The 144,179-nt window shown below is 41.1% G+C and overlaps 2 protein-coding genes and 1 pseudogene across 9 annotated transcripts; 2 read left to right on the top strand and 1 right to left on the bottom strand.

Annotated features, from left to right (window-relative positions):
- Positions 1–23,544: 23,544 nt before the first annotated feature.
- LOC306642243 (ATP synthase subunit ATP5MJ, mitochondrial-like) lies at positions 23,545–23,866 on the bottom strand (annotated as a pseudogene). The gene has a single exon. The product of its transcript is annotated as an ATP synthase subunit ATP5MJ, mitochondrial-like (transcript).
- A 37,882-nt stretch (positions 23,867–61,748) lies between these two features.
- Positions 61,749–95,782, top strand: NPL (N-acetylneuraminate pyruvate lyase). 4 transcript variants are annotated; one of them, XM_079108045.1, is made up of 12 exons: positions 61,749–61,905; positions 65,723–65,806; positions 75,143–75,216; positions 77,216–77,303; positions 81,059–81,116; positions 81,848–81,923; positions 82,637–82,729; positions 84,382–84,530; positions 84,663–84,709; positions 88,416–88,500; positions 92,483–92,522; positions 95,026–95,782. In XM_079108045.1, the coding sequence occupies exons 2-12, from the start codon at positions 65,739–65,741 to the stop codon at positions 95,208–95,210; spliced, it is 963 nt and encodes a 320-aa protein (XP_078964171.1). In that variant the 5' UTR covers positions 61,749–61,905; positions 65,723–65,738; the 3' UTR covers positions 95,211–95,782. The 4 variants fall into 4 exon arrangements, with proteins under 4 accessions (XP_078964171.1, XP_078964169.1, XP_078964170.1 ...); XM_079108043.1 differs by having other exon boundaries at positions 61,764–62,023; XM_079108042.1 differs by lacking the exon at positions 61,749–61,905 and adding an exon at positions 62,783–64,133.
- Positions 95,783–102,254: 6,472 nt separating this feature from the next.
- Positions 102,255–142,833, top strand: DHX9 (DExH-box helicase 9). Of its 4 annotated transcripts, none has more exons than XM_079106944.1 (28): positions 102,255–102,395; positions 105,392–105,524; positions 106,084–106,224; positions 111,159–111,288; positions 112,715–112,824; positions 113,374–113,522; positions 115,905–115,951; positions 117,816–117,952; positions 118,490–118,579; positions 118,701–118,862; positions 118,967–119,044; positions 119,580–119,771; positions 123,261–123,402; positions 123,766–123,848; positions 126,761–126,917; positions 128,993–129,093; positions 131,049–131,262; positions 131,432–131,526; positions 131,805–131,878; positions 133,387–133,539; positions 135,233–135,393; positions 136,349–136,460; positions 136,943–137,104; positions 137,213–137,340; positions 138,949–139,178; positions 139,304–139,419; positions 140,164–140,364; positions 141,988–142,833. In XM_079106944.1, the coding sequence occupies exons 2-28, from the start codon at positions 105,414–105,416 to the stop codon at positions 142,496–142,498; spliced, it is 3,987 nt and encodes a 1,328-aa protein (XP_078963070.1). In that variant the 5' UTR covers positions 102,255–102,395; positions 105,392–105,413; the 3' UTR covers positions 142,499–142,833. The 4 variants fall into 4 exon arrangements, with proteins under 4 accessions (XP_078963070.1, XP_078963071.1, XP_078963072.1 ...); XM_079106945.1 differs by having other exon boundaries at positions 102,255–102,401; positions 105,400–105,524; XM_079106946.1 differs by lacking the exon at positions 141,988–142,833 and adding an exon at positions 141,137–141,936.
- The last annotated feature ends 1,346 nt before the right edge of the window (positions 142,834–144,179 follow it).

The raw sequence follows: 144,179 nt of genomic DNA, 5'->3' as shown, positions 1-144,179 counted from the left end.
ATGTTTCACACATCCTAATGGTATCATGCCTCAGCATATCAAATTGCTCTCATCTCAATGAGAAGGTAGAAAAAAAAAGTTGCAAAATTGACAAAAAAGAAAAAGGAAAGAGGAAAGAAAATGTCCTTGAGAAACAACATTTTTTTCACATACTCAATAATTGAAAAGTCGATGAATACTGTAAAAGAGTGATCTGGTTACATAATTGTGTTTTTTTACCCATTGCTGCCTGGCAGATTACCCTGCATTAGGGCTACCATAACAAGTTCCTGCAGATGGTGGCTTAGAGCAACAGAAACTTCATTCTCTTGCAGTTCCGAATGCCAGAAGTCTGAAACCAGGTGTCACCTGGGACATGTTCTCTCTTGAGGGCTCCAAGAAGATTTTCTAGTTGCTTCTTCCTAGTTTCTGGTGGCTCTGGACAACCCTGGGTGTTCCTGGGCTGGCAGCAGCATGGCTCCAACGCTGCCTCTGTTTTCTCGTGACCACCCATGTCTGTCTTCTTTTCCCGTATTTTTTAGTTGGTGCATTCCAGTAGTACACAGTGGTGGGATTTGTTGTTGCATATTCACACATGCACACAATATAACGATAGAATTTGGCCAGTGTTCACCTGCATCTCTGTGTCTCTGTCTGTCCTCTCCTCTTCTTAGGAGGACACCAGTTGAGCATAAAGGACGCACCCTACTCTAGCAGCACCTCGTTCTAACCTATTATCTCTTCAAAGATTCTGTTTCTAAATAAAGTCACCTTCCAAGGTTCTGGGCATCCATAAATTTTGAGGAGACACCATTCAATCAATTATGCAACCCCCAAACTTAGCATCCTAAAACGATGAATGTGCTTGGGGCCATCTTGGAGGCTGCCTGCTGCAGTAATGATGCAGCCCAGTATTTCAAGGCAGCAATTTTTAACTGCACCTACATTGCTCCTTTGTATGCCTCAATTTCAGGTATTGCCTTTTACTCAGAATCATTGGTGGGTCTAAATTTTTAAAGTATTCCAGAAGCATGACATAGAATTAAATATTAAACAGAATGAAAAATACAGCATTTGCAAGAATGCTAACCTCCTGTGGACCAAGACTGGATGCGTCTTCATGCTTCTTTATGCACTTAGACCAAGAAGAGAATCTGAACTGTCCCCACAGTTTCAAAAGTAGCAAAGCCAGTTGGTCATTCAGCAATACCCAGAGAAAGAACATACAAAAGGGAGACATGGAGACAAGAATTAGGGCAAGTGATGGGACAGAAATCCAAGAGTTATTTCATATGAGGACAGGTGATTAACTGAGACTACCTGAACCCTAGGAGTGGGGCAAGGGACATTAAAACAGAAGTCGGTGCTCTATGCCAGCCCTGTATTGGTTTGTATTTGTACAGCTGGTATTCTTGATATTACAGAGATGGCTTATTTTCTACTCAACTCCACATCTAGAACTCGGATGGGCTCAGCCACACAATGATGCAATGTGACTCCATCAGCCAGGGTTTTCCCTCACAGGCAAAGGAGAGATACACTAATAGAACTTTAAAAATAAATGAAATAGGGCTGGGGTTGTGGCTCAGTGTTACGGCACTTGCCTGGCATGTGTGAGGCACTGGGTTCAATTCTCAGCATCACATATGAATAAATAAATAAATAAATAAAGGTCCATTGACAACTAAAATATATATATATGTAAAAATATATGTATGTATATATAAATGTATATTTATATAAATAAATAAATGAAGTGTAGCCCTATTGAAGTAACAAAACATTAACATTAACAATTCATGAGCAACTTGGTTGGCGCACATTTTAAAGGGTGCAGTGGTGGGAAGCTGGTTAACAAATTATGAACAGTCGGGCTCAAGGGAAGCAGCTGCCAGGCTTCCACAGCTGCCCAGCTCTGCTTCGCTTGCCTCTGCATCCTCAGCATCTGCACCACTGCTCAGTGGCCTCTGAGCACCTTGCAGTTCTACAGGTTGCTGTTCACAGTTCTTAGTGAAATGCAGCATGCTGCCCGGGACGTGATGTTCTGGGGAGATGCCGCTCCACTGTAATTTGCATGCCACCACTGTCCTCCCAAGCAAAGTTGACAATCATGCACCCGACATCAGTGAAACTGAATGTGGCAGCTGTCTTCATGGGCGTACTATGAAATGAGACGGAGAAGCCCTGATGGAATAGGGCCCAGCAGCCAGAGCTCTGCAGCAGGTCCTTGGCCTCAATGAGCCCTCAGCCATGACAGGCAGAAACTTTGATAAGGGTTATCTTGGAGCCTCTGGCCACAGCTGGCTTCTTGGCCTCCCGGGACCTTGTAGACCTTCCAGAGGGTGCTCCTCCCTCTCTCATTCCCACATTCCTCAACTAAAGTTAAGCGCTAACTTTTAATGGATGCCTAACACATGTCAAAAACCCCTTCTGAGCATTTTCTAGGTATATCTCACTTAAGATTACACCATGGTCAAAAGCATGGCATGACATGACTCATTCTGACTGGCATCAAATCCCATTCCACCTCTTCCTGGCTGTGTGACTTGGGATCAATAACTTAATCTCTCTATGCCTTAATCTTCAACTAATAATAGGATTTATGGGACTGTTGGGAGAAATTAAATGAGTTAATATAGAAAGAACACGTACAACAGTGCCAGGAACATAACAAGAACAATTTAAGCATTGGCTAATCGCCTATCTGGATTGAAGGTGTTTTATGGTGAATTTGTCTTTTTATGATTTGGAGTTTTTCTCTTCGTGACATTTCAAGGAAGTAAAACTGACATTCTGCTCTTTATTCATTCTCATAAAATGTGAAGAATTTCCAAATAGAACCTTTTCGTGGAAGACTCATGACCTAAATGGAATTAGATAACTAAAAACTAAATATAGTTCGTACAGGTTATTTTGTTGGTTATGAATTTTAGAACACCAAATAATCCTATACAGCTGAGAATTATGACATCATCTCTATTTCTCTACTTTGTATTATAATTAATGTTATCAATATTTTAGGTTCAAAAGTATTTACTTTTATATATGTAAATGCTTGTTTTTTCCTGAAGTAATCTAGATAATGTATTCTCTTGTGCATATTAATCTACATCCTTTCAACTTTATCTGAAAGTTCTTAGTAATTTTATATGTAATTGTTTCACAATTATTTTAACTATTGCTGAATTTTGCTCTTTCAATAATAAATATATGTTTATACTTCATTTGACTGAGAGATTTAACAAAACAAAGCCCATAAGCAGTTTTTTTATTCCAAAGTACACCTAGAATAAAACTTACCTATATCTGAATATTCCGATATTCTGGTACTGCATTAACAATGAATCCAGATAGCATAATGTGCTCATTTTATTGAAACTATTATTACACTGATTTCTCTATGGTGGTAAACTAAAGATTACCTAACCACTGCTTACACTCAAGTTGAGAATGTCAGAATTGATTTCCAAGTAGGCACTCATCTCTCTGGTCTTTCAAAGACTCCGGCTGAACCAAGACTGAATTGCATATTTGGGCAAAATGCAGAAGTCAAAGCCAAGTTTCAGTGCATCTCTGACATCATAGGACCGTAAGCAAACATGAAGAATGACAGTCTAGTAAACAAAGATACAGGGAAATGCCCATGATAGCATCAGAATCCCTAAGAAAACAAGATAATTACATGAACAGTGTGATCTAAACCATATGAACTCTTTGGAATCTGAAGACTGGAAGCCACTGTAGCTAACTCCGGGCAAAAGAAGTTTAGCTTAAGGATAAACATTGGACAATAAATGTCAATGAAATCCAGAGTAGAAACTTAATGGAGCTAAAAGGGAGGAAGAAAAGGTAAGAAGAAGAGCTCAGTGAGCCGAAGTTCCCATTGTCCAGATAGGAAGGAAAATGCAGGCCCTTAAGTCGATAGGATGCAAAAGACCAATTTAAAGATATTCCTTAAAGATTCGACAAAGTAAATCAGCAGAACTAATAATAATTGTATTAAAATTTAGGAGGGGAAGAGGAATAGCATAATACTTATATCTGATAAGGGGAATCAATAGATAACAACATCGTGCCCAGCACAGTGGCAAACGCCTGTAATCCCAGCAGCTGTGGAGGCCGAGGCAGGAGGATTGCGAGTTCAAGGCCAGCCTCAGCAACTTAGTGAGCCAGTAAGCAACTCAGTGAGATCCTCTCTCTAAATAAAATATTTTTTAAAAACAAATGACTGGGGATGTGATTCAGTGGTCAGCGATTAAATGCCCCTGCATTCAATCCTTAGTACCAAAAAAAAAAGATAACAACAACCTAAAACAACCCATCAAAAATAACTACCAAAATTTCAAAAATGAAACAGCTGATTGTGTTAAGAGACATTCTTTCCTTAGGGTGTTTATGTCTGCACAGAGAGTAAGGATGTTGGCTTGTGTGTAAACTAACTCTCTTAATATCATGCTAAGTGAAATAAGCTGAACCCAAAAAAAATCAGAGGCCAAAGGTTTTCTCTGATAAATGGATGCTGATCCATAGTGGGGAGCGGGTAGGGAAGAATGAAGGAATTTTGGATTATGCAGAGGGGAGTGAAGGGAGGGGTGGGGCCAGGGGGTAGGAAAGATGGTAGAATGAGACAGACATTATTACTCTATATAAAAAAATTTTTTTAAATATTTATCAGTCAACAAATAAAGTTATCAAGATCATTAAATAAATAAATAAATAAAAATAAATTAACTCCAGAATCCCTTGGGGTGAACGGAACTGGTCCGGGCTGGCGAAACCTGGCAGGTTTTGTCCATCCATGCCCCTGATGTTCAAGGGCAGTTCTTCTGCCCGCATCTACCCAGCACGCTCCCTTCCATAGTGGTGTTAACTCTGTACTGGCAAAAGTGGGAAACTTCTATTTTTATTTAAAAATTACATCCTTCCCCCAAAGACAGTACAGCAAAATTGCTTCTCATTTACATTTAGTAATTCCCTCAGTCACATAAGTCATTATTCTACAAAATGTGCATTATTCTGTAAATGTGAGTGGCTTTAAAAACAAAGCTCTATTTCAAAAATATACTATCCTTCCTTGCCACCTAAGTGAACCCCGATGAAGGTATATTAACATACTGACTAGTAATTTTTGCACATTAAAATTTTTCTATAGATTTAATACCATTTTCAGCTTTTGTTTAATGAATATTTAATTCAGAAAGCTATGAAATAATAGGTAATTATAGCTCTACAAGAACACATATTGACATGTAGTTTAAAAGACTGTGAAAGGTGCCTTGTGCTTGCAGTGAGTTTATAATTTAAACACAAAGAAAAATTTTAAGGTTGCCAATCAAATATTCATCAGAAGAAAGAACACCAGGAGGATCCCACTTCCTCAGGGCACATATGCAAAGGAGATACTAAAAATAACGCAGGCCAGGTTTGGCAGACCTTGCTTAGGCAAAATGCCAAACACATGCAAAAAGGGCTGGTGAAGAGGAAAAGTTGCCCTAATTGGAAAGAAAAGCAAGAGCAATCTATGGGGCAGGTTTGGAAAAGATGGTAGAGATGGTAGGCAAAAGGCATCAGAGGCAGGAGCAATCCGTCAAATCCAAGAAGTGTGAATTTGTGCCCTTACACTTTCTTTTAATGTCTTTTTATTATTTGAGTTGTCTTTCAATACCTTCAACACTGACTCACAAAGAACCCAGATCCCTTCCACTTTCCAGAAGGAATTCATCCAATTGTAGGGAATTAATGGGTTATCCCTCATCAAGGTGGGGATGAGGGTTTATATTTCAAAAGAAGAACGGTTGAGGAAAGCGAAGCTTGGCCCATGCAATGCACAATCGATTTTGAAATACGCACACCCTGTCGCACCCAGGGGTAAACACCTTTTCTGATCAGTGGTTTGGCCAGATTTTAGAAAGACAATATTAGCATCTTTCTAGCAACCTGCACCTTGCCTTGCAGAAGAACTCTCTAGGCCATTAGATCTCAAATTTTAACAAGGCCAAGAATTTTCTGCAATTCTATACCCAGCCAGTTCCATTCCCTGAAATTCTACAATGTTGATTCGGTTCCAGAAAGCTGCATTTTTAACCAGCATTATAAGCAATTTTGACATAACCCATCCCCTGACCCACATTCGAGAATCACTGCATTGCCCTGGGAGACAAAAGGGTTAGAGAGACCTTCATTTCTCCGTACTGCAGGGAAACCCACCAGCTTGATGAAGAAAAGAGTTCATCTGACTTGCATTCTGTCCTTCTGTTCTCAGCCATAAATTGCACCTCAAGGTCCTTTGTCTTTTCATTCCCAAGCATGCACAACTAGTCAACCCTCCCCTTGGCAACTCCTTCTAACATTCATTCCAAAAAGCACCTGCACTTTCTGGAGAACTTAGATGGAAATTAGCCCCAAACCCTGTTGCTCCAGCCCCTGCAAACTAAGCTGTGCAAAGCGCCTGGGCTCCAGGCTTCTATTTCTAATTTTCTAGTTTGTTCTTTGTTGGTTGACTGCAGTTGGCAACCGGATTCCATCTATTTCTTACTTACCTGATAGAGTAAAATAATTCCCCTTCACTCATCAATGCCCATCCCCCCACCAAGCAAATAGAGTGAACCCAATTATAGTAAAAACAATTCCTTGGAGCCAGAAAAGATGGGGAAGTCTTCTTCCAGTTCTGGATTCTTGAAATACTACTGAAAAAAAATCCTCAACCTGCTTTCTGTGTGTGTGTGTGTGTGTGTGTGTGTGTTTCTGGGGATGGAACCCGTGGCCTCACTCATAATAGGCAAGTACTCTACCACTGAGCTACATCCGTAGTCCCTCAGTCTGCTTTTTTCTCATCCCAACTAATGTAACATTACTTGACATCAACATGACAGTGAGCACAGCACACATCCTGAGCTTGTGTTGGAATCCTTGGCAAAAAAAAGGTCATTCAAGTAGCATAGAACACACAGGCATTGGTGAGTGAGTGAGTGCTTTCCCAGTGTTCTGCGAAATTGATGGTTTCCAATTTCAAAGAAATTTGGGGAATTTTGCTGTAATTTGAGCAGAGCAAATTCTCTGTGTGTATCTCTTTGTCTCTCTGTGTCTCTCTCACACAAACACACACACACAATAGAGGTAGCTAGGTTGTCTTTAATGCCCTGAGTCATGCCCTAAATCCTCTTTTAGTCTGTTGCATTTCCAGGACCTTGAACAGAATCTGTCCAGCAGTAAGCACTAAATAAATATTTGTTAAATGAATAAATGAGCAGTGAGCAAATAAGGAAACAACTAGATGATAAGATTTTAAAAGCCTAGGACAGACTCATACCCTTCACTCCAAATTCTTTCTCTTGGTGGCTAATGTTAAAACTTCAGTAGAATTTAAATCCTTTGGCCACTGACAAGGTGACAGAGAACTTGATGCTGGTCATTGTGAAGCATCTGGACTAGACATAATTTTATTATTAGAAACTGAATGCTATGTGTGATGTTGGTAATGACTGATAAATAAGGATGTACTATGGTAAGACAAAGTAAAGCCAACTGAGTAGAAGCTCCTAGAGGATTCTTTGAATCAAAAGCAAGATGGCAGCCACACTAGAAAGGATCAAGAGTCCGGGCAACTTTGAAGATGCTTTCCTATGGCACATGCCTCAGGTAGAGTCTTGGCTAGACAACCAGATTCCATTATGACTTCCAAAGATCTCAAGGTGAACTCATCATAGCACTACCAAGTTGAATGGTCACTCCAGGAACTTAATGTCCAAAGCATGAGATACACAGGAACACTGAACATGGGGCAAGTGCAACTCATGGTCTCATAGTCTGCGTGAAAAGGTATTTAAATGCCAAAGGCTGTGAGTGAGGTGAATAGACTTCACAACAGAGTGCTCAGGTATCCACATGATGTCTGACACCCGTGTTATATAGTCAGCCCTCCACATCTGTGGCTTGTGTATCTATGAAAGGAATCAACCGAGGTCCGGAAACATCTTTTTAATTACCTGTCCTGAGCATGTACAGACTTTTTTTCATATCATTATTCCCTAAACAATAAAGTATAACTGCTGTTTCTATTACATAATATTGCATTCAGTATAAGTGATCTAGTGATGGTTTAAAGTACATGGGAGAATGTGCATAGGTTATATGCAAATACTAAGGAAATAGTATCTGAGGATTTAGATATCTGTGGGAGATCTTGGAATAAATTCCACGCAGATATTGAGGAACAACTGTACAGTTTTTTCTGTTAATTAAATCTCAATTTTGAGGAAAAATTGTTGGTCTTGTGTTTCAACTATTCCCAGGAGTGTTGAATAAGAAATCATATGCCGTGCTCAATATTCCAGGAAATTATACAGGAGAGTTCATGAAGGATTGCAAAGATTGTGATTCTGCATTTTAATATCCATTTGCTATTTGTTCAAAGGTTTTGTCAACTGCTAAAACTTGTTAGCCATCAAGAGGCATCAGATATCAAATGACTAAGAAATTTGACAGGGTAGGACAAATACAGCCTGCAGGTAGGAATATGCTAGGACTGGAATTCTGGCCCAGGCACAAGGTTGGGTCAGGACAGGACTGAAACAATGCCTTAGAGTGTCTCTCACATGTCTCAAATCTGATGCTACCCTGGAGGACCAGCCAGGTTCAAGGTAAGGAGGACAGTAATGAAAAGAGACACAGGCAGATTCACCTTCAGTGTCTACACTGTTCAGTTGAATTAGGAAGATAGGCAGGCACCCTTGAAGCCTATGTAATGGCATGGCCAGAAGAACACAATCCTCAAAGCCAAATTATTTACTTTGACTTTAGATTTGGGCAAACAAAAAACAAATCAGTCATGATATGATCTGACTCTCTATGTCCTCAATTGGATTATTTATTAACTGAAGCTAAAAAACTCAACCACATGGCAATAGTTATGATTTTGAATGTGTCGCATATGGTGAAGCAGCAGAAAACATCATTATGAGAAAACATTCCACCTGAAGAGATGGTAATACTTACCCAGATAAAAATATTAAAACAGCCAGGTGCAACAGCGCATGCCTGTAATCCCAGTGACTTGGGAGGCTGAGGCAGGAAGATCCGTGAGTTCAAAACCAGCCTCAGCAACTTAGCAAAGCCCTAAGCAATTTAGCAAGACCCTGTCTCAAAACATCAAAAGGGCTAGGGATGTGGTTTAGTGGTTAAGTATCCCTGGGTTTCATCCCTGGTACCAAAAATAAAAAAATAAAAACAAACAATTAAATTAAAAGATTCTCATCAACAAGCTCTAGAAAAAGTAATTGGAACTGTCTTGGCATTGCTGCAAACACATTTTAAAGACTGATTCTTCCATGTCCTTTCTGACTTTGCAGCTGATCCCAAAATTTTTCTGTGTGTTTTTATATTGTCTCATTGTAAGATATGATTGTGTAAGAATAAGACTTGACCATGACAACCTTCCTGTAATAGAATCTACTAATATTAACCCAGGAGTTGAGGGAATTGACCTAAATACCCTAGTTAGGAACCAAGGCATTGTAACTTCATGTTGTCAGCACTGGGAAGCTATTGGGAGGTTCAGAGCCTGTGATCTCTTAGTGTCCAGTCAATAAAAGTTCATCATTTACTACAAGCTGAACTTGAGTATTTTCGAAGGCAATACTGTCCTTAGAAATGTATGCGAGCCACATATGTAATTCTAACTTTTCTAGTGGCCACATCGAAACAGGTAAAAAGGAACAAGAGAAATTAATTTTATGGTATATTTTAACACAATGTAACCAAAACAGTATCATTTCAACATATAATCAACATTTGAAATCATTAATAATACATTTGCATTTTTTAATTGAGATTCAATATCTCAATATAAAATTGTATGTATGTTCCCTTTCAACACATCTCATTTCAGACTAGCCCCATTTCCTGAGCTCGGCCGCCCCATGCAACTAGTGGCTACCACACTGAGAAGCTCAGTCCTAAAATCTCAAATGGGCAGTGAACCTCAAATACATAAAAGCCTTTACTGAATATATTTTGTGACAAATCAAATTTTCAAAAACATCAAACTGTTTTAACATATGTCTCATTGAATTATTTAGAGAGTTTTACCATCATAAATAACTACGGAAAAGTCACTGCTACATTTCTTTTAAGGAAATTTGATTTTAGACTAAAAAAAAAACAAAATGTGGGGGAGGGTAGTTAAAGATATCCATTAGCTAATTTTTGTGTTAGAAGGATTCAGCCCCACAGAATCTGAAGACTAATGCTTTGGGATAACATGGGTCATTTATAGCTCTGAAAAATGAAAGCCCTGAGAGCAAGATTTGATGGAGTCAGGGTGGGAGGAAAGGACATAGGAAGGGAGAGTTTCGGGGAGTAACAGGAAGCTACACTGGTGACACAGAGGACCCTGGTGGGGGAAGGAGAAACATGGCTTTGTCGCCATTGCATTTTTGCCCAAACCAGTTCTGGTATTAAGTTTGTGCCTCTAGAGAGCCTGGTCACACCCCTTTGTCATTGTTTATTGCTCTGGCCCTTTCTGTTGCTGTTGTTTTCATATTTCCAAGAGACGGAGTGGAAGACGTGACTCACGTGCTCATCTGACCGCTGTCATGACTGACACGGACCCGAGGGTCCTGCCCACCCACAGGCACAGGTGATTACCTCCCTAACCTATGGCAGGCCTTTCTCCCCCAAACTGCCTCCTTTAGGGTTCCCAGTGATAACTTCCTTTGGGTTAAGACAGCAATTTTCAAACTTCGACCATCTGATTTTCTCTGCCATCATTGCTTTGGCCATATCTGTATACCACCTGTACTACAGATCAGATATTTTCTTAATTGAACTCCCCGTCTTTTAAAAAAACACATATAAAAGAAACTTGACATCACTAGTAAAGAGTAAAACCATGCAATTTATCACAAGTAGAAAGTTACCCTAAAGATAAAATTGTTAGAATTTTAAATTCATGGGACACCTGAATTCATTTTCCACTTCCAGTGATTCAGCAATAAATAGTTATTAATGCTTAACAATTAACCAATGTTCAGTTTAATAATTTAACTAATACTTTTAATCCAGTAATAATGCTGGATTAAGATACTATCTCCCAGGGCTGGGGTTGTGGCTCAGTGGTACAGCGCTTGCCTGGCATGTGTGGGGCCCTGGGTTTGATTTTCAGCACCACATATAAATAAATTAATAAAAATAAAGGTCCATCAACATCTAAAAAAATTTTTTTTAATTAAGAAAAAAATTTTAAAGATACTAACTCCCTTCAAAAGAGTAACAGCTAAAATGTGAATGTCAGAGAGCAGTTATGAAGCATTCACAAATACTTAGCTATAAAAATTGCTCCAACAAGGAATAGAGTTTGGGTCAGAGTTCTTATCTTTATTGCTTGTAAGAATCACCTGGGAAGCTTATTTAAAATATAGATTTCTGGGTTCCACTCCAGAATGGGGTTGGGGCTGGATATCTGCAGGTTCATCGAGCTCTTCTGGCGACTAGGATTAGTGGGTCAGCAAAGCACACGTCAAGAAGCCCTGGGACACTGAATGACATCCAGTAGAAGACATGGGAAGTTATGACCTGGCTTATAGCCCTGGGAGAGCAACGGGACTGGAAGGAGAGGGAAGAGAAGAGGGCACGGGTCTGAAGAGCAACCCTATCAACTCCCCTGTTCTGTGGACTGTACCTCTGCAGATGCAGTAATCTATTCACTTCACATAAAGTCACTTCTCTGTGGATAATCATAAATGAACCACACATGTCAGCCCTAGACATAATATTTCCATAGGGATCTTTTTGTATTTTCTCCTCTTTCAGAGAAGATAAAGATCATATCTTTTTTGCTTAGGATACGGAAAATCTACATAAAACTTCCACTTAATCATGAAAGTCCATGTAAAATATGTGAAATTTCATATTGGTATAAAAAAGAGAAGGAGAAGTATGAAAATGAACTCCTTTCCACAAAATGGAGTGAATCAGAATGGATCCTACAGGAAATAAGCCCATTCCTAACCAAGTCCTTCAGGTAAATACTCCTCTACCAATGGAAAAAGCCTAAGGCAGAAAACCCTCGTTAGAGGTCTTTCTACAATTTAAGATGCTTTCTGGTTTCCCTTACTTCATATCAAATATTGAATATTGTAGATTGCTGTGTAGATAGCTTCTAAGACAGTCTTCAATTTTTTTTTTTTTTTTTTTTTTTTTTTTTTTTCAGTGCTGGGTATCGAACCCAGGGCCTTGTGCTTGGGAGGCAAGCAGTCTACTGACTGAGCTATCTCTCCAGCCCTGGCAGCTTTCTGTTACTGTAACAAAATCATGAGATGATCAAGTTGCAAAGAGAAAAAATTTATTTTGGCTCATAGTTTTGGAAGTTCCAGTCCATGACTGACTGGCCTGTTGCTTTGGATCTGTGATGGCACATCATGGCAAGAACACATGATGGAGAAAAACAGCTCATCTCATGTTAGGGAAGCAAAACAGAAAATAATGAAAAGGCCCACAGTGTCCTTGGGTGCACATCTTCAATGACCTGAGGAACTCCCATTAGGCTCCACCTCCTAAAGACTCCACCTCTTCCCAGGAACGTCCCACGGGGGTTAACATATGAGCCTTTGGAGGACGCTTAACATCCAACTCTAGCAATGTCCTTGTGCATGGGCGGAGCCTAGGGACTTGCTTCTAACTTACAGAACACAGCAGAAGGGATGGGACATTACTTCTGAGGTCAAGTTCTGAAGCTGACTTCTATCTTGCTCACACTCTCTCTGATTCTTCCCACTTGCTCACGCCATGAACCCAGCTGCCATGTTGTGACATGCCCTATGAAGAAGCCCCTGTGGCGAGGGACTAGGGTGGCATGTTATTTTCCCAATCTACTGTAACAAAATACTGCAAACGTGATAGAACAACTGGATACATTTCAAACCACGGAAATGTATTCTTTCAGTTCTGGAGGCCCAAGTCAGAAATTCATCTTCCTGGGCCAAAATCAAGGTGCTGGCAAGACTGTGTTTCCATCGGATATCTTGCTTCTTCCAGTTTCCAGCGCCGTTGGCATCCCTGGACTCGGCTGCATCACTCCAGAATCTGCCTCTGCGTCAAGTTGCTGCCTCCTCTTCTCTGTCTAATCCCCCTCTGCCTCTCTTTCATAAAGACACTTCGGATGGTGTTAGGGGGCCCTCCCAGATAGTCCAGCATAATCTCCTCACCTCAAAAACCTTACCCTAATCTCCTTGTGAAAATGTAAGTCTTAACATGGTAAAATTTGTTTTTCCCATGATTTTTAAACAATCTCTCCTTTAACTTTACCACTTAAGATAACACCCACATATTCCAGAGATTCAGACCTGATATCTTTGAGAGCCATCATTCAGTCACCTGTGGCCCCTGCTAGTGAGGAACAGCCCTGGAGGAACTGAGCCCCGCCAACAACCACGTGAGTGAGCTTGGAAGCAGATCCTTCCCCAGCCCAGCCTTAAGATGACCACAGCCCAGCTGAAGGCCTGATTGCAGCCTTTTGAGAGACCCAGCTAAGCAAGATTCAGATTCTTAACCCCAAGAAACTGTGAAAAAATAAATGCTATTTTAAGCAACTAAGTTCTGGGAAAATTTGTTACACAGCCACTGATAACTATCAGTTGCTTTGCTCAAGGCTCATAAAATGATAATTTATTATACTGTAGTCATGGTTAGTTAAGATGACAATCCAGTCAAAATCATTTTATTAATAGAGGCAATCTGATAAGGTGACAAGAGTATAAGCTATAGAGTTAAAAACAAAACTCACTTATTGAGTGACCTTGAGCAAGTTATTCAACTTCCTGAGATTATGGTTTTCTCTTGTGTTGGATGGAGACAATACTTGCCCAATTGTATCGTTTATAATATTTAATAAAATGACATATGTAAAGTGTCTACTTCAGAATCTGCCATATAGTGTGTGTTCAACAAAGAATAATGTTATTATGTAAGTTGAGAAAATACATATTTTAAAATAAAGTAGCATTAAATATAAACTTATCAGTTTAACATTTTCAGTGAAATTATAATATCTCTAAGGTCAATTATTTGGTGTTATTTCAAAAAATTAAAAGAATCTAACTTCTTCTCCTAGGGACATTGACTCAGTGGGCTCTGCCAGCTGCACAGTGGGTACCCTTTTTATGGTTAAAACTGTAATTAAGGTATGAAGTCAGAAAATAAAGAAACCAAATTATTTCAGCTAGAATCCATGAAACATTTATTGATGGAAAAGGATGATGTAATCACTTAATAAGAGAAAACCAAAAAAGGACCTTAAGATGGAGTGTGAGTCTGAGAAAGTTTAGAGATTAATGGCAAGTCCATTTATGTCTGGGCAGAGTGAAGAGGCCCAACCACCTGGCAGGCCGTGCAGACCACCTGAGAAACACTTTGTGGGCCTGAAGTTGAAGGGAATGCTGAGGATATTGAAAGATGTAAGAGCTAGAGAGGTAAAAGGACATTGTCTCTCTTATGGAATGTGAACTGAGTCTCCTCCCTGCGTTTGAAAGGCACCTGTGCTCTCCCCTCATCCCTGAAGTAAAGAATGTTGCCAGGTGAGGTGCTCCTGTAATCCCAGTTACTTGGGAGGCTGATGTAGGAGGATCACAAGTTAAAGGCCAGCCTGGACAACTTAGCAAGACCCTGCCTAAACTAAACAAAGAGGGCTGTGAATGTAGCTCAGATGTAGCTCAGTGGTAGAGCCCTTGCCTAGCGTGTGCGAGGCCCCAGGTTCAATCCCTAGTACCGGGAGGGGAATCTTATTGGATCATCTCCAAGTTCTCTTCTAACTGACATTCATCACTTCTGTCCATAGAAAAATGGATTATTCACTTGCAAGTGTGCTGGGAGATGCTCAGCTTCCAGGGGAACCGCAAAACATGCTGGCTACAGACAGCTGCTGTTGGGCTACACTTTCTGCTCTTTCATCAGCAAGCTACTCCTCACTGAAGAAGAGAGTCAGTGCTTCGTGTGTGAGAAAAAGAACATAAAAGATGGCTTTCTGGGGAATCTGCACAGTCTGCTAAGACAATTTAATTTCTCTCTAATGCTGACAGTAAATGTCCCTGGGGCATCTAACCTTGAGCACTAGCTGGAGGAACTGATGTTCTTTCGATAGGGGATTTAAAGGCACGCCAGCAGTCACATACACACCTGAGCATTTTCTGGGATGTATAAGGGGTTAAGGTTTCTTTTTAAAGGAATAAGAGAGAACAAATCAAATTCCTCATTCCTTTTCCAGGTATTATATACATTTGCTGGCTTTCCGCTTTAGGATTTTCTTACTATATTCATGTTTTCAGAACTTCCACAGCCTAGAGGAGATCTCAATGGCCCTAATTTGTGTGTATAGACATTGCTGTTTCCATGTCTTTTGACCTTGACCTCTGCTTCCCCACACCTCCCTCCCACTCACTGAGCCAGCGGAGGGCTGACCCAGAAGCCCTTGCACCAGCAGTTACCTGGCAACAGTGACGATCATTCTAACAGGGACAAGATAGCAATGGAGACCAGAGAGCTCCCTCTTCCAGAATCTAAGAGGGAAAGGGAAGGGGGGGCAGATGGCTCCTTATAAATGGCTTTTTGTTCCCACGCATGGCATGGTATTCTTCTGAATCACATCTTCCCGGCTCCAACCCAATCCCCAATCTCTACCATCATGTGGTAAAAATAGCCCCCAAATGCATCCCAGAGATGCGAATGGACTCATGCATTTGGAACCTCAGTAATCGCCCTTCCCTTAGCCCAGTGTAGAAGACCCAAGAGCTAATCAACCCTAGTTTCCTCCTGTGCATGTGTGGTGGTCCACTCCAGGGAAGGCGACCCAACTGTCCAGCTGTGACAGAGTCCTAAGTGCTGAAAAGCACTGACAAGCAGTCACCTTGCTTCTTGCCTCCCAAGCCACAATTCCTACAGTAAGTGCTACCAACAGGGGAGCATAATCACACCAGCTGGTGACTCCCCACGGAGGACTCTACTCACAGTATCTAATCATATTGACCTCGGCCTCTGGGCTCTACACAGAGTCCTGTAGAGACACAGCCAATTTTCAAAACTGCCCTATAAAGTCAATAAGATTCTTATCTCCATTGTTCAGATGAGGAAAATTCAGGCTCAAGGTGACTAATTGCCAAAGGTCACGTATCTGTTAAGATATAGGCCAAGATTTGAACTCATGCTCTTAGCCCCTTTTTTATGAAGTTAAAGATGAAAAATGTCAACATTAGCTAAGAGGGAACATGGAGGGTAAGGAAGAGATGAAAACTGCCAAAATGTAAGAATCAGAAGATCAAAATTAATTACATTTACATCATCAAATGGAATGTGCTAAAAAAAAAGAAAGAAAGAAAAAAACTTACTCCTCGGGTAAAGTGGGATCGTATAATAAACGCTGATTGATCTCCTTCAGTAGAATCCTGGAACACTATGAAAACACCACGGGTCCTGGATGATGTTGGTGCAAACTAAGGGAAAGGTGACCCCTGAGGACTGGCCATCCTAAGTCGAAGGGGGAAGTCCCCTGGCCGTGCGAGGTAGCACGAACAGCATGGGATGTGGAGTAAGACAACCAGAAACAAGCCAGACTTGGCCGTCTGCTCACTCTGCGACCCCAAAGAGGTTAATGGAATAAACACATATTGAGTCTGTCTTGCACAAAAATCTGACTTAGAATTTGGAGAGATAAGATGGGGCCTGAACTTTGGCCTGAAGCAGGTCATGGGCTCATGGAGCAGGGAAGCTTGTAGACAATTTCCTATATTTTCCTTTTCGGGAAGACTAGTGGCAACTTCTTAGGGTTGCTGTGAGCATCGATAAGACAGTGATTGTAAAATGACTCATGGACAGCATTAAAAATAATGTGAACTAGTAGGTATGACCCTGCCAAGCTCACCAGCTTTGTTTCCCACGGCTTCCCTGCCTTTCTTCTTGTCTGAACAAGGCCACATGTATTCCTGTCTCAGTCTTGGCACTGCCTCCAGTGAACTCACCCCAGTGTCTGCATGGCTAATTATTTTGTTTCCCTCAGACTTCAAAAAGTTGTAAAAAGTCGAAAATAAATGTTCAAGGTGATGAATAGGCCAGTTGTCCTGATGATCACACATTGTATACATGTGTTAAAATATCACAATGTACCCCATAGGTATGTACAATGATTGTGTTTTGATTACAATAGGAATACATTTAAAAATGAAAAAAGTTATACTCCCCATAGAGGATCCCTCTTCTCATACTATCTAAACACATGCATGCACACATATACACAATGTGCACACACAGGGGCACCATATCCATGTGTACATATAAACATGCTATATACACATATTCGTACGCACAAACACACACTCACATACAGGCACACGCATCATTCTCAATTTCTTATCCTGCTTTACTTTTTTCAGATTGCTACCTCTTCCTGAAACTGTGTTTTTATATGCCGGCTGACATGCTTGTTGCATGACTCCCCCACTAGCATGTAAGCTCTGTGAGGGTGTTTTAGTCAGCTTTTTTGCTCTGTGACTAGAAGATCTGACCAGAACAATTTTAAGGGAGAAGTTTAACTGGGGGCTCATGGTTTCAGAGGTCTCAGTTCATAGACAGCAGGCTCTATTCTGTGGTGAAGGGAAGCAGCTCACAGGATGATCAGAAAGCAAAGAGAGAAAGATCTCCCCAGATATAAAATTTATGCCCCAAGGCCATGCCTTCAGGATCCTCCTCTTCCAGCCGCACCCTACCTGCCTTCAGTTACCATCAGGGGATTAATTCCCTGATTGGATTAAGGATCTTGCAACCCAGGGCTGGGGATATAGCTCAGTTGGTAGAGTGCTTGCCTTGTAAGCACAAAACCCTGGGTTCAAACCCCTAGCACTGCAAAAAAAAAAAAAAAATGGATCTTACAACCCAGTCAATTCGCCTCTAAATCTTCTTGCACTATCTCACATATGAACTTTTGGGGGACACCTCACATCCAAACCATAACAGAGGATAAGGACTTTGTCCCATTCAACATTATATTCCCAATGTCCACAACCATTCCTGACTCTTAACACTCTTGATAATTGTTGAGGTACAATTCATTTGCCAAATAATTCAACTGTTTAAAGTGTACAATTCAATAACTTTTTTATATTCTGAGTTGGGCAACCATCATCATGATCATCTGTAGCATGTTATCATCATCCCAAGAAGAGAAACTTTCTTAGCAGTCCCCGATTGCTCCCCTGCAAGCCGCCCTCCCTCTCCCTGCCCGAGGTTCAGCAACCACTCATCTTCTTTCTGTCCATGTAGATTTTCCTATTTTTCTATTCTGGACATTTCATATAAATAGAATCAATTGTTCAATATGTGATCTCTTGAATATTAAATTTAACGAATGAACAAATTGTTAAATCCAGTCCCCTGCCACGCCCTCTAAATACAAATGGCCCTTCGGAGTTTCCTACCATGGGTCTTGAGCAACCTAACATTTCATCTAGGAGACAGAAAATCAGTCTCACAAAAACAGCAAAAATCACATTTATTCATGGTGCATTTTGTTTGTTTTTTAATTGTGACATTTTTGACAGGAGCTGAATAGAAGATTCCTTTTGCCCTATCATCAGAAAAAAGGCAGTGTTGACAGAACAAATAAATACTTAAAATGAAATTCTGAAGGGCCTATTTATTTACTTAAGAGAATCAACTGTTTTCAGACACGGAATTAGAAATTATTTCATTCTAATCTAAGCAGAGACCAGCCAGCCTGGTGCTCTGGGGTACTGATTACAAATCACTCTGTTCATTATAGCAGAACCTTGAGCAAGAAACTTTGGTAGACATGAGTCCCTGAACCCACGGTCTTGAAAAAAGTAAAACGGTCTCTTATTATTTTCAAACATTTCAGAGTCAACTCCACCAGCCAAACTGCTTTCTGCCTTCAGGTATTTTAAATTAACAAGGTGTTAAGTGCATAGATACGCCTTTTTCCAACAAACACTGTTAAGCTACTTGCCATATTTAATTCACATAAGAACAACTGATAAACCATGACCTAAGTTCTTAGAATTGGAATGGAACTAAAGGTCATTGGTTTAACTTCTCAGCCAGTACTGGAATCCCGGCCACAGCTTCCCTGGCTGGAACACACCCAGGGACAGGGACAGCATCACTGCAGAAACAGCTCCCTGCATCGTTCCAAACAGCATCCATGCCCAAATATTAGTCCTGATAATAAACTCCCTGAGGATTCCGCCTTTGGGTCCCCTTCTTCCACCCGGGAGAAGTCTGCTTTTACTTTTCTTTAATAAAGCTGCATTTCCACTCTACATTTGCCTCGGCATGCTTCTCCGGCGTTATACTTCAACACCTGAGGAAGCAGGACTCGTCACCGGTAAAGAGCGGTATCAGATTTGGAGGTCCCACCGAGACCTACGCCGAGTAAAAGTGCTGGGACAAGAGAACTGGATTCACCACTCTCGAGTTAAAGCCTGTCATACTGAGTCAACTCCCAAAGAAACTTCCTCCCAAGGAACTGAGGAACGATACTCCTGCACTCCAATAGAAGACCTAAAGTATCTCTTCTGCAGAGACAATGGTGATATGTAAACTTTTCTTCCTCTCTTTCTTTATTATTATAAGCAGATCCACTGAAACTAATTCTTTCCTAAATTGGGCCCAGCAATATGCCACTAAATTACAGAAAGATAATTGTTGGATATGTGGGCTATTACCCCTTTCCAGCACCTCTGGACTACCTTGGTGGGTATCTCCTTTACAGGGAGATGACTGGAAGAATTTACAGTCCTTAAGATTAGAACAAAAGAAGGAAAGACCCTCCTTACAAACTGCTACTCGTGCCAATGTTAGCTTATGGCCTATCAATGAAACTCTGTCACTACCAGGTCATAAAAAGGCTTTCACTTTAGAGCAGACCAATGTTCAAATTTCTACTGCCATTAAGTCACATGCAGGCCCATTTACTTCTAACTCTCCATCACTGCCACCGATATGTCACAGATACAAAGATGGTTATTATCAGGTTTGGGATGGAAATTTATGGCTTACACCCACCATTGGGCATCTAAACCAAAAGGCCCCAATCTGTTGGGAACAACATAACCATACTTATGATATATGGCCTAATAGTACTCGAGAATTAGGGTGGACACCAGAGTCACAATGCCAACAAATTGTAATTTTACAAGCCAATGATTGGTTTGGAACTAATTAGCTCTATAGACCTGAAATTAGCTGGCCAGCACCCAATGGGACACAATGGATATGTGGAACTAACTTATGGCCCTGGCTTCCCCCAGGCTGGATAGGAAGATGTACTATCGGGTACCCCTGGATGCAAGGGCGATGGACCCCAAGTATAGAACAGCCAGCAAATCTCCCCAATCTCAAACACAGATGGGGACGATCTGTTTTTCGTTGGTATGATCATTTAGCTTCAATGTTTATCCCACAAATTGGTTTAGAGGATGTAATGTGGCATGTGGAAACTCTAAACAATTATACCCAAACCGCCCTCCATGACATTGAAGAAAGCATTTCTCTCCTTAACACAGAAGTGACACTCATGAGGAAAGCTGTCTTACAAAACCGGATGGCTTTAGATATTCTCACTGCAGCCCAAGGCGGTACTTGTGCCATTGTTAGAACTGAATGCTGTGTTTACATCCCTGACAACTCCGGCAATGTGACTGACATCCTTAAAGATTTACATTCTCAGATAGAGGCCATGTCCTCCCCAGACCCATCATGGGAACAAATTCTTAGCTCCTGGTTCTCTGGTACCTCCTGGTGGAAAACATTATTAGTTTCTATCATCATCATCATACTCATTGGCGTGTTTCTATGCTGTGGTATTTACTGTTGCATTAATCTTATCCCGGTACTCATAACTTCTTGTTTCTCTTATAGACCGCCCATCTCTCAAATGACCCTCCAGCCCATTATTCCTCAACCAGACTTTTACCGTGGACCCCTCGATCGACCCGATTTCTAAAAAGGAACTCCAAGCTGCTTACCCCACGCCGTCCACTTCTATCTCGAAGAAGTCAGAGCGGTCATCAACCCCCTTCCCCAGCAGCATGGAGTTCCTAAGATTAGAGGGGGGAATGAAGCCAGAATTGGGGACAGGCAGTTAGTGTAGAAATAGGGAATCGGGTCAGATCGAGGAAATGGAGGCCATAAAACCATCTGCCTCTGGAAGTTGGAGACTGATGTGGGAGAATGGAATGTCAAGGACCTGCAGAACCCATTGATAACCAAATTTACCTGCCCTTGTCAGAGACTGCAGGCAGGAAGATGCTGATTAATGCCCCCTGGGCCCTTACCTGCCTGAATCACTTTGGCCCTCCCCCTGCCCCATCCGCTTCTCACCTGCAAAACCAGGCCTAATCCTGTAGGCAGGAAGGAAAGAGATAAGGGGAGAGAATGGGAGAATAAAACCCATAAAAAGGACAGGATTTGCTCATCCCACGGATTCCGCCTTTGGGTCCCCTTCTTCCACCTGGGAGAAGTCTGCTTTTACTTTTCTTTAATAAAGCTGCATTTTCCACTCTAAAAAAAAATAAATAAATAAACTCCCTGAGGGTCCTAAAGATTCTTCCCACATCCACACCACGGTCTCTCTGCACTGACCTTCTTGGAGTTCAAGTTCTGTCCTGTAGGATGAAAGAGAGGAAGACTATTTCTTCCTATTCAGGGCAAGTGAGCCCCTCAAATATCTGAAGACCGTTTCCCTATACCAAATTATTCCCTAGGTCAAACAACCCCGAGTCATCTTGTAGCCTCTTTCCTGTACTTCACACTATTGCCTTTCCCACTTCCACTTTGAGATAATCTACTGTTCTCGGTACAAACCTGCAACGTGGTCCTTCGCCCAATGTGTTTCAATAAAAACAGGACGATCCATGCTTTTTGTTAATTACATAAAATAAATGCAAGCACAATATGATGTTGTTGAGAGGATATAAATGAAAACTTCCTTGGTTAGCACTCTCTGTGGACTTTCCACATTCATTTGTGGTCAAAAGCTGCTTTGAGTTAAAATGAACAGATCCCATTCAAACAAAGGACAATATCCATTCAGGAGCTCTGACCTGCATCTCCTATCTTTAGATACATGTAATTTTAACTGAGGTTATCATGCATTGAGCCAGGAGAGCCAGAACAATTTCAACAGCTGTGAAAACAAAAGAAACAATACCAAGCTACTTTCATTCAATTTGGAGCTTTCTCAAAAAGAAAAAAGTAAATTTCAGTATGCTTCCCATTTAAAGATTCCACACAGAGAATGTGTTGTGTCTTCACAAGTCCTGGTGGTCAATGTAAGGGGTAGAATTGACAGTGTGTTTTTGTCAAAGCCTCTGTGGCTTTGCGGGCTTGAGTCTCACCAACTGTGGCAGCTACTTAATTTCTAACCTAAGACACATCTCTGATCCAAGAGTGAAACAAAAGCAGAAATCAGTTCCCTTCCAACAAGCAACAGCATGCAGAAAAGCAAGCAAGCATTGAAAGGTAGTCCACACAGAGTCTACATTTATAGTTCTACTATTTTTCGGTGTTAGTCAGCTTTCTGTCACTGTGACAAAATACCTGAGAAAATCAACTTATGGAGGAAAGATTTATTTGTATTACGGTTTCAGAGGTTTCAGTCCATGTTTAGCTGACTCCTCTGTTTCTGGGCCTGTGGAGAAGCAGTATATCATGGCAGAAGGGCATGGCACAGCAAAGCTGCTCACCTCATGGCAGCCAGGAAACACAGAGAGAGAGAGGGAGGAAGGGTCCAGGGACAAAATACACTCTTCAAACACATACCCCCAGCAACCCTCCTCTTCTAAATAGGCCTCCTAAAGTTTCCATCACCTCCAGATAGTGTCACCAGCTAAGGACCAAAACTCAACACACGAGCTTTCAACACATTCCAGATTCAAACTCCAGCAGTGACTTTGAGGGATTTATATAACCACCCTTGGCTGCTTTATCATCTAAATATGGGGTTTTTAATACCTACCTCAGAAGGTTGCTGTGAGGAGTTAGGTAGGAAAATACACATAAAATGCTCTAAACAGGGCCAGACACAGTAGGTGTTCATTAGCAGCAATTAACAAACAAATGATAGCTCAGAAAATTGGTGAATCCATAGGATTAGAGCAGAGTGTGGGATGTGTTCAAGGACTCGCTCTCACTCTCTCTCTCTCTCTCTCTCCCTCCCTCTCCCTTCCTCCCTCCCTCCCTCCGTCTGGTTAAAGCATTGTCTCTTTCTACTCTATCTACACAATAGGGACCAGTCAGTGAGAGTAGACTGTCCCCTTTCCTTGAGGACAGCAAAGATATGGTGACAGTTCCCATTTTCCTATTTCCAGGCTCCATGGGAACCAATATCCTTCCCTGTCTCTTGTCATTGTAACTCTATCCATCTTTACACCAAGGAAAGTTCAGATCCTTGACTTTATAGATGATTTCTGTTCCTGTCTGAGAAGACAAGCCTACTGGCAACTGTTCCCCCTGTCTTAGGCTGAATTGCTTCTGAAGGTTTTCTTTTCTTTTTTTTCTTTTTGGCAGTGTGCATCTCAGATCATTTATTCACGCCACCTAGTAAGTGGTGCTTATATGAGGGCATGGCGACATTCTGTGTTCCCATCTAACAAAGTCCGCTTACATTTACAGGCAGACAGACGATTCTGTACTCAAGCAAGCTGGCTAATGATGACCGTGAGCAGGTGCAGGACTTGAACCTTTCAAAGCTTTACTTCTTTTATCAGCACTCCTGATTTTATAAACAATGAACCTCATCAACCCCATTCCTATCCAAATCTCTTGGTAAACCTGGGTATAGTAGGGCTTCAAGGGGATCTGGTATTTTTTTAAAAATGGTTTGAAGCATCTCAGGAGAATCAAGGGCTCGGACCACACCAGACCACGAAGCCACCTGCAAAGGTCCTTCTGAAGGTTTTCTATGGTGTTTGTTTGTTTGTTTGTTTTTTACAAAATTCAGTCACAAAAGGTGACGCTTTTTCCTTGGAGTGTCTTGTCCTGTCACACTAAACTCATGCTTGATGGCTCCTTTGATTGTGGATCTACATCCCCCCCCCCCCCAAGTTCCTCCACTGGTAAACAATTAACTAATAAAGTGGTACTTTTCAGTATTATCATTCAAAATAAATGCATTGAATGTCTTAGGTTTGTGAAAGAGGCAAAGAACAATGACTAGTCCACGCTTTCAAGAAGTTTACCAGCTAGAGGAAAATGGCACATGCATAAAAATGGCAACAACTCAAGGCAGAATGTAATACCGTAACTGAGATAGGCAGAAAGAGCACAGGAAAAAAAAGAAATCATTTCTGATTTGGTTCCAGTCAAAAGAAAGATTTCCTGGAGAGAGAACATCTGCATCTTGAAAAATGAATGAAATTTGGAAGGAGAGAAAGAAGGGGTGAGCATTCCAGAGGGGACACCGAGAAACTCATAGAGCTGTTTGGAGAACAACCAGTAGTTGAGCCGAGCTAAGAATATTGGAGGGAGTGGGGGTAGAGAGCAGGGTCATTTGGGGAAATAACTAAACAGAAAGAAGAAATCAGAACATGGAGAGAAATGAAGTTCATGCCAATAAGCTTGAGATCTGAGTAGGCAATGTGGAGTCTGTGAAAGATTTTGAGCAAAGGGTTGGCATGATTACACTTATACTTTTAAAATAAATTGCACAACCACCAACTTACTGGACGATTTTTAAAAAGAAAAGACCGAACCCTGGAGGCCTACTACTATTTTTATTCATTCATTCATCATATATTTATTGAATTCCTATTATGAGTCAGGCACCAGGGTCAAATCCAGTGTTTAACAAGACAAACAGTGCAAATGGGGCGGAGGACAATCAGGATCATCAGGGGACTATGTGATAAAAAGCTTGTTTTCCCTGTCTTCCTAGAGCTGTGACCCAAAGGAACTCAAATGACTTCAGAGTAACATCCTACCACCCCATAGATAGTACAGGTAAAATATTTTTCTAACGTAACTTTGAATCAACCATTTTCCCCATGATTTAGCCTACAAAAGCCTATATTGGGGAGCTGGGGTTGTGGCTCAGTGGTAGAGCACTTGCCTAGTATGTGTGAGGCACTGGGTTTGATTCTCAGCACCACATATAAATAAATGAATAAAATAAAGGTTTATCAACATCTAAAAACAAAAACATATTTTAAAAAAAACCCTATATTGGTCTGCATTTCCCATGAATTTTGTTCCCAGCATTAGATACCTATACTTTCTCACATTCAAAAAGATATATCATTGAATTAGGAATTCAGATATAGAAGAATACATGCTTCCAGCAACAGGCTAGATTATTAAAACCAGGAGCAACTGTCACCAAACCAGGCCCATCTACCATGCCACACAGTATGCCAGCCACTGAAACAACAAGTTTTGCCAAAGAAAAAGAATTTCTTCTCAAGGTAGCAAAGCATGGAGGTGGGAGACCCAAGCCCACCTCTTCCATGATAAGGTGTGGGGAAACTTATGGGGTAAAGAAGAAGGGAAAGGGGTGAAGGAAGTGACATTATCAGGGGTCTGTGCATTATCTCAATCGTCGTGACTCCTCATGGGATGCATGTCCAAACAGTGGAGGTGTTAGAATGACCTGAGGGTGACATTTTCAGCCTTCTGATAACAAAAAATTACCCATTGGACATTTGTGCAGGCCCAAGAGTCCATGGTTTCAACAAAAGTACCCTTGGAGTAGCTGAAAAGTAACATTAGCAGCCATCATCATCATCATGACTCACATCAGAGGTGTTGTCAGCCTCCAAGTCTTTTACTAAAGACTAAGAATGTATTTCTCAACTGCAGGACCTCCAGTATTAGTGATTTTTAAGGTCAACTGGAAAGCAAGTAACCAAAAGTAAGTGAAGCTAGAGAATTTATTCAGGTTTTCCCTCAGTTTTACAACCCTTAAGAACAGATTAGAAAATGCCTCTTGGCATGCTGTTCACCCTACCTCGCCCCGCCCTTCCTATTGTCTTTCACCCAGACAATCCATTTAGTTAAATTACCTGACCAATTCTTGCCCATCTCCTCACTGAGTCTTTAACCTACAGAAAGCTCAGATCCACAGAGATTCTAACCCATCTAATGTCACAGCCAGTTAAGGACAGAGACAAGACTTCCAAGCCCAAACCCCTCCACTCCATCCCACCCACTGCCATGACAGCAGAAGCTGGACTGAGCCACCTGATGGGACATTCCCAAGGGATTACCTTGCAACTCTGATGTGGACTGGCCACAGGTGGTTCCTCCCAGGAACAGCTTTTCCTGGCGCAGGCAGCCTGTTCTCTCTGGGGATGTCTGGTCAGATGGGACAGTGGCAGCTTTGTCCCTTCAGTAGAATTTCCTCCTATTGTGCATCTACAGAAGGGAACTGGCTGTGCAGTAGAGTGACTAAAGAAAGATGCTAAAGTTGGAACTGGGGACAATCCAAGTTGGCGGCCGCTGAATCATGAGGAGATTCTGTGCTGCCTCTCATGTTCTTCCATCCAGCTGGGTGACTCAGTGGTTGAAATTCTGTGGCAAGACACCTGGAAGGCACTTGTCCTTTTTACTAAGGACTCATTCACTGGATAAAAATGCAGTAATATTCATTGGCCATCACTCCATTATCCTGAGCACCAGATTGCTGCTAATTCAGTGTGGTGTTGATTCAGTCATCACATCACTGAGGCGACATTCTTCTGTGAGAGCTATTTATGTCCCGCACCCTTTGAAAGGCCCTGGAGATCCTTTCTGCAATTCAAGTCCCAGAGAGCCAGCCCAATTTGATAGGAACTGCACAGGATGTGGATCTGAGGACAGCCACATCTGAAAGATGGCCAGCCAACTGGGAGGGTCATGACTTCCAGCTCAGCATCCATCTCTTTTATCCTCAAACTGGCCTCAGGACAAATTTCCTCAGATTCAGAGACTCACAGCCCACTTTGGCTCTGGAACCTTCCCTGCTCACTGCAGGTGGGAAGAAAGTAAAAGACGGATGTATCAGGAGCTGGATGTTTGTGAACACTTGCTCCTGGCTCACCAGTAGCCCCTGCATGATAACTTCCTCACATGCACAGCTTCTCTGGGCCTCAGTTTCCTCAACCAAAATGAGGGTATTTGCCCCAGATTGGAATAAGGCAAATGAATGATGGAAAGAGGATAATTACCTAGTGCTGGGTAGTTGGACACCCAGCATGAAGCTTGTAGAGAGACAATTCTGTAAGTCACTTTGACCGAAAGAAAGTCCTTGGTTTTGCTTCCACCCACCGTCTCCTTCAAAGGGGCAGAGGTCTCAGATAAAAGAGCAACCACCCAAAAGGAAATAATGCAAATATCATCCTTACTTCCCTCCCTCCCAGCTTCTAGAGAACTTTGAGCTCCTGGGACATCAACACTATGTGAATAGAAAGTGTCATTATACTGCAAAACACTGGAAAATGATTCCCCCTGAAGACGTCATGCACTAGTCAGAGAAGAGATGAAATAATTTCCTTCCCTTTCTTCTGATCTCTGGCTAAAAGCTTCTTAGTCACTTAAGGAGGATTTAATCCACTAGTGGACTGTCCCCATTTGAAGACTGCAGGGCTAAAGTTAGTACTGACCTGAACACAATAACCCAAGGTGGGGGTGGGCCGGAGTTCCTGTCTATGGCTGCAAACTAGTCGCCTGCCAGTTTGCACACTGTTCCTTCCCCAGAGGGGAAGGGGAGACACAGTCTTGCACCAGGATGTCTCTTTTGAAATGCTGTTAAGCCAGGTCAGGCTTGGGAAAAATCCCTCCATCCCTCCTTCCCAGCCCTGATTCCTGCTGCATCGCTTCAAGGGGCCTTCTCCTACCTATTTGCACAGTCTTGCTCTCAGACGTTAGTCATAACCCTCTTGTAAACAGAACCAATTTTAAGACTTCTGGGAAGAGTCTTGCCAGGTGCAGAAGAAGAAATTTTGAATCTGGCAGGCCCACTCTGTACCCATCAAATTATTCCATAAAAGTAGTTTCCAATACCAACCCCCACATTAGCCCATTTCTGAAGACAATGACTGCATCGTGCAGAGGAAGGACCAAGAGAGGCAGCAAACGCATTGGCGTGAGTAACTGAAAGAACAGGGCTGCTCCCTTAAGAAAAGGGGGCGCTTAGGGAGATGCACAGGTGCTTTGAAATACGTGGACGCATGTTCTTATCGTTTGGCTTTTATGGTAACAAACTGAAACCCACTTGAGCTCACTCGAGGAAAGTGAGGTCGTTGTAGGGCTGTTCATGGTACAATAAGGACTCCTGGGGAAATTCAAAAGATGGAGCCATAAGAGTCTTGGGAATCCTGGAGAAATGAGTGGGAGAGAGGATTTGATGAAGAGAACTCTAGACACTAAAGTAGCAGAAACTCAATCTTTTGTGTAGATAAGTCACTTGAGCATGACTCACCTGCAGGCCACCCCTCCACTTCATCCTGCTCCCTTAACAATGAGAAAATTCTTTCCAAGTTGCCTCATTTAAATACCATCCAGTGAGAGTCCAAGTGGCTAGGCTTACTATTTCTTTAGCAAACCACCTGAGTGATAAGTTGCAAAATAACTTACAGAATGCCATTCACGAGGGATCTGCCAGTTGTTCAATCTGCTGTGACAACAGTGTGGGGTTAAGAGATGTGAAAAAATCGCTCCCGCCCTGGCAATCGGAGCTAGGCGGGGCAGCAGCAACTTCTCAGAGGAAATGAGCACAGGAGGACATGGAGAAAGATATTGCAGAAGCCTCGGAAGGAGAAAGTTCCAAGGAGGCATTGAATGGTTTGGCTTTGGAGGCTTCAATAGAAATGGAGAAATGCAGAGATGGGAAAAGGTCCTGCAGCACTGGGGGAACACTGGTGACTTCAATGAGAATTATGACTCTGGGCAATGAAGGGAAAAACATATTACAATAGATTTCTTACCCTTAAATACCAATATTTGAGGGCTCATAAAATTAAGACATGTTGGGGGCTATGCCATGCGGACTCGCCAAGATGGCGCCTGGCAGCCAGCCAGAAGTTGCTTTGATCCCGTTGGCGGTGAGGAGGTTGATTAACATAAGCACACCCAGGTGATTTATCATTGGCTGTATTCAATTAAGTCCACGCACACAACGTGTGCACAAGTGTTCCCAAGTGCTCCTGATCCTGCCTGCTCGTTTTGACCTTTGCCATGATTGGGCAGCTAGCTCCTCGCCTAATCTTCGCATAATTGGCGTCAGCCCTACCTTTCACCTCCTGGAAGGGATAGAAGCCGGCTCTCCTCGAGCACCTGAGATTTTTCGGGGTTCAGAGTTTGGAGTACAAGTTCCATGTTCGAGAGCCAGGGTTCCCAGGTTTCCTGATTCAACAATAAACCGTTCTGAATTCAAGAGCCTCGCTACTCGTTTGTCCCCCGCGCCAAATCGACATTGCTGGACGGCAGCAGAGACACAGATCAAAGATAAAGAAATGGGTTGGGAATAGAGACTTTAAAACAGGGACTTTAATCTAAGGTCCTCAGATTCCTGCCCCAACACAAACCACCAAGGGAGCTATAGATAAAAGTCAGGGCATCTATGAACTTGAAGCAGGGGATTACATCTCAATTTCCACCCCCACCTCTAACTGCCTTTCCTTCAATATGACTAGGCTTCTGCTTCAACAGTAGTAACCTGTGACTGACACCTGTAACAATCACAGTTGCTTTAAAAATCACAATATATTGACACAATGTTGCAAAGTACTATTTACAATCATTCCTATTTTGAAATTAGAGGAGTTATTAGACCCACCTCAAGATCAAGTTATTTAATACATTAATTAAAAAATACAATTATTAAAAAAAAAAAAAAAACCTATGCCAGCATGGATGCCCAACTTCACTGATAGAAACTTCTGGAACTTCTGCCCTGAGCCCCCAGTCACAAAACACATGATGTCTCATTCCTAATGTACCCAAATGAGGATGGCGAATTTGATCCCTTGCCTCCTAGTCCTTGAAAGTACGAACCAGGAGCAGAGGAGCAAGAGAAGAGACACTGGAAGATGGAAGAAGGAGGAGGAGGTAGATGATAGAGGAGGAGGAGGAGGTGGAAGAGGAGAAGGAGGAGGAGATGGAGCAGGCAGAAGTATTGAACAAGGAACTGTGGAGTGCAGAAGAAGAGGAATCAAAGGTATCTAAAAAAATTGCAAAAGGGGACTCCTGCTCCATCCCTTTGCACCAGCACTTTCCCTGCTCACAGGTTTTTGTCATTTAAAACGAAGCCAGTGGACCATGGAGCATGGCACTGTAACCAGCCACAGATGTGGGTGGTTATGGGCAGATCTTTCACAAGACCCTGTGAACTGGGGAAAGTAATGACAAGCAACAGAGTATGCTGCAAACCTAGCACATTCAATGCCAAAGAATGTTTTTTTTCTGAGACTATGACTTTCCCCTTTTCTATTAAATGGTCATTTCTTGTATGAAACAGTATTGATGTTAGATAACATTGTTTTTATATTTCAATATCCTTACTTGGTCTCTATAAGCTTCATCTCTGGTTCCCAGTTTTTTCATTGCTCTGTGAAATCCAAAATGATGGAAGTTCTAACTCACCCACTCTGCTTTACTCACTCCTCTGTTTTTAGAGGTGAATTCCCAATGAGCACTGTAACTTTCACTCCAACATATTGGTTTAGCAGCTCAAGCTTCAGAGTCTGGTTTAAGACCTAGGTTTGACTCCTGGCTCTGCCACTTCCCACCTGTGTGACCTTGGGCCCAGCCTTGAACTCCCTCCTTATCCATAAAGTCTCATTTTAACTCTTGAGATAACAGAAGGATTTTATGGAAGAATGCATGTAAAAGCACTTTGCAAGTTGCTAAAGTGATTATTATTATTATCACCATCGTTCTAGCTCAATATGGAATAGCTAAGGGCAGAATCTTGTTGGCTTCCACAAGGGTCTGACTCCCCATCCAAGTGATCTTAAAACTACCACTGAGTGAACCAACCTGGGGTTATGTTTCCTATTTAGCTCAAGAAACATTAACTGCAGATTTAATATTCCTACCAAAATTACATAATCTGACTCTAATCATGAGGGAACAGTGGACAAAACCCAATTTGACTGACATTATAAAAAATAACTGGCCTAAATTCTTTAAAAATGTCAAGGTCATGAAAATCAAAGAAAGGCCACAAAACCATTCCAGGTATATGATTCTGGATTGGATACTGGATGCAAAAAAAACAAAAAGCATTGCTGGGAAAAAATTATGGGGACAGTTAGCAAAATGTGGGTAAGGTCTGTGGATTAGATAATAGTTTATTAATATTAAATATCCTGAGTGAATACTCGTCTTAGAAAACATACACTAAGTATTCGGAGAAAAAGGGCATGATTTATAAAGCTTGTTATCAAATGGTTCAGGAAAAAAAAAAAATACAGTCATCCCTGGGTATTCATGTGGAGTTGGTTCCAGGGCATCCCCCATGCCTCCCCATGAATTCCAAATTCTGAGGGTGCTCAGATCCCTTATACAAAATGGCATAGCATTCACATATAATGTACACAAATTCCCATATACCTCTCTAGATTACTTATGATACTTAATACAATAAAAATGGGCTATAAAGAGTTGTTATAAGTATTATTTAGAAAACGATAAGAAAAAAAGTCAGTACCTGCAATTTTTTTAAAAAATATTTCCAATCAGCAGTTGGTTGAAGGCAAGGACACAGAACCCCAGATACAGAGATACAGAGACTGATGCTGTGTGTGTGTGTGTGTGTGTGTGTGTGTGTGTGTGTGTGTGTAGAGAAAGAGAAATGATAAAGCAAATTTAGCAAAGGTTAAAAGCATCCATTACATGTAAGGCAGTGTATAATAATTTTACCTGAGATTATGTAGGACTTTACAATATCTTTTCATATACCGCTCATTTGCTTTGATTCTTAATGATTCTCTGTGAATTACGCTGAAGTTAGATCTAATGGAAGGGCAGGGAGGAAGGTTCTAGAATTTCAGCCAACAAGGCAAAAAGTCATAAATAGTTTTTTGTTTTTTTTTTTTTAATTTACCCTTCTAGACCATCCTTTGGCTTACTGTGTCATCTTGTAAACAGGAAGAGGTGTGGCCCTGTGTTGGGGGGTCATATATATCTCTTTAATCACTCTATTCACTCTATTCAGATTACAGACTAAGAGAAGCAGGACCCTCATATTATTATGAGGTGGACTCAGGGACTGAGACAGCTGAGGAGGAAGCCGGTTGGCATCTCTCCTCTCCTCGTACTCAAGTCCTGGTGACCAGCTCCTTCCGTGGGACACCAACAGAATTGCCCCATGTTTAAATACCTCTCTTTCTCTCTCCATCCCTCTCTCTCTCCACTCCACCCCCATCACTCAATGAATTGATTTAGTTTTGCCGAATACTCATAGTCGAATTAGAGACTGTCCACTGTTCAATGATGGGACTCAGGTAGGGCAGCGTGCAGGCCTTGATAGATTGTGGCTCAGTGTCCCCTCTCACCTATTCCCAGATGCCTTCCAATTCTACAAAACCTGGAAACAGCAAACCACATTTTCCAGACTCCGGTTAGGGCACTAAACATGAGTGACCTAGGTCCTGACAACTAGATGTACTCCTCGGAGATTGGGAAGGAGGAAAGGGGGCGGAAGCTGTCTTCCTGCTGCTTTCTCTATATTCTCCGGGCAGGGAAGACTTGGTGCTGTCAGTCTCCAGTCTGCCCTCATAGGTGCCAAGGGTCAAGTGGGCAATGGAGCTAGCCAGGCTACATATTCTGCTCTTCACACAGTTTGGAGAGGAGCAGCAGCTTCCTGAGCTGTCTTCCTGTTTTTCTTTTTGTTGTTGTTGGTGGTGTTTTTTTTTTTTTCTTCTTTTTTTTTTTTTTTTTTTTTTTTTTGCAGTGCTGGGGATTGAACCCAGGGCCTATGCTTGCAAGGCAAGCACTCTACCAACTGAGCTATCTCCCCAGCCCTAGATCACTGTCATGCCATGTGTCACTGCAGTCACTGGTGCCAGCAGAAGCCTCAACTGCCCTTCCCATTCGAGGCACCTGGAGTCATTTCTCTGGCAGATCTGTTCTCAATGGCTAGGGATCATTCCTAGAGGCCCAGCCTACAGCCCACTCATCCTTAATCCTTCCAAAACTTTTCTCAGCACCTAACCTCCTACATTCATCTGACTTAAATACCAGGAAGAGTTTCTGCTTCCTGGACTAGACAAACACTGACTTTACTGTTTTCTAGATATGGAAAGCAGTCAGGCTACAAGAAGTTCAAGTTTTGTGGCACTTAGATGAAGTTCTCACATGATAGCTGAGCCAGGCACAGTGGCACACAACTTTCGTCCCAGAACCCAAGGAGGCTGAAGCAGGAGGATGGCAAGTTCAAGTCCAGCCTCAGCAACTTAGCAAGACCCTGTCTCAAAACAAAAAATAAAAGGACTGGGATTGTAACTCAGTGGTAGAGCACCCGCCACACACACAGACACACACACACACACACACACACACACACTTCAAGTCCCAGTACCAAAACAAACAAAAAACCCACAATAGCTGAGATGCCGGCAGATGTACCTCACCAACAAACACAAAACTGACTTTGTGCATCTAGAATAATCTTCTCCTTTATAGTACACGGTCCTCAGACAGAGATGTCACCTCTGCACAACCTACAGTCCCCAACATTGACCAGGCCCGACAAATAACAAGTATTCAAATTATTTTTCCACAGCTTCTCCTCAGGAAATTAAAGCAAACTTCCCTTCATTATCAGTTCATTTTAACTTCTTAAGGCAAGACAGAGAGGGGAAAGCTTCAGACAGAATGAATGGATGTGATGTTAACTCTCCAGATTCAATAAGGATGAGTAGGAGTTCCCAAAACGGCAGGAAATTTAACTAAAAGCAGAGGCTTGAATCCCAAGTGCCCATAGACACATATCTTCTCTATTTTGCTTCTGGTAAGAGGAAAGGAAAAAAAATAAATGTAGATAATGAAAAGAATTAACATTTATCCAACATTTACTACACACAGGGCTCTTGCTTAATTTTCACAACAAACTTAAGAAGCAAGTACTATTATTACTGTTATCACATTTCCCTGACAGGGCACCAGAACCACTAAGGTCAACAGCTATTAATATCCCGCCCCAGGTAGAGGAGCTGGATCCCAGCACTGGATTCTTGAATGCCGAAGTCTGTTCTTTCAACCACTTGTAAAATAATACAGGCTCTCCACAAGGTGAATGATTGCCAATATTTTTTCCACTCCCCAAAATAGTGTTTTCTAAGCTGAAATAGACAACCATTGATTAAACCCAGCAGCCCTCATTAATCAGTTTCTTGAATGAAAAATAAAACAGCAGGTTCCAGCATTTTTATTCTCAGCTTACTTACTAGGAGAAAAAAGAAGGAAGGGGAAATTAGCTTCAAAACCCAAGATGACAGACTCAAATTCATCTTTCTGCCTCCCCAGCAGCTGCCCCCGGGGCCCCCACCCATACTGCTACTGCCCTTCACCAGCTCCATGACGCCAGAGCTTCTGCATCTCACTCCTGGGCCCAAGTAGGACTTCCCTGCCCTGTAACCATTCATTCCTCCCCTGGTGATTGAGGGCCACGGAATTTCCTTTCCATAATATTAACAATGTGTTTTCCCTCAACAGACACTGGTTACGATTCTCAGGTCAGAATGACAAATGGACCTGCAGCTCCGGTCCCCTTAAATTGCACTCAGCCCTCTGTCCAGATGCCCCTGGTACTCTTGGCAACAGCTCCAAGGTTCTGACACTTCCCCGTGAACCACACAAATGCCCAGTGATTCATTGATGACTGACACCAGGCCTTGACTACTCTCTGTTGCAAAGAGCATTTGGGAACCTCTGGGAGTTACAGCCTTTCCCCATTTTTCTTTTCTGCTAATAAATTCTGGAGAGTAGTAGGGATAACAGGAAGACATCCATCATCTTCCGGAGCTTACAAGCAGCTGGCGTGACAGTCCCAGCCAATATACCTGCAAGCTGACTTTAATCATGGTCTGTTGGTCTCTGCTTTTGAGAATATTGCCTTGATGCAGCATCCCATGCCTTCTCTAAGCCGGATTCTCTAAGGAAGTCTTTCAAAGCCTCACCATCTAAACCCAGGGGCAAGGGAAGGGGAAAGAATGAACTCTCATTTCATTGGCAAAAGCGACTGAAAACACTTGAATCTTAGAAGTCCATGGGCCTTGGAAGAAAACAATTTAAACTGAAATCTGAGGATGTTAAAGTAGTTGGAAATGTGAGCAAAATCTGTGCCAAACAAATGTTCTAGCTCGCTGAATTTCACTAATGTTTTCCAATAATGTTCATCGAATATTCCCACATTTTCCAAGACGACCCTTGGATGAAGCCTAGTTGCTTTTTATAATTAATGATAATCCAAATGTGTGAGTCTTCCTAAATATTTCACTATTTTCAGTTCTACCAAAATGAAACTCGGCCAGCTTAAACACCATTCCATGACATTGATGCTTTCAGTTACATGAAAAGAGAAATGAGCTGCTGTCCCCGGGGTCTGATAAGACAAGACAACCCTGACCATTCACTTCTGGCAAGTGCTCAGACTAGTAACCTCCAAAGAGTTTGCATGGTGTTCAGCCAACAGAAAAATGTTAAGCATGTTTCTCGTAAGCTAGGACAAAGACACCTCAACATATGAAGGGTCGAACTCACAAAAGTTTATTTATTCCTTGTAAAGTAGTGTGAGGTGAAATTTCCCAGTAATGACCCAGGAGTGAAGGCTCCTTCCATCTCAGGCCTCCAACATTCCAGGAACTGGCCATTGTCTGTGTTCAATCCAGCAGAAGAGGATGAGTGTGGAGGAGGCCTGCCTGCTTCTCCAAAGTCTTGGTCCAGACTGACAGAAGTCACTCCCACTCTCCAGATGAGAAAAACTGGTTATAATCACTACAAGAGATCTGCACAAAGCTGCCTCTGGCTGGGCGGCGATTACCAGCTAACCCGCATATTCTGAAATGAAAAGCAGCTTTTGACATACAGCTAACTAGCCATCTGCCCCAACGCTCAGTTCATTCGTTTCTTTATTCAATCATTATTTATTTATAAATGATGTATATAAGAATATGTATTAAAAAAACCACTATACTAGTATATATATATGGCCAGGCATGTACAGAAATGTAAGTTTAAAAGAATGAGAAAAAAAAATTTAAATAGAAGCTTTATTTTATTTTATTAGACTTGCCTTTCTTTTTGATTTATTTTTTATGGGTACATCATAATTAGACATAACAGTGAAATTCATTGTGACATATTTGTACATGCACATAACAATTTGGTCAATTTCATTCCCCAGTGCCTTCCTTCCCCTCTCCTCCTCCCTTCCTCTGGTCCCCTAGGAGGACTCTAGGAAGTCCTGGGAGTTAGGAAGTACTCTTTTCCAGAGGAGAAATTTAAGAAATCAAGAACATCACCCTCCCCTAACCTTTCCCATCTTTGTAGATGACACTGCCCACAAAATTACTCAAGCTTCAAATCCAGAAATCATCTTCAATTCTGCACCACCCATGACCTCCACATCCAGCATCCTGCCTGCCTGTCCACATGTTCTCCAACCAGATCCAGGATCCCTGTCCCTCTCTCCTTCTTCCTGATTACAGCTCTACCCCATGCTCTGTCATCTCTTAAATGGATGGGGTAGCAATCTCTTGTCCTTATAATCCATTCTTCATGGGATAGCCACTGTGACCTCTAAAATGTGTAGATCTCCAGTAGGTTGACATATCAAATAAAATCTAACCTCCTACTCCTATCAAACTTACAAGGCACAGTAAGCATTCAACAAATAGTTCTTGAATGTTGTCAATATGTGCATAAACGAAGGGTCTGGGGATGGTGATATAGCTTAGGGGTAAAGTGCTTGCCTAGCCAATGCAAAGTCCAGGGGTTGATCTCCCATGCAGAAAAAAAATGTCCAAAAATATATATATATACCAAATTACAGTTATCTAACTCACTCAACTGCATCTTTTATAATTAAAAGCAAGGTTACATATTTGTAAAGAAGGAAAAGAGGGAGAAAAGAAGAAACGAAGGATATTTATTTCTAGATAAATTCCATTCTAATGACCATTTATTACTATTTTTATTGCTATTTTTCTCTCCTAATCCAAGCGGATTTTTGCTTTCTCCCTTTGCAAGAGATTTGTAGCAAGAAAAAGAAAGATACTTTATATCATGATTTGATTTCTTTTTCCCAAAGAGCAAAACCCATTGAGGAGAACAGAACTTGATGAGAAGAAAGTACCTAAAAGGGGAAAAGAAGAGATTTCTGTGTGAGAAAAAGACCTGCCTATGGTAGAGGGATGAGAAACTAAGACACGTTAGAGGACAGGCCATGTACAGCCTCAGGGAGCTGGGTTCTGGGCCCAGGGCTCCAAAGGCCAAAGAAATTCTTGGGCACAATGACTCACACCTGTAACCCCAGCAACACAGGAGGCTGAGGCAGGAGATTACAAGTTCAAAGCCAGCTTCAACAACTTAGCAAGACCCTGACTCAAAATAAAATAAAAAGGACTGGGGATGTAGACTGGTAGAGCACCTGCCTAGCATATGTGAAGCCCTGGGTTCAATCCCCTGTACTATCAAAAAAAAAAAAAAAAAACAATAACTTAACTTTCAGTGGACCCAGTATTGAACACAACAGGTTGGCCTCTAGATCTTGGCACAGGTTTGTAGGGCATGAGGGGATTAGCCTAGAATGACGAAGGTTAAATTTCCTACCAACACAAAAGTCTGGGTCTAGAGTCAAAATTAGGTTGATTTATGTAAACAAAAATAATGTATCTCTTGGATACCTTCATTTGTGTCCTAAGATTTGTACCCACTATTCTCTTGTACAAAAAGATGCAAAAGATCTTCCTTTTCATAAATTAGCACTGATTCAATGTCATTCCTATAATAATGTTACTCTTAGTCACATGCAATCTGATATGCTTCCTAGGTCAGGAAGCAGAGTGAAAGGGGTAGAAAGATGGTAAGGCTGATGTTGTCCCAGAGGCTGCATCTCTGCAGGCAGATCAGCTGGTACAAGTGTCAGTGGCACCAGCCTGAGATCCGGTGTCCTACACCTGTTTCATTCTGACTTGATTAGTGTTTGTTGCTTCTGCAGTATCATGCCTACTGCAGAACCTGATCCATAAGGAGACAAGCTGTTGAGAGCACAGATCCTGGGCTGAGATGTCTGGGATGGAAATCAAGCTCTGCCTGTTCAACCAGCTCTGTGATATGGAACAAGTTTCCTAACCACTCCATTTTCTCTTCTGGGAATTATATTATTCTTACTTCATAGTGTTATCGTGAACATAGTGTTAAATACGAACATCCTAAGGTGCTTCATATGGTGCCTGTCACATAGTATGCTCTCTATTAAACGTGAACTGCTATTATCAGCTTTTATTATGGTGGGCACCTAGAAAATGCTGAAGGAGTAAATGAATGAATGACCCTCGGATACATTAGAAACAGAAAATTATGCAAGAAACATGGAATTGACCAGGTTATCCTTCATTTAGGATGGGCTGAATTTGAACTGTTTCTGAGCTGAATTCTGCCTTGCTTTGTTTTTGTTATTACTACCTAATAATATTTTTGCACATATATTGGGTCCTTGTCATATACCCTGAGTCAGTTTGCACATCATCCCACTAAGTGATCAATAACTAACATTGGCAAAAACCTCAGCTGTGATCAGGAATAGACTGTGGTTATATTAAATAATTGTCTTCAGGAAACGTCTTCTCTGAAAATCAATCTTGTAATATTTCCCTCAAGCAGTTGAATTTCAGGAATCCTGGGGAATCAACATATTTTGTAGTCTTTCTTCTGGGGATGTATTTAAAATAACCCTCAGCCAATGACTCGGCAGGATGATCAGGAAACATTACAATTATAAGAACTGGTGGTGATAAATCACTTTCCAAATGTTCTCTAGGAAAACTTCTGTGATGAAAGAAAAACATGATGCATGTATGATAGATGCCCGTATGTTGCTTTCCCACAGCAATTGCAGACAAACCACAAACATGTCATGCTTTCTCACATCTTTGGGCCTTTGCCTACACTGTTCCCTCAGCCTGGAATATCCTCTGAACCTCCCTCCCCCACTGTCCTTACACAATTCCAGCAAGTCAGAGCCCTGGAGTGCAGAGGTTAGTGGTTGTATTCAAATCTCAGCTCTGTTTCCCAGGCTGAGTGACATAGGGCATGTTATTTAACTTTTCCATGACTCAGGTTCCTATAAGGATGACAGTTATATCCTTGTGGGGGTTTTGGAAATTAAACAAGTCAATATATGGAAAATACATAGGAGACAGACAGTTCCTGGCACATGGTATTGCATAATTGGTACAATATTATGCACCAGTAATATTATTACTTATTGTCCTTTAAGTCCTGGGACTATCTTTATACCCTTACAGAGTTTCCTTCACTCCCCTGGGCAGTTGCCCACCGTCCCCCTCATGCTTCCTGGATCTACCCTGTGGTGTGTATCACATTCAGTTATGACTGTCAGTGAATGTGTCTGCCTACCACTCTGAAAAAGTATGAGGAAGGCAAAGACAGACACTTTACCCTAAGAGACTTCAGGCCTTCCAATGGAGCCATGATGGGGGGCTGGGAATATAGCTCAGTTGGTAGAATGCTTGCCTTGCATGCACAAGGCCCTGGGTTCAATTCCCAGCACCACAAAAAGAAAATTTCCAATGGAGCTGTGAATATGACAAATGCACAACAAATACTTGGTTAATTATGAATGCATTAATTAAATGCTGCTCAGCCCCTGTTTTCCCCTCCTGTTGAGCAATGACTATTGCTGTGGCTGCTTCTAAAGCAAATGGGTTAAGTTTTGCACCATCCCGAGCCTGTATGATAATCACTGGAATCAGAAAAATTCATTATTAGCCCTGTTAACAGAGTAGATAAATGTTATCCTTGGGAGAACAGCAAGTCTTGGCCCAGCACACGTTAACCTATAGAGATGAAGCTTAAAGTTTCCTTGGGCAGCTCTCAAGCATCCCTGGAGATGTCCCAGTTGGACATGTCCCAGCTCCCAGAAGAGATCTGTGAGTGGTCAGTCAGAGTCAATCTGCAAGAGGAGAAGGGCCTTAGCAAGAATGTGATCCAAGGAGACACTGAAAATAGCAAGTCCATCCAAGGACAAGGAACTTCCCCTTGCAAAAGTGAGAAAGGGTTGATGAAATCAGAGGCTTCCTGGCAGTGAGAAGAAAACACCCTGTCAGAGTAGAATTGTGAGGGCAAGACCAGAGAGGACTCCAGCTGCCTTGGGAAGACATGGGAAGCAGTGTGTGGGGGGGGGGTGGGGGGAGCACCAGGCTTGGAATCCGAAGAATCCAATCTCACTTCCTCCAGGCCTGAGCTCACTTCCCCCCCTTTATAATGGAGATTCAAATGAAGAAAACTGTACAGCACTGTATAAACTTAAGAAATTATCCTAATGAATGAGAAAGGCCCTTTCGCATATGGACTCACACACAGAAAGAGTTCCCACCCTGACAGGCCTCTCCACCTTCTTCACTGGAGGGCCGAAAGGGATGTCTCTGCCTCCTTTCATTTAAATTAGCAAGTTCTTAAGAAGTTGAGGGGGACGACAACCCTGAAGGTTTCCATGGAACAAAATGTTATAGTAGAAATCTGCTTTGGGGATACTCCAACTTTGATACATATGAAACTCTACGGTGTGACTTATGGCCTATGTGTTTTAAGATCCAACATTTAAGATGCATACTGCCAGTGTGGACTGTCATAGCTGCCTGGCCTCTGGTTAGCATGAACTGACTGTACACATCTCTTTCCAACTCCATGTTCAGTGATACCACCTTAGTGATTTGAAATTGACCATAGAAGGAATATTTACACCATGGTAATTGACAGATTCTACAAATCAGGGTGTTTTATTTTCTCTCCTGAAGCCGGTTCACCAGCACAGCACTGACTGAGCTCCAAGGGTGTGACGATCCCTCCAGTTCTCTACTCTGGATGCTATGGAAAGGAAGTGTTGACCACACATATCAATATTAGATGGGGGAACATAGCAAAGATCAACAGTGTGAGGATAAGGAAAAAATACAAAGAACCCTGGTGTATCAACTGCACATTCCTGTCACATAAAGATCTGGCAGCAAAGTGTCTTTTGAGTTTCTTTGTTGTTGTTGTTTTTTTTTTTTAACTGAGAGAAACTGTAATATGCCAGAGAATGAATCAGCCTTATCTGCAGCATCAAATGAATATATTCAGAAGTTATATTATGACTGAAATCAAGCATCTCAATTGCACATTGAGCATAATGTAATGATGGAAAAACCAACTCATCAAAATAGGTGATAGGGATGGAATAAAATTGTGTCCTTGCCTGTCATGTATCCCAATGAGCTTATGTAGTTCTGCACTTACAACCTTTCAATACATAACGGTCAGATGGATGAATGGTCTTTGTTACCTCTTACATGTTTTATTTATTCTCTTATGAATTAAATGGATTGTTCCTTTTCTTCTGAAACTGCAAACATCACGCTGTGTTCCTAAGGCTTGTGCTTGTGATAGGGAAGAGAATGATGGACTGCATGTGTAAGGGGTTTGATGTTTCCAAGAAGCTTTTCTTGTATGTGATTCTCCTTTAATCCTGTACACACCCTCTAAAGTGCACCCATTTTCAGGTAAGAAAAAAGATGCTCAGCATGCTAACCAGAGCTGCTGGATCCTGGGCTCTGGACTCTGCAATTGTTATTGCTACAGATATTGAGTCTGACTGTCATAGCCGTCAATACTGCTGCTCCTGTGCAGTGACTATCAAGCTGCCCCTGCTTCTTTCATCACCTTTATAGACGTAAAGCTCAGGTTGAGAACATTGGCTCACTGGGCTGAGGTCTCATGTCCATATGCTAGCTGGCTGGATTGCAACCCAACTAGTGTCTGTTCTTTTTTGGTTTCTCCTGTGGGATGAAGATCCTCCACTTAACAAAACTCACAGCAGGGCAGATTCTTGAAATATAGGAATGAGTTTAAATTCTGAACAGTAGATGTTATTATTATTATTATTGTGGGCATCTCTCCTATGGCAGCTTAATCTAGCCTATTCATGGAAGCCTATCATCTTTTAAAGACTTCTCTCTTTATCTGGGGAAATATCCAAATTATGAGTCATAACCACTCCAACATAAAAGTCAGAATGCAAATTTCTAGCCTCTCTTGGAGCTAGGATTTAGGCACATATATTTGTTGCTGCCAGTTAAGGACATCACCATGCCATCCTAAGATTTTGATTCAGAAAGAAGCAACAAGAGAAAAGAGGCTTTACATAGACTTTCCATCTTTGCTGGTGATGGGAAGACAGAGGTCTCTTGGTTTTTGTGATGACATTTCCCAAGCATGACAATAGGATATTTCTGACACAGAAGGTGCACTTTGTGGCAACAGTGGTTTTTTCATTAGATCTGTGGTTTGGTTTGGTTTGGTTTGGTTAGGTTAATTTTGATTAATTTTGGTTAGGTTAGGTTTGGTTTGATTAGGTTTGGTTAGGTTAGGTTTGGTTAGGTTTGGTTGGGTTGGGTTAGGTTGGGTTAAGTTTGGTTAGGTTTGGTTTGGTTAGGTTAGGTTTGGTTAAGTTTGGTTAGGTTTGGTTGGGTTAGGTTTGGTTAGGTTTGGTTTGGTTGGGTTAGGTTGGGTTGGGTTAGTTTGGTTAGGTTTGGTTGGATTGGGTTAGTTTTGGTTAGGTTTGGTTGGGTTTGGTTAGGTTTGGTTAAGTTAGGTTAGGTTAGGTTAGGTTTGGTAATTTGATCCTCAAGGTTTATCCTTAAGTCATTTCATTCTACTCAACAGTTCTGTGATCCAACAAAAAATGTTTTTAATAAACTCCCCCCCTCAATTTATTCAAGAAGAATCAGCTGCTTCTTTGGAGTCAAGAACTCTTACTGATACAATTAGAGTTCTCATTTCTGAAATGTGAACCTGGATGCTTTGAAATGTTAAATTGCTCAAAATCACAGAGGTAGCCAATGACAGAGCAAGAATTTAAACTCAGGTTGTCATAATTCAACCTATAATTGCAAATTGGTAAGAATATATCACATGATCACATGAATAGAAAGTTGGAGATGAGTTTTTCATCTTTTAAATCAGAATAAATTGTGGAAGTGTCTTGTCTAACCTGAAGCTCTGAGTAATAGTGTCAAAGTGAAGGCCATAGCCCAAATCTTCTGAATTATAATTTGATGTGCTTTTCATGACGTCTCTTATCCTAATAATACTGTCACATTTTGCCTTATATATTTTGAAACTAATTTTAAAGTGCATTTGGGTTCAAAAATAGTAAATAGATAGGATGTTATCATTGTTTCTTGCATCCCACATTTTTCTGCATTCAATTTCTGTCTTACTGAAGCACATCCTTTAATAATTCCTTCAGTAAGTCTATTTTTAAAATTATTTATCAGAAAAATTCTTTTATTTCTCCCACATTCTTGAATGATGGTTTAGCTGGATATAAATTTTAGCCTGAAAATCACTTTTATCAATAATATTAAAATATTATTTTATTGTTTTCCTGACTCTGTTGTAGGTGATAAGTATGCCATTTGTCTACCTGTCCTTCCTCTGTGGTTAATCTGTTCATTCTCTAGTTGTTTTAATATTTTTATTTTGCTTTGATAATTTGCTGTATCAGTCCCATGTGAAGTTTGTTCCCATCTATTCTGCTTGAAACATGCTCTGATTCATTCTTAGGACCCTTCTCTTACATTAATCTGGAAAACTTCCAGCCATGCTGTCTCTTAATATTGCCACACCTCTAAGGAGATAAACTATTAGATGCCCTCTAATATCCATTTTTCTCTATTTCCTTTAGGAATGAAATTATCTCCCTGCCTTCCCCCACCCCAACCCCTGAACATGGATGGAACCTCTCTCTCTAACGACTTCATGATAGGAAAAGTGATGTGTATGCATTCAAAAGAAATAGGCATACTGCCCTTTTCCCCTTCCTTGCAGGCTTCCTCCTTTCTCACCCCTGCCAGGGATGCAGACCTGAGGATTGAAGCCAAAGTCGCCACATGGCATCCCAAAGTAAAGCCACAAATTAAAAAAAAAAAAAAAAAAAAAAAAAAAACCAACAGTGTCACCCTACCAGCTCTCAGCATCTGGACTGTTCCATAGGAGAGAGATTAATTTCTACCTTGTTTAAACCTCTTTTGTTTTGTGCATTGTTAGCAAAGTCTATCACATCTAAATAACTGCACCTCAGTTCTTACCACTCTCCCTCTCCTTCCCTTCCTTAATGTGTGTGTGTGTGTGTGTGTGTGTGTGTGTGTGTGTGTGTGTGTGGGCACACATGTGAACTTCTCATGTGATCCTCCACTTCCCCCATTCCTGTTCATATTTTTTTATTTCTCTGTGCTACATTCAGGGTGATCAGTTCTTTCTTCCAGTTCACTTCCGTCCATCTGCTGATGTCTAATATGCTATTTAAAATGAATTTCCTTTAGCATTTCTGATACCAACAAGCTTGTTTTTTTACATCTATGCTTCACATTGGTTCTTTTCCAAATAACCCCGGTCTTTTTCAGAATGAACGATTTTTCATTCTATGCCTTCCTTTGCAGCTCTGACATTTAAAAGATTCTTGCCATACTCTGAATGTTTCAGCCCCACCACCCAAATTTACATGCTGACATCACAACCCCAAAGTGAAGTGACAGCTGCAGGAGGGCAGAGCCCTCATGAATGGGACTACTGTCCTTGTAAAAGTGACCCCAGAGAGCTCCGTTATCCCTTCTGTCCAGTGAGGACACAGTGAGAAGATGACTGACTATGAAAAAACAGGAAGCACGCCCTCCACCAGACTCCAAATCTACCAGCACCTTGCTCTTAAATTTCTCCAGCCTCTAGAACTGAGAAATAAATTTCCATTGTTGATAAACCACTCAAAACCATGATATTCTATTATAGCAGCCCCCTAATACACTAAAGCAATACCTACTTTATAGTCCCTTTCAGATTTTTTTAATTAACCAGTTCTTGAGTCCCTAGTTCTCCTGTTTATTCTATCTTCAGGTTCCCCTCCAGGGTGATGCATTCCCTCATTTGATTTGTAATTTTTTTTTTTTTTATAAAGAGTTCACTTTAGCAGGAATTACTATTCCACTAGATAACCATGTGCTTCAGTTGTAGAAATACTCCCAACACAGCAGTTTGTTTGCTTCTGGACCTGAGGGTTCAAAAGTCTTGGACTGGTTTTTATGGTAATTTCTCAGGTTAAGGCTTCTCTGTCTCCCAGGTAGTATAAATTTCAATAATACATCTACTCACGTTAAGGCCTGAGGGATGCTTACATTACACACACACACACACACACACACACACACATATGCCACACACACACACACACACACACACACACACATGCCCCCCACACACATACACATACACACACACACACACGCCCCACACATACACATACACACACACACACGCCCCACACATACACATACACACACACACACACGCCCCACACATACACATACACACACACACACACGCCCCACACATACACATACACACACACACACACGCCCCACACATACACATACACACACACACACGCCCCACACATACACATACACACACACACACACGCCCCCCACACACATACACATACACACACACACACACATGCCCCCCACACACATACACATACACACACACACACACATGCCCCCCACACACATACACATACACACACACACACACATGCCCCCCACACACATACACATACACACACACACACACACATGCCCCCCACACACATACACATACACACACACACACATGCCCCCCACACACATACACATACACACACACACACATGCCCCCCACACACATACACATACACACACACACACGCCCCACACATACACATACACACACACACACACGCCCCACACACACACATACACACACACACGCCCCACACATACACATACACACACACACACACACCCCACACACACACACACACGCCCCACACATACACATACACACACACACACATGCCCCACACATACACATACACACACACACACGCCCCACACATACACATACACACACACACGCCCCACACATACACATACACACACACACACACATGCCCCCCACACACATACACATACACACACACACACGCCCCACACATACACATACACACACACACACACGCCCCCCACACACATACACATACACACACACACACACACATATGCCCCACACACACATACACACACACACACACATGCCCCCCACACACATACACATACACACACACACACGCCCCACACATACACATACACACACACACACACATGCCCCCCACACACATACACATACACACACACACACATGCCCCCCACACACATACACACACACACACACATGCCCCCCACACACATACACACACACACACACATATGCCCCCCCCCCACACACACACACACATGCCCCCCACACACATACACATACACACACACACACACACACAGCCCCAATACAGCTCAAGCTCCTTCCTGCTTCCCTGCACTTGCCAGTGTTTCCTCTACTCTCTTCTCCATGGATGAGGCACCCATGCTGGACCCCAGTTAGTGACCAGATAAAAATCAGGATACCCAGTTAAATATGAATTTCTAAGAACAGCAAATCATTCTTTAGTATTATGATGTCCTGTTTGACTTGTAGGTCATACTATGAAATGATTTGCTACTTACCTGAACTTCAGATTGAACTTAGGATCCTGTATCTAACTAAGCTTGCTAAATCTAAAAACCCCAGTCAATGTGATCTGTCCACAGTGGGCCTAAGGCGCTGTGTTGTGTTCCCACATAGTCAGCATAACAACCCCCAGATCTGAGGACCTATCCAGCAACATCAGCTAAAATACTCTGGTTCTGAGTTCCCTTTGCACATTGAGAACAAGAATGGTCCTCTTACCTTTTTCAATCCTGGTTGTACTTAGATATTTTAAGTTGCTGCCACATTTTATCTCGGCTTTCTATGCGACAATAGTGAGAGACAAGACCTCCACGTCAGCTTGTCTGCCGTGTTGTCAAAAATACCTTCATTAGTTTGCATATGTCCTTCATTCTCCAGGTGAGCACTGTACTATGCCATCCAATGATAAAAACTGGAGCTTTGACAGCCAACCGGCCCGAATTAATTGGAAGAGAAGGGACTGTCCAGGTGGTCCTCACAAGCATCCTCCAGGAGTGCTGCCAATCTCAGCAGAAGGAAGTTTTCCAAAGGACCAGTGGATGTTCAGAGACCGGCAAGCATGTCCCTGTGTTAGCTGAAGTTTGACTTCAAACCCCGTGTACCCCAGGATTTCCTCTACATTCTCCAGGCACAGGAGAGGAGGTACAATTCTGACTTCCTACCTTGTGTTTTCACTGAGCCAACTGAAAGATGGAAAGTTAGGTGGGGAAGTTAAAATAGAAAATGATCAACTAACAGGAGTTGAAACATGTATATTTTAAGACCTTAAATTAGTCAAAATCAAGGAAAAGGAAGACACCGAGTCATAGGATGATAAAATAACATGGTTTTGTATTGGAATGTTTCAGAGAAAGGCCTCTTTCAGGACAGCATAGACAAACTTATTAGAACAGAAGACTGATTTATTCTTATTTTAGACATGGAAAATCCTCTGGACCAAAAATTCCCAAATCTTCTCCACAATCTTCAGATTTGTTCCCCCAATAATTCTACATTCTCCACATGGTTTCCAGGCAGGGCCTCTTTGGCCCGGATCTCACATTCACCAAGGATCTCAAGTTTAGACCTCTGGCATAATTTCACAAGGAAGTGATACTTCCTGTTCTGATATTCTGTATTAAATTATCAATTCGTTCAAGATAAACATTTAAAATACGTCACAATTTTTGAAACTCTCTTTTTGGCACATCTACCTTTTTTAAAAATACTTTAGAAGTCTTAAAAATTGTTCCATGCCCTGGGCTTTCCGCCCCCTCTGGCACGCTCTGCTCCTAAAAAGTCACGTTGTACAAGTCTTACAGTGCACATTCCTCCCAAACAGCTCCTACATGGATGTGAGTTCAAGAAAAGAAGGCACACATCCTGCTAATAGGAATGATTTATAATTCAAGAGTATGGAATAGTGCCTCTGATGATTATATCTTGGACTCAGAACTTACTTGTCCTATGAGAACTCTGCCTACCCATTTCTCCCTCTTGAACGTCCCCTCTGGAACAGATCTCTTGCTCTTCTTTTTTTTTTTTTTTTTTTTCCTTTTCTTTTTTCTGTCTTTTTTTTTTTTTTTTTTTCAGAGGAGGAAATTTTTATTTTGGCTCATGGTTTCAGCCGTCCCAGTCCATAGATGGCCAACTCCATTACTCTGGGCCTGAGATGAGGCAGAACATCATGGTGGAAGGGTATGGAGGAGGAAAGCAGCTCAGAACATGACCGTCAGGAAGCACAGAGCTAGAACAGGTCTATCGCCAAGAAAACTTGCTGGATAATAGTTCAAATTACGACCATCCAAACTTTCAAAACACATTAAATCAGAGAACTATAGGATTTTAATGTGTGTTCTATTACCAACTAAACCATGACACGTAGAAAACATTTGGAAATTTTGCAGAACATAAAAACGTACAAAGTACATTTAACCTTCACACTCAGATATGTTGCTCTTCTCTGCATAAAATGTATTTTTAACAAAAGTGAAATCATCTTCTATGAGTTTCAAAATTTGCTTTTTTCACCTCTCAATATTGTAAACAGTTTCCACCACAGTAAATATTCTTTCATAGTACCATTTTAGTGGCTATACAATGCATTTTATAAATATGTCAAGTCATCTCATCTTTCCTCTATTTGGGGGCTTTGAGACTGACCCCAGTTTCTCTTAAACCTGATAATTATTGCTGTGGAAGAGTTATTCTTGCAGTCAGTCATACTTATTATGTCCTTAGGCTAGATTCCTGGAAGTGGAACTGATAGGCTGAAGAAGAAGCAGATAGTCTGGATTTGAGACATCCATTGCAGAACTATCAAGGTTTCCCCACCCTACCAGTGATATACAAAAGCCAGTTTTTCAAACTGTTTTAAGGAATAACAAGTACCTATATACTATCTGCTTTGGGGAATTACCTTTAAAGGTAAACTAGTAAACAACTGTAATGAAAAATGGTCTCCATTTAGGGGAAGGATTTACAATGCAGTTCCTTTAAACACAGAGTTCTCCTAGTACATCTGAGACATTATTGGACTTCTAATAGGATTTTAGGTTTCTGCAGAAATATGCAAGATAACAGATAACAAAAATAAAGTATTTCTCTGATGACTTTTTTTGTTTGTTTGTTTAATGGAGACTGCCACTCTCAGAGGATAGTCCCTGCCCCTGTCCTCATCCAGACTGAGAAGAGCGACCCTGGGGGGGCACCATTGTTCTGCTCTCAATCCGCCTGTGTTTCACGTTCCCTCTCCCAGCATGCACTGGGTAAACGCAGCAGCACTGACTGACGAGAAGCCTCCCCTGAAGACTGCAGCCCACACTCATCCATCCCTGCGCTGAACTCCTCTTAGACTTATTGTCTGCACCACACAATTAGCACTTTATTATATACTGCCTTGTTCTCTAATTGTCTGCACCACACAATTTAGCACTTTATTACATTCTGTCAGATTCTGGAACTGTGTCATGTATTTTTATCTTATCTCTCCATCTAGATTACAAGCCCAGGGTGGCAGGCACCCCGTCTGGTCCTGCTCTGCCATTCCCCACGACCCTTCACACTGTGCCAAGCACAAACCAGCAGTCCTTCCTCAAATGCTGGCATTTCTCGGTTGGAGCTAAGTGGGTGAGTTGGGAGATTGCTTGATTGACTTTCGGATGGACTTGAAATAGATGGAGTTATCTCAACTTTGAGTGGAAACAGATGAGGTGCTGGGTAACAGAGGAAGGGCACCATGGTCTTTCCCACTGCTGTTTCTACCCAACTTTCACTGTCTATACAACAGGGAAACCGAAACAGGTGACCAGACAATACCATTCTTTTTTTTAATATATACATTCCATTTGTAGATGGACACAATACCTTTATTTTATTTTTATGTGGTGCCGAGGATCGAACCCAGTGCCTTACGCGTTCCAGGCGAGCACTCCACCACTGAGCCACAACCCCCACCCCCAGACAATACCATTCTTAAAATCAAGATTTTTCATCTGAAGATCCTCCGTGATCACATTCTCTACTTGAGGAGGCACTGCCGTGCCCCGGACAGATGTTGTGCTTGGAATTAGAGAGACTTGTCCAGCTGTGTGGTCATCAACTAATTCATCCCTTCCTCCCCCTTCTGAAGCTAAGCTCTGATTCCTCATTTCTGAAATCATTCCAGTAACCACGGTTGTCTGTGAGATTGCCACTGTGCCCATAAGCTGCTGCAGTGCTCTTATTTTTCCCAATTTGTCACTATCATGCCTTGAAGGAAGTGTAAGTATTATTATTAACATGATAAATATAATCCATACGTCTGTTGGGTCTGCCCAGGCTGTGATCAGGGGGCTGCTTCGCAGCATGTACAGAAACTAAAGTCAGAGTTACACAATCCATCTTCCCAGGATGAAGTCATTTATGCTTAGTGGTCTATCACATGACACCTGATTCACCTTTAGTAAATAATAAGAGAAGAAACACCCAGTATTCAGCACTAACAAATCCCTTCCACAGCCTCTCACTTTTACCCCTGCTGTAAACATTTAGGTGAATCGAGAATTGGGTTAACTGTATTTCTCTGAACTGGGGATGATGTAAATAAAACGTTCTGTCCCTGTGTGTCACCTGCCTTTCCCCCTTTATGATCAATATGTTTTGCCATGCTATATCCTTCTAGGCTTTTGTCCTTGTGTTTTCAACTGGCAGGTGCACAATAAAATGTAACTAGTCAAATAATTGTTCAAACTGTGATTCTCTCAAAACAAGATAATTAAGCCTCTCCAGGAAGTGCCGCTTTCACCCTGGGTTTTCCCCACTCCTGAGGACCTAAGTTACTTCGAGAGCTCTGAGTGGCCACTTTAGGAATAGCTTCTTATAATCCCGGCGACTCAGGAGGCTGAGGCTGAAGGATCGCAAGTTCAAAGACAGCCTCGATAAAAGCGAGGTGCTAAGCAACCAGTGAGACCTGGTCTCTAAATAAATTACAAAATAGGGCTGGAGATGTGACTCAGTAATTGAGTGCCCCTGAGTTCAATCCCCAATACCCCCCCCCCAAAAAAAGAATAGCTTCTCTTCCTCTTCAGGTATCACCGAAGTTTCCCTTTGGTAGAGATGGGCTGTTTCCTTTCTCTCTGTCTGTGCTAACTGGCTGTGTTCATTCTTTCAAAAATATTTATCGAAGGTGGCCATGTCACAAGTAGGAGCTGTACACTAGAGAAACAACAATGACCACCACCCAGCTGGAGACTCCCACTCAAGGAATCCACCATCTTATGGGACACAGACAGGTCAACAGACAAGTCCTACCCAGTGAGATAAGTGTGAACAGAGTATTTGTGGCCAGGCTACCAATTTGAGCCCACCTGCACCCACTACTAAAAACCAACTCTGTCTGATACATCTAAGGAACAATTGTCCCAACTGCAGGCACTGATTGGTAAAGGCAAGGGAGTCTCAAAGACTGTTTTGCAGTATTTAGGACAGAGAAAGGATGGGGGCAGGGAGGAAAAGTTTTGTCTCTAATTAGATTCCCTGTCCTAGCTCCTTAGACTCCTGTCTGAGTCCTACAGAGAGAGACCCTGCGGTGGGAAGGAGTCAGCTGCTCTGGGGCCCAGATGGGAAAATGTGAGACAGAGAAGAGAAGGAGCTTCTCTCCACAAGCTTAGGGACGTCGTCGTGCTGATGGCCTTGTGAGCACCGGAGAGAACAGCCTAGGCTGAGATGAGACAGGGCCCTCCACCAGGCTTCAGGACAGGGACGCCAGCAAGGAGCTCCACCTTGAAGAACAGGAAAAGATGGCAGGGAGCATATGCAGGTACCACCATGTGGTGAGAGACTTGGAGGGAGGGCTGGCTGTGCACTAGGCAGGTGGAGGCACAAACCTGTGCAATGCAAGTGAGCAGCACGAATTGTTTTCGAGTATCTCTCAATATTTTTATTGGTGCATTATAGTTGTTCATAAAGTAGGATTTGTTGTTACATATTCATCTGTGCACACAATATAACAATGGAATTTGGCCAACACCATTCTCTAGTATTTCCCCCCTCCCTCCCCGCCTCCCCTACCCCCATCTCTTTCTTCAACTCTACTGATTGCTCTTCCATCTTCATGGACCCCCCCACTCATCACCTTTTTTTCTTTTCTCCTCTCTATCTTCCACATATGAGAGAAAACATGCAACCTTTGATCTTCTGAGTCTGGCTTAGTTTACTTAACATAATGGCCTCTAATTTCATTCATTTTCTTGAAAATGAATAATTTCATTTTTATTTATGGATGAATAAAACTCTGTGTGTGTGTGTGTGTGTGTGTGTGTGTGTTGCCACAGTAAGATGACTTTAGGGTAAATACCAAGGGGTTACATATCTGGGTCATATGGTGGTTCCATTCCTAGTCTTTTGAGAAACCTCCATACTGATTTTCAAGCAGTTGTACTAATTTACAATCCCAACAACCATGTAAAGAGTTCCTTTTTCTTCATATACTCCCCAGCATTTATTATTTTTTTGTATTCTTGGCTACCGTTCTGAGACCAGAATGAGATGAAATCTCAGTGTAGTTTTGATTTGCATTTCCCTAATTGCTAATGATGTTAGTAGCACTAATTAATATCTATTCCCATCAGTGCTGGTGTATATATAAAACCTAAGGTCACACAGTTTCTACATACATAAAACTTGTGGGAAGATACACGCATCCATATTCTGGTCACAGGATTAAGGAAAGCGATGCCTAAACAGGTAATAATAGAATGAAGGTCTGGTAGGTAGATAAGTAACAAAAAGAGGGTTGGGGGAACTGAGGGATGGTGAGAGGAAGTTCAGCCAGGCTTCTCCTTCCTGCAGAAGTAGAGGAGCTTGAGGAAAGCTCTGGGTGGAGGATCGGATCTGATGGAATCAAAGGAATCAGCCCTGAGACTGGAGACAGGCTGACATCAAGTCACTGGACAGAAACATCCAGAGCCAGATACGAAAAAAAAGACATCTCCTGAACTGAACACAATGAATTCTACCACGTGCACATGGTTAAACAGAATTCAAACAAGAAGCATTTCAGATAGTTCTCTGCCTCTATCCCCTTTCCCGGAAAAACAGCTGATGACAGCAGGCATGTACCAGTTTGGGCCCAGGTGGTTGGTAAGATAACTCAGTACTTCCCTACAGGTGGGTTAAACTCTACTGTTTCAAACCCTGGAGTGCAGCCCCTAGAGCTTCCACCCATCACTAAAGGGATTAAACGGGGGCATTACGGGACCTCTAGGATCCTAAAGGGCCAGTTAACCAATGCTGGACCAGTTGGTGTGTGTGTCTATATATATATATATATATATATATATATATATATATATATATATATTAGTTGTAAATGGACACAATACCTTTATTTTATTTACTTTTATCTGGTGCTGAGGATTGAACCCAGTGTCTCACACATGCTAGGCAAGCGCTCTACCACTGAGCTACACCTTCAGCCCTGTTATTAATATATTAGTGCATAGCCAGGTGTATTCCTACATATACCCCCCCCCCTTTTTTTCTTTTAATACACATGGGAGAAATGAATAAATGTTATTCTGCATCTTGCTTTTTTATACCTACTTGGCCCAACTTCCAATGCCTAACTAAATACAGATTGCGTGTTTCTCTTGGAGATTACATAATTTAGGCTACGGCTGACAACTAAGCCGAGAACTGGAGCTCAGGAAGGAAGTGTGAGATTTTAGCACAACTTCTGCAAGCATACCATTAGGCCCAGATGAACGTGGCCAAAGGAGGCCGTGAAGATATTCTGAACACTGGAATCTGAGTGTGCATGCCAGGATGACAAAGTCCTAAAAGTTTACGCAGAAGAAATAAGAGGAACAAGATCAACAAAATCTCCTTGAATTCTCAGGAAGGACCTAAGTCTCCCAGATCCTGGACAATTAGCTCTCAAATTCAATTGTTAGCCAGCATCAAGCCAGCCTTGGGTGGAAGCAAATTAAATTTCAAATTTCACTTACCTCACCAGATTCTTTCCAGTGAATTTTCCTCCATTCAAAACATACATAACATAAAATGAAGTTCTTCATTTAAGAGCTAAAGTACATTTCTTGGGCTGGGGTTGTGGCTCAGTGGTAGAGTGCTTGCCTAGCATACCTGAGGCCCTTAGCACCACCTAAAAATGAAATAAAGGTATTGTGTCCACCTACAACTAAAAACTAAAATACATTTCTCTGAAATGTCCCATTTCACCTCAATTTGTTGAAGATGGTAGAGAGTTTTGTTCATGAAAAAGAATATACTTACAAACTAAAGTTGAACAAGTTTTTAAAGCATCCTCTACATAGCAAAAAGTCAAGGCTGGCTATGCTGGCTGGGCACAGTGGTGCAGGTCTGTGATTCCAGCAATTCATGAGGCTGAATCAGGAGAATTGCAAGTTCAAGTTTAGCCTGAAAAATTTAGTGAGACCCCTGTTTCAAAATAAAAAATAGTCCGGCCGGCACACCTGTAATTTCAGCAGCTCAGGAGGCTGAGGCCAGAGGATTACAAGTTCAAAGTCAGCCTCAGCAACTTAGGGAGGCCCTCAGCAACTTAGACCTGTATCAAAATAAGAAATAAAAAGGGCTGGGAAGTGGCTCAGTAGTTAAGCATCCCTGGGTTCAATCCCTGGTACAAAAAAATAATAACAGAATATAAAAAGGTGGTGGATGTAGCTCTGGGAAAAAGAACTCCTAGGTTCTGTCCCCAGCTCATAAATAAATAAATAAGTAGCCAAGTTATAGTCACCTTTATCTTCAAAACTCAAAGAAGAGGGGGGTAACTTAATTGGCTCATAATTTTTTTGTTTTCATGTGTCCTTTTTTCTTTTCTTTTCTTTTTTTTTTTTTTTTTTTTTCCTGTACTGGGGATTGAACCCAGGGCCTTGAGCATGCTAGGCATTCCCAGTCCTTCATTATTTTAATATTAATGAGAAAAAAGATAGATTGAAGAATGTGACAAATTGAAGTTGTAAAATACATTTATTATTTTTGGAGGAGGAAGGCAGAGAATGGCAACAGGAAATATCATCTATTTGTTATTGATTCCTGATAGTCCCAGAAACTTCCAGTCTGGAAGATATTCACGAAGGAAAAAGCAATTTCTGCTGATCGACTGCCACCTAGTGGTGAATTTTTAACATAGCGCATTTTTTATGGGAGAGCTTGAGTTTGGGGATACTTTTAGAAGGTAAGCTTATCTAGTTCTTTGAGATTTCTAGATTTCTAGTTTCTTTGAGATTTCTAGTTTCTTTGAGATTTCTAGTTTCTTTGAGATTTCACAAGTACAATACAGCTCACTTGTGCTTCCCAAGTGCCAGTGTCCATGCAACCAATAGCTGATAAAGGCTGAACATCCTTCAAAAGGAAGATTTGCTTCTGTGATGATCTGAATATTGTCAAGCCCTTCCAAGCAAAATTAATATTGACTTTCTCTTCTCTTTACAACCGACGGTACCCTCATAGTTCCCTGTACTCACAGTCAAACCGGACCTGCATTTTCAGTTTTTCTCTACTCTTCAGAGGTGAACAAAAAATGTATGTGGCCCCTTGGCCACAAATATGGAGGGACGCAATTCAGGAAGCATGGGTCACAAAGTCAGCAAGGAGGCAATGTTCCCCAGATTTAATTCTTTCCAGGAATCAGTCCTTGCTCTCAAAGAGGCATTACAGTCTTCTGTGTCCTTGCAAATGCCCTAGCTCCCTACTCGGTACAACAGGTACAACACCGTCTCTCTGGGCCGCCACGGTTCCTACTTTTGCATTAACGCCAATCAACAGGGAGGCCCGCTCCTCCGTGGGCACTGCAGTCTACATTCAGGTCCCAGGCTGACACCGCCCTAGGTCACCCACAGACTTTTTTTTTCCATATTAATTCTACCATTTGTAGAGTGTAGGCACTAAGGGCGTCACATGGAACAGAACAGAAAAACCAAACACGCTAATACGTTGTGATCGGAAGGGAAAGCACCGGGTGCGGGGGTAGACCTGAACCGGGAGGATCTGAACACAGGACCCTCTCAGGAAGGTTGCATTCGAACCAGGATCTGAAGAAGGAGAATCAGGGAGACAAAGAGCATCCTGGGCACGGGGAAAAGACTTGATCTTGAAAAGGACTTGAGGTCTCTGAGAAACTGAATAGGGGCCCAAATACTGTCTACTAACTCCAAAGAAAAAGGACATCAGAAAATGGCAGGAGTTTAAAACCTGCAGTCACAATAGTCATAAAAGTCATAATAACCAAAAAATAAAAACGACTCAGCCTGAAGAATGGGTAGATACAATGTGGTCTATCCAAACAGTGGGGCATTATTTGGCCACAAAAAGGAATGAAGTACTGTTTCCTGCTGTGATATATATGGACAAACCTTGAAAACATTATGAGAAAAGCCAGCCAGACATGGTGTATGGTCCCAGTGGTTTGAATTTTCCAGAATAAGCAAATCTATACCAGCAGAAAGATTAGAGGTTGCTTAGGGCTGGGGGTCGGCAGGGGGCCTGGAAAAGGGAGAGCTGCTAACTGCTGTGTGGTATTTTGGGAGGAGTGATGAAAATTTCCAAAATCAATTGTGACAATGATTACATAATTCTGAACATACTGAAGACCATTGGACTATTATATACTTAAATAGATGAATTGTACAGTAAGTTATATTTCAATTAAGCTGTTATTTAAAAAAAAAATCTAGAGTCACAGATCCCAGGCTAAGAATTCCATATATGGAAACTCATCTCTTGTTCGACTCATTGTTTTCCTTCAAGTTCTTTCTCCTTGGGAAACTGGTGTAAATCTCACAGGGCTAAACCAGAAGACAGGAGAGTACTGCTGCAAGATGCTGCGCTCAAAACTGTCCCTCCACGTGACCCTACAGGGTGCTCTGAAACCAGCTTACGCACAGGACTTCCAACCTCTCAAGAGATGCCTCTTGCCTGGTGCAGTGGTGCACACCTGTAATCCCAGTAGTTTGGGAGGCTGAGACTGAAGGACCACAAGTTCAAAGCCAGCCTCAGCAATTTAGTGAGGCCCTAAGCAACTCAGTGAGACCCTGTCTCTAAATAAAATACAAAAAACAGCCAGGGATGTGGCTCACTGATTAAGTGCTCCTGAGTTCAATACCCAGTATGGGGACAGAGGGGCGGGGGTCGGGGGGGGGGGGGGTGAAGGTAAGGGGGGGGGGACCGCACAGCTGTTGCTCATCCTCAGAAGACAGGCCCTGAAGGACAAGGGTTTTTGTCCCTGAGGCCAGCAATCAATTCAACTTCTATTCAGGGCCTGATCCCTTCTCTGAACATAGCGCACCTTTTCCACCAGCCCCACCGATACCCACAAACCAGAACTTCCAGAACTAACTCACACCTGTGACCTGGTTACACGTTCTGTACCCTGAATAGAAAGGGCTTGCTCACCAATGGACAGGGCTTCTGTCTACAACAGAGAGCAGCCCTTCAAGACCCAACTTAGGTCTCCTTCCTTCATGCAGGGTCCAGTTTTCAGCTGACTAAATCCATTTCCTCCTTTCTGGTAAGGGCATCCCTACTAGAAAGTAAGGGGAATCTTTTTGGCAGAACCACCTGTGACCAGCCAGAGCAAGAACCTGTGATGAGCTCCACCTGCTGATCAATTGTAGTTCACCAGATCCCCCAAGCTCTTCCCCTAGCTGGTGGGGTTCTTACTTGAATTGTAGCAAACAAAATCTGATGTGGAACCCCAAAACACTTTGTTCAAACACAGAAAAGTGGAAGGGCGTAAATATCTCCAAATCTCACCTTGGCTGCCTGCAGGTAAACAGGCACTCTGCCCAGCACTGAACATGAAGAAATAGAACACACTGCTTGCCTGGAGTCCCTTATGGTAGAGTGGGGGGCAGGAAATACAAGCATGAGAGGTTAAGGACTGATGATGAGATGACACTGGATAACCACAGAGGAAAGGTCACAGAGCCCTTGCCACTTATGAGGAAAGCAGCTGCTCCCCAGTTCTGAGCCCCCTGCTATCTACCTCTCCCTTCTAAGCCCTGCTGACCTACCCATTGTCTGAGACTTAAGGGCTTGTCACCTGCCCCAGGAAGACTTTTCTCAAACACTCTGCGCACACACACGCACACACCTCAGTCCAGATGTGATCCCACTGAGTGTTCTCATAACCTTAGCCCAGGTCTGTCACGACATGTGCCATATTTTTAAGGCTCAATGTCTTCCCCACAATTCACACAAAGGCCCTGAGTTTGTCAGTACACAGAATGGATGCTGTGTGCACCTCTACACGGTTCTGGTGAGATTCTTTCTACCCCATCCTTTCCTTCCCTTCTCTTTCCTTCCATCTCTCCTTCCACAGATGTCAGTCCTGCATCTCAGTCTGGAGCTCCTTTCCCCAGGAAATCTCTTGCCCATCTAATCCCATTTTAGCATCTGCTTCTTAGCAAATTCTAACACCTGACTATAAGGAATTGCTTTATATTTATACAAACAGTAGTTCCTTTATGCATTTAGAATATGGGTTTATTGGTTGACAATGTTAAGCCTAATACCTATACTCTTTAGGTACAGAAGTACTTAATTGTGCATATATTGAAGTGTGACTTAAAAAAAAAGTCACATTGTCCTGTTCAGATGATATTCTTATCGACATTATAAATGGATTAAAAAAAAAAAAAAAAAAAACTATGCTACATCCTTAGGAGAAGTCATTTCACATAATCAGAGCTTTTTCCCCTCTCTCACTTTCTGCTTTCCTTCCTTCCACAGAATAACATAGAGGAGTGATTAAAAGTATAAGCTGCTAGGCACTTGGGAGGCTGAGGCAGAAGGATCACAAGTTTGAGGCCAGCCTCAGCAATTTAGTAAGACCCTGTCTCAAAATAAAAAATAAAAAAGGCTGGAGATGTAGCTTAGTAACAAAGTGCCCCAGGCTTCAACTCCCAGTTTCTCAAGAAAATAAAAAGTATAAACTATTTTGTTTATACTTTGCGAAATCAAATCTCCACTCAACTTTACTCAACTATGCTCTCTGGCATTACCTAAGCTCTTTACACGTCTCTTTGTGCTCTGAAATGGAATGATGCCTCCTCATCTAAAATATATAAATTTTCTCAAAAGTACCTACTACATGAGATTGCTTTATGAATTAAATGTTAAATAGCTAGAACTGTGCAGGCAGAGTGAGCACCAAATGTGGTACTTATAATTATTAGCAATTATCTCTGGTGCTGTGTGCGTGGAAAGAACCATTATAATGCGTTTAAAAGCACTTTGCAAACTATAAATACTTTTGGAAAATTTATTTTCGCTAAATGAAATAAGAAGCACCCATTTGCATCAACAACAAAAAAAAAAGCTGAGGACCTATTTATGGCTGTTTTCCTCCTGATTTATGAATACAGTGCAAAATATTAGAAAGTAGACTACAGGCTGCCCAAGTGGCGCAGGCCTGTAATCCAAGCTACCTGGGAGGCTGAGGCAGGTGGGCTTGCAACTTAAAAAGACCCTGTCTCAAATTGATTTAAAAAATTAAAGAGTACTTGGGAACAAAATTATGTTATACCCATGTACAAATATACCACAGTAAATCCCATTTGTAAATATAATTATGATGCACTGATTAAAATGATAATAGAAGGGAGATTAGTAGGGCAAGTGGATGAGGGGGAGGGAGGGAGGGAAGGAATAGGAAGTGTAAGGAAAGAAGCTAATGAAGGAAATAGAGAGGGGAGGCAGCTCAACAGTAGAAGGTTTATTTGGGACAAACCTGGAGAGGAGGGCTCAATGGAGACTGGGGCTTTTCCTCCCAGATTACAGCCTGGGGTTAGATATAGGGGCATGAGGGAGTGGGGTAATTTTTGCAATTAGGCGGTTGCTAGGGGTTGTCAGGAAAGTGTCCTTTTCAGCCATTAACTTGAGGGGTCACTGTCCCATGTGGAACTAGGTGTTTTCAGCATTCAGTCCCAGATATCAATTTCCTTTCTTTGCATGATGGTGAAGTATTGTCTGGGGTTTAAGGTCAGGCTGCATCAGAGTGACTGTGAAGTGATTCTTTTGCTAAGATCGAGGATACGTTTCAAAATGGGACTGCCTGTGTCAAGTTCTACCTAACTGGAAGATACTGGGGAATGAGGTTCATCAAATTATATTATGTGCATACGCAGATATGACATAATGGATCCCACTAATAGGTATAATTGTGATGGCAAAACCAGACCAGGTTGTGAAATGAAATGACAAAAACGTTATGGTAAGAGACCAATGCCTGGGGAAGGGGTCAGTTCCGCTCTCTCTCTGACTTTCTCGAGGAAGCCTAAATTACCATGGTTCCCTACCTTTTGGATTGTCAATAACTGGCCTGAGTCTGAATACTCCCTCCGGAAATGTAATAGATGCATGTGAAAAAAGCCCTTTCTTCTTATCTGTTTCTGTGAACATGCTTTGTGTTCGAGACCCTGCACAGGCCTTCAGCCTGCATAGATTAGGAATTTTTTTTTTTTTTAAGAGGAAATAACCCCAATGATAGGACAGGTCTAAGGTGACATTAAATAACCTATAATATTATGAGAAACTGTCCATCAGGGGCTCAGAATTTGGAGTTTTTGTTTTCCTCTGGGTCACGGGCGTAAAATAAAGTTTGGAGTTCTCCTCTCCGAGTGCTGCTTGCTGCTTCTCGACCAGTCTGTCTCCCGCAACATAATTATAACCTACTATTAAAAAAAAAAAAAAAAATGCTGAAGCTGTAGCTCAGTGGTTAAGAGCTGTTTAGCAAGGTGGGGTCTTAGATTCCGTCCCCAGTGGTGACTGCATTCACAAGTACTCTTCCTGACATTTCTGCAAGTAGAGACATTTTATTAAAAAAAAAAAAAAAAAGTTTCCCTTTCAAAACTCTTTCAATTGTTCTCCAGACTGCACCAGAAAAGCTTCTGCATTAGTAGCTAATCCATTTTTTAAATCCGGTCATCTTTTTTCCCCAGGACAGCCGCTGCCAGGCTGGGGCAGCGGCGGGGCCTGAAGAGCCAGGCCCGATGGGCAGTGGGGTTCTGGGCAGGCTGGGTAAACAGCAGCCGGAACCTCGCACCCGAGGCCCGCAACACCAGTTCCTGCAGAAACTGGGCTGGGGAAGGAAAGCTAAGGCCCAGGAGCCCCAGAGGCGTCGGCGAGCGGCACGGGCCGGGTGCCGAGGTGCAGGCAGAGGATCGGTGCGCCCCGCGCCCCCCGCCGCAGGTCGGAGGCTTCTCCTCCCGGCGCCCGCCTGGGCGCAGACGGCATTTCAGGGCCCGGTTCAGGCCACCCGCGCGGAGGAGGCGACCCAGGCGCCACACCGTCTCGCGGTTTCGCGCCCCCGGGCTGCTGGCCGCGGGCGGGGGCGTGGAACTACAACCCCCAGGCGCCCGGGCGCGGCACGTGGCCCTGCGCCCGCGGCCTTAAAGAGCGCGTCCGGAGCAGCTCGGCTGCAAGACCGGCGGGCGCAGGGCGGCGAGCAGCTTGCGGTCCTGCCCAGGAGCGCGGGGGTCGGCGAGACCTGGCCACCCCCGAGCCCAGAGGAAGCAGATACGCTGGGGGATGCAGCGGAGGAAGTGTGAATGCGACACCCTCCCGGCCCGGGCAAGTGTCACTTTTCCCCCAGGCTTCTGTAAGGACCGCGTAGTCGGGTCCCCAAGGATCCTTGTCGCCAGATGATCAGTTACCCTGCCGTGGGAAGGGATTTTGACGATTATATGTGGTACATGAAAAATTGATTTTCTGTCTTTTGTTTTTCCAAGTATCTCTATTTCTTCTTCTCCAAGTATTTATTTCTCTCGAGTCATCCTCCTTGGGCAAAGCTAGATTCTCTCCCCTTCCTCTTTTTAAAATCATATAAATATATATATATATATATATATTTTTTTTTTTTTTTTTTGAAACTTTGCCTTTCTCTAGAAAATTTTGACTTAAGCAGCTTGAGTTCTTGGCGGCGTTCTTAACTGTGGATACAGGTGGAAGATTTCAACTGCCTACCCCCTCCCCAGTGTTTCAATAATTGTAGTCTCAATTCACATTAAGCCTTGGCTGGAGGACATTTTTACCATTTGCTCTTGATTTAAAAAAAAAAAAAAAAAAACTGAAGAATTTGAAAGGATAACATTCCCAAGTGTATTTTGAAAATATTGATCATCCTGTGTTCAAACTCTTTCTATAGGATTTTAACCCTTCACAGAGCCAGCAAACTTTCTTTCTTTAGTGCATTGCTCTCTGCAAAGATAAAAAGTTTTTAAGCTGTTCCTACACCCACATGGCTTGTAGTGGAGAAGAGAAACCCAAACTACCCTGCTTGTAACTCTGTCATGAGGTTTTTGTGAAAAGCAAGTGTTGGGGAAAGTTCTGAAGGTTAAGAAATAATTTTCAGCTGGCAGGATCAGGGAGTTCGCTGGCTTTTTAAAAGTGAGTTTTAAAGGTAGCTAAACTGAGGGAATTGCAGTGGCAGTACCTTGGGGAAAGGCTAGCAGGACAGACCTCAGGAAGCCACAGGGAGCAGTTCATACATTTGGCTGTTTACTGCACTGTAGGGACAGGCCAGGGTGTCGGCCCCAGGAATGTCCCCATTACTGGAGGATCAATCTGGCAGCCCCTGTGGGATGAAGGAGACAGTGGAGGTTAGGACTCCCAAAGCCCCATGTTTTGAACTCGTCATACTGCATTTAAGTGGTAATTAATTTGATTTCTTTCAACTAAAGATAGAGCTGCCAATCAAGCTTCTGATCATCCCAAGAATTTTAGTATTACTAAGAAACAAATGCAGCCCTAAGCAGATCCTGGAAGTCTGTTTAACCTGAACCTACTGGTAGTGCTTGACTTAAGAGACTTTGGATGCTGACTTAAGCTCTCCGCCCTCCTATCACTTGAACCTCCTTGCTCTCTGATGGGCCCCGTGGGCCCAGGGTTCTGACCACTGGTCTAGATGAGAGGTAACAAGGGGTAAATCATGAGAAGGGCAGTAAAGGAGAGAAAGAATTGCCAAAGGAAAAGCAAAACTAAAATGCCTTAGTTCCTGAATAGACAGGAGTAGAGAGGCTTGAAGAGGAGACGCCAGCAGAGTGGACGTAACTGGGAAAGTAGAGCTGGAAAAGATGGCTTGCTGCCATCTTATGCCCATCAGGCAAGACTTCTGGAGGGCACAGAACATGTACTAGCTGTGTGCCTGGCACTGTTGTCAAGTTACAAGAATTAACAGTTAATTTCTCAACTACCCTCTGAAACATATCCCCCTTTACAGAAGGGTAACTAAGCCCAGAGAGGTGATGTAAAAGGTCAAAGGTCACCCAGCTGTTAAGTGGTGGCACCAGGGTGCAGATCCATGAAGTTTGACTCCAATGCTGGCCCTGTAACCCCTCTACTAAAAGAAACAGAGGAGGAAAGTGTTTAGGGGACAAATGGCAGGCCCACTCTGAGAATCTTGAGTTAATTTGCTCGTAGGAGCGCCTGCCCGGTGAAGATATACAGCAGGCATGGTGTCTCACTCATGTGATTCTTGATGTTTCTCTAGCGTAGATGGGGCCTCCCAGGTTCAGAGGCCAAATGACCTGCCCATAGTAACAAAGATGGTCATAGGAGGCCCAAGGATTAGAGCCACATCTTGTGATTCCTTGTCTTGTGTTTTCCCTGTGGATCAGGTGATTATATTTATCTTTATAAACTTCCAACATGGTTTAGTCTCAGATTTTAACTAGGAAATGTCGGAGAAGCCTAGTATCCTGTCAGTCATTGCCCTTCAGCACTGAGGAGCTCTGCACAAAGGCTTTATGCGTGGTGTCAGAAGCAAGTCTTATTGGAAACATGTCAGTTTGCAAGGAAAGGTATGTTGGCTTGTCACAAAAGCAGTTAGTGTTAGTGTTTCTCAAGGGCTCACCTGAGCTAGGACTCTTGAGGGGTAGAGAAAAAGTAGATGCAGTCTCTTCCAGGAATTTATTCTCATACATGGGGAGATGAAGTTCACAGTTACAAGATCAGCAGACATAATGGGTTTATTCAGAATTAAGTACTATATTATCTGGGTCAGATCTCAGTGTAGTGGCATTGGATTTTTTTTTTTTTTTTATTGTAAACAAATGGGATACATGTTGTTTCAATTTGTACATGGAGTAACAGCATACCATTTGCAAATTCATATATTTACATAGAGTAATGATGTTTGATTCATTGTTATTTTTTTCCTTCCCCCCACCCCTCCCACCTCTCTTTTCCCTCTATACAGACCCTCCTTCCTCCATTCTTGTCCCCCTCCCACCCCCCATTAAGTGTCATCATCCACTTATGGCATTGGATTTTTAATGTGCCTCAAATGTCAACTATAACACGTCCCCTCTTGTTGATCACTTGTATGTATCACTGTATTTACTAGAAGCCCACCGTTGTGTAATTGTCACAAAATACTATCTGATTATTGTTTGTTTATTTTTTTTCTTGGATTTTAGACATTGTGTGTATGGCTTCAAATTGCATTTGTGACTCTTCATGTCTTATACCTCAAAAAAATAATGTGTCTGTAACTAGCAAGAGGCAGAGCTTAGGGTTGAAGCCGGCAGTCTACCTGCGGAACCCGAGCAGTAGGCTCCGTGTCTCCTACACCCATTACAGACAGCTGCACTCAGCCAATGGAAGGGTCCTTTGGCTGCCGAGAGTGTGGGGTTGACTCAGCAGTGAGTGTCGCCTCCAGGAAGCCATCCTCCTGCTGCAGTCTGAGCACCTCGTTCATTCATCTGCCCGCGTAGTTATCACTTGGAAATGGGTGTCAAGCAGAGGGCTCAAGGCAGTGGGGGGGGGGGGGGGAAGGCCAATGGAACATTCCATTCCATGGAAGTCTGCTGCAGCTGGAAAGAGAGAGGTGAATATGTGGTTTACTGTCTTATTAAAACGCGGAAGACTGGGCAAGACTGGTCAAAATTGGAATCTGAAAGGATAGTTAGGCAAATCTAACTGAAGATAGTTAAATCACACTGAAACCTGAAGACCAGAAGTGCTGGTTTTAGGTGAGACTCCAGTTTAAAAGAATGAAGACACAGAGAAAGAAAAGAGGATTCTTTTTTCTGAACATATTTCAATTTTAGTAATATAATTCTTTATAGGTTTTTCTTACCTGTGTTGGGTTGCAGTTCTCTCTTGGGTCTGTTGTTATTGACCCGAGCCACTGAGGTTTTGGATTGCCTGGGTCATCTAGAGTCAGGCACCTTCCAGGCGGGATCTTCCCAAGCCCACCGCCCTCTCCTTGATTTTGAAGTTCTCTCCTCACTAGAACTAATCTCTAAAATTTTACATTCTGTCACTTGCTTAGTGTGCTTGTAAGCATATTTTACAGCTCTAAACCAGGAATGGACTTTGCCTGGGAGTCTTGTCATTAATTGACATTCCTCAAAGAAAGAGAGGAATGACATTGTGTGTTTTCCAGACATTCCAGCCGCTCAATGGCCTCCCCAAAGAAGAAACTTCAGGGTCTCGTTGCTGCAACGATCACACCAATGACTGAGAACGGGTAACTATCTTTTGGGACCTATCAGGGATCTGCTTTCATCCAACTGAAAAGGAGGGAAACTCTCTCCAACGGCCATGACTTAGGCCCTGCGCCTCTGGGGGTGCCCTTGCCAAATGGCAGCTTCTGTGAGTTGTCCCTCTTCACTGTCTCTGACCCCCAAGTCAGGAAAGGGCTTTCGATATCACTGTGCAGAAAGGGAGAAGCAAAGAAATGGCAGCTTGCTTGCCCCAGGGTCTGTAGCTCCACTAGGCAGTCTCCTACAAGTTCACCACAGCCCTGGCTTTCCCACGTTGGGCCAGTAGAACTGGATGGGAAGAATCCCATTTCAGCACAATTTGGCATCAAGCACTTTTCTGGCCACTTGGGGGGTCCTGTCCCTAGATGTCTGCATGGTGCACGATTCATCCAGGCTATTTAGGGAGGTGGGCGTCACCCAGCGACAGAGAACACGTTTGGCAAGGCAAGTATGAGGCCCTGGGTTGGCGCCCCAGCAGCTCAGACTTGATGAAATAACCCCTGTTGAAGGTGGAAGGGTGTCTGCAAAAGGGGGCGTGGGCAGGCTTACAGTCTCATCAATATTGATTAAATACTGGGAGGGAAGGAGCAGGAGCACACAATTGGGGCACAGTCATCTCCAAGCCAGCATTTCGCTTCCAGGTGAATATGGTAGCAGTCCCTTTGCACGATTCTACGATGACCATGTGCTGCAGGTGACTGACCATTCGCGATATACACTCCTCTTTTTGATCTGTCTGAGGTGGCCAGCACCAAAACAGTCAGAATTCTGATTTTTTCTCTTTTAATTCCTCCTTTCTTCCTCTATAAAAAAATAATAACAGACATCATAGAATGATGAGCATTAAATGAGATAATCCATACAACAGTGCCTAGCACAGGGTCAGTAATTTGAACTTTTATTACAAAGAAGATAAGGGCCAGAGGAAGATGAGCTGTTTAGAATACCTTTTTTTAAAAAAAAAAAAACCTTCATCCCTGGTGTTTTCTTGCTGAATTTGTGGACCTTAACTTTACCCCTTTAAAGTGGATGACATCTCTTATGACTTTTACTATCCTCAAAGTTGGCCACATCACACTTCTCCGTGAGATCACTATATCCCAAAATATCTGGCTTCTAGATCCATACCAAAAAAAAAATCCATCCTCACTGGATCTAACTTGCTGAGGTGGCTTTTAGATTAGTCAACTGGTGAATAACAGTTCCCCCCATTACTTCTCCCTTTCCACAAGTCCTCAGAAAGACTGAAGTCAGCTGTTTGTCAGTGCATCAGCCATTTGCTGGGCAGATAAAGCAGAAGGCACATGATGCCTGAGTTTCCTGGAAAGAGCAGGATCCTCTCTGTAAGCCGAAAACACTCCATCTGGTCTGTGCTACTTTAACCTTTGAAAAAGAACCTGGTTAGCCTGGAAGTGGCTCCTTGAAACTGTCTTCCTTGCTTATCTCTGTCCCCTGCGCATGTCGGTGTGTGCTTCTGCCTATTCAGCTGTTTCCCTGGAAGCCCCGGTCCCCTGTGCTAGAGATAACTAAAAGGACTCTGCTTTTCTGGATCCTTTCCCATTTCTCAGTCTTCTGACCCTGTTACCTCCGTTTCACCATTTCTTTTCTTTTTTTTTTTTTTAATCAGGTCTTCTTTTCTCTACCAGGAACCTCACTTTCCTGAAATGAAAAAAGAATGCTTTCTTTATAGGAGACGTCTAAGAATTAAATAATATAAGTTTCAAGCCAGACTCGGTGACTCAGAAGGCAGCAAGAGGAGGGTCACAAACTCCAGGCCAGCCTCAAGTCTTAGCAAGACCCTGTCTTGAACTAAAAAAATAGGAGAGACTGGGGTGTGACTCTGTAGGTTCAATCCCCAGTGCCTGGGAGTGTGGGGGGAGGAGTTCGACCACATTATCTCTAAGACCCTTTCTGACTCTTGAGTCCACCCTGTGGGCAGTACTCAGAATACGTCATTAGCCATATTGTGAGTATCGTCCTTTAGTAAGACTATAAAGCAGCTGTGACCCCAGTCCATTCTCCACCCTGCAGCCCAGTGAGCTTCCTAGTACATAAATCTGAGGTCTCCTTTTTAGGAATCTGTTGACTTCCTTTTGTTGAAGCCCTGCCTTTCATTCTGTGGCCTAGGGACCAGTTGCTCCAGTGTCACATAGGAACTTAGTCAGAAGGCAGGATCTCAGAACCTACCACCTACCACTGAACCAGGACCTGCATTTTACCAAGTGGTCCCAGATGATTCTTTAGTGCCTTGAAGTCTGAGATGAACTGGTCTAAAGGTTAAAGCCCAGACTCCCTGGAATGACAGAGGAGGTCCTTCATAATCTACCTGTCATTTCTATTTCGTCATGACTGTTGCCCTAAACACATCAAAGCCTTTCTTCCCTTCCAGGCTTCCTGCCTTTGTGCATCTGCTTCCTGTCTCTCTCCTCTCTCTACTCTGCTTGAGTGTTTCCATTTACGCATCGAAAACATGGAGGGGCTGCCAGACAAACCACAAGCCTGTAATCCCATCAACTCAGGAGGCTGAGGCAGGAGGATCATGAGTTCAAAGCCAGCCTCAGCAAAAGTGAGGCACTAAGCAACTTAGTGAGACCCTGTCTCTAAATAAAATACAAGATAGGGCTGGGGATATGGCTCAGTGGTTGAGTGCCCCTAAGTTCAATCCCCAGTACCCCCCCAAAATAAATAAATAAATAAAACATTGCAGGGCAAAAGAAAATTTTCCCCTCTTCCCTGAAGGTTTGAGTCTTTAATTCTGTCAAAATAAACTGGCAACAGATTTAAAAAAAGAAAAGCATGCAAATTTGTTTAATGTGCACACATGCACAGGAGTCATTCCAAATATGAAAGTCAAAGAAAAGCCAGGTGACTGGAGGTTGAAATATCCTCTTCACAGTGGAGAGGGAATTGGGATTGCAGGCACTTTTAGAGGAAGAGTAAGTTGTTTTTGTTTTTGTTTTTCCTGAGAAATAAATGGGCCCAAAAAGTGGACAGTAGTTCATAAATGGTTTTGGGGGTTTGGTTTTGTTTTCTTTTCTGGAAACTGAATGACAGGGAAGAACAGACAGGAGCTTGTGACCGTGTTTTGGTATGGTGACGTTCCCACTTTTTCTTCTGGCAGTGTGAGCTTAATATTCCCTGGTCAGTAAGGTTTCACACAGGAGATGAAAGTGGAGTTAGGTTCCTTCTGGTAAGAAGGTCAGAGTGCCCCCCCCCCCCCCCCCCCCCCCCCCCCCCCCGTGCCTGGGGAAGGAGCAGGAGGTCAGAAAGTGCATGGTTGTGAGCCTGGTCCTACATGCCTTTAGCCTCCCTCAGTTCAGAGTACTCAGCACACCAAAGCTCATATGCTGGGCACGTTTCCCAGCCCAGCACTGTCCTTGGGGAATTCTCCGCTCCCCTAGAAAGACCTAGAGGATCCTCCCTGGTATCCCCTGCCGCCCTGGGCACACCTTTCTGCATAGCATCAGAGATACATCCTGCTGTTGTGCCTTACTCAACAGGTATTCACTGAGTGCCACACAACAGGTAAGAACTGGGCATGTGTCTTACTTATTTTGTATCTCCAGCATCTAGTGGCATCGGGGTAGGTGTTGTTTCGTGAGTGAACATGCTTTGGAAATGACTGATACCAATAGTCAAGAGAAAGAAAGAGAAGCAGCTCACGTTGATTGAGTAGATCCCCTGTGTCTTTCTTCATCCTGGGTATTTTTATTTATGTGTTGTAGTGTAATTCTGACAACGAATCTGTGAGGGATCTCTCTCCACCCCACCCCTCTTTCTCTCTCTCTTCCCCCCTCCCCCCGCTTTTTTTTTTGTACCAGGGATTGAATCCAGGGGTCCAAAACCACTGAGCCACATCCCCAGCCCTTTTTATTTTTTATTTTGAGACAGGGTCTCACTAAGTTGCTTATTGCCTCACTAAATTGCTGAGACTGGCTTTGAATTTGCAATCCTCCTGCCTCAGCCTTCTGACCTGCTGGGAATACAGGCACGCACCAGCACACTGACTTACATTTTATTCAGAGACAGGGTCTCAATAAATTGCTTAGGGCCTCACAAAGTTGAAGCCAGCTTTGAACTCACAATCCTCCTACCTCTGACTCCCGAGCTGCTGGGATTATTGGCATGTGCCACTGTATCTCTATTTTTGCAGTTAAAGATGCTGCAGACTTTAAAAATGAAAGATGAGCATGCTTGCCCAAGCCACATAGCTGAAAATCAGGTCTTTCTCCACCATCCCACCCATTATCCAAACATTTCTTTTTCTTTCTTTGTTTTTTTTTTTTCAGTGCTAGCGACTGAACCCAGGATTTTGCACATGCCAGACAAGTGTTCCACCACTGAGCTGCACCCTCAGGCCCCAGCTTCATTTTTAACAGGAAAAAGACACTTGCCTTCCTTAGTTGCTTCAAGAAATCACCTTTTGGGCTGGGATTATGGCTCAGTGGTAGAGCACTTGCCTCACATGTGTGAGGTACTGGGTTTAATTCTCAGCACCACATATGAATAAATAAAATAAAGATCTATTAACAACTAAAAAAAATTTTTTAAAAATCGCCTTTTCCTTTGGGCAAGTACACAGTCATTAGAACCACAAGTCCATTTCAAATTGGCAAAAATATCAAGAAAAAAGTTGCATTTCTCCCTCAGATGCCCTTGGCAACACCGTGGGAATCTTTATAGCACCCTCTCGTAAGACAAACCTGTTAGCCCTGTTGGAAAAAGCCTGACCTGCTGGGGTTGGAGTCGCATCCATTACTGTCTTTTTAAAGTGTTGGGGAGGCCAAAGGACCAGCCTGCCAGAACAGAACATTTCCCACCTCCTGCAGGGTGGAACAGCTTGGTCCCTGCGTGCTTCTCTGCCCAAGAAGTTTTGGAGCAGCCATGTCGTTATTTTGCCAAGGGCTCATGTAACTTCTCTCTGCTCTTGAATGTGAGAGTTATGTATAAAAGCAAAAGAAAATGGAAGTCCAGTTTTCTGATAACGCATGCCCCATCATACCAGTTCTATTGATTCTGTCTTGTCCAGGTGACCATCTTTCATGGTGTGTCATATGCCAGAGAGGAAGCAAATGCCATCAGGGATTTCACTCTAAAAAGCTGCTTCAGAACAGTTGTCCTAACCCTTGTGCCCAGAGAGTAAAGCTGTGTAGCATCTGCATGCAGTTTCACACTCAGCCATTCTGGGCCTCAGTTTGTGGTGAAAATAACTCGATAGGAGTTCCTTCCTCTTATATAGTTTGGATAAAATCAATGTCTAAGAATAGAAGATTAAATTTCGTTCATAAAATGGACTGTTGTATGGCCAGGATAGTAACAGAATATCTAAAAATTTGGAGACTGCTCCATTTAGAATGTTAAGTGAAAAATATTATAAAATGATTTATAATAAGGTTATATAAGAAAATAATATGCTGTGTATATGTGAATATAAAAATGACAAACTAAGAGGAATCATCTCCAGGGAAATGCCAAGTAGGGTTTCTTTTTTCCTTTTTGATTGCATTTGCTTTCTAAAATAATCTGTATAGCCTCTGGACTAGGGGGGAAACATTAAGCACTTTTATTTTTTTTTAAATATCATGGAGGGCTGGGGAGATAGCTCAGCTGGTAGAGTGCTTGCCTCGTAAGCGTAAGGCCCTGGGTTCAATCCCCAACACTGAAAAAAAAAAAAAAAAAATGGAGCCAGCTGTAGTAGTGCACACCTATAATCCCAGAGACTTAGGAGGCTAAGGCAGGAGGATCATAGGTTTGAGGCCAGCCTCAGTAACTTAGCAAGACCCTATCTCAAAATAAAATATTAGAAAAGGACCAGGGATGTAGCTTAGTGGTAAAATGCCACTGTGTTCAATCCCCAGTACCACTAAGTAATCAATCAATCAATCAGTCATGGACCTAAAGCAAAGAATCTGCAACCACAGGGATTGAAAGACGGCAACCTGGGGTTGAGGATGAGAATGGCAACAGCAAGCATGGATTCAGGTCTGGGCCGCTGTCCCCAGGTGTCTAGCGATAAGGTGTATTTTCAGGTGCACAGTCTGAGAAGGGGTATCACAGCCTTCTCAGGTGCACTGACGTGTGTCGCCTCACTTCTTTGAGCACCTCGCTCCAAATGCCCAGAAGTGAGGAAGAAAAATCGGTCTCATTTCTACCCTCTCTAGTGACTTCAGCCATGAAATTAGGCCTGGGTACCATAAGAAGGTAGTATAGAGAGGAAAACAGGGAAGGGGCAGTGTCCTCACAGAATGATTACCCTCATCCTGCCATTTGGGGCACCTCTGTGACAGATGTGAAAACAGCCCAGGGATGATTTCACCGGGCTTGAACTGCTGAGTCTCTGCCAGGGGCTGCACCTGCTGAGTCAGGCAGGGATTTGAAAGGACTGAGGTGGCCTGGGGAGCATCCAGGCCTCTGTTGACCCAGCACTGCTCTTCCCAGCTATGTGGAAATATAGCCCTGGCATTGTCAGATACCCTGGCTTTTACAGATAGTCATTTTTTTTAATAGGCAAAAAAAAAAAAAAAAAAATTTAACATTGTGAAAGTCATAGAATGCATTTAGAGGTCTCCCCTTTTCAACCTGTGGTCTCTAAGGCATTTGGTAGTTTCAAAAGGCCACAGGTCCAAGGATATTCTCTGGGCACTTCTGCCACTACCTTAGAAATTCTAACATTGATCCCCTTCCTGTAGGTTAGGGACATTTTGTAAGAAATAAAGTGTGCTTTCTACTTTCTCAACGGGTTAGGGACATTTTGTAAGAAATAAAGTGTGCTTTCTACTTTCTCAATGGGCCAGATAAGACATCATCCATCAGCCTCCCTAGCCTGAGGGAAATGTCAGGTGACATTGCCTCCAGCAAGGCCAGATGGACTGTGGGGAGGAGCTGGGTGAATGTAGGGGACACCTGATTCACTCAGGCCATAACAGTGTGAAGTTCACTGAGGAAAGAGACTTGGAGTTTCACATGCTGGCCTAGATCTGCCCAAGGGTACAGCCAACTCCCTAGAAAGAGGAAGACGTCAGGGTAGGGTCAGACAGATAGTAGCTCTCAAGAATGTTCAAGGAAGCCGGATGCTGTGGTGCACAGCTATAATCCTAGCCATTGGGGAGGCTGAGCCAGGAGGCTCACAAATTCAAGGCCAGACTCAGCAACTTGGCAAGGTCCCGAGAAACTTGGTTTAACCCTGTCTCAAAATAAAAAGGGTTGGACACCAGGCGTGGTGGTGCATCACGCCTGTAATTCCAGTGACTTGGGAGGCTGAAGCAGGAGGATCGCAGGTTTGAAGCCAGCTTCAGCAACTTAGCAAAGCTGTAAGCAAGGCCCTGTCTCGATAAAAAATAGAAATGACTGGGAATGTAAATGAGTGGCATAGCCCCACTGGGTTCAGTTCCCAGCACTAGGGGTGGGGGACTTGTTAGAGGGAAGGAAGAGCATCAGGTTTTGTCCTCATTCTTCTTCCAGACCCACTTTCTTCCCAGCCTCCCTCCTGGGGATTAATCAGCTCTTTTCTGAACACCCATACACTTAATTTTTGACTTGGTGCTTTTGTTTTCTTATTTTAATTAATTGTTGTTTTCTTATTTTAATTGTGTACACTATCTCCTTAAAATTTGAAAGCATCATGCAAATGAAAGTGTCCACGTGGCCACTTCTGTGCCCAGCCTGGCTTGAGCACCACCTTGGGTCAGGCACAGACGAGGGCAGGGAGGGGTACACAGGTACAGGCCAACCTCTGTGACCTTGAAACTGCGCTGAAGCACCAGTTTTCTGAGTAACAGGCTCAGCTCCACCTCGCTCTCCGCTCTCCAGTGGTCTCTGTGGGCAGTAGCTGCCTCTGTATCCTTTGCCTTTCCTATCTTTCCCTTTAATCTCACAGTCGGCGATTTTCTATTCAATCTCGTTCCTATTTGACAAATACTATCCTTTGATGTCCAATTCCTGGATGCTTCAGATTTTCGTTTGTTGCTCTTAAGGACTACAATAAGTGAAGATGAAAAGAATGTTAACAAGGCTAAAATTAGGATTCTCTGGCCCTACTAACAAGTACAAATGGTAGCCAGCTAGTACTTGGTGTTCTTGGCAACATGACATTAACCCAGACCTGCCGTAGCTTTCCTTTGAATTTCTGTCCATCACCCGTCCTCCCCACCTGCCCTTTGACTGGGGATAGGCACTTAATACAAGTTGTTTGTGAGTCTGTTTGTAGATTTTAAAATCAATATGACTTTATGGGGAAAAGAAAAAAAAAGGAGTTCGAGGCATAATCAGTTAACACAAGTACGTATAAGAACACACTCATCACCTTAGGCACGGATCCTTCCAAGGTCATTTTGCCACAGACTGCAAAGTTCATGGGTATCTTGTGAAAATGCAGGTTCTGACTGGGTAGGCCTGTGTGTGGCTGGGATTCTTCATACTCATCTGCTCCACCAGATGCTACTGTTCCCTGGACCTCACTTTGAGAGACAAAGCGACAGCAAAGCTCCTTTCCATTTAAAACAAATGCAGACTGGTTTAAGCCTTCATTCATTGTCAGAAGTATTAAGTTCTAAAATTCTTAAATTCTCAGACTGAATTTTCCTGTCTCATAAGCCTAAGGAATTCCTAACAGGTAGAAAGATTCTCATATCACCATGTGCCCAACCATCACTCTTCCCAAAAGAGGACAAGAGAGGATTAGGTGAACTGTGTTTTATTTTATTTATTTATTTTTTTTTGCGGTACTGGGGATTTGAACCCAGGGCCTTGTGCTTGCGAGGCAAGCATTCAACCAACTGAGCTATATCCCAGCCCATGAACTGTGTTTTAAATATTACTTGTGATGAAATTTAAATGTAAAGCCTCTGTTTACAATCAATAGTGTTAGGGAATTTTGTTTTGTTTTAGTTTTTTGTTATTGTGTTTTTTGCATGACTGGGATGAGAACCCAGGGCCTCCAGTGAGCTGGGCAAGTCCTCTCCAGCCCTTTTATTGTCATTTTTGAGACAGGGTCTCAGTAAGTCTCCCATGTTGGCCTCAAATTTGCAATCCTCCTTTTCTTAGCCTCCCAAGTCCCTGAGATTATAGGCATCCGCCACCTAATAGCATTTTGCTTATGTAAATGAGACACATTTAGTTGGGTGGAGAAATCACCAGATTCAGAAAAACAAGAACAAAAAAACATTCCAGCCATTATTCAGAACAGGCTAAGAATTTCACACACTGGCCAGTGGGTTTTTAATAACTAGTAATAAGAGAGTAGTTTATAGACCTGGGAATGGGCTGAATAATCATCTAAAAATACTAAGCATTCTTTCCCATTTTTTCCTCATATCTTTTAGAGAAATCAACTTTTCAGTAATTGGTCAGTATGTGGATTATCTGGTGAAAGAACAGGGAGTGAAGAACATTTTTGGTAAGTCACCTTGGGATTTCTGTGTCTCTAGCTCGGTCCTCAGAAGGTAGCTCTCTGACCAGGAGGTCCCAGAGTCACTGCATCATGTCATGGGTTTTTGTGGAACCTGGATAAGCTAACTCAAAGCTGCAAATTTGTAGTCTTCCCTTAAACCTATTGGACCCCTCAATAGTTTATCTCATTTGGTGGTACCAACTGATAGGGCATTGCTCTTATCCCAGTTTAGAGTTGAAAATCTATGGCTCCATTACACTCTTTTGATGAGGTTATTCAACTAAGAAGTGGGAGAATAGCCACTAAGCCCTCTTAAATCTCAACTAAACCTTCTTAGCTCTCTTAAAAGTGGGCTCTGGTCTGTCTGCACCTGTGCTTTCAGATTGTGGATGGAAGAAAGACTCCCAAGTATAGCACACAAAAGAACCAACAGGAATAGCATTTATCCCCATTTATTGCAGAGAGAGTGAAGGTTTAAAAAAAAAAAAAAAAATCAGACCTTTTAAGCCTAAAAACTGCTTTTGAGCTGTGTGTTGTTCTGGGTGCTCCAACCCTTGACTGGGTTTTCATTCTGAGGACACTATGCTTGGGTCCTAGAGACCCCTCGGGTTCAAACGTGTGAAAAACTGACCCAGGCCACATGTCAAACCAAGACCTGATTACAGAACCACTCAGTGTGCCCTGCAGCTCCAAGTCAGATTCTTACTCCTCAGAGGGCCCCAGGACTACCCTGGACATCGGGAAGGGCAGGAGCACCTCTAGGCAGAGCACACCTGCAGCACCTCAAGCCCCCAAGGGAGGGATAAAAACATTTCTCTCCCTGCCTGGCCTGCCCTATTCCAGCCCAGTGCTCAGGCTTGGAGGTCAAGATCCAGAGTGTGCTGCCTGCACACAGGCCTCCGTCTCGCACACGACTCACTGGCTCTTCCTCTGATCACGGAGAGATGATTGTATGGAAGCGGAAGAGGAAGGAAGATGAGTTCCAGAATCAAGCAGCTCTGGGTTTGAGGTTAAATTGTTTCATGTTTCTTTAGTCAGCTTTTTTTTGCTGCTGTGACTAAATGATGTGACCAGCACAATTATAGAGGAGAAGTTTATTTGTGGGCTTATGGTTTCAGAGGTCTGAGTCCATAGAAGGCCGACTCAAGGTGAGACTGAACATCATGGCAGGAGAGGGTGGCAGAGGGAAGCAGCTTACATTGTGGTGATCAGGAAACAGAGAGAGACTCTACTCTCCAGATGCAAAATATGTACCCCATAGCCATGCCCCAATTCCCACCTCCTCCAAGCACACCCTACCACTTCAGTTAATCCCATCAGGGATTAATTCGCTGATTGGGTTAAGACTCTTACAACCCAATCGTTTCTCCTCTGAACCTTCCTGCATTTTCTTACATGTGAGCTTTTGGGGGACACCTCAGATCCAAACCATAACATTGACCTCATATTTTCTACCATAAATGAATTTCTGCTTTGCGGGTTGTGAAAATAAGGGAATATTGAGTTCGTGATACAAAAAATTATCAGTACCCCTTGTGCTTAGTGTCAGACTGTGGACAGGTCACTTGGGATCTGCAGCTTGCAAAAGTACCCATGTAGGTTCCCCACCCATGACCTGCCAGGACTGGATGGGGTTGATGTTCCTGCCCTGTAAGCCCAGATATAGAACTGGGTGATGTGTTTGGAGATTGGCCTCAATGTGGGCAGATATTTGTCTCTATTCAAAATATTTGGCATCTGTCCCTAATAACAAGGACAGACTTGTAATCGCAAGTCTCAATTAATCTTCCCACTGCTCTGGATAAAGTGAAGGAAGGAAAAACACGGAGCCTGAAGTGAAAACAGGCACGTGGCATCTTCCCCACCGCGCTTGAGCTCCATCCTCTGATCATTCCTGTGTCCCTGTCCTGTGGGCGGGGATCTGTGACCCTGCACTTCCGTCTGTGGGGTTGGAGGAGCAGAAGGCAGGAGCTGGTCCCATTGACCAACTCTTTGTTTGGAACAGTGAATGGCACTACTGGAGAAGGCCTGTCTCTGAGCGTCTCGGAACGTCGCCAGGTCGCAGAGGAGTGGGTGACACAAGGAAGGAACAAGTAAGTGACTCCGTGGAGATAAAACACTGTATACCTGCCAGAGCTGTGCTGGCTGAGGCTCCTCCCCAGGGATGCTGCCTCCCCACTGTCTGTCAGAAGAGATCAGAAGCCAGCTGGAGGTCTGCTGGCGGGAAGATGAGCAGGGGCCCAGGACATCCTGCACCTCAGTGAGGGGAGCCGTTCCTGTCTTGTGGAAGGGCATCCAGTCTGCTTGGCGTACCACTGGAAAATTGCCTTTCCAGCCACAAGGCCAGTCCCCTCAGGGCTGCCTGTCCTTGGGATGAAGGGTAAGTGGACAAAGAAGTGGTGACTGACAGACTGGTCGCCCAGCTCTTGTGCTGAGTACTTCATAGTTCACATTCCTTCCCTCCTACTGGCAAGGACTGGGGATGTGGCTCAGTGGTAGAGCACTTGCCTTGAGGCCCTGGGTTCAATCCCCAGCACTGCCAAAAAAGAAGAAAAGCTGCCGGTGGGGACACAATAGCCTGTCAGCCCTCCTTTCTTCACATTGAGGTCTTATTATTCTTTCAAAATGCAAAACTGATCCTGTCACTTCCCAGCAAGACCCCAGTTAGCCCAGGATTCAGTGAGCCAAGGAGCACTGAGGATTCAGTAATGGGCTTAAAGGGCATGTGGTGATGGAATTCCGAGCTTGGCTAATCCTGCCTGAGAAGACCAGTTTCACTGTGACTCTCTACCAGGGTCACGTGGAGCACCCCCAAAGATGAACATTGGAATCTCAGAGCAAACGTCCTTTCTGGCCAGATTAACATTTAAAACATTTTACATTTAAAAACGGCTTTTTACAGTGAATTCATTTCTCATTAGACTGATTCCTAGTTGTGCTCTTGGAAGAGCCTCTTCACCAAACAAAAATACAAATATTATACTTATCAACTTCCTTGTGACACTGTCAAATACGAGGCTATACTTGATCAGAGTAAGTCCTCAAGTGCTGATTAATCGGTTTTTAATTCTCAAAATTCTATTGCTTGTCTAACCCTTAAAATTTATTCCCTGGACATTTTTTTTTTTAATTTTTCAGATTTCTATCTTTACTATTTTCCTTATTTTTATAGAATTTGAGAGCTTTATCCACCAGTGAGCTGCATTCCCAGTCCTTTTTATTTTTTATCTTTTGGGGTACTGGGGATTGAACTTAGGGGCACTCGACCACTGAGCCGCATCCCCAGCCCTATTTTGTGTTTTATTTAGATTACAGGGCATGTACCACCGGGCCCGGCCCTTTTAATTTTTTTAAATTTTGAGACAGGGTCTCACCAAATTGCTGAGGCCACCTCAAGCTTATGATCCTCCTACTTCAGCCTCCCAAGTTGCTGGATTACAGGCCTGCACCACCACACGAGGCTCAAGGCCTGTATTCTGAAGGCCTTACAGTGGTAACTGATGTCAAGAGACACTTCCCCTTCCTCCCTCCCTCATTGTTGCTCTTATCCTCTTAGTTCAGAGATACTATTTCTGGACGTTGGCGTGTCACCCTTGAGTGGTTGTAACTACAGTATCTTTGGATGAAATCCCTCTTTCAGTCTTGGGGAATGTTCTTTGGCAGAGAAGAAGCTGGGAGGTCAGAGCTATTGTCCAGTAAGGTGGCAGCTTGAAGCCGAGGCTTCCCTCGTGTGCCAGGGGAGGATGGGGGATTAGCTCCCTGTGTCTCAGCACTGAGACTGAGGTCAGCCTTCCTGCTTCCTATGGGAGGATGGTTCTTTTTCCCTGTAGTTGACCTCATTTTTTCATTTTTAATAAAAATCAAAAGTCTCCTTCCCCCCTGCCTTTCCCCTTTTAAAACCAATAGAAAATGTTTCAAAGGGGAAATGAAACATTTCTTGGCCTCCTGAGCACTTAGTGCAGTAAAGTCATAGGGAGCCTCTGAACAGGGCTCTCTTTAGTCTACAGCTGAGTGCTATGAAGTGCCTCCTGTTAGGTAAAGATACAGTAAGACCATCCCACCTACTCGAGTCCCAGTCTTAAAATTAATCAGTTGTTTATTTATTATTTTATGTGGTCCTAGAGATTGAACCCAATCCTTGCACATGGTACTTGCACATGGTAGGCAAGCGCTCTACCACCGAGCTATGTCCCCAGGCCCCTGGTCTGGAATTTCTTTTTTTTTTTTTTTTTTGCGGTACTGGGGATCGAACTCAGGGCCTTGTGCTATCGAGGGAAGCACTCTACCAGCTGAGCTATCTCCCCAGCCCTTGGAATTTCTTAATTCTCAGTTTTTCTTATCTGTAAAATGAGCATATACACCTACCTTCTGTACTTTGTAGTTTTTTGAGAGGATCAAGTACAGGTGAACAACTTTAAAATCTATTATTACCTTGTGTGTTAGTCAGCTTTCTGTCACTCTGAAAAAATGCCTGAGAAAATCAAGGGACAAAAGATCTATTTTGGCTCATAGTTTTAGAGGTTTCAGTCCACTGTCACCTAGTTTCATTGCTTCTGGGCCCATGATGAGATAGGACATTGTAGCCAGGAGCATACAGTTGAGCAAACTGGTCACTTCGTGGCAGACAGGAGACCTTGAGGAAGAAAGGGGCTGGGGACAAGATATACTCTCCCATCTGAGGCACACCCCCAATGACCTACTTCCTATAGGAGGCCCCACCTTCTACAGATTCTACCACATCCCAAGGTCTATTCAGTGAACCCATTAATAGACTAATCCATTGATGAGCTCAGAGCCCTCGTGACCCAATCACTTCCCAAAAGCCCCACCTCTGAACATGGCTGCATTGAGCACCAAGCCTCTATCACTTTGGGGACATTCCAGATCTAAACTATAACACCTTAAAGAAGATATTAGAAGCTGATATGCTCTTGTTAGACCAAGCTCTGGGGTGTCCAGGATACTAATCACAAGTTGTTCTTCTGCCTGCTTAGCAGAGCCTGTATTGCTTACTATAAGCCCTTTTTTGGAAGCTTCTATCCTGTCCTTAATGTGAAGCTCTTGCCTAGGAAAGTTCTGTTTCCAAGTGTCTTGAGTGAAGTGTGAGTTAGTTTAGATGGCACATTCTATCCTGAGAGAACTGCTTTGCTGTAGCTAGTCTTGATATACAAAAATTCTCATTCTAAATACACTTGAATAGGTAGCTTAAATCTGTCAGTATACAGAAAACTTAAAAATTGCTAGGTGCTTCTGATCAGATAGTCAGAATCAACAGCAGCATCTAATGAGGTTCCATAAAATGGGAAGAAAAAGGCAATTAAAAATAAATAGTGACCAGCTTATTTACTATTTGAGGACACAAAGATTGTAAATTTTTGCCTAGTTTTCATAAATACTGTTAATAGCTCTGTAAACTTTTAGTGCTTCCACTTTGTAATGCTTTTAATACCTTTTAATTTTATTATGACTTTTGTATATTAAATATTTTTTATTTAAAAAAAGATCACCATAATGACTCGGGAGGCTGAGGCAAGAGGATTGCAAGTTCAAAGCCAGACTCAGCAACTTAGCAAGACCCTAACTCAAAAACATATTAAAAAAAAAAAAGGAATGGGAATGTGGTTCAGTGGTTAAACGCCCATGGGTTCATGGGTTCAATCCTTGGTACCCCTCCCTGACAAAAAAGAACACCATAAGCCTTTTAATAAGATTAAGATCACTGCAGAACTTAATAGTCTTGATATTGAGACTAGTGAGGCATTAACTGCTAAAACTAGCACAAACCAGATTAGTGCAGCCCTCTGTGTTCTAAACTTCAAATGACGCATCAGTGTTTTCTCCCTTGCAGGTTAGACCAGGTGGTGATCCACGTAGGTGCACTGAGCTTGAAGGAGTCCCAAGAACTGGTATGTATGCAGACCCACCTGGGAGAGACCACTCAAGGGACCTCCATTTCTATGATGAAATCAATTGCAGTTCCAGTACATGGTGGATGCTGTGCTGGAGGAGATAGGTGTGGCACCTCAGGAAGCCACCATTGAGTCGCAGGCTATGCACCATATAAAGTGATCATACTCAGTTGTCTTACAGTATGGTGGGTTAAAGATAGATTAAAAATGTCACAAAGGCCCAGTGAGAAAAATTTGAGGAACTATGAGAAGCTTGGTGCAATGTATCTTTTGTGGAGTGTGTAATCTTTTTCTTTTAACCTTTCTCAACTGCACTCCCACTGTGTAATATAAATGTTAAACTGTGACTGCCATGCCATTAGATGGGAGAGATAATATGATTCAGTAGGCCGAACAGAAGAAATTGTATACCCAAATTTCTCTCTTAACAGTTATAACTTATTATAATGAACCACTCATGTCTTCTCGGCAAAGTGTTTTGTACTAAAAAAAAATCCAAAAAAGCGTAAGATCAAGTACACAGCTTATTTCTACCAGGCATCTCTACTTTGCATCCTGGGATTCTCCTAGTTGACATTATTGTTACATTTGGCCAATTTTTTCACTCATGAATGGTGCATTAGTTGGCAAATTTGAAGAGTTTGTTGCTGAACTCTAGCATCTAAGCTGTAGGTGGCTGTAAGAAATCACCGATGGTCACTAGCATGGTCTTCTCTCTTGTTACAAAGGCCCAGCATGCAGCAGAAATTGGAGCCGATGGCATTGCTGTCATTGCACCTTTCTTTCTCAAGCCGTGGAACAAAGGTCAGTAGCTGGTTCTGATTGCCCAGTGCCTCACACTGTCTAATTCTAGCTTCCATTCAGAATAACTGTGTTTAACTCATAAAGGTCAAGTCCCACAGACTGGAGGCATCAAGTGGCAAAGGCACAGTGGTTCGCTGGAATACTTTCTACCCCTAGATCCATAGCAGAGATTGTTTTAAAGCACTTCAATTGTCTGACTGAGTAATCTGATTGAGTCATCTACTGAGCCCCAGTTGGTAGGTGCCTGTGTTTGGGTTAGGTGTCCACTTCAGACAGTTGCCTAGGGTATCAGACATAGGGCAAAGCATGGGACTGTTTTTCTCAAGAGAGAGGCGTATAAGTGATGGACACCTTATTTTTATAAGAATTTGTCTTTTCAGTCTCTTAAGCATGGGGAAGTTTGCACTGATATTTTACTTTGGTGTGTTGTGCATTACCACTGAGTTATACCTCCAGCCCCAATTTTTTAATAGTGGTTTAGTATGGTAAGAAAAGAATTGTCTTATTTCAGCCTTTCTTCAGAAAGGAAAATAAAACTTTGAATGCATTGAGTTGTCGAGAATTGCAGTAGCAACGTCAGGAATGTTCAGGGCAGTCCAGACTGCGCCACTTCTGTGAAGGATGGTCGCGTTCATCGGATGATTCTTTTGTGTCCAGGGAAAGTCGCTGTTCTCCATTCGTTCACACCGAAACTTTTCCTCCTGTATTTTCAGATGTCCTGATTAATTTTCTAAAAGAGGTGGCCGCGGCTGCCCCTGCATTGCCATTTTATTACTATCACATTCCTGCCTTGACGGGAGTAAAGAGTAAGTACTGGTTCTCTTGACCCTTCCTCCGACCTTCACATCTTACCCTGTTTTACCAAGAAAGCCCCACTCCATCCCACCCTCCCCCACAAACGCACACCATTGATGAGGCAGCTCCGGTTGCTCCAAAGTGAGTCCCTCTAACGTCCCAGCCCTTTGCCATCATTCACACCACCTCATGGTGCCAGTTCTTAGGCATGAAAGAAGGACTGGCCTCTAAGCCCTTTCAGCAAATGCACGCCTTACTTCTCAACGAGAAGACCCAAGACCGTAAGCCCCGCAGGGCAGGACTGTGTCTGCCTCGTACCTACTACATTCTCAGTGCATCCCCAGAGCACGGTACTGTACTCTCTTCTGGCTTTTCTTTTAGCTTTCTTTCATTTCTACTGTACTTCTCCCTTGGGAAGACTTTTACAATTAGATGAAATTTGTTAGGAGATTAGTTTTTAAATCCCTTCTTTTTCTGAATTCCATAAAAGAAAAAAAAAGAAAAAAGAAAAATGGAAGACTATGTATTATAGATATTCAGAGGAAATAAACACTTTTTCCTACTCTCAAACTTACCACTCAATACAAAACATGTCACATCTGGTCACAACATGAATTGGGGAGGGGGGATTTCTCCCTACCAACAGCAGGTGCTCCCCTGGAGCCTAACTGGGTGTCCAGTAGCCCAATTAAATTCTGACACTGCCTCACGTTAGCATCAGATCTCCTGGGTTAAGGGCTCAGTCTCAAGACTGTCCCCACTTCAGATGCTGTCTCAGGTCCTAGCTTGTGACCTATGATTCTGACCAACTTGCAGTAAGCCAGGGGTCCCACAACCCCCTCCTCAGGTGTGATTAATTTGCTAGAGCAACTCACAGAACTCAGGGAAGCCTTTACCTACTCTTATCTACTTACTACAAAGGGACTTTCAAAGGATGCAGATGAAGAGATGCACAGGATAAGGTATGTGGGAAGGGGAGGCAGACTTCCATGTCCTCTGGAAGTGCAGCCCTCCAGGAACCGCCACATGTTCTGCAACTCAGAAAAACTCTGCTCAACCTTGTCCTTTAACATTATTATAAAGGCATGGTTGATTTCATTATTGACCATTGGTGTTCAGTTACACCTCCCTCTGTCCCCTACCCAGAGACTAAGGGATAGGACTGAAAGTCCCGACCCACTAATCACATCCAGTGTCTAAGAGCCTATCAAGAGTCAACTCATTAAAACAAATGCTCCTATTAGCCAGGAAGTTCTAAGGGATTTAGAAACTTTCAGATGCACCTATCACTCAGGAAATTCCAAACATCTTAGAAGATACATGTAAGAAACCAAGGTCAAAGATGAAATCTGGGAACAATAGATCCTCCTAGCACCTCTGTCTATGAGGGTTTCAGGAGCTCCATTTCAGAAACTGGGAGCAGATATATATATTCAAATATATATTCACAATATCACAAGTTATCTATCTACTGGAAAGAAATGGAAAGCTAAGGCTTGTAATTTGAAAGGTACATAGGTACATAGGAGCTACCAGACAGGGGCAAGCCATTATGCCATCTGTAGTCACTTTTGGCTGACATCAGCCAGTGGCAGCTCACCAGATGTTATCTGATATCTTTTGAGGCTGTGTAGATTAAGGAGGTATTCATTGTTTTGAGCAGTTCGTGCAGAGGAGTTGTTGGATGGAATTCAGGATAAGATCCCCACCTTCCAAGGGCTGAAATTCAGTGACACAGATCTCTTAGACTTCGGCCAGTGTGTTGATCAGAATCACCAACGACAGTTTGCTCTCCTCTTTGGGGTGGATGAGGTAAGTCACCCCTGGCACATCTCAGCAAGTCAGCTCCCCCCGCAAAGCAGTTCATGTAACTATTTATGTCGTAGCATCTCTCTTCTTTGTCTCTTTCATAAGAGTGAATTCTTTTTGTCCTTTTCTCATTAGCAACTGTTGAGTGGTCTGGTGATGGGAGCAACCGGAGCAGTGGGCAGGTAAGCATGACTCATTTGTCCCAGTGATTGTACGTTTTAAGTCCCACAGGAAGGCCCTCATCATGGAGTAGCTTTCTTTCTTTCATGCACATCCTTTCTAAGAGAAGTCACCTTTTGTTCCCGTGTTCCTTCAGTGAAAGGGAATTAAGTAGGGCCCAGCAGTTGGTCAGAAACTAGGTCATCGTACGTAGAAGCATCCATTGCAGTTGGAGGCAAGACACGTGATCTGAGGCACGCGCAGGGGCTACAACTGAGTGGGTTCAGCCATTAGTCCTGTAGACCCTGACGATCGGAGTCTCAAGGATGTACTCCACTGTCAGAAACTGAATTACAAACAACAGAAACCCACTCCAACTAGCTATATAGGAGAAGGAAAATTAACATAAAATAATGAGAAATTAGATAAAACCATGAGGAGGAAGAACCAGGCCTCAGAGAGGAACCAGGAACTGCAGAGCTGTCAACAGCTGAGGCAAGTCATCTTCCATCTGTGTTCTTCCCAAGACCCTCATCTGCATCCTCTCCACCTCTCTCTCTCTCTCTCTCTCTCTCTCTCTCTCTCTCTCTCTCTCTCTCTCTCTCTCTATCTCTCTCTCTCTCTATCTCTCTCTCTCTCTCTTTTTTAATTTTGCGGTGCTGGCGATTGAACCCACTGCCTTGTACTTGCAAGCCAAGCACTCTACCAACTGAGCTATATCCCCAGCCCTTGTTCTCTCTCTCCAAGTGGGCTTTCACTACTTCAGCATTGGCCAATCGTGGCTGCCCAAAAATGGCCTCTCAGGATATCATTAAATAGCACTGCCTGCTCTAGTCAAGTGTCCCCCAAAGGTCCAGCCTTGGCCACAAAACCAGAATCATGTGACCCAGTGCCTGCCCAGCAGAAGGCAGGCAATTCATAAGCATGTCCCCTGCTCTGTTAACCTAATTCACTAAAATATGCCTGCAAGCAAATTGACTGAAATGTACACATTAACAAAGTGCATTGTAGGAAAAGTAAAGTAACATTCACTACGTTTTGGTGAGCATGGCTTTGATAAAAGTAATTGACTTGGATACTTTTTTTTTTTTATTTGGGCCATGCTGGGGATGGAACCCAATGGCCTCACCTCGCACATACTAAGCACTTGCTCTATCTCTGAGCTACACACCCCCAGCCCAACTTGGATACTCTCAGTGGCTTGTTCTCCAAGCCTGGATGGCCTGGGACATCTATCATAACCTAAGGGATGTTTACTCCTAAGAAACCTGAATGCTAGATTTGCTGACCATGAAATGCTTTTTTCTCCTGGAAATTCTTGCTCTTTTGACTCCTATTTGGCCTCCCCACCAGGCGTTTCAATTCTGTCAATATAATCTTGAAGCAAAGTACATTTGGTTAGACTTCGTTTCTTTTTAATATAATTATGGATGCACTTAAGACTGCTGAGATTTGCATTTTGGTATTTTGAAATGCCTCAGATGTTATTCTTTTTTTTTTTTTTCTTGGGTGCTAGGGATCGAACCCAGGGCCTTGCACTTACAAGGCAAGCACTCTACCGACTGAGCTATCTCCCCAGCCCCGGATGTTATTCTTTTTACCCAAAAATAAAGCACGCATTCTTAGAATTCCTTGATTTTGACTTAGCCTCTACTTATACCAGGGCCAAAGACACTTCTGCTTGTGGTACATCAAGATAAGTTTGTTTATGATACAAACTTACTATGTGAGAAGCCACTTGACTTGCTTTTGTTTCCCCTTTAAAGAAACTGGAGAGCCGAGCACGGTGCTCACCTGTAATCCCAGTGTCTTCGTAGGCTAAGGCAGAAGAATCACAAGTTCATAGCCAGCCTCAGCAGCTTAAGGAGGCCTTAAGCAACTTAGCAAGACCCTGTCTCAAAATAACAAAAAAAAAGGGCTGAGGATATGGCTCAGTGGTTAAGTCCCCCTGGGTTCAATCCCTCGTACCAAAAAAAGAAAGAAAGAAAAGAGAAATTAGGAAAATATGCTTATTATAAATTTCTATGACCTTTTTCTATCCTACTGGTTTCTCTGGGAATTCAGTAATTAAGTATTTGTCTCTATTGGTAGAGTTAGAGATTATTTTTCCTCAAGAACATTTCATCGAGTTATATAACTATTTTCACCTTCATTTTTACTCAGTGTTATAGAAGATAGCATTGAGTGATAGCAAGTCCCTGTGTTACAGGGCTGGGACTTTCCAGGAAACTGAGGCAGCACAAAGCTCCCCACCCCCAAACCCCAGTTCTTTTTTTTTTTTTTTTAACTATTTATATTTTAATAACTTTATTTATTTTATATGTGGTGCTGAGGATTGAACCCAGTGTCTCACGTGTACTAGGCAAATGCTCTACATTCTGAGCCATAACCCCAGCCCCAAACCTCAGTTCTTGGGATCAAGTCAGAAAGATTTCAGACGTGTCACTGAGAGTAACAGATGTAAGTTTATCGAAGGGTAGGGAAAAGGAAAAGGACACTCCCTAGGGGGAGAGTGGGTCCCCTCAGAGAGGAAAGAGACAGCACACCTCTTCTGCCCTAGTTTTATTGGGGACCCAGGGAAGTTTGCAGGGAGTCCCACCCTGGTCCTCCTCTTCACTCTTGACTGGCAACAGGATAACCTCAGGCTTTCAATTCTCCGCTGCCATGACACCTCTGAGTGACTGTGACCCAGGCTGATCAGTTCTAATTAGAACCCGTTCTGTTGTTGTTGTTCTTTTTAGATAGACATGACAGTAGAGTGTATTTTGACATATTCAGAACCTGTTCTTATAGATTTTATGGTTCAGGGAAATTATCCTTATCTCCTCAAGTTCTGGGATTTGGTCTGTGTAAGGGTCACAGAGATCCTTCTCTTCAGGGTAACTTGTGCTCTTATCTGCATTTCGGGGCCTGCCTTTCTCCAGCAGATAACAGGGAATTTTGCTAAGGAAGGTAACATGTCAAGTGGACTTACACCAGACAGGGCTTCAGGTAAATTGCTTTTTAAAAGTGAACACCCATGGGGGTCAGCCCAGTGGGCCCATTTTGTAAGTTTATTCCCTTAACCTCGTGTTCCTGCCACTTCTGTGGTGACTCAGCAGTCCTTTTTTGAGCAAAATAGAAACCAGAATTAACCTTCCAGGGCTCTCTGATCTGTGTGAAGCCCCTGGAATATGATAGGCACTTTATAAATGGTTCTTTGCTTTATTATGATATCCCCCACCCTCCAGAGTCCTGTCTCCAAGTAACATGTGAGTTGGAGAGGAATTTAGATACTTCGTTGGGATTTGCCTCTTACTGTGGTGCTACACACATCGGGCTCTGGGCAGATGGCTTTTAGGACTCTTTCAGATGCTACATTTTGTCCACAGTTCTCTAGCGTTTCCAGGCCTCCGCCTCAATCATTCCCAACCAAGTACACCTCCATCTTTTACTTTCTGTTGTTTTGTTTTTCCTTATTTTAACCTTTCTCCATTTTTCTTTATCCCTTTCGGTGTTCTCTGCCTTCTCTGACAGCTCTGCTTCATGCTCCTAGAGAACTCAGAACTAAAGACAGCCTGGTCCCCTATAGATTGGGACCTAAAAATAGACGTATGGGCAGTCTGGGTTTTTGGTTTTTTTTTTTTTTTTTTTTTTTTTTTTCCTCTTTTTAAACAGCAAAGGGCTGTGGAGATCTCTACCTTTCCTGTTGAGTTATTGACCCTGCAGTATTTGCTGTTGTCTTGCCAGCACCTATAACTACCTAGGGAAAAAGACAAACCAGATGTTGGAGGCTTTTGAGCGGAAGGACTTCTCTTCAGCCCTGAACTACCAGGTACACTGTTTATCGATGGATTTCATTGGTGCGTGTTAATTAATTATACAGAAGAGTCAGATTCCAAACCTTTTCTCCCCTTCACATGACCCACAGCCTTTTTCCTTCCCTACTTGAGGACCTTTTTTCTCCTCCCGCGTCAGCATGACTGGCACACCTGCCCCCACTGAAACTGCCTGGCTCCCTGTTGCTTTACTTTCCTTGTTTCAAACAGAATCTGTCCCCGTGGCTGGTGTCGGATCAAGACAGGCCTCTTACGAATGACTCCTCTGTTCCTTCTAGAAAGGATCTTATTTTCACTCTACCTTCAAAGTAGTTTTGTGACGGTAAAGAAATCAGTCATAGATGTGTGGGGAAATAACCGCAGGCAACCCCCTTGAGGACTCATTTGAGCCACCAGAGAATAGGAGGAAGCTCTGAAGCTGGGGGTCCTAAAACTGGGAAGGCTTAAACCAAGGCAGGGCAGGTCAGCACCCTGGAAATGTGCCAAGAACGGGAAGCGGCCACCAGGCAGGAAACAAGGGCCTAGTGGGGAGCCACAGGGAGACACTGACTTTGAAACAGGAAGAGACAAGCAGCTGCCTGATGGGTTGCAGAGAAGGCCCTGGAGACAAAAGTGGCTGCTGTGAATGCTGCCTGGAGGACAGCCCCGCTGCCCAGGGAAAGCAGAGCATGGAGGAAGGGCGGAACCGTGGGGGGGCAAGGAGGAAAGAAACCGGGTGGAGCCCGAAGGCATGGGTTTTCAGCACAGTGGTCAGGCTGAGAGGAGCAGCCCGAGAAAATAAGTGACAATGGAAGGGAATAAGCAAAGTCAGAGCCAGCGATTCTACTCATAAGGCTCGGCTGAGGGATCTTTTTTTAAGGGCAGGCCGCCATTAGGGTAATCAGAGATTACAGAGCAAAGTACAAAGCATCCTAGCAGCTAGAGTAACCTGCAGCTCCAGCCGGGAGAGAACCAGAGGAATCCGCGCCCAGGAGTCTTCCCCACCCTCAGGCCGCCAAGTTGGGCCACACAAATCGACTTCCTCCTTAGAGTTTAAATAGTTGAATAGTCAACTGTGGTCCAGACTAGGTGAAGCTAACAGCAGGAACCGGGCAGGACTCGGGAATCTGTGCCATCTAAACTAAACATGCCAAGACTTTGGTTTAAAATAGAGTTAGGAAGCCTGAATTGTGCAGATTCTGCCATCTCTTTGCATTCGTGTTTTTTTTTTCCTTTAGTTCCATAGAAGTTATTTATGAAAATTCCAGCCTGTTCTGAGCTGACAAATGACAAGGAAACCAAAAATGGAGCAAACTCTTGAAGCAGCCGTGATACTGACCCTGCACTTAAACTTCTCTCCTGGCTGACTCGGTTTCCATCTTTGTTTCCCTTTAGTCCCCAGTCAAATAAATCATCCCATTCAAAGCAGCGTTAGGGCCAAACACAGGGGTGTACGCCTGTGATCCCAAAGGCTCAGGAGGCTGAGGCAAGAGGATCATGAGTTCAAAGCCAGCCTTAACAACTTAGCAAGGCCTTAAGCAACTCAGTGAGACCCTGTCTCTAAATAAAACAGAAAAAGAAAAAGCAGCATTCGTAGGAATTCAGCTTAGCACATCCTCTGATTCTTACCAAAGGCAAGTGCCACAGGTAAATTTACTCATTTACTCATATGCCAGGGACTGAGCTAGCATATGGATAATTCATGCCAGGTGCAGAATTTCAATAAGGCTGGTTATCACTCTCCAGGAGCTTACACTTAGGTGCAGAAGCCAGACAAGTTAAAAGCTAAGGGTCAGTTTATCTCATTCACTCTCATGGGCTTAACTGCCTCTGTTGTTGTTATTTGGGGGAGGGAGAGGGTACCAGGGCTTGAATTCAGGGGCACTCGACCACTGAGCCACATCCCCAGCCCTATTTTGTATTTTATTTAGAGACAGGCTGTTACTAAGTTGCTTAGTGCCTCACTTTTTGCTGAGACTGACTTTTCCTGTCTTAGCCTCCAGGGTCACTGGGATTATAGGCATGTGCCACTGGGCCTGGCCATCTGTATTATTTACATGAGTGAAATGACATGGGTATAAAGTTATCCCTTGCAGCTCTGTTTATAATAACAAAAGATAGGAACAGCCCAACTAACCATCCATAAGGCAGTGGTTAAATATAGTATGCCCAACTTATGCAATGGAATTATATACAGACCTTTCAAAGAATGAGATAAAGGCGGGCATGGTGGTCTATAATCCCAGCTATATGGGAGGCTAAGGCAGGAGGATCCCAAGTGTAAGGCTAACTTTAGCAATTCAGCAAGACCCTGTAGCAAAATAAAAAATCAAAAGACTGGCGATATAACTCAATGGTAAAGCATTTGCCTAGCATGCATGAGGCCCTGGGTTCAATCCCCAGTACTGCCAAAAAAAAAGAAAAATGTAAACTCTGATACTCAAGAGGACTTACTATCCATTAATCAGAGCAATTAGTTTATCTCCTTATCAATATCAATACTGGTCTTTTTTTTTTTTTTTTTTTTTTTTTTTTGAGCTACATCCCTAGCCCTTTTTATTTTTTATTTTGAGATAGGGTCTCACTAAATTGCCAAGACTGTCCTTGAACTTGTGATCCTCCTGTCTCAGCCTCCCAAGTATCTGGGATTACAGGTGGGTGTGGACTATCACACCCAGCTAATGCTAACACTTTGATTAGTTCCTTTATTTGGTGCCCCAAAGGCGTCCCAATGCAGTGATAATGGAGATCTGTCTTCATTTTTTCAAAATTGGGACAAGGACTTTAAAAGAGAAGATAGAAAAGGACAATCTGGACCTTCATGACATGCAAAACTTGTGCTAATCCATTTAGAATACAGCACTTCTGGCAGTTGGATATCTAGAAGTTAATTCTCATGAAACTATAATAGTGGTCCACTTTATGCTTTGAAGATAGCCCTTGCTTCCCTGCCACTGTGACTTAATTTCAAAAGGACATGTTTCTTTTTCTTTTTCTCTACCTCCTTCTCCCTAATCCCTCCCCCTCCTAATCTCAGGGAAACAGATTACTTCTCCATCCTAGGCAGAGCTATCTGTCCTTGAGCACTCACCCACCACAGGAACAAAATAATTCAGACTTTGGGGATGGCACAGAAGATCTCAGAAATGACTATCTCCCAAATTAACAAGTGAATTACAACTCCAGACAGAAAGCATAGAATATAGCCTTTGAATCCCTCTTTAAAAATCCCATTCCCCCTGATGGGCAGAATCACAGCCTCTGGGACAGACAAGAGTCCCCTGTGCTTCCCCTTTGCTAGCAAAGCAATAAACCTTTTTTCCTTTTTCTCAAAACTATGTCCTTGTTATTGGGTTGGCATCAGCAACAAGGACCAAGCTTTCTGCAACAAAACAGTCTTGTCCAAGCACCACGTGGGTGTCTTGAAGGTACTCAGAGGTCCCAGTTTAAAAACCACTGCACTAGCTGCTAGGTGTCCCTTGTAAGCTAGATGGATCAGGGGCGCATTCCCATCTCACCACTTGTAATATTCTACGTTTCCCTTTCTTCTGCTTGGGCCCATTCCGTAAAGCGTGTATGCTTGGAAAGATCCGACCTCATCCTGGTTGGATCTCGACTGTCCCTTTGCTGTTCTTTTTCCAACTATGATAAAACTTCAGAAAACTTAGATGTGCACACTTTTTAAGAATTTCTGTAAGTTGCTGAATTCCTTAAGTTGTGTCTGAAAGCAAATGAAAGAGAACACAAAAAGAAAAAGAAACAGACAGACCACAGAACAGTGATGCTTTATTAAGGAAGGGGCACATTTTCAAGGGGAAAATGGTGACTGGCTACAACACAGGTCTGAGTTTTATAGGGTTTAGCAGAGCCACATCACGGGAGGGGAACTTTGGCAGATAAGGGAAATTGCAAAAGGTCAGAGTCCTCAGTTTCCCTTTTCCCCTCCTTCAGTTTTCACAGTTCACTAATATTGATTGTAGATTTATTTGTTCCCTCTAGTTTTGCATCCAGAGATTTATCAACTTTGTGGTCAAACTAGGTAAGTGCCACATCTGTTTTCTGCCTTGTCTCTTGTTGGCAAGTGTAAAGGGCATAGTCTCATGGCTTTCTCTGAGGGTTCCACAAGAACACTTTTTACTGCTCTTTTGCAAGCACAATTGTTTTTAATACTACCCTCCAGGGCCGACCATATACAACGGTGTAGTGAACCTGATTGGGAGGTCTTTGCCAGTCTTCTACAAATCTTTCTCTATCTTAGCATGTTGCTTCCTGGTCCTTCTCTCTCTCAGTCAGCACTCTCCCTCCTTTCACTTGTCTCTGCTCTTTAAAATTCTGCTACTGGACTGTGGCTGACTTCAGCCTAAATACTTGGGGAAGGTGGTCTGAATACAGATTTTTACTAACTTGTGAATGACTGACAGCTCTCCCAAGAGTATTTAAAATTTTAAAAAAGAGTTTATTAACACAGGTAATCTTAAATGGATGGAGGTTTGGATAATATGACAAAATAAAGTTGGGGGAAAATACAGTGAATTTGAGCAGAATGTCTTAAATTGTGTCTCACAACAAATGACAAATGCTACCATTCACTTGTCTTCTGCAAGGGACTGGCCCTTGGGCCAAATGAACCTGGGTCAAGTCCAGGAAGAGTTTCAAGTGTGTTCTTGGCAGAGCTCCCACTTCCCATGCAGAAGAGCCTTTCTGCCGCATCCTGGAAACTCCCCTCTCCCCAGGCACCTATCATGTGTCCTGCACCTCCTTCCCACAGGCTTCTCAACTAGCTCTCTTCACCCTCCCAGGACCCTGTTTCCATTTGCTTTTGCACTTCCCGGACTTTTGTCATGTTTCAGTGCTGCCCATGCTATTAATTACCTATTATAATTCCCTTGTCCTGGGCATTACTTTTCACAAAATCATGGTTTGGTATAATAGTTACATGTTCCTAAAGTACATTTAAATTGATACTGAAATTTTAACTAGAAGTTGACCTGTGTGCTACATAAGATCATCTTACCACAGTGATACTGCAACAATTTTGGAAAACATGAATCTAAGATATTAAGGGAAAGGATTTACTCTTTTGCCAGAATTTTTGCATTTTAAGGGGGAGGGTACTCTTGAAGATAGTTTTCATGACCTAAAAAACATATCTTTAAGAAGCTCGTCTCAATCACTTCATGGGGGTTGAGGTTTTCATGACTTAGTCAGAAGGATACTTATTAAAGAAACTTGTTGGGCTGGGGATATAGCTCAGTTGGTAAAGTACTTGCCTTGCAAGCACAAGACCCTGGGTTCAATCCCAGGCACCCCCCCCCCCAAAAAAAAAAAACAGGGGCAGCTTCTTGCTCTACCTACTCATAATAAATCTGGAAGACCATTTGCATCTGCCAAACATTATTCCATATACTTAATCTTGCTAAGTAATTTCCTTCCCAATGCTCAGTTGTTACTATAACTAAGTTAATTTATTAAAAGAAAGTTACTTCTTTTATTTTGAATTCAAAACAATAGGCAACTAAGAAAACAAGGGACAGATATTTTAGAAGATGGGGGTTTGGGATTGTGATACATGATTGATTATTGGTTGTGTTTTTGCATATTAATAGTGAACCTATTACTTCGTCAACTTCTTCAGTCCAAAGGCTTTGTCCTTCCTCAGTTCTGAAAAGTCCCTATTATCATCTGTGAATATTGTCTTGACTACATTCACTGAAGGCTGTCATTCTGAAAATGTATTAGATGAATTTTGGATCTTTTCAAATCTGTGCCTTAATTTTAAAAATATTTAACACATCTTTCTGTGCTGTATTCTGAATTGTTTCCTTCGACTTGCCTTCAAAATCACTAATTCTTTCTTTAGCTATGTTTTCTACGGTTTAGTTTCCCTGAACGTACAGTATGCATTTAATTTCCAGTATTATCTTTTTGGCATTTTTTTCAAGTGTACCTGGCTTTATTTGTTTTTGTGTTACTGGGAATTGAACCCAGGGCCTCACAGATGCTTGGCAAGCGCTGTCCCACTAAGCTACATACCACAGAGCTACTTGGGAGCCTAACGCAGAAGGATTGCAAGTTTGAGAACAGCCTCAGCAACTTAGTGAGACACTATCTCAAAATAAAAAATAAAAAGAACTGGGTATCTCAATTCAATCTGCTGTACCACAAAAAAAAAAAAAAAAAAAAAAAAAAATTATGTACCTAAGTCAGATTATCCTCAAGGGCTACTTGGTTTCAGCTCTTTCTTACCCATCTGACCTCTTTATTCCCGACAGCTTTGGTTCCTTCTCCTTTGCTTGCAAAGGTTGACTTTGAGCCTTACTTGGTTTTGTTTTATGGTTTGTTAACATTTTCCAGCATTGGTTTGTGTTTGTGGCAGAAAAAGTATTTCCTTTGTCTACCCAGTCACTATGACAGTATTGTGCCTTTCACTCACACCTTATCCGACTGCAGTAGTCGTTGTTGGCATAAGATCTCTTCTTCAGGATGTTTTCATGGACATGGACAGTGCCAGATGTATTTCCTCATTTATTTTTCTTATCTAGGTTTTGGAGTGTCACAGACCAAAGCCATCATGACTCTGGTCTCTGGGATCCCAATGGGCCCACCCCGACTTCCACTGCAGAAAGCCACCAGGGAGTTTACTGATAATGCTGAAGCTAAACTGAAGAGCCTGGATATCCTCTCTTTCCCTGGTGTGAAAGATGGAAACTTGGAAGCCTGTAGCTAGTGCCTCTCTATCTAATCAGGATGTATATCTTGAGACCTCATCTGTCTTGAATAGTTCTTCTTTTCTCAGGGACTTTTTAGATGAAATTGAACTAAACTTTCTTTTAACAAATGAAATCTCACATCAATCAGCAAATAAATATCTACTATGAGAGTTGGGTACAGTGGGATGCACCCTCAATAGCAGCAACTTGGGAGGCTGAAGCAGAAGGATCACAAGTGCAAGGCCAGCCTCACAACTTGGTGAGACCCTCTCTCAAAATAAAATTAAAAGGGCTTGGGAATGTGGCTCAGTGATTAAGTGCTTCTGACCTCAATTCCCAGTACCTGTGCCCACCGCACACAAAATTTAAAAAATAAATCATGGGCCCTAAGTCATTCATATTCCACTTTTTGGTAGAGAAGTTACTGTTTATTGGATGGAATGGAATCAAGGGAAATTTGTAATTGATTAATCCACTTTTGGGAATTCCCATTAATTTCTGGTTCTCAATCCTATTTTAAAGTCTTCTAATTTTAAACCACTATAATGTACTTTCATTTTAATAAATATTCATTTGGAATCTAGGAAAACTCTCAGCTGTGGCATTTAATACCAAATTACAACATGACTCAACTACAAATATGAATACACCAACTGGCTCACTTGGCTGCTCAGTTTGACTCTAAAATGTCTGTTTTCAGGTTAATTTGGATGTCATAGTTTTCTCCCAAAGCATTTGCTCAGGTGTAGATTCACTCAGTTCCTATAACTAACGGGTCCTTTAGAGTGGTGCTGTGGTGTGGATGTAGTGTATGCCCTAAGGGTTCATATGGGGGAAGCTTTGTCCTCAGGGTGGTGATGTGGGAAGAGATGGAGCCTTTAAGAGGTGGGAGTTAGGCTGGGGATGTAGCTCAGTTGGTAGAGTGCTTGCCTCATAAGCATAAGGCCCGGGGTTCAATTCCCAGCACCAAAAAAAAAAAAAAAAAGAGGTGGGAGCTAGCAGGAGGGGCTGAAGTCACTGGGGCTGCCCTTGGGAGGGAATGTTGGGTTCAAGTTCTTTCCAGAGTGAGTCCTTACAAAAGCCTAAGCCTGAACCCTGAAGAGCTGGTTGGGTTCCTCTCTGGTGAGGTGACCTCTCCCTCTCATGTATGTTCCTGCCACCGAGACACCATCCACCATGAAGCCAGAGCCCAGCGGAGCCAGCACCATACCCTTGAGCTCCGGAACCGCAATATATATATATATATATATATATATATATATATTATCGATTCTCTCCCTTCCTCCCTCACTCTCACCTTTTTGGCTGCCATGAACTGACAGCTTTCCTCCACCATGCTCTTCTGCCACTATTTCTGCCTCATCTTGGGTCCAGAGCAATGGAATCACTGACTATGGACTGAAACCTCTAAAACCAGGAACCCAAAATAAACTTTTCCTCCTTTAAAAAAAAAAAAAAAAAGTTACTGAACCTCAAGTATTTTGTTATAGTAATAAAAAACTGATTTCTGACTAGGGTAAAACAAAGCAGTCCACTCACCGGGTTAGAGTGAGTGGGCACTTCTAAAGCATCTGTTGCTATTCTTTGGTTCTCTGTGTGCCTTGTCACCATGCCTCAAAAAGTGAAGAAAATTAAGGATTTTCTGCTCACAGCTGGTGAAAGGATACCAAGTCAGTCAAGATAAAAATAGCCAAAGATAGCCAGGCGTGGTGGCACACACCTGTAATCCCAATGACTTGGGAGACTGAGGCAGCAGGACAAGTTTGAGGACAACCTCAACAACTTACTGAGGCTCCGAGCAACTTGGTGAGATCGTCTCAAAATAAATTGAAGAAAAGGGCTAGGAATGTGACTCAGTGCTTGAGCACCCCTACATTCAATCCCTGGAACACCCCCCCCCCCCAATTAATAAGTGAAAGAAAAATAAAGGTAATGTCAAATTTAAAAAGTTTGATCCAGCAGATACTTTTATACCTTGATCATCTCAGACAAGGAGAAAGCAGAGAAACTGAAGCAGTCTGTACCCAGGTTTGGCAATGAAGGAGCTGAAATGAACCACACGGGCTTATTTGAATTGTAGGTAGGTAGGAAGAAAGGAAGGAAGGAAGGAAATTAGGAAGTTTTACTAAGATCAGCAAATATTCACAGGCCTTCTTTCTCATATGGAAGGAAAGGCCTTCCCCAAAGGTGAATCCGTGTCTCTGCTTCCTGCTATACAAAGAACTTTCAAAGCTGAAAGTGTCAAAGCACCAAAGGACTTTTGCTCTGGGCACCACAATTTCCCCTGAGCCACCAAGAAGACACAGTGCCCTAAATTATTGTCATGCGGGCCAGCTTCCCTTCCATGGTGAGCCCAGCAGTGCTGCTGTTTCCCTCCCTGCCACACTTTCCAACAGTTGCTTTTCTTTAGCAATGGATTTGGGTAGGACCCAAAAATCTCACTCTGACTTTATATATATCTTTTTTTTTTTTTTTTTTTTTTTTAATTTGGTGGTACTAAGGATAGAACCCAGGGATGCTCTACCACTGAGCAGCATCCCTGGTCCTTTATTGTTAGACAGGGTCTCATTAAATTCCCAAGGCTGACCTCAAATCTGCAATCCTCTTGCCTCAGCCTCCCCAAGTTGCTGAGATCACAGGCATGTGCCACTGTACGAGGCACACTTTAGCAGTTAAGTTAAAGGACTAAAAGAAAAAACTTAATTTTCTGAACTCTTTTTCACACAACTAGTAAACAGAAGGGAATAGAATCCACCAATGGCATAAGGAAACTTTCCAGTAGGACTAGTTCCCTGTATCTGCATATCAGCTACCAGTCTTCAAGTTCATGCCAGATGAACCACCTGAGGATACTGTCCATCCTGACTGACCTCTGATATATTTTCTACACAGCAGCTAGAATGCCCTTTATAAATGTCAATGTCCTACATTTGAGCCATTTGTTGGCTGAGGCCCTGTAAGCACAGAGGCATGTGCAAATGTTAACCTTTGATGTGAGGGACAAGCTTTCTCACATGTGCATCAGTAAGCGTGTGAACTGGTTATCTTTGAGGCCCTGGAAATGGCTTCCAATAAGTGGGCAAGTGTGTCAGCATCTTGGAACCTCCAGTCCAAGTCCAGTTTGCCCCATGTGAGACACCTTGTCTCAAATCGGGGGAAGTGCTAAAATCAAATGCTTTTTTCTTGGGAGTCGTTCCTTGAACTATGGCAAAACCAAGTGATTTATTGTTAGCGCTTGAGTGTACGGGCACCCCTAAAGCATGTTACTGAGTAAATAACACTCGTAGGAGTATTACCGAAAATGGGGTCCTTGTCCTTGATGCCAATCCAATAACAAGGACATGGCTTTGAGAAAAAGGAGAAAGATGTCTTATTGCTTTGCTAGCAAAGGAGAACAGACTACAAAGAAGAACAGTCCCAAAGGCTGTGATTCTGTCCATCCAAGGGAGCAGGGGGCTTTTAAAGAGGCGATTCAAAGGCTATATTCCACATGAGCTCTGTCAGAGTTGCAATTCACTTGTTAATTTGGAGACAGTCATTTCTGAAATCTGTGCCATCCCTGAAGTCTGAATTACTTTGTTCCTGTTGCAGGGTGGGTATGCTCAAGGACCGATAACTGCCTAGGATTAGGAAGGAGAAATGAGAGGAGGGAGAAAAAGAAACATGTACATTTTTTAAAAAGTCACAGTGACAGGGGAGCAAGAGCTATGTTCAGACCATAAAGTGGACCAGTGTTACAGTAAAGCGCCCCTGGGCTCAATCCCCAGTGCCAAAAAAAATTTTAAAAATTTAAAAAAGGGAAGCAAAATTTAACAGTGACTACTGATACAGCAGTTTACCGGTGACAAGTTCTGCTTCCTCAAATGCTGAAGTATAACATCAGAGAAGCACGCCAAGGCAAGCATTTAAGCAGGTTTTATTTAAAGGTAAAGATACAGACTTCTCCCGGGAGGGAGAAGGGGTCCATGGCTGATGTTCTAGGATCCCAAGAAGTGAGCGCACCTTACATCTTTTACAGATTAGGGTCTTCTTTGCTCTGTTCTCTGCCCCCTTATCTTTCTCCTTCCTGCCTATGTGACTAGGCCCAGGAGTTGCCGGTGACATGGCAAAAAAGGTGAGAAGCAGATGGGCAGGGGGAGGGCCAAAGTGATTCAGGTAGGTAAAGGTCCAGTGGGTGTTAGTTAGCAATTCCCTGCCTGCAGCTTTTTTGGGAGGGGTAGTTAGGCAGGTAATCTTGGTGATCAAAAAGGCACTGGAGACACTGACATTCCAATGTCCCAGGGGCGGTCTCCAACTTCCCAGACTCAGATGGCCTCAGATTTCTTATTCTACCTTAATTGCCTGTCCTCAATTCTGGCTTCACTACTACAATAGTTACAGATACAAATTATTCCAAATACTCCGAAGACAAAAGATATCCAATTTAAATAAAAAACAACCTTGCAGTTTTTACTTATACATTAAACAAGAGTTTATTGAGAATTTAGAGTTCCAGGCACTACAGTGAGTGACCCTGGCTAGCCAAGAATGTCTTTGCCATCACTTGTGCTGAATTCTTTCAAGAGACCTTGGTTTTTAGAGTACTTGAATGACTACAAAACACCTATTGAACACCTAATGTGTGCCAGGTACTGAATTAAATCCCCTTTGTATGCCATTTTGCTACCCTGTCCTAATCTTGGACTGTCCAGGCCATTTAGCTAAACTTCTATCTGGCTTACTCTTGCCAATTTTGAGTCAGGAAGTCTGAAGGCCAGAAGTTCCTCTTCGGGTGGGCTAGCCGAAACTGGTTGGATACAAGATGTTTGCCAGAGTGACCATGAGGCAATCTCTAACTTCATTATAATCCCACCCACATGCTAAGTAAGCACCATGACAGTTAACAATTACCATATGGACGACAGGAAATAACCACAAAAGGAGCAAAAAGAGGTGGTGCAGAAATTAATGGGAAACATCCTCCCATTCCCAGAAAAGACATCAATATTCCTCATTTCTTTTATCCTAATATCTATACACTCTCAACACTCCAAGGGTTGGAGATTGGTGTGCAATTTTATCTCCTACTTCCCCTAGCCTTAACCAAGAATAAGTCCTTCACTCCTCAATCGGTACTCTGAAATATATTTATTTAGCTGGAATTTGAACCCAGGGTTCCCTGTGTTAGCACAAAAACACCAGGCAGGATGCAAACCTCATGAATCATCTCAGCTGTTCTTCAGGAAGGGGACGCAGGGATGAAATAGCTCTGGTGAACCCACTTTCCTGGTGGAAAATGAGCCACTGAAGAAAGAAAGGGACTGGGTTTTATATAGGTTATTTTTGAGGGGTGGTCTAATGAACATATCAATCTGAGCACTTAGGAAACAGGTTTGTGAGAATTTAAAAATTTTTTACCAGGCAACATTTTTACTTGTAGAAGAATGGAGGGTCTGGGGTCTGCGTTCAGTGTTTCTCTCTTTCCCTTCAGGGTCCCATTGTGCTGTCACTGGAAAAAGATTTATTTGGGGAGGAATCAATGCTTTAGCTTCCTTTCTAGGGACTGTTCTATCATTGGGAAGGAATGCACTGAGAAAGCTATCAATGTATGGCTTTCTTTTTCACTCCCTTTTCTCAGGCCTTACTGTGTTTTTTCATTTTCCATATGTAATACCCTGCATGCTAAGCAGTCTCTCTACCTCTGTACCACCCTTCCAGTGAGTCATCTCATTTAATCATCTCAACAACCCTAGGCAGTTAGCAGATTTCCAGTCTGAAAGCACCCAGGAACCACTCCAGGGCTGGAAATTCACACAAGAAACTTTATTAGCAAAGTGTCTGCTCTTAAGGGTGAAAGGGAAAGAAAGAGCGAGAGAGTGTGAGTGACCGGGGAGTGAAGGTGAGAGAGAGGAGTGAGCAAGTAGCAGGGGAATTACCCTTAGTGAAAGCCTGCGGGCTAATTGGACCAATGACTGACAAAAAAGTTAACAATCTAGATTACAAAAATGGTGTGTGGACAGGGGGCAGAATCAGGGGAGAAATGGCTGTAGCCTTGTTCCTTACACTCTGCCTTCCAAGGACAGCCACCTGATCTCATAGGGGTAAGGAAGTTTTATCTTTTTTCCTACTGAAGGTATATATATGTATACATATATATATATATATACACACACACACATACATATATAAAAATCATACATAAATATATATATATAAATAAGTATACATATATATATTTTAAACCAGTACTGGGTATAGAACCCAGGGCCTCGCGGATTCGCGGATGCTGGGTAAGTGCTCTACTACTGAGCCACACACTTCCAGCCCCTTGATAATTTTAATCTGTGAAATAAATTGACGATAGATTAACCCGAGTTTGGGGGAGGGAACATAACAAATTTAAGTGCAAAAACATCTTAATAAATTGCAAACTGGGACCTAAAGGAGGGCTTCGCAGTTGACATTTAGATAGCGCTGAACAAAGGGCTGGGGGCAGCGGGCAGCCAGGAAGCGTGCAAGCCCACGGGGGCGGGGGGCACAAGCGCTGCGGCGCCTTGTTACGCAAATGAGTCTCCCAGGCAACCGGTCGGGTGGTGATCTGCGGGCCGGGGATCAGACCCCCCGCCTCTCCCTTCTCTGAAAAGGTCTTTCTTAGGCAGAAAGGGGTTTCAAAGGGGAAAGCCTGTTTACATCCGTTTACTTCACTAATGTCGACTTCCTTTAGAGATGTAAAGTTCTTTACAAAAGGGCGGCCTTTCGGAATCATTCCTGCCAGCAGTTTTTCGGAATAGCCATCTTGAAACGCGCCCAATAAATATATTCCTGGGTAGCATATTGTGAGGTGCCGCGGGCGCCTGGGATAGAGGTTGGGAAACACAATGGCATCAAAACGCTTAGGCCCTCAATTCCCCACAAGGCTCGGGGCGGGCGCTCGTTCCCGGAAGTAGCCCAGGCCGCGCGCGCAGCGATCTCCAGGCAGGCCGCGGCCTCGAGGCGCCAGGGGCGCCCGCCCCGCCCCCTCCCGCGGGGCGCCCTCGCGGCCGACCTCGCCTTTTGCGCATGCGTGTGCGCGCTGGCTCCGCCCCCTGTGCGCCGCGGTCGGAGCCATTTCGCCGCTGCCTGGGTGCAAGGGGCCGCGTGCTTTTTAGCGGTCTCTGACGGAGGCCGGAGTCGCAGACGGTCTTAAGAGGGCCGTGCTCTCGGGCACCGGGAAGCGGAGGCTGGTAAGAGTGAGACTCTGGCTGCCGGGTGGGGCGGCGGGCAGGCGGACAGGCAGTGGGGCCGCGGCTCTGCGGCGGCTTTGTGTGGAGCTCGGGCGGCGGCGGTGGGGGAGGGGCGGCCGGCGCCCGGATCGCGGGTGTGCGCGCGCCCGCCGTGGCGCACTTGGGCAGCGCGGGCGCCCGGGGGTCCCCGCTTTTGCCCTCTCCCTCTCTCCTGTCCCTTGCACGCCGAGCCCTCTGCATTTACCCACGGGCCTGCTGGGGCGCGGCCGCGGGAAGGGAGGGGGTGAAGCGCCTGTGGCGGTTGTTGCCGGACTTCTGCACGTGCCTAGGGCCCGTGGGAGGTTCGTTCATCCACGCGACAACCCAGTGGGTCAGATGTGGCCGCTGCCCTTTCTTCGGGGCGGCGGAGGGGTGCGGGGAGGGCAGGCGGTCGGGAAACAAAGGTCTCCGCGCGCCGGCGGAGGGTGACGGCGTGTGCGCGGGAACGCCGCCGTCGGCGGGGCGGAGGGGCCGCGCCGGGAGGAGGGGGCTGGGCCGGGGGGCGTCCGCCTCCGCGCGCCGTCGCCGCGGGCGAGCGCTGAGCCCCAGACCTGTGCCTGCAGGGGCCGGAGGGCGACTTCCGAGACCGGGTTCAGGGGCGCGAGTCGGCGGGTCAGCCGGCGCTCCCGGTGTGCGGTGGTGGTGGAGCCTGGCGGAAGACCGTGGCGAAATTGTGGGTTCTCCGATTAGGGTCTCTTTGCTGGCACAAATTATCCTTGGTATCAGTTCTCTCGTCTTTCTAAAGGGAATCGTAATGGTTATTGCAACGGTGGAATTTTAAAAGGTTTTTAAAAAAATTATCTTAAGAATATTTTTAGTTGTAGATGAACACAGTATCTATATTTTATTTTTGTGCGTGTGGTGCTGAGAATCGAACTCAGTGCCTCACACATGCTAGGTGTGAGTGCTCTACCACTGAGCCCCAGCCCTAAAAGTAGTTCTATAAGAAGGTGCCCTAAGGCATCTAGTGAGGCCTCAGTAAAGACTCGAGGTTAAGGATTTTCAGGGAGTGGAATCTCATTCCCGAATTGTGACGCGACTAATTTAGGGGATGGTCGTACCATTAATGGATATGGGAATATGGAAGGGAGGAGTTTGGAACAGGTTTGAGGAAGAAATTTAGAATTCCCATTTGACTGAGATGCCATGCAGGTGGATGTGTTAGCGCTTCTCTTGAATGAATTTGATTTTAGAGTTGAAAGACGAAGTAGATTAAACTTTTCGTTTAACATTTTGCACTATATACAGAGTTAGATAAGACTACCGAAGAAATGAGAAATGATTTAGTATTGAGTCTCTAGCGCTTCATATTTTGTTACTCATTGACTGAGTTTGTTTTTTGAACTAAATACTCAGATCGAATTTACAGGTGGAAGCTATTAGTGTACCATTACTAACACAAAATATTGGAGATAATTAACTCAAAAAGAAAGCATTATTTTGCTTCAAGGTTTCAGTCCATGGTGAATTAGATTAGCCCCACTGCATTTGGGCCTGTGGTGATTTAGCACATCATGGTGGAGCGAGCAAATTAAGCTCTTGGTAGGGTGTGTGTGTGGGGGGGTGGAGTTCCAATACTCTTTCTAGTGCTTGCTCCTTCTCCCCCTAGTACTGGAAGGCCTTTCGCTAGGCTCCACCTCTTAAAGTTTCCACCACTTTCAAGTAGTACCATGGACTGGGGATTAAGCCAATAACAGGTGGGTCTTTGGACATTTAGCTGAACCATAGCAGACCTCTTTAACTCTCCACAGTATTTTTAATAATACGGCATTCCATTTTCTTCACCAGATGACTTTAGACACATACCCTCTGTCTTTTTTAATATTTTATAGTCTCAATTACAGGCAGAGTGCCAAAAAGTGTGATACATTGCATTTCAAGGAAACATTTCCTACAGGGTTTTTTGTTTTATTTTTGTACCAAAGATTGAATCTAGGAGTATTCAACTCCTGAACAACATAACATACTCAACTCAACCTTAGGGCCTTTATGGTTTGCAGTGTCTTGAACTTGTAATCCTCCTGCCTCACTCTCCTCAGTCACTGGGATTACAGGCATGCCCCACCATGCCCGTGATTTCTTTTTATTTATTTATTTATTTTATTTTGGTACCGGGGATTGAACTCAGGGACTTGATCACTGAGCCACATCACTAGCCCTATTTTGTATTTTTATTTAGAGACAGGGTTTCCCTGAATTGCTTAGCACCTCGCTTTTGCTGAGGCTGGCTTTGACCTCCCAGTCCTGCCTCGGCCTCCCAATCGGCTGGGATTTCACCCAGCACGCCTGGCAATGTCTATAGGCTGCTCCTAAACGAGAGTTTTGGTGACCAACATTTAACGAAAATAGTGACCTTACTTGCTTCAAGAAAGAAATGCTTAATGTGTTTGGACTTTATCCAGTGTAATATCTAGTTTGCAGCATAAAGGATAGTCCTAGTAGTCAGTCAGAATGAAAGGAGACCATTGGACTTGTACACAAAATGATTGATGGCCATTTCTTTCCTTTTTTTTTTTTTTTTTTTTTCCCCCCGGTGCTGGGGATTGAACCCAGGGCCTTGTGCTTGCAAGGCAAGCACTCTACCAACTGAGCTATCTCCCTAGCCCCCATTTCTTAATATGATAGTAGGTATTTGAATTTATGCCTCCACCATGAATGACTGTTAAATTTTCTAAGCCTTAGTTTGTTCTCTGTAGACAGTAATAGAATGTACCATAACTTCCCTTGTTAAGATCAGTAAATGAGTTAAAACACATAAGATGCTCATTGTAGAATGTGGAACATTGTATAAAATATTTAAGAAAATAGAAAAATCATTCACAGACCCCAAAGATAGCCATTGTGGGGAAATTTCTTTCCAGTCTTGATCTATTAACCGAGATTTCAGTAATTTCTAGGTAATGTTTTATTTCCAGGTTTTGATATGATGCTGTTTTTAACCAACTTTGTTTTCTTAGGTCCAAAGAAGACTCCTGAATCATGGGTGACGTTAAAAATTTTCTGTATGCCTGGTGTGGCAAAAGGAAGATGACTCCATCGTATGAAATTAGAGCAGTAGGGAACAAAAACAGGCAGAAATTCATGTGTGAGGTACTGTAGAATACAGTTCCTTTATGTGAATTATAAAGTTATTTTGAAGTTAAAAGAATATTTGTTTGGAAATGTTTAAGTCATTTGCACAGTGGGGAAGAATAGTTCTTTGTTGTGACTGCTGTTTTATTATAAATCATTTTCAAGAAAGCATAACTTACAGAACAATGTGATAGGTAAATAATTGTAACTAGAGCTTAAATCTTCCTCAACAGAAAAGTTAGATAAACTTTGCAATTTTCCTAACACCTTTAGAATCAAAGTGCTTGAAAGAATAATTGAAGAGCTTGTTTTTATAAAATCAGATTTTAATGTGGAACATCGTTACATGAAAATATCTGAGCCACTTAAATATATATTATAATTAAGCTTAGTATAATTTTAGCTTAGTACAATTCAAATTTTTTCATAAGGTAGCCTGTATGTTCTCGGGTGTTATTTTTAGTGTTCTTTTAGAATACTTCTCTAAAAATTAGCTGCTTCATACCTCTTAATGGACTGTTTTGAATTGTGAGAATTACCCAGCTTTAATACACTTTTTTCTTCTTGACTCTTAAAGGTTCGGGTAGAAGGATATAATTACACTGGCATGGGCAACTCCACCAATAAAAAAGATGCACAGAGCAATGCTGCCAGAGACTTTGTTAACTATTTGGTTCGAATAAATGAAGTAAAGAGTGAAGAAGTCCCAGCTATGGGGGTAAGTACTTAATGGTCAAGTACTTGATAAGTATTTGTAAGGGATTGATAAATGGTTTCCTTTCATGCTTCTAGGTTCTTGGGGTAAAAATTAAAATAACAGATTACCAGAAAAAGTACCAATTTATTATGTATGCAGGGACATCACAGAAGAACAGCACATATGCTAAAATTGGAATGAAATAACAGTGAATACCTCAAAATTCAATGAGTTCTGAAAGTTGTACAGATGATCCCTAGCTTTTGACCATTTCTACCTGAATGGTGCAAAAGTAATAGGCAGTCAGTAGAAATGGTACTTCAAATTTTGTATTTTAACTTTTCTCCAGACTACCAATAATACAGGATAAGAATCTCATAGCTTCTGGTCAGCTTTGTGATAACAAGGGTAAACAGCCAATATTCTACAATGTACTGTTGATGAGCTATGATGTTTGGTAGGTTAGATGTATTAAATGCATTTTTGACTTTTTGCCTTATAATAGAGCATAAGAATATCATAAATTGAGGAGCTTCTGTTTACCCTCCTGCATTCTCAGAAGAATAGGTGATCTGTCTGGACCTCTAATTTCCTCTCCTGTAACATTGTTAAATCTTACCAGATTGAGGAGAGGATTCAAGATAATTGAGTTCCTTTTCGAGGGTCCCTCTTTAGGCAGATTAAGAGAAAGCTCATTTTTGGAATTTACAGTTCCCCTCCAAAGCTGCATATTTTGGGGTGGCACTTCCTGAACTCTTTCAATTATAAGATTATGTACTCTTAATATGTATGAAGACCTAGAGTGATAATTTTTCCCTCTTCAAATATGTTGTGTTTTTTAGTGAACCTTGCAATCTTCATGTTGAACAAGTTTCTGAAGATTCTCATAATTGACATTTTTGAAGTTTCCTTTAATCTGTTTCTTATGGCTTCATATATTCATAGAACATACAGCAGAATTTTCAGAGGAGCAGTTATGACACTTTATAACATTTTAAAATATACAAATCTAACTTTTTAAGTAGTTTTGTTCCCATTCTTAGAGGGAAAAGTGTTTTGTGCAATGGAATATCATTTTGTTTTTGATATGGTAGTTATGTGAGAATACAACACATAACCCTAATACTGTTTTTAAGTGTAGTTCAATGCTTATTTAATTAAAAAATGAAGATGTGCGTTTTCAAAAAATTTTTGAAGAATTGTTGACCTAAAAATATTCATGTGGTTTAAGTAAATATCTTGGGTAATAAAATGAAAGATGTTTTTATAAAAGGATTAGGCAGTCTGGTGCAATGGGGCAGACCTATGATTCCCAGGATTCCAGAGGCTGAGGCAGGAGAATAACAAGTTCAAGGGCAGTCTCCAACAACTTAGCAAGACCTATCTCAATATTGAAAAGGGCTGGTGTATAGCTCAGTGGAAGAGTGCACCGGGGTTAAATCCCAGTACTACAGAATATACAATGTTAAGGAATATTGTGTATACTAGCTTTAATGGGGTTCTTGCTTTCCCTGAATTTATGTATTTTAATCTGTTTATGAAAGTAAAAATTCATGTTTCATGTCTTCCTATTGCTTGACCTTAAAGTCAAGAAATTTACTTTCTGGTAGGTTTACTTGAAAGTTTTTGATTAAATTGGTTTTCCTATCTGTGAAAAGAAAAAATTAAGGAAGATATTGGAAGATTTCATTCTAGCTAAGGAAAAAACGTTTTAGCAAATACCCTTCAAGTATTTGAAGTCATTTGCTAATGCTTCATTTGTTAAAATCCATTGTGTATCCTTTAGCCTCTTCCTTTCTATTGCCTTACAGTGTAGATATGCTGGTGGCAGATTGTGTTTCTGAAGACCTTTCTATTTTGTCTTTCTGGAAGAATATTTTTACTGGATATAGAACACTGAGGTGCTTAACCTTGCCCCTTTCTACATGTTAAAGATAATACGCTCTTGTCTTCCGTTGTTTTTTTTTTTTTTTTTTTTTTTTGGTGCTGTGGATTGAGTACATACTCAGCGAGACATGTTCTCACCTGGATGCTAAACTTGACCTGAAACTTTCAATTCTTTTGCGTGGACTTCCAGTTTGATTGTATTTTCCTGAGTTGGTATCACATTTTTCTTTTTTTTTTCCTCCAGTGCTGGGGATTGAGCCCAGGGCTTTGTGCTTGAGAGGCAAGCACTGTACCAACTGAGCTATCTCCCCAGCCCCTCACATTTTTCTCTCTCTGAAAATTTTGGATTGTATCCCAGGCATTGGAATATTATGTTGTAGAGATGATGAATAATGTTATGTTCCTACAAAGTTTTTTTTTTTTTTTTTTTTTTGGTACCAGGGATTGAATTTAGGAGTACTTAACCACCGAGCAACATCCACAGTCCTTTTTTTTTTCTATTTATAGAGACAGGGTCTCCCTGAAGTGCTTAGGGCCTTGCTAAGTTGCTGAAGCTGGCTTTGAACTCACAGTTCTCCTGCCTCAGCTTCCCAAGTCACTGGAATTACAGTTGTGCACCACCACACCTAGCTACGAAGAGTATTTATTTGGTAGTTTTATAAAGCAATTAAATCACCTATATTCTGACTCTTTAGGCTGGAGAGAAGCTGTCTTGTGTGGCTTCCCTCTAAAAATAGTAACAAATAAGAATTACACCCTTGTTATTCCCTGATTCCCAATTTCAACTGTCTTCCAGGATCCGCCTACTTTGTTCACTCTTCAGTGCCTGCATGTAGTTAGGGTGTTTTTGTGTTTCGTTTTTGCGTTTTCCAGGTGTGTTTACTACTGGAGAGTGTCTTTTAACATGCCTAGATTTTTCCTTTTTGCATTTCCTACTTTCTCTCATTTCCTTTGTTTCAACTACACTGGTCTTGTAATTCCTATAATGTGCCATTACATAGACCTCAAAACTTTTGTACTACTTTTCCTTCTACCTGGAGAACTATTCTGTAACCCATTTAAAATTATAAGTCAGGCATGGTGGCTCACACCTGTAATCCCAGTGGTTTGAGAAGCTGAGGTAGGAAGATCTCGAGTTCAAAGTCAGCCTCAGTAATTTAGTGAGTCCCTAAGCGACCCTGTCTCTAAATAAAATGTGAAAAAGGGCTGGGGATGTGCCTCAGTGATTGAGCGCCCCTGGGTTCAGTTCCCAGTAAAAACTAAAAATTCAGTTCACAAGTCCATTTCTATTTTAGCTGTTGTCTTTATCTTCCCCAACCAAGGCATTATTTACATCTCCCTTTTTTTTTTTTTTTTTTTTGGGTGCTGGGGATTGAACCCAGGGCCTTGTGCTTACAAGGCAAGCACTTTACTGACTGAGCTATCTCCCCAGCCCCTACATCTCCATTTTTATTCATGGTATTTATTAACTCAACCCAGTACTGCTCAGACTGTTTTGTCCTGGAGGACATTTGGTGATACATGGAGGTATTTGTTATAATTGGAGGGAGCCACTCTTGGATAGTAGGTAGAGATCAGGGGTGCTGCTAATATCCTACACTACTTGACAGCTTCCTACAGTAGTTAGCCAGCCTAAAATGTCAATCAAACCAAAGTGAGGAAGCCCTGTGTAACGTCCCCATTCCAGGCAAATCCTGTTCAGATTCCTTTTTTGCTCTGCGCTTGTCCTTTTCATCCCACAAATTACACAATATAAAAGATCATTTAAACTTTTTTTGCTGGGGAAAATTTTCAGATGTGTATAAAAGAATAACATAATAAACCACCATGTTCACTTTTCTGGATAGGCACACTTGTCCTTTTATTACTTGAAGCAAATTCCAGACATCCTATCACTATCATTCATCTGTTAATATTTGTTTACACCTCTAAAAGATCATTCCTTGTTTAAGCATAACTTATACCAAAACTAGAATAAAAGGCTAAAAATAGTTTAATGTCATCAAATATGCAATTAATATCTGGATTTCTAATTGTTCTATAACGTTTTCTCCTTACGGTTTTAACTTGTACTCCAAATGGTATCTGTTGGTATTTCTTAAGTTCCCCCATCCTCTCACGCAGTGGTTATTGAACCTGGGGACACAGTACCACTGACCTGTATCCCCACTTCTTTATTTTTTGAGCCAGGGTCTCCCTAATTGCCCAGGCTAGCCTGTAACTTAGAATCCTCCTTCCTCATTTTTCTGAGTAGATGGCATTACAAGTGTGTGTTGCCACTTTTAAATCCAGGAATTTCACCTTCATGAATTTTTTTTCTGAAAAAGGTGACCGAAGTTCAAAAGTTCATGGCAGTGTTAATTTCTTGTTTAAAACTGGCAACATGCTGTTGGTTAAGCTATGTATAGTACATCCATATAGCAGACCAGTAAGTCATTAAAATTCACATAAATATTTAAAGAAGTAGAAAACTCACAATACTGTACATAATGTTATTTTTCCCTAGAATGTTTTCCCCTCACATAAGCCTAGTTGACTCCTTTGTATCTTTTCTCAGATCTAACCTCACTAGCATGGCTTTCTCTATTCACTTAAAATAGTGATCTTTAACACTCCCTATGTCTTTTCTCTGCGATATTCATCACCCCCAACTTACATGTTTCTGTATTTAATAGTTCTTCCCATTAGAATGTAGTTTGGTGGGGATAAAACATGCCTTTGTCTTCATATTTTCCCTCTAGAATGATTTAGATTGTGGGAGCTCCTATAAAAGATAGCTAACTGATTGATAGTTCATGAAGATACCAAATTAAAAAAGTAACAGTATAAACTGACATCACTATTAGAGGAAAAATTACATTTGTATACACATTGCATATATAGTTAAATGTTTACATATATATTCTGAGGTGAAAAGTTATGTATGATTTTTACTGCATGAAATGAGAGCTGAAAGATGGGGAAAATATTGTGGGAAAAGGAGGTATGTGCCTCTGATAAAGTAAAAGAATTTTGTAATTCCTGTGAACATAAAAATACTGAATCTAGTTTCACTTTTCTTCTTGCAGATTGCTCCTCCTCCACCTACAGTTACTGCTGAGACATCTGACACCACCACCACCACCACAAGTACTGGAGGAGATTTACCAACAACCATGGGAGGACCTCTTCCTCCACATTTGGCTCTCAAGGCAGCAGGTAAGGGACATGAATGAGTGCACATGCCTGAACGTACTGTCTTTCTTTGTTAGCTTTCTCATTTGGAGAAAAAAAACTGGAGTGAACTCGAGATGTTAAGAGACATGTCTGTCAGTTACTACCAGATCATTTTATTTTTCTTAGAAAATATTCTGTAGCATAATTGTTAGCTTTTTACTAAATTTTTGCTTCTGAAGAGATTTTGCACAGGCTAAAGCATTTGTTTAAGGGTCTTAGAATTAATTTTTTCAAGTGGAAGGTACTCTAAATCAAACCTAACATTGAGCACAACCCTTAGCTTTCATTTTCTTGTTTTTCATTCCTACTAGCTATATTGTAGACTTTTTGTTTACTTATGAATCAGCCATAAAATCTCCCCATAAAGTAAGCAAACATTTCCAAATTCAGAATATACTCAAAACTTTTATTGGAATGTCTACTGTAGGGGAGAATAAGTAGGATTTTGGTCAGATTAAGACTCAGATATTCTTTTTTTTTTTTTTTTTTTTTTTTTTTTAAACAGTGCTGTGGGCAAACACTCTTATCATTGGGCTGCATGTCCAACCCCGCAGATCCAATATTTAGGAAATAACAGCATCTACTCAATATAATTGCTTTGAGGAGGAAATGAACAGAAAAAATGACTAAAGTAGTCAGCTTTAGTAATCAGCATTGTTGCTGTGCTTTCTCATAAGAGCTCCACTTTCTTAGCTGGGCATGGTGGAGGCAGGAGAATTGCAAGTTCAAGCCAGTCTCAGCAAATTAGCAAGTCCTAAGTAACTTAGACACTGGATTAAAATTGTAAAAGGTAGGTAAGGGCCTCACTGGTGACTTAGGTCAGTGGTAAAGCATCCCTGGGTACAATCCCCAATACCAAAAACCAAAAAGGTTATCACTTTCTTATACCTCTTGAACTCCTTTTTTTCTGAAAGTCCTAGTTGTCTTTTTTTTTTTTTTTTTTTTTTTTAAGTTGTCAATGGGATCTTTTATTTCATTTATTTGTATGTGGTGCTGAGTATTGAACCCAGGGCCTCGCACATGCCAGGCAAGCACTCTACCAGTGAGCCACAGCTCCAGCCCAATACAGTTGGCTTTCTTTTCAGGTTTTTTTAGTAAAGAACAACCATTACATGTTACATATGTAACAAGTCTAAAACAAATCTTAATATGCTGAATTATCAGTCACAAGCTGTTGCTAATGAATAAAGTAGCCTCATCAGCCTTGAAATGTGCGATTTAGATGTGTACTTAAATAATATAATACTTCAAGTAAAAGTCATGAAAATTTCAGGCCCCTACAAATTATTGAAAACTTGGGATATTTAATTAAACATGAAGTAACTAAATCTACATTAGGAAAACTCTTTAAAATATTTAGCATTTTTTATACCTTGATTCATAAGAGAACAATCATATTCTTTAACAGAAAATAATTCTGGAGGAGCATCTGGCTATGGTGCTCCTGTACCCACCTGGGATCGGGGAGCCAACTTGAAAGATTACTACTCAAGAAAGGAGGAACAAGAAGTACAAGCGGTAAGGATCCCACTGCTTTCACCCTCTGGAAATGTAATTTGGGACTTAATTCACAGCAAGGTTTAGGATGTTAAGTAAATAATTCAGTGAATCTTTTAAGTGCAGACTTAAGACTTTGTTTACAGAAATTACAATAAACCTAAATCTGGTCAATTTGCCTCTTAGAAAAACTACTTATCCTGGTGATAATATAAAGATCTCATCTGCTTTATAGGAAATGTAGTCACCTTAGGAAATCTCACTTCATAATCACATGGTAAAAATATCTAAACAGTACTTTTTATATCTCTTAATATACTTAAAGTAGTGAGCACAAAAAATTGTCAGATATCTTTGGAACAGTTCAAATACAGTATACAATACTATACAATAGCTTGTTTAGACAGTAGGACCTTCAGGTGCACTAACAGTTGATTCTGATTGTTTTGAGTAAGGGTAGAAACTTAAAAAGATGGTACAAAGGAGATACTGTTAAAATTTTTATGTCTTAAGTATGCATAACTGCACTAAAATTGGTGCAGCCAAATTTAATTATCACCGATTCCACAGACTCTAGAGTCGGAAGAAGTAGATTTAAATGCTGGACTTCATGGAAACTGGACCTTGGAAAATGCTAAGGCTCGTCTGAACCAGTATTTCCAGAAAGAAAAGATCCAAGGAGAATATAAATACACCCAAGTGGGTCCCGATCACAACAGGTTTGCTTGTTTCGCTCTTTCTTTCTATAGCAAGTTAAGGTTGTTTTGAATATTTGTTGTTGAATGTGTTCTATTGTGTTAACTGGTTGTGTGGATCAGCAGTGAGTTGTGGAAAGAAATTACTTCACACAAGAAAAATGATCATTGGTTTGCAATTTGCATTTTACTGTGGTGTGGTTTAGCTCTGTCAGAAGTTCTGCAAAATCTTTGTGATGCTAGACTTTCAAGGTTCTCATTTAAGTCTGAGGCCAAAGTTACAGCTACTAGTAGTAGTAAGTAGTTCATTTGTATCGTTTGTGCTGCTAGACTTCTAAGGTTTGCATTTAAATCTGAGTGGCCAAAGTTACAGGCACTAGTAGTGGCTTGTTAATTGAGTTAAAAACCAGCCAGAGGTGCCAATTTTGTTCACTGTGGTATCCTTAGAAGTAGTTCTAAGTATTTAACTGGTCACGTTACCTTACCTGTGTTTCATACTTGAGTCAATTGTATTGCATCTCGATCCACATTTCGTTTCAGTTTGAAAGTCGCCAGCTTTGAGAGTTTTGTTGTTGGCATTTAAGGGCTGTATGTGGTTTAGCATACTTTTTTTGTTGTTAAATGTATAAAACTGAAAATAAAGGAAAGTTGTTAATGTGACAGTATGTTTCTCAGCCTGCTTGCTGTTCTTCCTAAGAGCATTCCAGGGTGTAGTAATTATTACTCCCAGGAAGGCTCATATGGATTAGTCTCTTCTGGGGGCACTATTTTTATTGGAAGAGAGGGGAAGTTGTAATGGAAACTTTCCGGATGATTCGATTTGCTGTCCATAATTATATGAAATAAATTACCAAAATAAATTACTAATATTTCCTTGAAAATCAATGGTTTTTTCCTTGGATGCATTTAGCAACCCTAAAATAATTACTACTAAATTGAAATTTTGACTCAATCCAAATGATAAGAGCATGGCTCCTCCTGCTTCCCACTGTTTATTCAGTCCTGAATTCTCAGATACTATATTTCTGTTTCTGCTGTCAGATATTCTGAAACCCTAAGGGTGTAAATGATACATAACACTTGTCAATGATTCGTTTCTTTAATAAATTGTCCTGAACAGATTGGGCTTAGTAGCACTTGGTGATTTTAAGAATAAGATACCTAAGTGTGCCTGAAGCTCATTATTTGCAAATATTTTTTAATATTAGAATCTTACTAAATTCTGATCCAGAGAAGCAAAGAATTCAGGACATGACAATGTAGGAGGCAGAGACAGTTGGGGGAGCTGGGACAGCATTGCTCTTTGTATGTCCTTTATTAAAAGGCATAACAGACAGCAACACCAGAGGTCTGTGTTCATACACACATGTGCTGCTGCTTAGGCTGAACTAAGCAATCACATGGGATACTATTGTAAACTGATTTCTGGTGTCGCTGTTCCCCCTAGGTGGAGGAGAATGAGATTGAGTGCTGACTTTAAGCCTGGCTGAGAAACATACTGTCATCGGTGTCATTAATGAAAGGGTGGATGTTGTTCCCCTGAAAGCCAGTGGCCTTTGATCCCTGAAGCCGCTGTGCCTGAAGGTCAGTTCACAAGAGATATAGGAAGGAGTCTAACAGTTTTTTCTTAAGCCTTACCTAACCTTTTATTCACAGCACAGTCAAGTTTAGAATATGCCTGATCAGTGAAAGGACTAGAATGCTTAGTTTTCAAAGGGCAGTTTTTTCCCTTGTGTAAAAATCTAATTTTATTCCATAGAATCCCTTGACATTTAGCTATAATGTAAAGTTTTATTTTCTAGGACTTGATTTAAGAAAATGTCATGTAAACAGGCTAAATTTTTGTTACTAAGGCTGCTTCCAACTGCAGGAAGATATTGGAACCCTGCCTTAGTGTATGTGCACGTGCGAGTTTGCATTTTAGTGTAGTCTTTAAAGGGTGGTTTGCCTATGGTCCCAGCACCACCACCCCACATCCCACCCTCCAAAAAAAGTGGCCTATACACAGGAATTGTAAGTTAATCATAACTATAATTTGAAGAGTTTGGGACCTACTCTATTTCTTGGCTCCAACTTAAGTGGAAAATTCCTTTTCATTGAATGTGTTCTAGCTATTCAGACTCCAGCTTTTGGAATAAGAGTAAGTAAATATAGAATCTGAAACCCTAACGTTTTCTTTCCATGAACCATTGGCTCATCAGCTTTGATTATAAATATCTTACGCCATGTTGTATATTATTTGAAGTTTACATACTTTGTTCTAGGATTGGACAGAAATAAATGTTTAGAATGTTCCTTTGCTAAGATTTGCCTAAAGCAGTTGGAAAGCCTGCCTGACTTGAGAGACCTGGATTTAGTTATTTCTGATGGTGAAAATCCTAACCATGTTTGTATGTGTTGTTACAGGAGCTTTATTGCAGAAATGACCATTTATATCAAGCAGCTGGGCAGAAGTAAGTGTTACTGTTTCTTCGGTGTTTTTAAGTATTTGTATATAGGAGAAATCCTCACATTAAAAACTTGAAAGCCACATATATGTGAGTTGTATTATTGAAAGAGCACATAATATAGTATAACATTGTAGGGAAGTTTTATTTTTACTTTTTCCTCTATGAAGGTTTAATTTTGAGACTATAAAACTAGACTCATTAACAGGAAAAGAACTAACAAATTTAGTTGCATGCAGAAGCATAGGAGCAATAAATGGAGCAAGTACTACACTCAAAGGAGGGCTAGATAACTGAAGCTTAGATTAAAGGAGAGGATGTGGATGAGGGAAGGGGACTCACAGTATGAGAGTTGTCTTGTCATGGAGATGAACTCCTAGGTAACAACTACCCATGGTAGTGGCGGGGCCAGGTGTTAGACCCAAATATCTTCTTCCAGGGAAAATATAAATGTTTTTAAAAAAGGCTAACGTAATGCTTAAAAGGTAAGATAATGATAGAATGAATAGAAGTCTTTGTGTTTCTACATACAAACATTCTTCAGTTCATGTAAAATAGCTTGGTGAAATTTTAGGAGTAAGGCACATTGGATCACAAGCCTAATAGTTACTACCTAGAATATGAGAGTCGGAAATTCGAGAAGTAAATGTGATCCAGCCACTTACTTTGAGACCCTTTGTCAATATAAAAAGGGCTGGTGTAGCTCAGTGGTAGAGCTTCGGGAGTTCAATACCAAGTACCAAGAAAAAGAAGAAAATGTGAGTTACCCAGAGAAATAGATTGAAGTTATTCATTAAGGAAGTTTAAAAAGGCAAAAATATGATGCACTATATTCTTGATTCTTAGAAGTGAAGTTTAAGGCTGACAGTGTGCAAGGCTTGAAAGATAAAAATGAAGTAGTAACCCCATGTACCTGGTTTTGTTACTAGTAGGTATTGTGTGACCTTGAATAAATTACACCTGACATCATTGGGGTTTAATTTACTTACCTGCAAATTGACAGAAATGGTTTTAAGATTTGATTGTTCCAGCTTGAGAATTCTCAACTTACACTATTGATAAAAATTTAGGAGAAGATAACCTTACTGATTGTGTCAACTTTCGAGTGGTTCATCAGATGTTAAATTTCTTATCCTAAATGTGGGAAATAAGTTATTTTGAGTAGATGGAGCTTTGTTAAGGAAAAGAGAATAAATGCATTCTAAATTTTATCAGCATATGGACTAGGATTAAGTCAGGTGAATAGAAAGCAGTCATTGGGCCCCTTTGCTTTGTAGTCATCTAAAAACTAAATGATACTACAGAAGAAACTATATTGTCTATTGCTATTTTCTTTTAACAGTGTGACTGATATTTTCAGTCTAATGCTGTGGTCAGTTGCTATTTCTCTCAAACCAAATCCAACACACTAGTTGGAACCCCTCAGCAGCCATTCATTTACATCAGGGCACGTGAAACACTTTTAGCTTCCCAGGTTACATACTTTATAACCTAATTTCCCTGTGATTATAGGCCAGCACCACCATGCCTAGTGGTTGTTTAATATTTATTCTTTTCAAATGTTGAAAGTGGTGACTTCCCTTGTTTAATGTCTCATGGTGGTAATAATGACAGCTTTGTTAAAATAGGTTATTTGCTTTCATAATGCTGACGTATATGTCTTAATAAGCCTGTAATCAATGGTTGTTTACTTAGTCTGTAAGTAGTTGTGTGGAATTAACATTTGGTTAGGAAATAAAGTAATTGAGAACCTATGGCCTATGTGCTCTTTGATTTTTTTTTTTTTTTTTTTTTTTTTAAAGTGCTGGGTTGCTTGTATTTTCTTTCATTTTATATTTCTGCCTTTTTAAATCCTGACCTTATATTACAGGGATTTTTGCACGTGAACACGGATCAAATAAGAAATTGGCAGCACAATCCTGTGCCCTGTCACTTGTCCGACAGCTGTATCATCTTGGAGTGATTGAAGCTTACTCTGGACTTACAAAGAAGAAAGAAGGAGAAACAGTGAGTCTTTAGACTTAATAGGCCAGTGAGATGTAGGAAGATTAAATATGGCTTACATTTTATGTTTGGCTAAAGAAGTTAATCTTTTTAATTTCATAGTTCTTGAAATCTTATTATATCAGTAAATTAAAATGGTCATGCTATTAATCTGTATATGGCCTTTATTCATAGTGAATAATGATCTAATAATTATTGAAGCAATTTGGGGTATGTGGTAACCAGGGCTTGAACCCAGGGGTGCCTGACCGCAGACTTAAGTCTCCAATCTCCCCAATCTTATTTTTTTTGGAGACAAGGTCTCACAAAGTTGCTGAGTCTCCCTTTGAACCTGAGATCCTCCTGAGCCATTGGCAATGCAGGTGTGCACCATGGCGCACAGCTGAACCAATTCTCTTTACTAAAGAGAAACTGGCTGTTTGTTTAGAGGATATTGTAGGACCTATTATTAGTTTCATAGTCTTCATTCCCACTATTGTAGGTTTGTGTTGTGTTCCTGTATATATGTTAAATCATTTTCATGATATCCTTTTTCTGTAGGTGGAGCCTTATAGAGTTAACATCTCTCAAGATTTAGAGCATCAACTGCAAAATGTGATTCAAGAGCTAAATCTTGAAATTGTGCCCCCAGTAAGCATACTTTCAACTTTATAGTTTATATTGTATGGAACAGCTCAATAGACTAGCGGACTCATGCAGCTTTTCTCTATCCCCCCCCCCTTTTTGGGGGGGACTTTTATTTCTTTAATAGCCTATTGATCCTTCTATGCCAGTTATGCTCAACATTGGGAAATTGGCTCACTTTGAACCTTCTCAGCGTCAAAATCAAGTGGGTGTGGTTCCTTGGTCACCTCCACAATCCAACTGGAATCCTTGGACTAGTAGCAACATTGATGAGGGTCCCCTGGCTTATGTGAGTACAGAATTGTTTTTGAGAGGTCTTTAATATATTTTATTAGACTGTGTGTAGGTCAGAAAATAAAATTGTTTTTTGAGTATTACCTTCCAATTTTATAGGCTACTCCAGAACAAATAAGCTTGGATCTGAAGAATGAATTAATGTACCAGTTGGAACAGGATCATGATTTGCAAGCAGTAAGTTTGAAGTATTTAGACATGATGCCTAAAGGTTCATAACATTCTGAGTATGGGTAAAAGTACAATGGATACTGTATTTTGCCTCTTTTAGAAAAGTAGATCAAAGATATGCATCAAACTGCTAATATTAGCTACCTCTGCAGGTAATTGCTATAAATAATAGATCTAGAAACAGATCTCACCCCTCAGTGGAATTTAATATAAAACAAAAATAATTTCTTTAAATTGTCAGTATTTTAAAAAGAAAACAACATTGTGTTGCCAATTATATAACAAGTTTTAAGGGGAAATGCTTCTTGAATATTCATGAAGAACTAGTAAAATAAATGTAGAAAATATCACAAGATAGATTATTTGGAAATTTAGTAAAAAGACCATTCTAGATGAAAATTTGTTCATGGCAAAAGTATTTTGAGTACTAAGCCATTGGAAGTGAATATTTTTATAGAGATGTAAGTTTGTTAAAGAATTAAAAATATTTGTTCCTAATGTAAAGGTGGAGTTTCACTGACCTGTAACTTTTGTAAAATAGGTTTTGCAGGAGAGAGAATTACTTCCTGTGAAGAAATTTGAAAGTGAAATTCTGGAAGCAATTAGTCAAAATTCAGTTGTCATTATCCGAGGGGCTACTGGATGTGGTAAAACTACACAGGTTCCACAGTTCATTCTGGATGACTTTATCCAGAATGACCGAGCAGCGGAGTGTAATATCGTAGTAACTCAGGTAAGTAGTAAATCACTTCTTAAACCCAGTGAAGTGTGTTGATAAATTAAGTAAGAAATTAAAGTACCTGGAGGCCAGCTTATTGCTATTTCATTATTTGATCATCTCCCTTTTGTAGTCTCAAAGTTCTGAGGGTGCTAGGATATTAGGCTAGATGTATATTTAATTTTTTAACAAGACAGGGTCTTGTTAAGTTGATGAGGTCTCCTGCCTCAGCCTCCCTCCCCCCCAATGGGATTGTGTGGGCCACTCCGCCTGGCAGTTTTAGTTTTTTACTAATTATTTATTTTCTTACTAATGCTTGAATCCAGAGATGCCTCCACCGCTGAGCTTGCACTCTGGCCCTTTATTTTATTTTGAGACAAGGTCTCAATGAATTGCCAAGGACAACCTTGAACTTGTGATCTTCCTGCCTCAGCCACCGGATTGCAGTTATGTGCCTAGCTTAGGTCCTTTAAAAGTAAACATACACAAAACCAAAAAAAAAAAACTTAAAAGTGTTTTTCTAATTTCTCATCTTCTACATGGTAAGTTATCATGGACCATATGCTGAAGGGATGTTTTGACCATGGAATTAAACATAAAGAGTGTCTTTCCTTAACCCCTAGCAAATAATAGACCTATCAAGTCTTATTTATGATTGAGTAAAAACTACTCTGATCAAGAATAGGCAGTCCAGTAAACCAAGTAAGGTCAACTTTTATTGAATGCTTTCTTGCTTGTATTCTAGAATCTATTCTAAACAATAGAGTGTCCTGTCCATCCCATCTCCCCCCCCCCCCCCCCCGCCCCCGTGCTGGGGATTAAACCCAGGGCCTTATGCTTGCAAGATAAGCACTCTACCAACTAAGCTATATCCCCAGCCCAATAGTAGAGTTTTTAAAAACCTCATTTGAAGTTCATAATGTCCTTAGGGTGTGAATGAATAGTCTTATGTAATATTTCTTGTTAAATGAATTAAGGCCCGTAAAAATTAACTAGATTCAAAACAAAATGCCTTTAGGATTCTTTTAATAATTGTTTTTATAATACCTTGCTTGCAATGACCAGTGCCGACTTCAGGTATCTCTGACCCTGTACCTCTGAGACTTAGAGGGAGGCCATTGCAAAAAATTAGGTACTGCTCCTTAAGAAGGTTCAGACTTGAGTTAGGAAATCTTAACCAGTGGACCCTTATGAAGTTTGAAATAACAAAAATATTCATTTTACATTTTGTGTGCATTCACAAAACATTTTTCTGAAAAATACCCAGTGTCCATATTTAATGAGAGTTGAGTCTTTACCTCCCGACCCCCCAAAATGAATTTTGTGTTTTAAGGCTTCATGTACATTTTAAGTTCCTTTTTCTTTGGGGGGGGGGGGGTGGCGTTTGGGATTGAACCCAGGAGCCTTAACCCCACAGAACCACACCTTTGGCTTTTTAAAAATATTTTTATTTAGAAACAGGGTCTCACTGAGTTGTCTAGCGCTTCACTAAATTGCTGAGGCTGGCTTTGAACTTGAGATCCTACTGCCTCAGCCTCCCAAGCCACTGGGATTATAGGCGTGTGCTACCACTGCCCAACTGCATGTTACGTTTCTCTTAAGAAATTTTACATGCTCCAAAATACGAAACACTTAGCACCATCATGACTTCACAGTAGAAATATTTGTCCTACTTTGTGACAGATCATGGTCAAAATGCAGGTCCACCAAAACTACGTAAAATTACCAGTCTTTGTTTAAGGTGTAGGAAACACATGTAAGTATTGAATTCCATCCCTGAATTTTCTCATTATGTATATGTAAACATTCTAAAATCTAAAATATTCCTGGTCCCAAATATTTCTAATAATTGATACTCATACATTTTGTTTTTAGGGAAAGGATCCCAGGCTTTTTGTCTCAAAGTGGTTTTTGATTCCCTTTCTCACCTCAAGACTGACTGAATGTTTTACCTCATGGTAAAAGTTCTAGCCACCCAGTATCTTGATGCGATAAAACATTTCATGGTCTTAATCCTTCCCAAGTCTTTTCTTGTTCTTTTCCGGAGGGTACCACATTGAGTTTTGCCCTGTTTCTAGTCAGTTCAGTTATATAGGGACAAACAGAATATTACCAATAAGCTTACGTCAGATGTTTTATTTGAGTTGTTTGCATGTGACAGGAAGCATAAAACCAATTCATACAAGACAAAAAAGTACTTTTTCATTACCTAGATAGCATGTCAAAACTGAGTTGTTAAAACAAAAATGAATTTCGTTGTTTGCTAATTGCCCTTTCCCACATAATTTTGATATTTTCAGTGGTTTTATTTGTAAAATGCAAGGAACAAAGTTTATCTGAATATATTTGTAACATGTATAGCCGTGAGCTACAAGGTGCACTGGTGGATCAAGTTGTTTTACATTTGGTTTATGAAAACAGGTTGGAAGATACACTGAATTATTTGGTTAACAAATCATTAAAAAAAAAAATCTAACAGTGCCTAGTGAGGTGGCACACACCTATAAATTCCAGCTTCTGAGGAGATTGAAGCAGGAGATTTGTGAGTTTGAGGCCAGCCTGAAAAATTTAGTGAGATGTTTAGTGTTCTCAGTGCTACAGCGTTCATATGTTCAATCCATATTAGTGCCAGAAAGAGTTGGGGAGAGTGACAAAATTATACAGAATAAGTGCTACAAAATTAAATGGTTACTATATTCTGTCCTATTTTAAAATAATTAGGGAGTTTATAAGATATCATTGCTGTTTGCTTCTTTGTTTAAAATTATTTTTTTCATTTTTTTTTTTGACTGATAGTCTTTAAAGAAATTTTTTTTCATACATGTATATAGGGTGATAATATCTGTCCCATTCTACTATCCCTCTCAACCACACCACCCTTCCCCTTACTCCAAGCTCTGTACAGTCCAAAGTTTATTCATTCTTCCCTACCCACCTTTGGGTATATACCAAGAGGGGGGATAGCCGGGTCAAATGATGGTTCCATCCCATGTTTTCCTTGGAATCTCCATGCTGCCTTCCAAAGTAGTTGCACCAATCTGCAGTGCCACCAGTGTATGAGAGTACCTTTTTCCCCACATCCTCACCAACACTTATTATTGCTTGTATTTTTGATAATTGATTGCTGTTCTGACTGGAGTGAGATGAAATCTTAACAGCAGTTTTGATTTGCATCTCTCTAATTGCTAGAGATGGTGAACATTTTTTCATATATTCGATTGTATTTCTACTTCTGTGAAGTGTCTGTTCAGTTCTTTGGCCCATTTATTGCTTATGTTTCAATTACTAAGTTTGTAGAATTTTATTCTGATAATTTAAAAGCCTTAATAAGGGGCTGGGGATATAGCTCAGTTGGTAGAGTGCTTGCCTAGCTTGGACAAGGCCCTGGGTTCAATCTCCAGCACCCCCCCCCCCCCCAAAAAAAAAAAAAAAGCCTTAATAAGTGTGACCAATTTTGTAGGTTTTAATTTTTTTTTTTTTTTTTTCTCTCTGTGTCTCCCCCAGCCCAGGAGAATCAGTGCAGTTTCTGTGGCAGAACGAGTTGCATATGAGAGAGGAGAAGAGCCTGGAAAAAGCTGTGGCTATAGTGTTCGATTTGAGTCTATACTTCCCCGTCCTCATGCCAGTATAATGTTTTGTACTGTAGGTGAGTAATGTGTTTTGATTTCTTGATTGGCATTTATATATTGTTAAATTTGTCAATAAAAATTTAAGTAACCAAATAATATGACTAGAAATAATGAGCCAGTCTCAGTTCTTCAAATAAAACTTTGGACATGTATTTTTTTGTGAATAATTTATTTGCTGTTTGTTGTAATGTAATGGAAATTAATGAAGTCAATGAAAAATATATTTCATAGTATACTATCACCTTTTTACTAAGCTAATTATATAATAAGCAGAATATTGAAGTATAGTTGTCTTGAAATTTGCTTCTTTAATTCAATACACAACTACTTTTCTGTAACAGAACCACATCTCTGATTTGTGATTTCATTTTCTTTTCAAGGTGTGCTTCTCAGAAAGTTAGAAGCAGGCATTCGAGGAATCAGTCATGTAATTGTAGATGAAATACACGAACGAGACATTAATGTAAGTGAATTGTGAGGAACCATAAGGTGCTAAAGCTTTTTCTAAATGCTGAGAAATCAAAATACAATGCCTTGCTTTTATTTTCTCTTTTCATGTTGCTTATATCTTTTACCTACTTCAGAAAACACTACGATGATCTTTTTAGCAATTCCATTGTTCATTTTTTTTATTAAACTCACAACAGTTATTCTAAAAATAAAAGCTTTTTTAATTTTTAAATTGATTCTAAAAAGGCATTTTATTTTGAAATAATTATATCTACATTGATCTTTAAAAACCTGGCATAATTAAACACTCAAGCTAATGATTAATGGCTTACATAGGTGATAGAATTTTATAATTAATTTTCATTAGAAGTTTATATGTTGCATAATTTTTAATTTCAGCATAATGATCATTTGGGATGTTTATAGATCTGATATTTTCAGCTATTAAGGATAGGCCAGAATTAGGTAGAAACTGAATTTCTTCCTTGCCTCTGTTGGACCTTAATGAAATGCATATGAAGTTGACTTACAATATTATTTTATAATTTGAAGTTTGATAACCATATGATGTGTCATCTGAAAGATTTCAATGTGTAGTTTATTCAAATTCTGACCATCCTGCAGTTACTTAAAACAAGATGACTGGATAAATACATCATTTACATGCTTTGTATTTTTAAGCAAATAGAAAATAACTGCTAATATTGCCGTAGGGTTTGAAGTACTTAAGAACAAATCCTGGCAAAAAGACTTGTAAGATCTCTATAGGAAAGATTTGCTATAGAGTGCTAAAGAAAGAATAGAACATACAGAAAGTCTTTATCAATTATCAAGTTCTCTCAAAACCAGTCTAATCAAAATTCCAGCAGGATTCTCCACAAAACGTAATAAACTGGTTGTAAATACTTATTCAAATACTTATTTGTGGCCAAAAACATCTGGTCTTTTTGAAGCAAAACAAAATGGAGTGTCTTTCCTTGGCAATATTAGGTCTTATTCTGAAGCTACAATAATTCAGTGTGGTACATGAGTTAACAGTTGGACATAGTACAGGTAGAAAAGCAAACTGTTGTGTATTCTCTGCAATTTTGGTTTAACACTGGTGTGTGTTATATTAGTGGGAAAAGCAGTGGATTATTCAATAAAGAGTACTGAAAACCAGTGGGGGTAAGTGGATAAAATTGGAACTCTGCCTCACAGACAGATACAGAAATCAATTCCAGATAGATTGAGGACTTAAAAGGGAATGCAGTTTGAAAATTCTTAGTTCAAAAATGGTAAACGTCTTTTAGATAGCAGTACCCAATGGAAAGACGATGTGAACTGCATGAGTAATTTTGTTTATAACATTTTAGAAAGTATGGAGGAACTAGTGAAATTAATTTTAACATTTTATACAGTATGTCTAAAATATTTTAAGCATAGAGCAGGTTTTGCAATAGGTTAATGTTTTAATCCCCTCCCCCCCCCAATGAATTCTTCAAAAGTCTGGTTTATGTCATATTTAGAGGACATTTTCAATTAGCCACATTTTATGTGATTGGTCCATATGAACAATGGCTGTTACTCTAGCAGCATAGTTCTGGACTCTGAATGATTTAAGATAACAGTCACAAACATTGAAGAATGTTAATATCAGTCTATATTAAAGTGAAGATGACTTGCTTATTCAACAGATGCTATAAGGAAAAGCATAAGCTAGAGGATTCGACTCTGGTAGTACAGAAATATATAAACTTAACAGTTCTTTTTTTTTTTTTTTTTTTTTTTTTTTAAGCCAGTGATTCAGTAGAATAATCAGCAAAATATAAAAACAAGGCTGGATGTGGTAGTACATGACTGTAATCCCACCAACATAGGAGATTATGGCAGAAGGATGACCCATTGAAAGCCAGCCTGGGCAACTTTGAGGAACCCTGTCTCAAAAATGAAAAGACCTGGGTTCAGTGTCCAGTACTATAAAAAGAGGGAAAAAAAAAGATATGAACAGGCATTTGATAGAAGCTGACAGATTTTACTAATCCATATGCCAAGTTGTTCAGTCTTAACTGGGAAGTAGAAAAGTATAGATTTATACTATAATAAGGTACTGCTTTATGCATTTGAGTAATAAAATTTGAATGAAAATTTCAAGTGTTGGTGATTATGTGGATTAGCAGGATTTCTTCCTTCTGGCTTGTGGAGATGTGTGAATATCATTTAGGATAGTAGTTTAGCTCTATTTTTTGAAGTTCAACTTTTATATAACGTAGTCCAGCATTTCTCTTAAGCACAGTTGGATATGTATAACAGGAGACACAAAGAAGACGGCAAGATTAAATGCATTAATATACTCACATGCCGAGATTTTAAAAACTTGTCAGAGTGAATTTTAGCAGTGCTGTAGTAAGTCAAAAAAATGGCAAAAGATAGGAAAATACACATGAAGTTAAAGTTAACTTTACAAATAATTGTAACTACTGAGTTTATTAGGCTTACCATGACTTTTCCCTTGTTCCTAGTTAGTTCTATATCTTCTAATTTAAATTTCACTAAAAATTTTTTAGTTATTTGCTTACCATGATATTTTTCCCCCAACCAAGTAACACTTGTTCTTCTTTTTTTCCCCTTTTTTAAAATTTTGAAACGGTGTCTCACACCTCCAGTGAATCCTAATGTTTTAGCATCCTGAATTGCTGGGAGTATAGGTGTGTGCTAATACACTAGGGCATAAGGCACTCATTTCTAATTCCCACAACTTTTAGGATGTGGTTTCTTAAAATTGTCAGCCCCAGCTCACTGCAACTTTTTCTCGTGCATTTCTGCCAGCCTCTGAGAAACTGAATTTTACCAATATCCTATGGTTTTAAAACAAGAAATCTTTTAGGTGTATATATTTCATTACCCAAATGTCTTACATAATTTTTTTTATTTGTATTTTAATAGACTGACTTCCTTTTGGTAGTATTGCGTGATGTGGTTTTGGCTTATCCTGAAGTTCGCATTGTTCTTATGTCTGCTACTATTGATACCAGCATGTTCTGTGAATATTTCTTCAATTGCCCCATAATTGAAGTTTATGGGAGGACTTACCCAGTTCAAGGTAAATTTATTGAAATTGGGTAGGAAGGTGAGCATCTTTTGTCCAGTAAAGTTTGGATTTTTTAAATCTTAGAGATTGAATTAATAGTTTTACAGATCTTTTAGATACAGGCCTAATTAGAGTATTAGATGCGTCACAGCTTTCTTGGAAAAGTTCTTGTGTGATTATATGCTCACATTGCTAGGATTTACCATGAAGTTGAATTTTCTATTCTGTGAAATTACAAAGAAGGGAAAGGAAATTATTGTATTTGTCATACCACAAACTGCAAAAGCTATGGCTATAGTACACTTATCATAAGTGCTTAAAGTGAAAAGGGCATTGTGTGTATATATTATACAGGAAAAAGCATAGTTAATATTATTGGTACTATCCAGTTTTAGATGTCCACCCATGTCTTGGTGGAGAATGCTATTTTTAAAGTATAAATCAGAGTATAGTATAAAGTTACTCCTGTGAACCTCTTATTCAAAGTTTATGCAGTCAGGGTTACATTGAGAACAGAGTCCTCCTTATAGTCAGAGTGAGAGGTTTTGAAGTGAAATTGAGTATGTCAAAGTATTTTTGATAAACTGGAAATTTTATCACCGCCATTTTCTAGGATGATCATCTAGTAGATTTGTTAAAATGAATGACAGCACAGTAATTGAAGAAATGAAAATAGATTAACAATTTAGGTATGAAATGGTGGCTGTGTCAGGGTACTGAGTTTTTTAAATTGAAAAATAGGTGTAGCTCTGAAAGAAATATTAGTATAGTTGTATTTACATGGGTTTGTGTTATGTACTCTACAACTATTGTGGTTGTGTACTGAGATTAAAAAACAAGTAAGTGAATGGCAATGATGAGGGTGCCAGGTTTCTTACTGTTAGAGCGAAAAGTTGCAGGTGACTAAGGGTAAAGAGCTAGAGTGAGCCATGTGGTATTGGATTACAGTTATAGACATCAATGTGATTCACATTTAGCCTAAATACAGATAGAAATGAATAGGTATACATGTGATTTATGTCTGGATATATGCAATTAGTATACTTAGATATTTTTCCTAACCTTGCATAGAAGCAATTATAACTTGGTAACAAAGAATATGCACAGTAATTTGACTTTTTTTCAAATGTCATTCTCAAAGGAACCAGACATCTCTAGAGAAATAATGAACTCTAGCACCAAGGCAGGAAATGTATAAGATGAACCTGGAACATCTTATACCCTGAAGTAAGGAAATTCTGTACAAAAAGCCCAGGACAGTGGAATAAAGGGACACAATAGCCAACCTGAAAGAACTGTAGATGGCCAAAGCTGGAACTGTTTGAGCAGAAAAATAAATAGTAATGGATTAACTCCAAAGTATAAAATGAATATATATATATGTATATATATAAATAGATACTGATTTTAAAAAATTAAATAGTAAATGAAGAACAGTGACAAGTGTCTAGATCCTCTTCCATTCTAAGTGGGACTTGATTTTATATCCCTTGTTTAGGCAGTGCTCAGTAACTTGTTGGAGAGGTTTGAAAACTAGTGGGGAAACTTAGTAATTTAGTAAACATTACTTCATGTATCCTTGATAAATTATGAGTAGGGCAGTATGTGGTTTTTAGGGTATATAGGGAAGGAGACACTTCTGGGCACATCAGGCATAATCAATTGATAGATCTTCCTATGTTTGCATTGGAACAGCTAAAAAGATCCTATTGTACATATTTGTCTGATAGAGGAAGAATAGATTATGGATACTGCTGTACTGAGGTTATTTCCATAAATAACCCTCATACCATGAGAGGTATAACCCAGTGCATATGCACAGTGGGCATTCCATGAATGTTTGGCGCAGAAACAACCTCAATTGGCTTTGTGAGAACTTGCATAATACATGATTTTCAGGATGTAAGGGGAGGGGCGCACTGAGGTCTGTTAAGATAAAAGGTTATAAGAATATCTTGGAAGTTGCGAAGAGTCATATTGGAAGGATATTAAGGTACTTTCAGCTAGGAATTAAACAAATTTAACGCTACTACATTCTGAAAGTTGATAGATCATGTGTACATAACTAACTGGATTACCCCTTGTAGAATATTTTCTGGAAGATTGTATTCAGATGACCCAGTTTGTTCCCCCACCAAAGGACAAGAAAAAGAAGGACAAGGAGGATGATGGTGGTGAGGATGATGATGTAAGTGGATTTCGTGAGGAATTTTCAGTGGGGACAAATTTAATACAGAAAAACAATTTTAATGAAAACATGGTGGTTAGTAATTATAGAAAACTATGAAAAATTGACTTCAATGTTTATTTCTGCATTATTTGATGTAGGTTCAATGACAGGCTCTTTTCTACTGTATGTTAATTAAGGCCAGAAGAAAAAAAATGTGATATTTAAAACCACACGTGGTTAGAGACGACTCATTTTATATGGTGGTGTTTCTCAAAGTGCACCAGAACATCTGGGGAACTGGTAGAAAGGCAGAATTTGTGCCCCGCCCTAGGTCTACTGAATTAGAATCTTGTTATAACATGATCACTAGGTGATCCACTGTACTAACTTTAAACACAGTAATTGTGGTGACAGATTAAAGAGGCAGTGGGGCAGTGGATATTACCGGGTGAAGAGATTGCTAAACTTGGAATAATGATAATTTCCTAGGAAGAAAAAGGAAAGGAGACATTTTGTGTTTCATAGGTGGACAAATAAAGGTACAGAAATCCATTTTTTATCCAAAAATCTAATGGAATTTTTACATCACAATGCTTGCTGACTTTCAAATATTGAAAGTCAAATTGGTAGGAAAATAGGTTTTATTCAAAGCTGACTTTGAAGAAAGATTAAAGAAAATTCATTATTTTATGAAGTTCCCTGCCCAAGAGTATCTCATAAAAGATCTGGGATAAAACAAGGTTTTAAGAAGGTAAAGCCATACATTAGGACAAAGAAACTAGCTTCACAGTTTTTATCTTCTTTCCTAGTCACTATGAACAAAAGGAATTGTACAGGCTTTCAATCCTTTGAATCAATGACTTGCTTGACATTTTTTAGATTCTGCTTCCCTGTCACATCAAATAACTTGGGGGGAATTTTGAGGCCATAATCTGTTTTCTTCCTTTTAGATAAAACATATTACTATTTAACTTGAGGAGAGGAAAAGGCATTTTGTAGAAAGGACTTTCTTTTCCAAAATTTAGAGGACCAAAGTTGAATTTTAGAGATGGAGGATTAAATTGGGGATACAGGAAGGAAGATAAGTTTTTAACAAATGAAGCCATATTTCTGAGGAAATGGCTCTTGTTAATTGCTGTTACAAAAATTAATAACAGCCAGCATTTAAAATTTTATAGAAAATAATGAGACTAGATGCCTTATTAACAGAAGATTTACTATAAATAAATAGGAAATTAGGAGAGGTGGCTCAGGGCTCAGATTGAGGAGGGACAATTGCAAGTTGGAGAGCAGCTTCAGCAACATAGTGAGACTGTCTCAAAGAGGACTAGAGATGTAGCTCAGTAGTAAAGTGCCCCTGGTTTTAATTCCTAGTACCAAAATAGAAGGAACAAATTAGAAAACAGCAGGAGAGAAAAACCAGTTACAACAACTTTATTTCTCATTATTGATGTTTTGGTTTATCAATGATTTTTAAGGCACATTTTAGAAAAGACACATCATAATTTTCAACAGATATAGGGAATCAGACATCATTGTAGTTTGTAAATTGGTAAGGGATGTATTTTTGGAAACTAGAGTTAATTGTTATAGGAAAGAAATACACTTGAAGGTAGCTTTTGGAGTCATATAAAAGTTTGTGCTTAAGTTTAGTGTCCTTAGAAAAATTTAGTTTATCAGTTTAATCTTTATATTCATGAAAGTACATTTTTTTCTAATGTTAGTAATACAACTATTCATTTGGGATTAATAGTAATAACTTGAGGTATTCTTTGAACATAAAGAACAAATCTAGAGCTGGGGATATAGTTCAGTTGATAGAGTGCTTGTCTCACAAGCACAAGGCCCTGGGCTCAGTCCCCAGCACCAAAAAACGAAAAACAAACAAAAAAAGAACAAATCTAGATGATTTATCTCATGAGCTGTAGTTACTGAAACAATCCAAAATATGCCATCCCTATGCTTTTCTGCAGGCAAACTGCAACCTGATCTGTGGTGATGAATATGGTCCAGAAACAAAAATGAGCATGTCTCAATTGAATGAAAAGGAAACTCCTTTTGAACTCATTGAAGCTCTTCTTAAGTACATTGAAACCCTTAATGTTCCTGGCGCTGTGCTGGTTTTTTTACCTGGCTGGAATTTGATTTATACTATGCAAAAGCATTTGGAAATGAATCCACATTTTGGTATGAATCTTGCGAATTTTTCACATATTTCAGAATGAAAATGTACTTGTGCCTTAGGCCAATATTTAGAAACAGAAAACTTAGTGTTGTCCCTGTTATGAATAAAAATATAATGAAGTTTTAAAACAGCTCTTCTTAGTAGTTCTTAAAAGTTTCTGTATTGTTACAGGAACTCATAGGTATCAGATTCTACCTCTGCACTCTCAGATACCTCGAGAGGAACAGCGAAAAGTATTTGATCCTGTACCAGTTGGTGTAACCAAGGTAAACACTAAATATTAGTAATGGAATTAAAGGATAGAAATATTAAATAAATGTTAAAAGCCAACAAAATAATTGTAAGCCATCTAAGTTGAGCAGGAAAAATGTATAGTAGTCTCCTCTAAGCTTAGTAGGTTTCTCCATCTATTCAGTAGGTATTTTTTGTTTTTTAAGATTACTGGAGATTTTTTTTCTTTAAAGATTACAGCATTTGCTTTGTAAACATGATTGCTTCAGGTGTGTCTGTTTTTCTGAAGTACAGTTTTTTAAATCTTTTGCAGGTCATTTTGTCCACAAATATTGCTGAGACAAGCATTACTATTAATGATGTTGTTTATGTTATTGACTCTTGCAAGTAAGTTTCCATGGAACCTATTTGTGTACAGAATCAAAAATACCTTATTTTTGAACACCTGTCTTCTTGTACTTTGAAAATTATTGTGCATCTGTGCATGCTGGTTAGAGGTAAATGATGATTCTTTATGTTGATCATCACAAATTGGTTATGGCAGAAAGTTAAAAGCCTGTCATTAAAACTGCATCCCATTGCTTATTTTCATTGACCTCTGCCAAGCTAATAGCATCCTGTTTGCTGTATGAAAGTGACCAATAATTAGCACATAACAAATACTCTACCTATGAAGTACATACTCATTTTAAGAATCAAAAGGGAGGTCTGGGGATGTAGTTTGGTTGGTAGAATGCTTGCCTTGCAAGGTCAAGGCTCTGGGTTCAATGCCCAAAAGAAAAAGGGAGAAAAAAAAAAAAAGACTTCTGGTATGATGGCACATGCATGTAAACCCAGATACTTAGGAGCCTGGCTAAGCAAGATGATCACAAGTTCAAAGCCCACCTTAGAAACTTTGTAAGAGAACTCAAAATCAAAACAGCAAGGGATATATTTTAGTGGTAGAGTGCTTGCTTATATGCACAAGGCCCTAGACATAACAATACTGTAGGTCAAAACAACGGATTTCGTTTGATATGAGTTAAGCCTGGGAAATGTGGAAGAAGACTTTTTGCATAGGATCCTAACAAAGTTCAAACCTGATTGTCTTGCCAACCTTGTGTTCCTTCTGTATATGGAGTCCATCAGTCTATCATGACAATTAAAAATGATTTGCCATTGCACGTTTTACAGAATGGTGAATAGCATTTCTGTACCAATCCCAGTCATTTAGTTATTGACTTACCTACAGGTGTAAGTCAGGTTCACATATACTCCGTAGGCACCACTTGATATGGTATGGTATGAGACGTTCCATGTACTCTGTCTCAGTTTATGAACTTTAGATCATAGAAACCCTAATAGTTGGATTAAATATTGGCATAGAGTTAACTTGTATAATTATCACTTAACTTTTATGTATGTATCAGATCTCATTTATATGCTTTAAATTTTTGCAGGTAAGTTTTAATGGGTGTGGGAGGATACTGGGGTTTGAACCGAGGGTCACTTTACCTTTGAGCTACATCCCTTGTCCTTCTTAAAGACTGGGTTCTTACTAGTTGCCAAGTCCTGTGCCTCAGTCATTAAACTGGGAGTACAGAAGAAATGTACTACTACAGTTAGCTTCACTTAATGTTTATAAGTAACCTTGTAAGTAGGTATAGTAGTATCATACTAATTTTTGATGAGGTAACAATATGTAACTCTGTGAAGACAATCCTGGTTATAAATGGTGTGTTTGCCTTTTTCTAGATTGATAGGTAGGCGAGTATAGTTCAAATTGCTGGGTCTTATTTGTGCTGTCACAAATAGATACGAGCAGGCATCATTATTTGGAAAGCATCTACTACCTAACGAATATAGTCTTTAGTAGTAGTTGTGGGTCTTAGAACTAACTTGTCTCTCCTATTTAGGCAGAAAGTGAAACTCTTCACTGCTCACAACAATATGACCAACTATGCTACAGTATGGGCATCGAAAACAAACCTTGAGCAACGGAAAGGTCGAGCTGGTCGGGTACGGCCTGGATTCTGTTTTCACCTGTGTAGTCGAGCTCGATTTGAGAGGTAAGACAAGATTAACTTTTTAATGAAAATTAAAGAATACTTCCTCTTTACATGAACTTGAAGCATAAATGCCTATGGTTACGCATTGAAGGAAGCTTAGCTTGGATAATTAAGTTGTGGTAAGAATGAAAAGACAAAATTGACGTTGGCTTATTTGACAAAAAGAATATGTATACACGTAACTTTGTCACTTTGGAATTACTGATATGAAGTGGTTAACTTTCTAAAGTTAAAATATGTATTTTTTTCAGTATTATTACAATTGAATTCATGTTTTATAATGCATTTCATGTTCCTGAGAAATATAGGATGTTATTCTGATAAGGCAATTAAAACTTAGGGAGTTCAGCTGACTTCACAAAGACTGGAGAATCAGGACTCAAATTCAACCCTTAATTCTTTGTCCATTTCCATTTATATTACACAACCACACTCCCACCCCGGAACAGTATTATTTAAGAAATCCTGGGTGAATAAGTGTACATGATATGGTGAAGAAAAGACATTTTGATTCTAATTTTATTTTATATTAGTAACTTTATAAATTTATAGTTATATAGTTTTTTTGTTTTTTTGTTTTGTTTGTTTGAGTGGCCAGGGATTTGAACTGCGGTCCTTGGGCATGCTAGGCGAGTGCTCTCCAAAGGAGCTATTTCTTCAGCTCCTATAAATTTATAAATGGGCATTAGAAGTGGACCAATGAGTGGTTAGTGTTTGGAGAACATGTAGTTCTTTTTTTAAACATTAAATTTTCCTTGGAACTAAATATAAATGTAGTTATTCTTGAAAATCTTTAACAACCTATCAATAATGACATAAATTTACCTTTGAGGAATTTTTTTCTCTTTGCTCAGCATGGTGAAAGAAAAGATGTTGTATGCATTTATGTGAACTTAATTTAAGCTGATCTAAGTCTTATTAGACACTTAGATCAGCAGTGTTAGAATTATTTATAAATGGTTCCCCTGAATCTTTTAGGACCAGTTTATAGGAAGTGAGCCTAAATTAGAAATGCAGAGACATGAAGCTCAGTAGTATCTGTTCCTATCCATTGAATAATCCTACACATTTACACTGATTAAGCCTTTGTTTCTCCCATTCTATAAACTGAGATTAAGGTGGTACTTTGCATCCTTAATGGAGGATATTATGTCATCTGACAGAGTTTGGTTTAATGATTACATGAATTAATATAAGATGCTTAGAACAGTGCATTTTACACTGTAATCTCAGTCAACATTTGCTGTTTGCATTATAAATTTATGTTAATAACTTATTAGAAATTTAAGGCTAATTTGTGTGGCCTTTTCCAGGGATAATAGAATTATATGTCCTTAGAGCTTGGGGAAGATGTGTAGAAAGGTTGTGTTTCCCCCATCTCCCAGAAGAAGGAAAAAAAAAAAAAAAAAGTCTTGCTACTATTTTTTAACCCTCATGGGGAGTAATAAGGAATTTAGTATAGCTTTATCATCCTCCTTCACTCCTCAGTTGAAAAAACTCATGAAGCTGTAGAGTGAGGTCAGAAATCACTACTACCTTTCCACATAGGGTTTGTAGTGGGTTATAAAAGGCTTGATGACAATTGAAAACAAGAAAAAGGGCAGCTTAATATTCCAAATTATATCTCTGCAAAGATTTTGGTAGACTGACATCTGTGCTCAAGGATAGTTATTATATATTTTTTTCCTCTTAGACTTGAAACCCACATGACACCAGAGATGTTCCGAACACCATTGCATGAAATTGCTTTGAGCATAAAACTTCTGCGTCTAGGAGGAATTGGCCAGTTCCTGGCGAAGGCAATTGAACCTCCACCTTTGGATGCTGTGATTGAAGCAGAGCACACTCTTAGAGGTACCTGTGAATACAGACTCGCTCACACACATTAATTAGATCATCAGTCTTCTAGCTGATAATATTTAAACAAATGAATTAAAATGAAGATAAAGTCCTTGAATGGAATGTGACTCAGTGGTAGGGCACTTACCTAGCATGTGTGAGGTACTGGCTTCTATCCTCCGCACCACATAAAAATAAATAAAAATGGTATTTTATCTATCTTCAACTGAAAAAAATTTTTTTTTAAAAAGAATGAATATAAAGTCAACAAGCGCTATGGTGATTAGACTTCTGTAGTATTACCTTTTTAGTAGAATTAGTATTATAATGAACAATGTGAGGAGTGAAGGGGATAATGGAAGTCTCATCAGAAAATAAGAAAGATAGGATGTCATCTCAGTAAGACCAGAACATGAATTACTCATGACATATTATATGTATATGCCTTAGAACATCTGTTTCCTTTTCAAGTATATTAGAAAGGTTTTATAATTTGGTGAAAAATAAGGGTCTTGGAGCCAGAAGTATCTGCATTCAAGTTTTGAATCTATCGTTCACCTGTTGTGTGAAATTCAGGCTAATTCTAGTATGTCATTCATGTTAGGCACTCCACAATTTAGTTTGAGTGAAAAGAATTATTGGCTGCGCACCTATAATCCTAGCTACTTGGGAATCTGAGACAAGAGGGATCACAAGTTCCAGCTCTCCTTGGCAATTTAGCGACAACCTGTCTCAAAAAAAAAAAAAAAAAAAAAAAAAGCCGGTGTGTGTAGTTCAGTATTCCTGTGTTCAATCCACAGTACTGGGCCACAGTGGGGGATTGTTGACTATGGACATGGTCCTGTCAGTTGGCTTAAATAATGGAGTCTTAAATTCCCTATCCCAGCCTTATTGTACAAAGAAAATCTTATCTTTGCTTATGTTTAAGGGTATTCATTATCGTTTCTGCTCACTAATAATCTTTCTACAGAGCTTGATGCATTAGATGTCAATGATGAGTTAACTCCTTTGGGACGAATCCTGGCTAAGCTCCCCATTGAGCCTCGCTTTGGCAAAATGATGATAATGGGGTGTATTTTCTAGTAAGTACTTTGTATTGTTGATAGTGGTGGAATGACATACTCAGAATCATAATTCACTCCCCATAAAAGCAAGATGATCTGTAAGGGAAAAAAATAAGTATTTTTAAGGAAAAAGACATGACATAATCTAGATACTGAGAGAACTATTAAACCAGTGATTTTTTTCTTCCAGTGCTTTTCTCCAGGGTGGGGAGGGAGGGATAAGTACTCAGAAGTGAAGGGCACGCCCCAGGACTTTGAAGAAAGAATGGGGATAAAATGTGAATTTTGGTCATAATTTGTTGTAGCTGTGCAGCCATTGTTGTCACGAGTAATTTATTTTCTTATGAAGGGTTATATAAATGCTCTTTGTTAAAACCAGTTCCAGTGCTAATAAACGCACCATTGTGGCCAATAAAGACTCAAATACATAGCTAACAATATTATCTATTGGCACCAAGGTTGTGATCTAGTCTCAATTTAACTGTCAATTTGTTTTTCAGTGTGGGTGATGCTGTGTGCACCATCTCTGCAGCCACCTGCTTTCCTGAGCCTTTCATTAGTGAGGGGAAGCGCCTAGGCTATATCCATCGGAACTTTGCTGGAAACAGATTTTCTGATCATGTGGCCCTTTTGTCAGTGTTCCAAGCCTGGGATGATGCGAGGTGTGGGCTTGAAAGATGTTATGTAAAAATTGGGTGAACTGTTTATTTTCTGATCTGTGTGGAGTTCTCTGTTCTTTGAAAATGACTTATTATTCCAATTTATCTTAGAATGAGTGGAGAAGAAGCAGAGATACGGTTTTGTGAACACAAACGTCTCAATATGGCTACACTGAGAATGACATGGGAAGCTAAAGTTCAGCTTAAAGAAATTCTGATTAATTCTGGATTTCCGGAAGGTAAGACTTGTGTTAAAATTATTTGTGAAATGATGTTGATATACTCACTTCATACACACTTACAGTACAGAATATTTAACCTTCAGACTTCAGATCATGTGCTTTTTTCTGTGTTCCCAGTTCAGTTCCCAGTTAGTTATTTCTTAGTTCTTTGAACATGGAGATGACCTTTTAAAGAAACAAAAATCATGGTGTTAAAAGCATGTTGAGTAGTGATTAATTAGTCCAATGTGTGTTCATTTTTAAATTCAAAGTGCGTGTTTGAGTCAGGGTCTTTCTGAGTTGTTTGGTCTTACCCTCAAACTTGGAATCCTCCTGGCATAGCTTGCTGGGGTTACAGATGTATACCACCATGGGTAGCTGAGATTTAAAGTAAAATTTAAATTTACGTTTTCACGCTAGGCTAAATGTTGAGAAGTAGAAAAAGGACATGTTTAGTGTAAAGAAAGAAGGTTGTTGGGCAAAAGTACATTAATGAAATGGTGTCTGTTGTAAACTGAATTATTGATTTCTTTTCAACAGAAGGTGAAAAGGCATTTTTATGCACTAGATTCTTTGCAAAAATTCCTGAGGAGCAGCTGTTATTGCCCCATTTTGTAGATAATTAACTGACACCAGAGTTGGAATTATTTGTCCAGATTTATTTAATTAGGAGGTTGTGAAATTACAACTCAGATTTAGTCAGAACAAAATATATCTATGATCTTAGCCCTTCACTGCCAGGCTTTCTATTAGTGATCAAGTACTCAAAAAGTGTAGTCTGGGTGAAAACAAGCCCTCATTCCAATGGGTGCCTTTATCCTGTTAGATTTTCACTAAATCCATCTTCTCTATATTAGTAATAGCTACCTAATAATAGCCAATAAATACTTTGATCTTATCAGTTTAATGCTAATTTAGAGAGTAGACTATTGATTTTGTTTTCAGCAATCATCCTAGCATCTGTTGTGGTTTTGTCTAGAAGAGATGTTTTAGTTTTCTTGTGGGGACTTAGCAGAATTTCTCCTGGAACTTAATCTTTTTTCCCACCTCCCTAAATTTTTTTTTGTTTGTTTATACTATGCATCTTTTTTTCTTTTTAATTGTGAACAAATGGGGTACATCTTGTTTCTCTGTTTGTACATGAAGTAGAGGCATACCATTTGTGTAATCATACATTTACATAGGGTAATGGTGTTTGATTCATTGTTATTTTTTTTTCCTTCCCCCCACCCCTCCCATCCCTCTTTTCCCTCTATACAGTCCCTCCTTCCTCTATTTTTGCCTTCCTCCACCCCCCATTATGTATCATCATCCAATTATCAGCGAGATCATTTGTCCTTTGGTTTTTTTTTTTTTTTTTGAGATGGCCTTATTTCACTTAGCATTAAATTATTTTTTAAACTGGTGCACTACAGTTGTACATATTGATGAAATTTGTTGTTTACATATTTGTACTTGTCCATGATATAATTTGGCCTTCTTGAACCTGATTGTAAGATGCCATGAAGAAAGTTTTTTAACAAGGTTATTCGTAACCTGGGAAGTATCACACTTTAGTTTGCATGTTAATAGGAGGATTTGCCAGTTATCTGACTTTTCTTTTTGTTGAACCATTCTTTTCAACAGATTGTTTGTTGACACAAGTGTTTACTAACACTGGACCAGATAATAATTTGGATGTTGTTATTTCTCTCCTGGCCTTTGGCGTGTACCCTAATGTATGCTATCATAAGGAAAAGAGAAAGATTCTTACTACTGAAGGGCGTAATGCACTCATCCACAAATCTTCGGTTAATTGTCCTTTTAGCAGCCAAGACATGAAGTACCCTTCTCCATTCTTTGTATTTGGTGAAAAAGTAAGTAAAGTTAATTTAGAAAAGTTAGAAATTTTGTGAACATGAATTTTAATATTCACAGCATAGGTTGTTAATATCATAAAGGATAATCAACCATTTCCTCTTGCCTCTTTTTCCATTTGCAGATTCGAACCCGAGCCATTTCTGCTAAAGGCATGACCTTAGTCACCCCCTTGCAGTTGCTTCTCTTTGCTTCTAAGAGAGTCCAGTCTGATGGGCAGATTGTGTTTGTAGATGACTGGTATGGCTTTTCAGATATGACCTCCAGACTGAATTCTTAGACTTGAGATGTGCCAAAACTTAGCTCTATTTTGACTTAAATGTGAAGTAAACTTTTCAAGATTTAGTGGACCAAATTTGCTTCTTTATAACATTATCTTTTCATGGGGAATGGTAAATGTTGATAATAGTATCGTCCTATGTATATTTTAAATTGACTGTCCCAGTAGAATTATAGATTTGTCACTTCTGTCACCATGAATACTGTCATTACCAAAGCAGCCTCTAATTGGAGGTTGGGTACTGTGTTCTCTATTGAATAAGAGATTGTGTGCATTTGGCAAAAATGGAGTGGAGCTTGATGGACAGTCATTCTCAAACTCTTTTCTGTTTTTCTTTTTTATGGTGCTGAAGGTTGAACCTATGGTCTCATGCATGCTAAGCAGTCACTCTTAACTACTGATCTCCTTCCTCACCGTCAACATTGAGTTTTGTTTTTTTTTTTTTTTGTTTTGGTTTTTGTTTTTTCTTGGAAACAAGTTCTGCCTAATAGACTCCCAGTAGCTAGCAGTGATTTTTAAGAAGTTAATACTGATTACTATTACTCCTCATACCTGTGTTTGCATAAGCCTGGGTCTACACTGTTGTAGCATTTGTACTTGTTAAGCAGTTAGATTTATTCCATGACTAGGTGTTTGTGGATTTGAGGAATACTAGTCTTCCGTTGTTTGTACTCCTTGTCTTAATTTTTGTTTTTCTATTTTAGGATCAGGCTGCAAATATCCCATGAAGCTGCTGCCTGCATCACTGCCCTCCGGGCAGCAATGGAAGCTCTGGTTGTTGAAGTAAGCAAACAACCTAATATCATCAGCCAGTTGGACCCTGTAAATGAACATATGCTTAACATGATTCGCCAGATCTCTCGGCCATCAGCTGCCGGTATAAACCTTATGATTGGCAGTGCACGGTGAGTAGCGTATTCATTTCTCTTTGAGTCAAGCAGAGGCTGAATTTCATTTGTAGACCTAGTATTCCCAGAGTTAGTTGATAGAACTAGGCAAACCCTAAATACAAAATTAGTTTTGAGAAAAAGAAGAAAAAAAAAAAATAGTTGGACAACACTCTGAAAAAAAGAATATTATTCCCTCCCCCCTTCTGGTCTCTTGGAGATGGAAAAGAACCTTAAGTGTACATACATAGGCCAGAATGAGTCGCCTAACAGGTAAATGACATAACTTAGAAATTCCTCTTATCACAACATTGTTTTGGCATTTCTAAAGAAAAGAATGTGGGTGGGTTCAATTGTTCCTTCTTTAAAGCATTAGGGTTTATCTACAGGAAATAGAAGAGTATGAAAACATGAAATCATTCTTAAAATGTTTTATTTGCCTCCCATTTTTCTTTGCCTTCAGCTTATTTGGGACTATTTGATACCTACGGAAAAGGCACAATATTAAAATGTACACCCAAGTGGTCTTCATTTAGTTTTACTTATTTTGTTCATTGTGTGACATTTTGTAATTTGTATGATTTCTGACTTGGAGACGTGTTATATCAGCATACTTCTTTCATGTCAGTACTGAGGATTTAACCACTACCTACATTTAGTTTCCCCTAAAACCTCCTCGGTTTTAGGGACACTGGGTCTCACTGAATTGCTTAGTGCATTGCTGAGTTGCTAAAGCTGACTTTGAACCTGGATCCTTCGAGTTCAACCTCCCCATCTGTTGGGATTATAGGAGTGCACCACAGTGCCCATCTTGGGCAGATTTTTTCAGTGCTACTTTGGTTTTCTTTGCTGCAATGGGGATTTTACTAGATTGAACAGATTTGCAGTAAGATCAATAGAAGTTGAGCAGTGGATTAATATGGATGAACGATGCAGTAAAGGGATGAACCGGAGACCATAGCGGTTACTTCTGAATTGGACAGCTGTTGGATTGCTAGTGCCAGTCTTCAAAATATTCAGAGTATCTTCTTATGTGTAGTTTTTCTTTAGCCCTCAATTTTATCTTTTGCCCTCTGAAACAGATAGGGAAAACAGATTGCCAAAAGACATTTTTTGAAAACATTTCTGAGTTAATGCAGGAGAATATTTCATAATAAACACCAAATATTTGGTTTATTGCCAGTACCAGGAACAACCTCTTCCTAATACATGTTTTTAATACTTGAGTTTCTTAGGACACTGTATTGAACTGAGTAAAAAAAAAAAGAGAACCATCTTTAAGTTATAAGGTCAAAACTTCTAAAATTCAAGACTTGAGAGGGAGCCAGGAAGAACTTTAGACTGTTTCCAGTTGTTACCTGTAAATACTCTCTAAAATTGCACATTAATTTCATTTGTTTGTGTTTGTGCATTTGTCTTCTGTTTTTGCATTAAATTTTCAGATACAATTAAATGTGTACATTTGGTTGAGTAGTTCAGAAGTATTGAAAGTATTTTGAGGTGAGGGTGTGGCTCAGTGGTAGAGTGCTTAACATGTATAAAACTTGGTTTGATCCCACTTTTACAAAATAAACGTGGTTGTGTACATATGAGAGAAAAAAAATAAGATATACTAAAATGGTGGTTTTTTGCTTTTCCTAGGTATGGAGATGGTCCACGTCCTCCCAAGATGGCCCGATATGATAATGGCAGTGGATATAGAAGGGGAGTTTCTGGGTATGGTGGTGGAGGCTATGGCACTGGAGGCTATGGTAGTGGCTATAGCAGTGGAGGTTTTGGTGGTGGAGGCTATGGAGGTGGTGGAGGTGGTGGCGGCGGCGGTGGCTATGGAGCAGGTGGAGGCTATGGTGGAGGCTCCAACTCCTATCGAGGAGGATACGGTGGAGGTGGAGGTGGTGGTGGTTACAGAGGAGGTTTCCGAGGAGGTTTTAGGGGAAACTTTGGTGGAGACTACAGAGGATCTGGAGGAGACTATAGAGGATCTGGTGGAGACTATAGAGGATCTGGTGGAGACTACAGAGGATGTGGTGGAGATTATAGAGGATCTGGTGGAGGGGGCTACAGAGGATCTGGGGGATTCCAGCGAGGTGGTGGCAGGGGGGGCTATGGAGGTGGCTACTTTGGGCGAGGAGGAGGAGGAGGTGGTTATTAAAACTTGGTTATGTCAATGCCTGTTCATAGACAGTTTTTGGGAAAAAAAAAAAAAAAAAGCATGCTGTGTGTTTTTCCAAGATGTTTATTATTTGCACCCAAAAAAATAAACGCATTTTCCACCCATTCTGTGGTTCATTATAGTTTAAGGAAACCAAGCATATAGGCACATTAGTGATTTTTGTTTATATTATGTAAAATATAATGATCTATTATAAAAGTACTACAGTTTGTATTTTTTCTTTAAGGAGTAAAGATTTGCCTTCTAAATTAACTTGATATTTTCTTGGCTTTTGTTTAATACAATAGAAAATAAAGTATTACACTGAATACTGACTATGTGTAATTGATTGGTCATTAGAATAATTTTATAGCACCAATTACATTTGTTCATTGTACTCCGCACTGTTTTAGGGAAAATATCCCAAGTGATTTTAGTGCTTGTAATAGAATAATAGTCTTGGAATTGAATTGTTGTTCCACTAAACGTTGACCAAAGACTGCACAAGTCAAATGGACCTCTCTACACTTTAGTGAAACTAGGGCTGAACATTTTGGTTTCTAGCCATACTGAATTTCTAGGCCCATCTAGGTTTCTGCTGCTTTTGACCTTTGGATTGTGAAAATACCATAAGAGGTATAAAATGAATAATGCCGCTCTTGACATAACTTAGCCTCCAGGAGGTTTAGAAACAAGAAGTGAAAAGCTATGTTCAGCTAAAGACATGGGTTCCCATTTACAGATTTCCAGAGCTTGTAATTAGTTCATTCCTGCTCTGCTGTGCCCTGGGAATTTAAGCTGTTGGGTCAAACTCGGGTCTCAGTGAGAAAGTAATGTTCTACTTGGTTCTTTATCCTTTTGTTGTAATCCAAAAAGTGCTTCCATGGTATATGAGTCTTCCATGGTTGGCTTTTTTTGTTGTCGTTGTTCTAGTGACTGAACACAAGGTCTCCCAAATGCTCAACAAGTGTCATTTGTTTTCCTTATTTGGAGGATCCCTTGCCTTGTTGCCCAGTGTCTGAAAAAAATTTTTTTTCTCACTGGTTACATGGGATGGCAATTGTGTTCGCTCTTAAGTTCAGATGCTTGAGCATGGACTTGATTTGCAACCTGCTTTGTCCATGATCAGCAGCCTTATGAGTTGGTACCTTCATTGCATTTCTAAGCTTCATCATTTTGGTAGTGGAAATGCAGCTGCTTCCTTGGTGCTGAATGTCTTGTGGAAGGAATTTGTATATTTCCATTGGTCCAAGATGTGCTCAAAATCTTAACTGGGGGGAATGTGACAGTTCCTCCAAGTCTTCTGGGTCAAGAGAATGTATGAGCAGTGTCCTCAACCAGCTATAACCTGATGTGTGAAGCTACTGAAATCTCTTGACATCTCTGTGCTGTAGGGACAAATGAGAACACAGCTGACCAACCTCTAGTTCAGACAACTAGAAACATCAACATCTGTAGCTAAGCAAATACTTGAATATTTCAGATCCAATAGGATATGTGTGTGTGTGTGTATAAATATGAGATTGTAAAAAGGATTTGTGCATTGGGTTTACATGATCAGGAACTGGGTAGTCCACAATGGCCATCTGTCCACTGGAGATTGGGAGGAACTAGTAGCTGTCCAAGAAGCTGGAGCCTCACAGCAAGAGGCACCAATGATGCAACCCCAGTCTGAGAACTG

Source organism: Sciurus vulgaris (assembly GCF_902686455.1).
Source record: "Sciurus vulgaris genome assembly, chromosome: 12".
Taxonomy (NCBI): Eukaryota; Metazoa; Chordata; class Mammalia; order Rodentia; family Sciuridae; genus Sciurus; species Sciurus vulgaris.
Note: the sequence above shows the minus strand (reverse complement) of the source record. Positions and strands in the feature narration are given on the sequence as shown.

Bases quoted from the DNA above. Each gene is read 5' to 3' on its own strand.
- DHX9 (XM_079106944.1), top strand. From the start codon at position 105,414: ATGGGTGACGTTAAAAATTTTCTGTATGCCTGGTGTGGCAAAAGGAAG. The intron at 119,772-123,260 runs GTAAGTAGTAAA...TGTCTCCCCCAG, and splicing joins GTAATATCGTAGTAACTCAG to CCCAGGAGAATCAGTGCAGT. The intron at 133,540-135,232 runs GTAAGACAAGAT...TTTTCCTCTTAG, and splicing joins AGTCGAGCTCGATTTGAGAG to ACTTGAAACCCACATGACAC.
- NPL (XM_079108042.1), top strand. From the start codon at position 64,114: ATGTCAGTTTGCAAGGAAAG. The intron at 84,531-84,662 runs GTAAGTCACCCC...TTTTCTCATTAG, and splicing joins TCCTCTTTGGGGTGGATGAG to CAACTGTTGAGTGGTCTGGT. The intron at 88,501-92,482 runs GTACACTGTTTA...TGTTCCCTCTAG, and splicing joins CTTCAGCCCTGAACTACCAG to TTTTGCATCCAGAGATTTAT.